At 38.0% G+C, this 109,857-nt stretch overlaps 2 protein-coding genes across 4 annotated transcripts; both read right to left on the bottom strand.

The window, feature by feature from the left end:
* Positions 1-2,844: 2,844 nt before the first annotated feature.
* Positions 2,845-8,928, bottom strand: CBR4 (carbonyl reductase 4). 2 transcript variants are annotated; one of them, XM_058025124.1, is made up of 6 exons: positions 8,861-8,928; positions 6,738-6,971; positions 6,104-6,224; positions 5,502-5,638; positions 4,770-4,904; positions 2,845-3,404 (listed from the first exon to the last, which is right to left on the bottom strand). In XM_058025124.1, exons 2-6 carry the CDS (start codon positions 6,877-6,879, stop codon positions 3,226-3,228), a joined length of 714 nt encoding a protein of 237 aa, XP_057881107.1. In that variant the 5' UTR covers positions 6,880-6,971; positions 8,861-8,928; the 3' UTR covers positions 2,845-3,225. The 2 variants fall into 2 exon arrangements, with proteins under 2 accessions (XP_057881107.1, XP_057881108.1); XM_058025125.1 differs by having other exon boundaries at positions 6,104-6,221.
* A 17,441-nt stretch (positions 8,929-26,369) lies between these two features.
* On the bottom strand, positions 26,370-108,048 carry SH3RF1 (SH3 domain containing ring finger 1). Of its 2 annotated transcripts, none has more exons than XM_058025007.1 (12): positions 107,980-108,048; positions 106,197-106,685; positions 58,989-59,264; positions 58,161-58,256; positions 52,051-52,353; positions 51,091-51,201; positions 43,390-43,544; positions 40,889-41,059; positions 40,466-40,725; positions 36,627-36,985; positions 34,634-34,971; positions 26,370-29,093 (listed from the first exon to the last, which is right to left on the bottom strand). In XM_058025007.1, exons 2-12 carry the CDS (start codon positions 106,581-106,583, stop codon positions 28,925-28,927), a joined length of 2,625 nt encoding a protein of 874 aa, XP_057880990.1. In that variant the 5' UTR covers positions 106,584-106,685; positions 107,980-108,048; the 3' UTR covers positions 26,370-28,924. The 2 variants fall into 2 exon arrangements, with proteins under 2 accessions (XP_057880990.1, XP_057880991.1); XM_058025008.1 differs by lacking the exon at positions 107,980-108,048 and adding an exon at positions 107,643-107,698.
* Positions 108,049-109,857: the final 1,809 nt, after the last annotated feature.

Raw genomic sequence — 109,857 nt, 5'->3', positions numbered from 1 at the left:
TCCAGAGGGATCCAGGCAATTAAAGCCGAAATCTATTTTTCGGTACATAGCAAAGTGCCAGAAATTGTTCTAAAGCCAAGAAAACAACAGGATAAACATAGAGTGGCTTTTGCAAATGAAAGTCATGTTTGATAAACATTTTAGAGTTCTTCTAAAAAAAAACTTAAAAGAGATGAGAATATGGAGATCTAATAATGGTGCATACTTGAAATTCTAAAAGGCATCTGACACAGTCCTTTGCCAAAAACTATTAAAGATGCTGTGCTGCCAAAAGAAGTTGTCATATCAGTACATTGTTTAAAGATAGAAGACAAAGGGTATGAATCAGCAGTTGTTCTCTCCCCTAAGGATGTGCAGTGCCAAGAAAGCACCACAGTTCCTCTGTAGGGGAAGGCAAAGTATAACCTATTTCTAAGGGTTCTGAGACAGCAGTTTCTGAATGCCACAGTGTATTTCAGTAACACCAAGTTAAAGTAATAAAGAGATTAAGGAATTAAAAAATTGCAGAATGATTTCACCGAGGAAATAGGTGTTAAAAGCAGGAAACCAAACTCACTGTAGATATCTGAGAACAATTCATGCTGAAAAAAATACAAAAATTCAGACTTTTGCACATATATATGGAAATGAACTCCAAGTTGACCATTAATTATTCAGGACTGAGTTACTGTCCTGAAAATATAAGTGCAACGTTTAGGAAAAAGCAAAACACTCAGGCATCATTTTTGGAAACAGTATAAAACAAAACATAAAATAATTTAATTTTTTAAAATAGATCCACAGTGAATTCTGCAAGAAGTTCTACCTGGTGCTCCCTCCTTGAAAAACTGGAAGAGTAAAGCAAAGTTCAACAAAGACAATTTAAGACACAAAAGAGCTCTCCAGCAACAAGTAATTAAAAGAAATGTGACTCTTCAGTACGAAACAGAAACAACTAAGGCAGGCAGGATAAGATAAGAAGTCTACAAATTCAAAAGCAACACAGAGAGAGCACCTGAGGGTTGTTTCTAATGCCTGCAGGCCTCAACCAGAGCTGCACACTGGTGGGTTCAAATATCCCAGTCACAAACTGCTGGAGGAACCAGAGTCTTCTAAGGAGACAGACAGCTGATCTGTCACCTACCCTGCACAGTCCCTACGTCCCCTGTTCAGGACATCACACCAGACCAGACAGACCCAGCATCATGTTAACCAGTTTTTTGTTCTAATTTCCCAGTTCAGAGAAGGGGTGGGGGAGGGGAGAGCCTTTTAAAAGTGTGATTTAAAGCTACCAACACTTCAGTCTGGCCCTATGGCAACAGCAATAATAAAAACATAGTATGTACTGGAACTTTTTACAGAAATCACTGTGTGGCATGCTGAGATTCTTCTGACAGAATTATTTCAGGTTTTAATTGCAAATATGAACTAAAAATTCAATTGCTGATAACTTATTTAACAACTCCCTTACCCCCCAAAAAAAAGGATAATAATAATTAGGGTCAGAACTTACTAAAAGAAAATTATTTCTAGTTTCTTAGGTTTGGCTTTTGGTCAAGAAATGTCACACAGGGTTTGTTTGTAAAAGACCAAGGGCGGGTATGGGCAGCAGCCAAGTCACTGACATATTCCTACTTGACTAGTGAAAATGTACCAGCTGTCCTTCCTCACCTTCAGTGCCCTTGGAAAAATTCACATCATCTCTGGCCAACTCCTTCTATCAAGGAAAAACATAATTAGCAATTATATTTTTGGTGCAAAGACACATATGACACATAACAGCGATAACAGGAAGATAAGGACTCCTGGAAGGATTACTTCTATGGTATTTTATATTCCAAAGTGAGTAGTACAACCAACTGTAAAATCTCCTGATCATACAAGTACTCCTTGTATTATTTCTCAATACATACCTGCAAGAAGCTTGAACATGTATTGTTTTCTGGCACAAAGACAAAACTACTCAGCTGCACAAAGGAAGAAAATCTCCAACTTTAAAGCCACAGTTATCATCAGTGAGATCTCTTCTTTCTGTATTGTGGTGTGTGCCAAGATGGGAAGCAATTTCAAAAGCTGAATCAACATCTGGATCATGATGCAATGAACACCAGAGCTAAGAAGTGAAAGTCCTGAACCACATTCATAGTTTTTTTCAGAGATAATAAAAACATCAATTATCAAAAATTACTCAAGCTCAATAGAAAAGCCTGAGGTCAAACATTTGGTAAGTTTTCAGCAAGACAGGAACACTCAGAATCATTTACAGCAAAATAATTACTGTGCTTCAAAAGCTGCTTTGAATAAAATAAATGGCCATTTTATTGACTATACATACATATGAGGGAGCATCAACTTAAGAGCTGAACTGAGTGCTCATGAAGATACAGAGCAAAACACAAAACACCTTGACTTCATGCTCTGGAAGTGATAAATGTTCTAAGTATCTACTGAGTCCTTGCAGTGTCTTACAGAGCAAGGTGTGCAGCTGTAGTGTTCAGCAGTGCATGTGCAGCTCAAGCTGAGAGTATGACAGGATTAGCAGCTCCAGTGCTGTAGCAATCCTCCAGTGGGCACACACCAGAGCCCCTGGACTGAGTGAGTGCTGTACATACACTCAGAAATGGAACTGAGTAGGCTTTGTCTTTATAAAAACACAGTGCATATAATTAAAGCTTCTAAAGGCAATTCAGGTATGCTGAAGATCTAGAAGTTCCTAGCTTTGTAGTGTTAGGTACAAACAAACAAAGCTCAAAGGAAACTCCTTGCTACTTTATAGGGACTAAATGATAAGAATGCAAAACTATGCAGTTCACAATCTTTGCCCTACTTGAAAAACTTGATGCAATCATACCTGCCACCCAATAAACATGTCTCTGCACTTTATTAACCTTTGTGTAACATGATAATTAAAATAAAATCTCATTCTTTCCCAAATTAGAAAACAGAACTTTATAAAAATTCAGTGCTTTAAAAACATATCAGCACATTATTAAAGCTATCACTGTATCAAAACCAGATCTTTTTCAAATTGTTTCATACACAGACTTTGTAATACCAAACAGACTCTTCAGGCAGCTAAACACACACATTGTACCTCACTGCTGTTGAATTTCTCCTCTGACTAAAAAAGACCAAGTCAATTATGTACATCAATCTTCAAACGATTTCCAGCCCTCTCCCTTTATTTAGAATATATTTACATATTACCATCATGACATTGAAGCAGTCCTTTATTCAAGGCAGTACTTAGGTCATAAGCTGCAAGCCTCCATCTACAACCAGAACACTCCCTGTAATATATGGGCATTCTAGAAGAAAGACAACAGCTTGTGCAACTTCATGAGGCTCTCCAAATCTTCCAAGGGGAATTGCTTTCTTCAACTGATCTTCTTCCAAATGAGCTGTCATCTCTGTGTGAATAAAGCCTAAGAGCAGAGAGATATAGGAAGAGTTACCTAACCTTCAGCTAAATTTATCTAGTGGATTTCCCACTGAATCTTACAAAGTGAAATCTATTACCAGGATTCAGCACCAGCTACCATACTTCAAAGTCTCCCAAAGCAGCCCACATCATTTGATGGCCAAAATCACTTTCTTATCTAACCAATAAAATACTTTTCATTTTTGGAAGCAATGATGCAATAACCAAAACGCAGAAAAAAATGTTAAAAAACCCAAACAAAATCAAACAAGAAAGGGAAATTAAAATTCAATCAAAAAACTATATTTAATATCACTTTTCTAAAAGAAAAAATATACTCATTTCACCAAAATGATCTCAATTAAAATATGAGCACAAAATGTCTGGCAAGAAACCCTCTCTGACTTTAAAGTGTTTGCACTCTATTTTAGAACTTATGGCAGTTCTTGCATAGTTTCTACTAGAGCACTCATTTGAAGAATATTTCTTGACACTTTTGAAGGACCTTTTTTACAGTTTCCCATTTTCTGAGATTTGGCTTTCCCACTGCTGCACAACTCTACACAAAAGCTGCAGCTTTATAAAGAGCTGATCTTACCTGCTTTCTAGCTGCCATCAAGAAGGGCAAGACTCCCTTTTGCTTTCTACTGTAATACTCTGCCCCTTTATGATGGCTGTGGATGAGCTGCTCAACTCACTAAAGAATAAAAGTATTTTTCCTGCCTAGTTCACAAGCTGAACAGGTTCACGTGGAATTCTGAAAGGCATCAGAGGTAGCAGAAGGTGAGCAGCAGTGTACACAGTTATGGGTGGAAAAATTCAGAAAATATAGAAGGGGCTTTTCCTTAAGGGTGGCAGTTTGCTTGAACTAGATCATCTTACAAAAGCACAGCCTTTGCTCACAGAAATAACTTTCAGGATTTCCTCCTTTTACTACAGGGAGATAGAGGTGCTTTTATGACAGCTTTCTTACGGTTTGTCATGTTTCTGTAATAACAAACAAGCATCCTCTAGCTGGAGACAAGGGTAGCTCTCAGTCTCTAATTAGATCTAATCCTTCCATCTGCAAGGACAGCAAGTTCTGAAGAAGGATCAAAGGAAAAAAACTACATTCATTATGTAATAATGGATAGAGGAATTGGTAGATTCACTCTTCCAAATTTCTTGATGTTCCCTTGAAAAGACTGAAGGTTTTCTAAAAGAATGTATTATACTTCAAACAAACAAACAAAATATATTAAAAATATTTACTTACAAAGCTGCAGAAAATAATAGAAATTAGTCTTAAGTTACTTTCAGAGTGCAAGAAATATCCACAGTCTTAATGAATTGCAACAGTCAAGGATGCAGGAATTCCTCAAGAACTAACCTGGAGCAACAACGTTGACTCGAATTTGCTTTTTTGCTACTTCTTTAGCAAGAGAGCGTGAAAATCCAACTAATCCTGCTTTGGTAGCACTATACACACTCTGACCAGAGTTGCCTTTAAGTCCTACAATACTCCCTAAAATAAAGAAACATCAAAGAGAAGATTAAATGGGTAACTTGAAACATTGTACTCACTTGATCATTTTAGTTTTGAACTTGGAATGAAAAATGAGGTCACAAGAAGAGTAAAATATGCATGACTTTATGCACTTTAGCCTGCTAGGATAAGCAAATGTCCCAATTAGTTATGATTTTTGTATAATTCATGTATCTATGTTGACCAATAAGCACCAGGAAAGTAAAATTAAGACTTTCTAAAAAAAGTATCATTGCCCACATTAAATAAAGAAAGAAATAAACTGACTAAACCTATCAATTCTGAGTTAATTGCCAGCAGCTGGTATATATAGACATTGAAAGAATTGGTAAGAATAGCAAAGTTTGTTTTTTTCAATAAAATATAAACTCTGAGGTGTTTATTACTGAAGAAAACTATTTAGAAGTTGCTGAAATTACACAAAAGAATAAGCACTCATAAAGAAATGCTAAATATAGAATGTCTAAATAAAAGGAAAACAAGTAAATTGCAACAAGCAATGTAATATGTTACACCTGCTAAACATTTCTAGAAGACTGGTACACAGAACTCCACTGGCTGACACAAACAACTTACCTACATTGACAATAGCACCTCCCTGCTGCTGAATCATGACCTTTAGAGCAGCCTTGCATGTCAACATTGTTCCCAAAAGGTTTGTGTGAATCTGGGCTATCATATCTTCAGTCTTGGTTCTCAGTAGCAAACCATCCCTGACAAACAAACCAAAAAAACCCAAAGAATTCAGTGAACAACCCCCTGATCATGTTTACTCATAAAAAGAGACTGTTGGACAGAATATTAATGGGGTGTATGTGGTTCCATACATTTGAGCATTCAAAATGACAATGCTGCAAGAACTACACATAGCAAAAAACAAGTTAGCCATGCTTCTAGACAGAGAGCCTCCTTTGCAAGCACTGTTTTGGACCATTCTGGGAGAAAAAGTAGAAGAAAGAATAGAGGGAGAAGTCAAATTCAGAATGAAGAAACTACAGTGAAAGCTGTATCATCTGTTAGCATTTTACTGCCATCAGAAACAAAATATTGGCAAGGACTTAATATTGTTTTCAGATGTGCTCATTAACAACACTCTTACTAAGCACAAAGGGCCAGAGCACCTTACAGTGGGCTGCCTGCATCTAGAATTACCTATTGTCTTGTCAGGAGTAACCAACCTGTTGATCCCAGCTGCATTAACCAAGTAGTTAACAGGACCCAAATTCCTCTGCATCTCCTCAAAAGCCTTTTGGACTTCTTGTTCACTGGATACATCACAGCTAAGTGCCAGATGTCCTGCTGTATTGAAATACATATAATGTCACAGTAAAAGCTGTATTTAATTCATAAAGCTCCTTCAGAATGTATCAGCTCAGTTGCAAAACAGATGTTGAACTAGTTATAATTTAAGGAACCTATTTAATCCCCAGGCAATTAAATAAAGATGATTTTCAAGTACAGTATTCATTAGTTATGTGACAATTCCTTGTTTGATATTTTTTGCCTTTTGGAGTGAGAAGTTCAGTGTGAGCAGACTGGTCTCAGTTCTGGCTTCTTCAGGAGCTGAGGATGACCCATTTCACACCATCTCTATTGGGACCCCAAACAATTCCATTCATCTTAAAATTGCCATAATGCAGATAAAAAAGCCAATCTACTTTCCCAACGACTCTTGTGCAAACAGACTCAAAGCAATAAATGGTTTTTAACGTTTCTCAGCCTTTATTTTCCTTTCCATCTAGCTAAACAAGAGGGGTTATTCCACGAGTGCCCCAGGCAGGGAGCAGCGAGGGTGCCCAGCAGCCTACGTACCGCCAAGGTGACGGGCAGTGCTCTGGGCCACGTCCAGGTTCCTAGCAAGGATGGCCAGGCGGCAGCCCCTCTGTGCCAGGAGCTCTGCCACAGCTCTGCCTATCCCACGGGATCCTCCAAACACAGCACACACCTTGCCCATCTTCACAACATTCCAGAAACTGCAAGTAAACCATCAGCTTCGTGTCCAGCAGAGCAAGACATTCACTGTTCTTGTCGACTCACAGCCTTTACCTGTTTGCAGCAGTTTGTAAGAGCAGGTTACAAAATTAGTGATTTGGTTTTTATTCATTCATTTGTATTCATTTTTTTTTATTCAAAATAAACAGCTGAACAACTTAGACACCACCTCTGCAAATGAAAGTTAATTCTTAAATATTTATGAAGTATTAAAAAAATTTAAAAATCATGCACATAATCTAGCATTCCAACACTAGAGTTATGGCAACTCTTATTCAATTGATGAATTATCTGATTTATGTACCTAAAGGCCACAATGTACTGTTCAGCTGCTTATTCAAAGCTGATGTACTGGTTGTAATTATATTTCTCTTGCAACCACTATTCTTGTGCTGAAATCATTTGGCCTCAAGGCCTCACTCCATCCAAAGTATCTGTGTTGGACACCACCAGTGCAAATGTTACTGAGTATGACTTGAAACTATTGTATTTACACTGGTTTAATACTGTCAGACTGTGTTTTACCACTAGCCTGTGGTTTTTTGTTTCTGCTTTTGAAGGAAGATAAAAAGCTTTTTGAAATACGAAATTATTCTGAAGTAGCTAGCTTTGATGTTCAAAATGGAGTACACAAAGGAAGCACTTCTGTAGAATGATCTTTTATTCTGCAAGTTCTAGAAACCAATCAGCTGGTTTGGGATTTCCTGAGGAGACAGGGGCAGAATCAAGCAGTAACAATGAATCTTTTTTCCATGCATTTGAATAAATCCTTTTTGAACCCAATTATATTGTCTTCATCCCGAGGCAACGAGTTTTATTATTTGTGGGAAAGTACTTCCTTTTGTTCTTAATTTGCTTTCTGATTAGATAATTCTATGCATTTCTCCTCATAGCTTCCCCTCACTGTTTCACTCTCCACCTGTATCCTCTTTCAGGTCTATTCAGTTACTCCTACACATATGGAAGCTATTCAATACATCACTAAAGAGTGTGCCAGTCCTTAGACCTTACCCTTGGCCTCACTGAGCTCTATTAAACCCTTCTGGATGAGTGATGATCAGAAAAGCACATGGTACCGAGTGTGCCAGGCCACCACCAACTCATGCAGTGGCATGATGAGTTCGGTCTTCTGCGACAAGAGTCTGAACAAGCAGACGGTCTGTCCTTTTCCCTAATTAAGTATTCACAAGTGCCTGAAACCAACCCACGTGTCTGCCTTCCCTGGCAAGTCCTCAGAGCAGAGAAAAGCCCCTTGTGCATTAACCAGGCATTCACAGGCGGGGCCTACCTGCAACACAGTACATACATACAGTTTGTGCTTTAACACAGAAACGCCACACAGGCTCCCTGGAGCTGGGACTTGGGAGGGAAAAGCTGCAGCAGGAGTCATGTCCCGCTGCTCCCTGGATAAATAACGGAAGGGAAAACCAGCTATACTTGGAGCAACAGGCACACGCAGGCACCTCTATCACCTTCGCTCTTCTTTCAGAGCCAAACTACGTAACGCGGGACGCCGGGGCTCCGAGGGCACCACCCCACAGCGCCCGGCTGCCAGCCCAAGGAGGGCACCTTTAACCAGGGCGAGCGGGGCTCCCCCAGCCGAGCCCGGCCCAGCCCGGTGCCTCCCTCCTTCCCTGCTCCGCCCGTGGGGCTGAGCTGGGCTCCCGCCCGGGCCCGGCTGCAGGTGGAGCCCTCGGCACGGACAGCGGGAAGCGGGGCACGCCGGGACCGAGCCGAGCCCGCGCGCCGCCGGTGCCACGGTGGGGGCGGAGTCGCCCCGTGCCGTCCCTGCGTGTCCCCGCGGCCGCTCCGCGCGGTCCCTGCGTGTCCCCCCGTGTCCCCCCAGCCCTGCGTGTCCCCCCCGCCCCGAGCCAGGCGCGGCCTGCGGGGCGCACTGGCAGGGAGCCGAACGCGAGCAGCGCGTCCCACGTGCGCTCCGGTACCTCCCGGCCGCCGGCTCGCTTCCCTCACGGAGCGCGGTTCCCTCCCCGGGCAGGCCGGTTCCGCTCCGCGCTGAGCGCACGCGTCACGGCGAGCGGCCTGACGTCACCGCCGGGGCAGCGGCCGCCGGCACCGGGCTGCGGGCCCGGGGCGCTCCCGCGGCTCTGCGGCCGGACGGGCCCGGCCCCGCGCTGAGGGGCTCAGGCCTCAGCCGCCTGGCACATGGGAGGCCTCTCTGCTTTCACCTCACGCTTGCCGCTTTGCAACTCCAATTTACGGCCTCCGGCCTGCAGCTGAAGCTCTCAGTCCTGCCCTTGTTACCCTCTTCCTGCACAAAAATGTGCTTCATATAGAGATACAAACAATTAGATGGATGAGGATTTTGTTTCTCTCATTTTCACGTATCCTTGCCCCAAAATCGCAAGGACTTTGTATGGGGTATCACTGTAGCAGAGGAGTTAAATTTCAGACACGTTAAGGTAGATAAGCCCAAAATACAGAGGCATCTGTGAGAGTTTCTATTCAGGAACCAAAGGAAACTTCATGATATGCAATTAAACTAATATTAAAAAACTGTTACAACAGTAATGCTATTTACAGTTATGATCCATGTCCGATGATGTGCTGGAGGGGTTTCTGTGGACTCTTAATTAAGTCACACACACTGAGTAAATTTACCCTCTGAGGAATACTAATAAAAGCTATAACAATTTTGTACAAGAGTATGCTTCAGGATTTTTTTTTTTTGAGAAAAATTATTATTGTCATTATTATTATTAATTGTTATTCTTCTCCACAGAGTAATATGCTGAAATGCTACTGGAGTTTCTATAAGCAAACATACAGTTCTTGCTTTTGTCTTGAAAATTGGTTTTCAGAATTTCAGATTATATATGTTTCAGGGGAGCTGTAGAGCATTTAATAACATTAGTTCTATGCATCTGGGATTCTTCTTCCACAGTTTATTCTTTACATATAGAAAAAAAAAAAAAAAAGCAGATTTAGGCATTGCCAAACAGGTGAGCATCTGTAAGAAAAATAACATGTTGAAGAAAAGCTATTATGAGAATTAGTTTCTTTTGGCAAGTATATTTAGAATGCAAGTGGCTCTTTTCAAAAGAGTGAATGAGATTTTTGTGATACAATGATGTTTCAGATCATGCCATATTCTGAAAGTCTGGAGGCCCCAGTGTTAAAGAGGAAAAGGCACTGACAGATGAGACTGTGACTCAGAATAGTCTCTGACCAAGATTTCTGGTACCCACTATAATTAAGGACCAGGACAGCTTTTTCTTCAAATGAAGCTTACAAGCAAAGTAACACAGAGTGCAAAAAAATGGTCCTTAGTGATGTTTTCTGAAGTTGTGTATACTACAGAGAAAATAGAATCTTCCTGCTGCTGTCCTTATACAATATGATGCTCATAGTTAACTGAAAAAAATTATAAGTAATTATGACTTTACCTTATTTCTGACCTGTGTCCTGAGCCATACAGCTGATCTACCCTTGTACAAAAGTTAAAGACTCATCTGTCTTGTGCTGTTAAGATTTTGCTGACACAGAGTAAGCATGAGTTTAGTGTGGGTGTTTTAAAGTGTGTTATAGTTGACAAAGTTAAATATCCTTTCCAAAAGTTCAGACAAGATTCTGTTTAATTCTTGTTCATTGACTTAGTGTTTAAAACCAGATGTATGTTCATTCATTGGCCAAAGTGACATTAGCCTTTTTTTCCAGATGCCTGGATAAATCATGAGATCAGATTAAGCAGAGTTCAGCTGAGCCAGTTTATTCACACTGATTTCCCATTAAGGCTGGTGGAGCGCAAGAGACAGCTCAGTGTCATGATGATTACCTCCCCTTTTGGGGGAACAGTAGCTGATACAAGAACTTGATCTGATAGACCTGTTCCATCTATGACCAGATCTGTAACAGCTAGTTCAATCCTGGTCATTATTATGCCTGTCTTACTATTAATGTGAACATACAAGCTAATAATTCTTGTATGTCTGTGTGAGCATGTGTACACACACTTGGAACCTGTCCACAATGTACAAAATGACACAGCTGTCTTTCCTCAAGCCTAAAGCAAAAATACTCTTCCTAAGAGAGTTATTTATTCCTTTCTAAAAGTTTTTAGCCATTCTCCCACACAACCAAGATACTGCTTTCAAGTAAGAATTTCTCTATTAACATGGGAAAAAAACAAAATAGCTCAAACAGGAAATTATATTTGATGTATCTAAAAGCACAAAACAAATCAGAGCAAAATAGCACAAAACAGGCCACTGTAACTGAGGTCCCCTCTATCAGGTATTTCAAATTCCTCCTGGGTTTTGATTTAAGGCAAGATTTACAGAGGAACTTGCGTCTAATCATTAACCACTTAAATTTCTGCCAGGAGTCACACTTGAAAGAGCAATGCTGCTCCAATGTCCAGCAGCATTTCATTCTGTTCCCTGTGCTGCTTGAGAAACACCTCCCACATTACATGGGTTTTGTGTAAGGCCAGGGGCAAAGCAACTGGAGACCTGGCTGCATGTGTGCTCAGTCCTGTTGGAAACAAACCCCTGCTGGTTGGAGCACTCAGCCCTGGGAGAACCTGCTTTCAAGTCTCCTCCCTTGCTGGAAACGTGGTCACTAACTTCAGGTTTTCACCACTGAACAAGCTTGTCATAGCCAGCAGTCTGAAGTGGTTTCAGTTTATAGGAACAAGAACAAAAAATTAAAGTGGGCCACGAAGATTTGACACTCAAGCCAGATGATCACTGTCCAGAAATGTAAAACCTTGCGGATTAAGCATCAATTGAAATCAACATTCAAGAAACTATTTTGCTTTTCAAGTGGTGCATTAAAGATGACCTCCCTAGCTTAAGCAAATCTGATGATGGGGACATGTATCTGGGATACAGGAGTCATGGGCTTAGAACAGAATTAAGCCAGGGAAGAGCTTAAGAGGTTTCCTTCTTTCCAGGCCAAATGATAACTCCGTGGCAGGTCACACAGTCAACACACAGCCATGCATTTCTTCCAGTAAAAAAAGGGGTGTAACTAGACTAAGTGCCTTGTTTTACCTGATAATTTTCCATTTTGCCTGGGCAGCTCAGCCCTGAAGCTGCAGTCTCTTTTTTTCCCCCTTTCTTCAGGAATGCACTTGTCATTTACCTTGGGAAAAATCCAGTCTAGTTACTGATTTTATATATATACATACTATACACACATACAAAATATATAAATAAAGAGCTAACAAGTTTTATGTTGCAATTCCCAAATGTCTTTGATATGGCCTCAGCCTTCTAGGCAAGTGACATAAAGCTGAGATAAACTGCTGAGGGAAAATCCAGCTGCCTTATTGTACGACAGAAAAAAACCACCCCTCTCCTCCCAGTATTTTGCCACTTGACAGACTTTCCCAACCACAGCTGTTCAGATATTTAAGTGTCCAAATTGCCACACCTTTGCACTTAAGTGATCTTTTTTTATGACACTGCAGTCTGTTTTGTTTTTCTAGACCATGCAAAATCTCTGCAATATTTGTTCATGTGTGATAACAGTGAACTTTTATCATGCCAACATGAAATGGATTTATACAGTTTAGGTAAATTTTCAAAAAATTGAAAACTTCTTCCTCTTAAAAAATTTCTTTCTGGTACTTCTGTGAAAAGTATAAAAGCTCTGTGAAAACTCTGAAAACAAAATACAGCACCAAAACCCAGAACAAAGCAAAGCTATCAGAACCTTGGCAAATTACCTAATGTTTTCATATCCTCCTGGCTAAACAGGTTTTCCCACTAGGACCAGGATTATTTCACACGTCAGCGTGAGGCCCATGTTTGAGTTAGCACGGTCACTGAACTGCTGCTGCTCCCAGTGAGCAGTCAGGCACACCAGGGAGGGAACAGAGAGGAGCCTGTGTTATTGCTGCTTCATCTGCTGCTAAAATGGAGCACCTCACTTCCAGTGCTGCCCTGAGGAACCTGAAATGTTAAAATAAAACAACCCCAACATCCCCTACCTCTGCAAAACTGTGTTCAGGAAACATTCGTCTCGCATTCAGCCTCTGTCCACAGGTCCTGTCTGATCACAGACACTGTGATCACTCCCACTGTGTATCAGTGGACTTTGGACTAAAGAGATGGAATCTAGGATGGCAGCATGTTCTGAAATCCCTCACTTCCCTCCACGCATCCCACTCCTTCTGTATGCCACAGAATGTATCCCTTCTTAGCTCCTAAGTCCCAGGCCAGGACTAGGAATGAGGAAGAAATAACCAGCTCATCCATCGAGGGAATAAACTCAGCACTTTCTGTACAGCACCCCTTTGACAGACAGCTTTTCGAAACTACAAAGTGCATCACACAGAGCAGTCAGCATCTCCCAGAGGGCAATCTGAAAAACAGTCAAAGCTGACACCACGGAGTGACATGTCACTCCTAGCAGTCTCCACTGCCCATTTTGTATAGAAAGGATATTTTTTTGTGTATTGCATATTTCATAAGCATTAAGAATATCACTGGAAGTCTGGTACAATAACATCCAAGAGTTTTGCAGAAGTATTTGAATATTCCAGAGTAAATAACTCTCCTCCTGTTCTCTTAGAGGCAATTTACTTTTAATTATATCTAATATACCCAAAATGAATTAGTTTTGGGAAAAGCACTTAAAAATAGCTAAAAACCATTTATAAGCATCTACTCAAGGTCTTGCATAATTTGCTTTCATTTTACATATGAACATCCTTACCTTCCCCATTTTGCCTTTCATAGTCTCATCCATATTCCCATTCAGTACATATTTATATAAGCTGCAAAGTAAGATTCATAACAAATCATTTCAGGAATTAATTTATCTTGTAAAAATCTATATTTAATTAATATTACAATTTCTGGTGGAAAAAAAAGGAGTATTTTTGAGAAGTATTCATCAGTAAAGGTTTTCACTCCAAAACATACAAATAACTGATCTCAACATTAGGATTAACAGAAAAAAGTTTTGTCTAACCAGACAAAATTTCCTTTCTGTTATGGTGGAGCAAGTGTCAAGGTTTTCCTGCCATAATACATCCCTAGTCATAGTCTCAGGTGTCCAATCTCCACAAATGGTATGGGCAAATCCAAATTGTTGCCCACTTTGGTCCTGTGATGCAGTCTCGTGAAAATTTTCTGTATCTACTCATATTTGCAGTCAGTAAACTCTTTGCTTTGTTGAGGAGTGGGGAGGAGGTGGGGTGTTGGGAGAAATGGGCAAAGTCATAAAGAAGTGAGGGAATAAAGACAGAAAGATTTGACAAAGTGATTTGGACTGAACTCATTAGGGTGAGAAAATTCAGCTAAAGGCTTATTCTGGAAGAATAGAAAAACATAGTTAATAAGTAACAAGAGTTGATCCTTCACCTCCCTTCTCATGAGGGACTTATACAAAGCAAAGCAAAGCAAAGCAAAGTCTTTGTTTCATAAACACAGTAATTAACACCCAGAAAATAGCAGATATGAGATACATGAAAGTGAAATACTTCAGTCATTCCCCCAAATACCTACCTTGACATTCAGAACATTTATGAAGAGTTCAAAAGCTGTTTAGAGCAGGAAACTGAAGGCACATGCACAAGCACAAACTGTTTTTATAGCCTCAGCTATTTTAGCATACATCCAATATGTGACTGTGAATATGTTTTCAAGGGCAGCCCTAATGAGGCACAAATCTACTGAGTACAGGAATACCAACTTAATGTAGCACATCCACTCACTGACAGAAAGCAGCAAGTCAAGGGACTGAGTAGTCATCCCTCCATAATTGCAAATAGCTGTGATCCTAAACATAAGGACTTTCACTGGCAAAACTTCAGCTGATGGCTTGCCAGCAATGACTGTTGAACACACTCCATAATAAATGGCAACTGTGATAGTGCTAGTGACAATCACTCAGATCTCACAGACTGTTCACCTCCTTTATCTTCACCAGTATTAAAGGAAATGTCAAAACCCATATTCTTTACAGCTTGTTACCATTTTGCAGCCTGAATCACATATAGTAATGCCTACAGAGTTTTCAAGGAACTCCCAACATTCCATTCTCTCTATAAGATTGTCCTAAATAAATCTGGTATCGTATCACATCTTCTTGCAGAAAATATTTTGCTGTCATTTCATCTCACTCATGTACTTAACTGAACAGCTGAAGACTTCATCTTCTTGTGACATACAGAAGCCCTTACTGTTGTATGTCCTTCTAATAAAGTAGTCAATCATAATAATACCCAATCATCTGGCTTAACAAGGTAAGAATTAGGTAATTAAAGATGAAAAGAAGTATTTTCAGATGATTGCTTACACCATTTTTTAAATTTATCTATCACAGTGGATAATTTCTTTCAATAATTATCAGGAGATAGCATCCTTGGAAAAAATTAGCTATTGTTCACACCAGACTGTCTTATAAGTAATGTTTGATTATCTAAATGCATACCTACCTTATTTCAACAGCTGGGCTTTTTTAATCATCCCTCATCTAGGTTTTGATTTGTAAGAGCACAGTTTATGATGAGATTTTACTAGAAGTCAAACATTTCCAGAGCTCCCCATAAAAGGTCTGCCTGACAGCACACAGTTAATTGTGTGTTTTGCAGAAACCCAGGATTGCACAAGCTACCATCTCTAAAATCCAGAAGGTAATTTTGTTATTAATCCTATATACTAACTGTATAGGAAATAGAGCTGAAGAAGAGGGGAAGAGCAATTCAGATTAGTCTAGATGGTGTGTATTTTACCATATATTTTACCATCAAAAATGATGAACAAAAATTCTAATTCTAAGCTACACAATACAGGCTGATACAGCTGTAGGGGTGATACAGGAGCCTGGTTTGATTTCTTTTTTCCAGAACAGGAAACATTTATACATATATATATGTAATTCCTGGATGTATATTTTAAATATATTTCTATGGTTTTATCCTCACTTGCCTAAATCTTCTGTACTTTTTCTATCCTGAACATAGAGAATTACTGTATACTGCACATCACAGGGGTGGATTATCCCCAGCCTGCTGTAGACAAGCTCTCCTTCCACTCAGAATCCAGCCTCTCTTTATCCAGTTTCTACACATCATGGGTTTTTTTCTTGACAAAAGAAACACTCTCCACACAAGTTTTTTTGCTGGATGTAAAACCATTGTTTAATTGTTTATTTTGTTGGTTTGGGGTTTTGTTTTGGGTTTTTTTTTTTTTGTGTTTGGTTAGTTTTGGTTTTTGTTTATTTGTGGGGCTATTTGTTTGTTTGTTTGTTTAAGTTCTTAAGGAACTCTATATTTGTCAGAAATATAGAGCACTGAAAAAAATAATGAATAAAATTCAGGAATGAAGTAAATTTGTCCATACTTAACATTTTTTTAAAAAAAGGTTCAGAGAGTATTCAAGCTAGTACTTGCCTCCTAATTTTCACAGTGTAGCTGCTAAACCAGAAAAGATGAATACATGAAGACCATGCATTTATCAGAGACTCTGCTATTTTCCCAAAACCAGGTATCTGGCTTGTACTCCAGGCTGTCTTTCTGCAGAACAAGGCTCATTAGCCATGATATTTTAAGCTGAACCTAGAACTTCAACCAATCTTAACTACTACAGAATAGTCCATTGCTTTTATATATTTTCCTTCTATGTGGATAATGCTTTTGTGGTTTTCTCTCTTCCTAGTAGACAAAAGAAGGAAGAACACATCTCTCTTTCCAGCTAACATGAAAAGGAGAATCTTTTTTGTCTCCAGTCTTTTCCCTAACACTGCCCACAGACTGGAGATTTTCATACAGAATCACTTGAATTTGGGTTCCAGAGACGATCACTGCATAATACCAGAGAGCATCACTCAGATCATAAATATCTTATACAAGTGGGTAACATCTCTGCAGAGTGTGCACTGTTTACATAGCACAGTTTATTTCTGTTGACTTCATTGAATCATTGTTGAATTTGAGGATGCATTTCATAAACAATTATTCTGCTCTAATAGTAACAAGTAACACATTTGCTTTACAGACACCTCAGCGAAGCACTCCTGTCAACATGAATTGTCTCTCATGTGCTTTAAAATGTTTGGAAAAAAATATGGCATGCCATCTGGCTCCCAAGCACTCATTAAATCCATTGGAATATGAGTGTTTAAGGAAGCTAACATCACATGATGCCCACAAGAAGGAAGGAAACAAAGAAGGAAAATGAAAAGAGAAGGAAAGGGAGGAAAGGAAAAGAGAAAGGGAAAGGAAAGGGATTTAGAGATGATACGAACAAGAAATAAAGGATTTGTTTACAATTTAATTTCCTTCAACTAAGGGCATGCCAGCCATTTCAGAGAATAAAGAGAGATGACAGCTTCTGTTCCCAGGAGTTTTTGGTCCAAGATTACTTTTCAAGTGAAATGAAGAAGGAGAAAGAAGTCTAGCAGGGGAATGGAATGCTAACACCATAGAATATTTGGGTTCCTCAGGGAAAGAGTGCCCCCATGAACTGAGATTCACAAGGCATGCTACAAATTGCTTTTAAGACTTGCCAAATCACTTTGCTTTCCCCCTCCAAATGTCAAGTCTCCCATCTTTAATTGAGGCTAATGACTGTCAGCTTCTCATATTGGCTCAGCCCTAGGGAAACATCTCCTACTACATAGCTGCTGTCATCTTCTGTGGAAGCACCTTTAGGCCCTAGAGTAGAAAGAACTGCACCTGGTAAAAGTGAATTGCTGGATAGATGCAGGATTAAAATACCATCTGGACAGACATTCTCTTTTATTAGGGGAGCTGTCAATAATTTTGTTCATGAGAAACTTAAAAGGATGTAGATTAGAAATGGTCGGGGGAGCTTCCAAAGAGATGTAAGTGTTCAATTTCAAAAAATCTCAAAACAACCCAGGTTTGACATTAACTCTGTATTTCATGTAATTTTGCAAATAAATTAACTGAAATTTACTAAAAACAACCAGACTGTCATTTGCTGGCAAATGCAAACGCTTTGCAAAAACAGAGGCATTTTTTGGTACTGTACACTTATGTTCAAGAGCTGTTAAATATATGTAAATAATCTGATTAATACATGCTAAGCAATTGTACTTATGACATGTTGGTCCATTGCCAGATGACAATGATGCAAGAAAAAAAACAAGCTGAAATCCTATGGAAATTTCAGGGAGCCCAGGGAGTAAAGGGGAGGAGCACAACACATAACTAAATGTGATAAGCAGGGAAAAACAAGAAAGGCCTCATCCAGAAGACAGCAGGACAACATCTACTGAATGATATGTGGACTAATGGTGGCTCAATTTCCTCCATTGTAAGAATTGGGCAACGTTGTGCTTACTGACCTTATCCAGCCTCTCTGCATTTTCTCAACTCAGTGCATAACTATTTTTAGCAGCAGCACTCTGCAAAATGTTTTATAACTCATTTTGGCTGTAAAGCTGCATCCAGTTGCAACATCCTTCATAGCTTTAACTGTTTCTTTGAATCCACAGAACTAATCTCAGAGCTGTGGGATTTTGTCAGCCATGGATTCCTGAATTAGGGGAATTGGCTGAGCCTCTGATGGAGGCAACCAAGAATGAAGAGATGGAGCCTACTGAATGAGGCCCAGGAGGGATCAAGCTTTTATAGCAACAAAAGCTAATATTTTCAGGATATTTTTAATTTGCAACCTACAGGCATAAATTTTGTGAAACTATGAGGAAATTGTAGTCCTGTTTTCTTTTTCGTACTGTTCTGAGATATAACCAAAGTTGGTACAGGGATTCAGGCCTGACTGGATGGGGCTTTGAGGAACCTGGTCTGGGGGAAGGTATCTGTGCCATGGCAGGAGGTTGGAACAAGATGTTCTTTAAGATTCCTCCCAATCCAAGCTATTCTATGATTCTGTGACTCACAAATCTACCAAGCTGAAGATGTTCCTTCTTGTTGTTCAAAAGAACAAGACCATTTGTTACACTAATTCCATACAGTCTGTGCTGCCTGGTAGATTACAAATGTCCAGTCATATGTTTTCCTGCTACCCAAACACAAAGTCCCCCAAAACCTGAGCAAGACATTCTACAGCTAATGTGCACTTCAGCAGAGTGCCTGCATGAACAGCACTGGTTGAGAAGTTTTCTAAATGAGTACAAAAAATTCTCATTCATGAAGCTGGAAATCATGAATTTCATGTTTTTAGCTCAGTTTCCTTTAAAACCTCTCTGAGAATGACAGACTCCTTTACCATCAGTAGTGTTTTCACAGCTACCATCATAACAGGTAGGAAAGTCAGGAACAGCATAATCATCTCACTCCAGTCTCACCTCTGAAATCTTTGCAGAGTTTTTGCCAAACTAATTGTTGTTCTTTCTGTATTCTGCATGAAACTACAATTTTTTATCCCAAATATAAAAGGGAGATCTTTCATGGTGATGCCTTGTGAAGGCTGACCTAGAACAGAGCTAGATGGAGTTAAAGAATAAAGTAGGTTTTTTTTAGAACGCCTCAATGGATACACCTTGGGCAGTACAAGAGATTGGCCAGGGCTATACCCAGGATGAACCCAAAATGGTCACAGAAATGGACAACCAGTCACGGGGTCTCACACCTTCATAAATTCTGGTCCATTTGCATATTGGAGTTAATTGTCCAATTACAGCTTTAAGTTATGAAGTCCCATCCTTCTTGTTTTCTCTCTTCAGTCCACCATTGTTTATGCTCTTGGGCCTGAGATCTGGATGTGTTGTTCTTGGTCCTCAGCTAGATAAGGAATTGTTTTGTCTACCTACTCTGTGAAGAGAGTTTACCATCTCCTAATATGAAGCTCAGAACTACACACTGAAGCAGCACAAAATCTGAAAAATATAAAAGCTAAAACCTGAGGCATCAATGGAAGCTTCTAGATCCCTACTTTGGTTCAAAGAAACAAATGAGGCGTTCCTATTCCTCCCACCCACAAGTTAGTGGACATAGAAGAATCCTGAATCTCTCTCATTCAAAGATTTTTTTATGCCCTCACCTTTTCCACTCACTGGGTGGCAATCTGTCCTCCACCAAGGTGCAGACAGCACCAGTGGCCTGTCTCAAAAATCAGCCAGTTATTGACCTTTGCAGCCTGGCCATCTCAATAACACTCCAACATTTGCTAAACACTGTTTTTCACAAAGCCAGGCCAGATTAAAAGGGTAAGTACTGCAATTCCCATTTTGTTTGATCAGGTAAAAATTGCTTCACTTTTTTCCAGTTTGATTTTTTAATTTTTTTAAATTATTATTTTTTTTATCCAATGGAACAGTATCTTCAATTAGAATATGGAAAATATACCCAGACTCTCCAAAGTGCTGTATTTTTTCATCCTAAGTGTTACAGTATCCAATAAATCAATTTCAGACTTGAAATATCAATTTCATTTCTTTTTGCTGAATTAAAAAAAAGCATAAGTAACTTCTCTTTGTAAGTAATACTGTTTTTTTCTTTTCTTAGAACCACACCATTAAATTTCCAGGATAGTCCAGAGAGAAAAAACCACTGGGATTCAGCAAAATGCCTCATCATACATTTAAGATTCAGGTTTAAATCTACTCCTGTTATGCAAAGCTCTTGTTCTTTTTTGTTTGTTTTGTTCGTTTGTTGGGTTTTTTTGCTTAGTAATACTCCAATGCACTTAATCCTTTATGAAATGAAGGCCTAGGAGGTTAAATGGTGCATGTGAAAAAGACAGAAAACGAGGTGGTTGGGTATAACATCAGGCTACATTATAATTAGCCACTAGACATGCTAGTTTTAGCTATAAAAAAGTAATTTGAAGTTATAAGCAAGACATTACATTAATGCCTTAGGGACCTTGTTTATATTTGGAATCACTATTTCAGCATCTAATATCTCTTCCAAAAGCATTCTCCTGTGTTACCAAATATAGCTGAAACACAACATAAGCCGGCTCTATAAGCTTTTGTAAAGTTGTCCACAGTGCTTTTAGTTACAAAAATATGGGCTTTCTATTTGTGTCTTCTGTATGCCAGACAGAAATAAGCTTTGAATAACAAATATTAACCAGATGTTGACCAGAATCTAATATGTGCCCTTGGGAAAAACAAACAAACAAACAAAAAACCCACAACCCACCTATTTCCTTAAAAATGTTGCTTTTGACAGGATTGCAATAGAGAAAACATGCAGACACATGACAGATCTTCAGACACACAAACTACCAGTTTGGAGTATCTGGCTGGAGTTCCAGCCTCTGATGGCAGTATCTGATAAAGTCCAAGAAGCTCCAAAGTGCAGGTTTTCTAGTTTTTCCCCAAATTAGTTCCTGCACTTGACAAAAGCTACTTCTTGGTGGATTTAGCCATTACTCAATAGAAACAGAGCTGTGGGCTAATTAAATCATAGCTGCACGAGTACACTCTATTACTGCCAGTATGAGACTGTGATGCTTCGTAGTCAAAACCAAACGTGTTACACTGATTGGCAAAAGTAGGGAGAGAGCAGATGGAACAATTCCCACATTGTCTTGTTCATCAGTAACACACACCACGGAGTCCCCACAGCAAAGGTTTGCCAGTACAAACACACCCAGCACTGAGACACATCCCCCTGACTAACCATTTCCCATCAGTGTGACCTCTGAAGAGAGGTGCCAGCTCTCACAGCCTGGCTTTGCCATCTGAGCTGTGATGCAAGAGTGGTGACACAGCCAGGTCTCCAGAGCCCCCCTAGACATGAAACCAGCTAAGTTCTGTTGTGGTCCTCATCTTCAGCACCCAAACACTTGGTCCAATCCACTTACAAACCTCCCTGACCTACTGTGGGAGAGGAGTGTTAGCATCATTTACTACGGAATGACATATTGTAAAACAAAAACCCCAAAATAGCTGTGGCTGGAGCAGGCAATGTTTCACTGACCTCTGTAATTATCAGGCTGCTTCTCCTCCCACCCACTCCCCACTGGCACATTCACTGCTGACATGTCAGTCTTTACAAAGGGAACTGCATCACTTTCCCATACTCAGAAACTGATGCCCAAGCCTGCTGATCCTGTGCTGTAGAGAACAGCATGTGGTGTTGAGAAACATCACCTAGAGAATTTTATACATTAGTAATTAACTTTTCTTTGATCATCTCAGTGTTCACTAATGCTGCCAAATGAGAGAAACAAATTACAAGAGCACTGTTGTATTTTACCATTGTGGCCAAATTTTATCTGCACTAAGTTATGTGGATTTCCTTAAAAAGAAGTGTTCTAGGTAAGGTAAAAAACAAATGAGAAACACCTTCTGCCATTTTCTTGAAAGCAGCTATGGCAGACTTCCAAACAGTGATATGGTTGTGGTATGTACAACTGGACCACTTAAAATTTGGTCCTGAACCGGTCTCTGGGTCTTCCGACAGAATCCCAAGGCCATCTCATTCTTACTCTCTCTTTCCTATTTATTGGAGACATCCTCAACAGAAACTCTCCAGCTTTCTGAGAATTTTAAAAGTCTGTAGCAGAAATAACCCATTCAGTATTAAGAAATACACATTTGGTGCAAGTAATCAAGAGTACTGAATGCCTAGGCAGAATGATTACCCATTTTTTTAACTTGTAAAATGTTTGTCTCTTTGCATGGTTCTTATCTTTCATGAAAATGTGGATCTTTACAAAGCCCAATAGTACTTTATTTTAAAAAACTATTAAACTTTATCCTTGTAAAAAAGCTATATTGTGTATCACAGATTTTAAATTCTTGAATGCTAAGAATTTCAGTGACAGCAGGGGCAAATAGTTACTGGCATACTATAAACTTACAAGCTGGATAGCAGCGTACAGTAATGCTTTGACAAGCAAGAAAATAAGGAGATTTTCTGATCTGTGTGTATTCAAAAGACACACTAAGGCTGCCTACCAGAGGAGTAGAGAGAAATTCTTTGAACTGTAAACTTTTTAGAGCTAACATTCTTCAGCTTATTCAGAAGTTCAACCAGCTGAAATAAGAAATTTGACCTAGGGCACGTCCCTTGTTGTGGAGAACGAAGTCAATGACTACTTTAAAGTTATTCTACTTCTGACTCATCTTCCCTCCCAAGCATTTGCAGATACACCATGAGAAAATACAGCAGCAACTGACCACAAAAGATTCTGGGACTAGCAGCTGTTAGCAAACCAAGGCCCAGTATGCAATTGTGGATCTGGAAATTTATAGGTTTGATTGAAAACTGAGCAAGTCTTCTGTGCTTCACAGTGCTGCTAAAAGGCATCATCTTTGATCTAGTGCCTCAGCTGTACCAGTGGGACAAATGTTTTTTCAGAGAAGCATAACACAGCCAGAATAGCTCTGTATTTTCCAAGTATGAAAATCATCCAACTCAGTTTCTTTCGAACATATTCATTCCTTTAGGGCAGATGAGATATTTTCCTTCACTATTTAACAGTAGGGGGCATATTCAGTGTATGCCAGCAAAGTTTAATGAAATCAATGAAGTAGCACTGATTTGGAGTAATTGAGAATCCAACCATGTGTTCTAATGCCAAAGAATCTGGATATTTCTAAGGGCTTATATTGCTTTCCTTTCTGGGAAGGGGGGGGATGGGGAAGGGGGGGCTTGGGGGAGTTGGGAATTAAAGTCCATTTGCTTTGTGAAATGGGGTTCCATCTAAAGTAGCAGAGACGAGAAAACACCTGCACAGATATTTTAAAATCCTGACATTTTTCTTTCTGCCTTTGTAATTGAAGTGTATTTTGTCTTGATGTGCCAGCCAAATTTCCACTCTCTACACTCCTGTACAGGCTGTTCTCACCACTGTGAAATAAGAATGTAGCTAGTGTTTGGACATCCTGTGCACTGGTTTTGATCTGAATGACTACTAGATGCAAACATCAGAAGGCCTCTGGGCCATGTAACCTGAACCATGTGGGCACTAGAGCTGGGTGCACAGTGCAGCCAAGTTCTGCTGATTTACATGTGCTAAGGGGAATTTTTACAAGCTTGTTAGAACTGTGAGTAATTGAAATCTGGGGCTAATGTCACTGTGTCTAAATTTTCTTTACTCCACTGAGTAGGAACAGTAGAGCAGTTAAGAACTGCTTTTGCCACTTTTTAGCAAAATAATACAGCTGACAGAAAAGAGCATAGTAGAAGGAGCAGATAGATAATACTTTCTGAGATCTGCTCAGAATATTATGTAGAGTGTAGCCACCCTGATTTGATATGCACACATGAAATGCTCATTATTATGAACAGATTTTGCATATTGCAGATTGGGTATAGCAAATCTATTTTGTTTTGTTCCTTGTACCAGGGTGATTGTGAACAAAATGCTCTTCAGCTGTTAAAATTGATCAGTTAAGTCCCTCACCCACAGAAGGCAGGTTGGAGGACAGTTCTAGAATGGTTTAGATGCTGATGATCATATTTGGAGGCAGATCTGATCCATCAGAATCTATCTTCAAACTCACAAAAAACAGTCAGCCTTTACTTTGTAAGCAAATTTTACACCACATACCTCAGAAGCACAGGAATCATCAGGTGGCAAAGCAGGAAACAGATGCAAAAAGGCGACACCTCAAGTTTTCAAGAGCAGGTGCTTACCTCAAGGTTGTCAACAAGTCTGTCTCCCAGAAAGTAAGAGCTAGTGGGATGACACTGTGGAAGAAGAATGCATTTCATCTTGGTATGCATTTCTCAAGACATTCAGTCCTCTGATGCTAGTGCTATTGCATAAAATATGTAGAAAGTGGACACTACCTCTGTTTATTAATGCAAACCTGCAGAAATACAGATGCTTAGTTTTGGATTTCAAATGTATTTGACAGGAGAACAGCTCGTTCTAAACACAAGCACCAAACAAATACAAGCTGAAAAGACTGGACAAAGACTGAGGGCTGCATCTTCAGCCTTAGACATCCAAGTTCATCTCAGGTCCTTTCACAGAGCTTGACTCTAGTAACTAAGGTAAAATCACTAATAAGTTAGTTAAGATTCGGGTCCCATATACAGGTCTTCCAAATCCTTTTCTCTTTCCCATTTTTCCCCACATCTAATGTCCATGTTCTCATCATTCATCATCAGCATTCTCAGCTCTTTTGTTCCTATATACAAATATTGCAAGTATTCCATTTAAAAAGAATTATTATAAGCACCGTTCTTGTTGTTGCTGTTATTTGAAAGATTTATGACACTGGTTTTGTTCAAGTCAAGCTTCAAATCTACTTAAGGTTTATCATAATTAACCAAGTGCAGGGAATGAGCATCTCAGCCTGATTTGAGAAGTACACATATTGCAGAAGCATGATAGAAATCCAAGGAATATCAGTATATCCTCCAGAAAGCAGTGACGACACTGTAGGAGTTTTAGTAATGAAACACTAGAATCCACTTGTCTAGTTAAAGAGATTTGTGTAAATAAAACACAAACCTCTTTAACTAGACAAGTGGATTCTAGTGTTTCATTAAGGTCAATGTGCACCTTTAAACACATTTGCTTAAAGCTACTGGAAAGAACAAGCCAGACAAAATATTTTGCCAGCTCTCTGAAAACAGCCAGAATGCTCACAAGCCATATTTTTAAGCCTATGCAAAACTATCATAATTGTCATTACTGCTATAAGGCAAAGGTAATGAAGTGAGGGTGAACAGGATTTCATATACCTTTGGCAAGCCAAATGTTAAACACATTATTAGAATTACTCAGTAATTACATTACAAAACAAGCAAGCAAACAAAAAAACCAACCCAAAGAAACAGTCTTACTTCTGCTACACAGCCACAATGTTTGTCTATACTTTTCTCCTATGGATGCACTGGTGTCAGACCACAATTCTGAAAAACCAAATAAATCTTGCTTTTCTATAGTCTCCATTCTGCATTTCTACAAATCATGTTGCCTTGCTCCCTCCCCTCATCCCCCTTAATTAAGAAAGGTTAGATGAGATGCTCCTTCTTTCAGAGAGCACCCAATGCTGCACCATTCACTGCCAGCACAATTTAGGTGCTGCTTGTCAATCTTAACTAACACTGAGCTTATCGTAGCAGCTGCAACACTTACTGAGTCTCAAACACTGGCAAACACTTTTAGGATTAATTTCCACCAATTTTCCCAGAAGCCATGTGTATATAGCAGACATGTAACCACATGCAAATCAAGGTCTCCTCGTTAGCCAGTTGCTGCCTGACTGCTGTGCACAGAAAACTCCTTCAGGCAAACGAGTCCCTTGCTACCCAACACTCCTGCCCACAGTGGAAGTTCAGGCAGATGCTTCAACCTCTCCCAATACATCCACAGGTCCACTGCACCAGACATTCTTCCTCCAGGGAAAGCAGTTCCACTGTGCACCTGCTGTGCTGTTGATGACACTGTAGTTCCATCGGGAACACACTGAGATGGAGTTACCTTACCCTTTTCTGAAGGAAATAAGGAGTTGGGAAAAGATCAGCCAGGTCCTCAGTTCTCCCTACAGTTTTTGCATTATAGCCATCATTCCAAGCTTCTTACATTACGGAATCTGAAGACTTTTTCTCCATGAGCAGAAATACCCTCCTAGGAATTCGGAAATTAAGTTCTGGGAATTTTATTGGCAAATTCTTTACAAGTAATTTATGTTTAATGTTTGCATACGCTGTTTGCTGTAGCTGTTTGCTAAGAAAATATTTATTAGGATTGGAAGTTTAACATAATAAATCAAACACTTAACATTCACCGGACTTCAAACATAGATATAAAATACCTTACAAAAATTTTTAATGGAATTACACAAAGCAAATGCACAGGGTTTGTCTGTTTCTACACTGAATTAATCCCAAGCCAAAACCAAAAAATAACCCCCAAAAGATCACAAAAAAAGGCATGATAAACTGCATTTTTGTCATTGTTGCACTGCTATGTAATAAGCCCTTTTTACAAATGTTTACTCAATGTTAAAAAAAATCAATTAAAAATGTATTCCATCTAACAGAACTATTGGATTAACAGCTGATTTTTAACTGACTTTACATCACGAAATTCTATTAATAGAGGTACCTTAGTTTAAAATATGGAGAGTAGAGATAGAAAAAATTAACTTTTAGTAGTCTTTAATATAAAATGCACTAAATTCTCCAAAATAAGATTACGACACACTAGTGCCAATTTATGCTGACAAAAGCTGGTATCAGCTTCTTTCTAACTAAAATTCATTTCACAAAACCTTTATATATTACATGAATATTCAAGTAAACTATTTAAAAGATTTAAAAATGCAAAAACTGAATGATACAGTGTTTAAGAGAGATGGTTAATTTGGGAATGCTGTCATGTCCAACTATATATATTTATAGATATATACTTTAATTTTTAAGACCATCATGATACTACCTGATATTGCAAGAAATCTCTGTCATTAACATTTGATATTTTTCAATGCATAACCTCAAGAAAATTATAAGGATTTAACAGATCTGTGTGACAGTTTCTGTGTGACACTGAATCACCTTACTGGCTTCCCTTTGTAAAGTGCTGAGTAACAGCCAAATTACATCAGATTTAAATGGATTTAAATGGAGATGATGGTGCTCAGTGTCTTACAAAAAAAAATTCACCACTAAGCTGCTATAATCAAATGATAAAATAAAAAAACAGGTTCAGCTGAGTAGTGTGTGTGTTCCCCAGTGTCAAATCTCTAAAAAAACCCTGAAAGACTAACAATGTGTTTCTTGCAGGCTGCATTCTTTCTATCCATCAGCTGCAAGGACATTAAAAAATTTTATTAATGATTCAAACACTGGATACCTTCTCTGGTTGAAGGCGAGTTGCTCACTAGTTTTGGTCAAGTGGCTTTTGGGAAACTTTCAGAGCAAAATAACCCAGCAACAGGAAACTGGAATGGAAAATGCCAACCATGCACAGTTACATTACTGCAGGAATTGAGTAACACATGCAAGACAAAGAAAAAGTCAGAACATAGCAAAGTAGCAATGGTTAAGAAGTTAGTGAAGTTTTCACAGTGTTTCATACAGCCTTTTACTTTAACACAAGTGCATCACTTACCACCACTACTGCTCAGACATTTTAAAACATCTCTTGGCCATGCAGATCATTTTGAGAAGAAAACAGCAAATTACACATCTTAGGCATTTTTAGACATGAAGTACAACTTATAATTTTATTTTTATATTCAGTCTTATCAAACAGATGTTTTCAAGTTATATTTATTCTAAGTGTTGGGCTTTAACATTCCTTCCGATTTTGCTGGATCCTGAGCGCTAAATGCCCAAAGAACTGGCCAAATATACAAAGGAAACCTTTGTTCAAATAGCCAAGTTATTACATGAACAGAAGGTATATAGGGAATTTCTTGTTGGCACTCCTAAATTTCTTCTTTTCTAACCTTGAGATGATCCTAACCTTGAGATGGTTTTGTTCAGTTGTTCACATACATCTTTGCCTCCTAGAAACATTACTTAGGTGATTCATGAAGAAGTAAAACTAGACTCAAAAACACCACTGACGTTTTTTTTTCTCTGTCCAAAGAAGAAAATACACATTTTTTCCCCATTTGGCAAATTCTATTTGACGCCACATCACCACCACTCAACATTAACTCATACAACAGAGACTTACTCCACTGTCAGACACAGCAGGGGAAAAATGTCCAGAGGATAAATGGGAGGCTCTTTATCAGATATAATTGCTTGCTCATAAGGAGAGAATCCAGCTTCCCCTTTGTTATTCTTTCATAAATTAATAATTTGTTAAAATCATAGTCACAAGAATTTTAGCTATTACACAAAATTCAAGTTTAAAAAAAAAACAAGAATAAATTAGTTACAGCCTTGTAAACAATTGCTCATTTATGTAACATACTTGGGGAAAAAAATTCCTCTATATAATAAATCAGACAGTACAAGGCACACATCACACTTAAGAATTCAAAGTGATAAAACCAGCAGATGCCTTCATCTCCTTTGTTCGCTGGTGTAATTGTGCTATAGACACTGTAAAAATATGTAGATTCTTGTTTACATTACAGTCATTTGAAAATATTTCATGACTGTGCTTTTTCTGGCAAAATATTTGTGCTATTTTACAGTACAGTAAGATTTGAAGTTCTTGGAATGAATCTTCTCAAATGTTCTCTACAAAGCTGCCAGGGAAAAGGCCAGTCTTTCCATTTCGTTGCAGAGTGCCTTTGAACCAGCCGTCCTCGCGTTTCTTGTGTACAAAAACAATGTCTCCTTCCTTCAGTTCAAGTTCTGCTTCGCTCTGAGGAGGATAGGATACCACAACTCTGTACCTGTGTCATTAAAAAAAAAACACCTACATTTAGGTTCTTTTTCTTGCCTCACTCTCTCCCCCCCCTTTTTTTTTAACCTGATACTTTAAAAAATATTTCTGTGCCTGTTGAAGCTGATGAACACAGGAAACTGTCTAGAACTGTTTGCTGAGTATGCAACAACTTAAAAGTATGTCTTGAACAGATAATAACAGTAGCAACATAATAAATTAACGGCAAATTCATGCATCTCCTATGATTCTTTTTTACCAAGATCCCTGTAAAATACAGACAATGGCTAAATACCAGGAGAAAATTGTAAACATTTTTTCCAATATAAATTTGCAGACTCTTTCAGTCATTGTGATTCAGCAAGAATCAAAGCATTCACAGCAGTAGCTAGGCATAATTTTACAAGTGTCTGTTTAATTTCTTATTATTCCAGTGATGGCTCTTAAGGAAAGGCAAAGAACAAAAGGAGGAAACCAACAAAACCTATAAATTTTATTTGCTGTTTTAAATAATTTGCATTTTCCTTAGAAACTCTTCAAGTTAGAACATATTCTTGAACACAGCTGCTCAGCTTGTGCACTACTATGTTAAAAACTATTTTCAACTCAACAATTTTCTTAAGCATTTGGCATGAAGTGTATATTTTGAGTCTCTCACAGTAAAATCACTTTTCAAATATTAATGCATTAAAAAGAGGCTACACTTCTGTTTTTAACATGCATAACACCACTCAATCTCTTCTTCCATAGTTTCACAACAACATAAAACTCTATTACTTCATAGATTAAGATAATGATTATCTTAATAAGCTTAAAATAATTGATTATTTTAATAGATTAAAATAAATGAACAATCTGATGAAAAGACAAGGTAACGGAATACAGTCTAGTAAAGGATGGAATGGCAGTTGTAGCTCAATACACACATAGTAAAACAAGTTAATTCTGTAATATTGAAGCAGAGAAAGATACTGTTTTATAGTAGAATGTTTTGCTTAAGAACATATGAAACAAAAATTAAGTCTGCCCATACAGTTAAAAATACTCAGAAAAAAGTAGCTGCTCTTTGTAAATAATTGAAGTCTCTTGGGAAATCTAAGTATAGCAAAACATATTTGGACTTAATTAGTTGTCAAATGTTATTTATTAGTGACTTATAAGCCATGACTTTGTTTCAGTGATGGCAATCCCCAGATTTCAGAGCACAGGAATTATTAGATTCATGCTTCATAAAAGTTACCAAGCCAATTACAAGATTTATTAGTGTGCAGCTCCAGAATGCCCCGCATCCAACCTAGACCTGCACTAACTTCTGCTTTGGGCAACTTGGGTTTTAATGCTGACTTAGGAAGTGAGAACCAAATATTTTTAATAGACTGTAAGTTAAATTGAGACTGTAAACTGCTTGAGTTAAAACAACAGCCTCTACTCAGGCAAGACAAGGACAAGATAGTGAAGCATAAAGAACTGCAGTAAAGCTATGAAGAATTGTTGTTAACAAGCCAGTTGCTCCCAGGCTGAAAATTAACCAGCACACTTCATAGTCTGTTAAAAAAATGAGTTTCAAAATGCCTGCCTCATCTTGCAGTCTGTCAAACACTGCCTCGTAAATGTTTGACTTGAAATATGCTTGTTTTTAGTTTCTAATTCTGTCTGCCAGTAACCCCTGTGCTCCCCTGAACTGACAGACAAGTCTGTTCCCTGCTGCTGCTTGCTCCCATCCTCTCTTTGTCCTCCCTAGAGGATCACCAGCTAGCACAGAAACAGTTGTCTTGAGCTCTCCATACAGTGTCCAACAACCTCTGCAGTAATTTGGTACTTCTTGTCAAATTTTAGTTTCCCAGCTATTTTGATATTCATCTTGAAATCTAGTGTCTAAAACAGAGCACAACAACCTTGGTTTTAAAGTGCTATTTTACTGTATTTTTCAATTTTTTAATGAGAAGAAACCCATCGAGCTTTGCACCTGTAAATCATGTGTCCTTCTTGAAATTTTCTGCCACATTTTACCATTCCTATTTGCCTAAAGAGAGGTGATCACAGACCCATCACACATTCACACAGCTGTCTATCCAGATCACCCTGGATTATCTATGGAACAGAAACTGTTTTTCCATTACTTATTTCATCATCTACAACATATTGCCAAAACTACCAATTTCATGCAGAATAAAAAGCTTATGCTTCAGCTCAGAAGTTCATTGCAAGCTCCCTGAAGAAAAATAATCATATTTACTAAGCATGACCTATGTTTTGGAAAAACATGTTCATTCCCACATGTTTGAATCTTCCAAAACACTTCCTTGTCTCCCTATTCAGTATTTGCAAATGTTTTCAATGACTCAAAGTTAAATTTGTAGATCTTTTGCAGTCATTTAATATTTTACACGCACCTAAGCTGTACAACTATGACGTTTTTCCTTTCTTTTATTTTTCTTTGATTGCCTTATAACATTTTTCATTAGTTTTCCAAATATTGTATAAATTATTTTTAGTCAGCTAGTGACAAAATATAATTATTATAATAGTAAAAGTACTTTAGCTTCCCAGGAGTAGCCAATATATTTGCTACTGGTTGGTTGCTGATATTCTTAATATGTCTGGCAATATCCCACAGTGCTTTTGCTTTGTATTCATGAATTTATTTTTTATTTTGAAAAGGGTGGTGGTCTGTCTTCACATTTCTCCATTCTGATTTTAATTTTTAATATTAGCATTTCTCACACTTTTCAGTAACATGGAAAAGATTATATCTTTCATGTGTTTCTCCATTTCTTTGTTCCTTCTGTTTCACTGGACACAAAATACTGTTTTTATGCTCACTTAATTGTGGTTGATTTTTGGACAATTATTTGTAGTTTTCCTGATCAACAAGTGGATAATAATATTTTCTCACATGCAGAAAATTTTAGCTGAGAGAAACACAGAAAGCTGGAATTACTACCATTACACAAGTTAAATGAATAATTACTACTCAGCTTCTTGATTTAGCTTTTGTTCCTTGCCTTTAGAATTTTTACTTTCCAGGTCAAGTGTGCCCTGCTGTTGTGCAGATCTTGTGTCTTCTGTGTGGGCGCCCTGACTCCTCCAGATCACCAACGCCCATCGGGGGCAGAGTGATTCTCAGCATTTAATTAGCAGCATTAAATGGTGCCAGATGTGGGAAGGCTGGCTGCCCTGGAAAGCCACTGGCCCGCTCACTGGGAGCAGATGTTACACCAGTCATTCTGTGGTAGATAAAATTACTTAGGGTCACTTTAATCACAGAACAAAATTACTGCTTTTCTTTCCCTGTAACTGGATGAAAGATTCATTTTATAATTTAGGATATGCAGTGATGTGTATTTAGGTTTAACTTCAAGTCTCTAACACCATTGTGGAGTACTGGGTAGTTTATTGTTACAATGCTGTATATTTACTGTAAAATTTAAGGCTATCTAAGCAACATTTCCCTCTAAAAGAGAAAGCTCACGAAAAAAGCTTGAAGTTTTCTTGTAGCTTATATGGAAAAATTAAACTCCTCAGGTAACTAAATTCCTGTATATTCACAGCATAGCAAGTCTCACTCTGGGAATTGCAGGGAGTTGGGTCTGTCTTTGTAAAGAAAACATAATGCTCCTTGGCTGTGCCAGCACTGCATCTACACAAGAAATCACCCCAAGACAACCTGGGTATTGGCTGGAGAATCAGAAGACGTGAGTGAGCCCCACTGCAGAGTCTCACGTCACTGGAATTCTCTAAACTGGAATTCTACAGTTCCACTGTGATCTGTGACTGGAATTGTGAGATGTAAGAGCAGAATAATCCTAGCAGGAGATTTCTCTGTTCTTCAGCTTTTTGTTGAGCTTATCCTCATGAATATTTCCCTCCCCAGCTCAAATTTTCACTGAAGATGCCACATGATTCTTACCCACCACATCTTCCAGACTGCAGAAGAGAAATCAATGCTTATAAATTACTTTGAAGATATTGAGTACAATGTAAATTTTAAGTATTATTAACCATCACATTTTAAGAAATCCAGCCAAAGGAAATGTGCAAGGGCACATCAGCAGGAAAAAAAATTAGCTCTGTCCTGAAAATGAAAAAGGGAACTCAGTTGAAATTCTGTCTAAATACACTGACAACCATGCTTGACTACCACTGAGAATTATCATTTAGCAATGCGTCTTCTATCAGTAGCAATTATCACTTAAATAATAGTAAGGATAGAGAGAATGTTTGAGTATATGTTATTACTAGATCAATAAAAATATATAACATCATTTTCTCTAAGTAGTTCTGAGAAAAAAATTCCATCATGGAAGTGAAAAAACTACTTTTTGTGATGACAGAAAGAGCTTTACACTAATATGCACTGTTTTTGCCAGAATGAATTTAATATTATTTTCACAATGAATTTAATATTATTTTCATGTTCAAAGCATAAAAACATATTAATGTGCCAAACAGACTTATGATAATGTGAAAATGAATGATGTTATTCTTAAAGAAGAGTCTTTCAGATTTTATTTTCCATGTAAAAATGTAAATCTGCTTCACAAATTCAGTATGAAATAGAAATCTCCTGCAAGGAAATTGTGTAGGAACAGAAATAACCTTTTAAAAAATATTAGAGGTATGACAGAAGTGAACTAAAAGACAAGCAGAAACTTCTATACTGTCTGGGTTTTAAGCCATGGGTGTAGCTTAGGATAGTGGACTTCTGGAAGTACAACAGGGTGCCCACACACCGTGAGTTAACAGCATCAGAACAAAGTCTACAATAGTCAGCTTCAATCAGTTCAGTCCTAGAGCTGCTAATATTGTAGCTCTACCATTTTTTCTCAGTACAGCACACGATCCTGTAGGTGCTGCAGAAGAAATCCTATGACACTCCTCATATTGCTTGTCTGCTACCAGGAAAAAGAAAAGATCCTGTAGTTAGAAAACTGCCTCTTCCTTCACATTTTACCGAGGACTTGAAACTTGAAAAACTACGGGTGGACACAAAAGTCACAGAACATTTAAGCAACTGCCTGTCAATCTGAGAGTCCAGACATCTGTATGTTTTTCAGACTCACTTACCAGAGCACAGAGGCCACCCTGGAGCCTGTATGGATGCAATGGGGCATTCAGGCAGTAAAAAGTATCTTTGCAAAAGCTCAAGAAATCAAATATTAAGAAGTCTACACCTAGACAGATAAAGGTCTCATTCACCATATATTTAGGTTGGCAGTTATACATTGCTAATAATAAGGACTAACCTAATACTAATAAGTTCAAGAACATAATGTGCTTCTGTTTTGAAAAATAGGAGGCCTCTTTCGTCTACCAAACCTGTGATCATCATATTTGAGTGTCTATTAATTCAAAAACTTTAAAGTAACATGAAAAGTAAACAAATATAAACACGAGTATTGGTTGATAAGTAAATAAAGAATTGTTAAAAAGTAAGTTTCGTCTTGCTATAAAACCTCAGCATTTTGAAGCAGTTCTAACACACGCTACAAGCATCAGAGAAAGGATTTTTTCTTGGTGTGCCCAAGCGCAGCTGTGTAGAGGATTTACCTTTCACACACGAGAGGCCGGGACTCGTTGAGGCCGGGCCCCAGCGACGAGCAGGGCTGCCGGGGCGGCGGGGCGATGGGGACAGCGGCGTCCAGGGCCGCGCCCTTGCGCTGCAGCGTCTCCTGCGGCAGCCCCGGCGCCTCGCCCTCCGCGGCACAGGGCCCGGCCTTGCTGTGGGCCCCGGCCGCCGAGGGAAGCTCGGGCCCCACTGCGCCCTGCAGGGCCAGCTCTGCCGCAGCCTGCTCAGCCTCCAGGGTGGGGGACGCCGGAGGTGACAGCCGAGGCTTGCGTTTGGTGGATGCTCCGGAAAGCAGCTTCAGCAAACCTTTCTTTTCTTTCTGTAAACCAAAAGCAGTGCCCATTTTAGAACAAAGCTGTCCCACAAAGAGTTGAACGCTTCCTTCTGATAGATGACATCGTGCTCAGAGAGGACTCAGTAAATTACGAGGACATACTTGACAGCAGAGAGATGATGAAAATTATTAAAGAAAATTATTAACATTCTAAAGAGAAAAACAGCAAGTAATTTAGATCATAAACTAGCTAAGTCCTTTCTTTCACTTTGTTAGGTTAAAGTTTAACTTTAATTGAAATGGCTCTGTCACAAAAGGTTGTGTAGAAAAAGGCACGAGGCGTTAATATTACCACAGCAGGAATCTATGAAGTAAAATATTTCATCAACATGGATGTTTCTGGAAAGAAAAAGAATCACTTGAAACCAAGCAGGGAGAAAAGTCTGCTCTGGAAGCTGCTGTTTAGGTAAGTTTCTTTTATTTATCCTTCTTTAGTAATGGAAGACCTTCATGATATAACAAAAATTTGCCCCAAGGGGAATGCATTGTGTTCTGCTGTTCTGCTAAAGGGGAGAATTGTAAACATTCTTTTTGCTTGTCCAGACAAGAATCCCTGAAGACTATTACCTAGCCTGAAGAGAATTATTTAAGTAGCTTTTCTGTTTCTTGTATTTTTTTAAAGGGTGTGGCAGTGATCTTCTTACCAACCCTTTGACTGAGTGAATTTAGAGCTTATGAGAAGTGCCAGATTGTAAGCCCTGGAGACAAAAATAATATTTATCCATAGACAGAGAAAAGCAAGAGCAATGAGAATTTTTTTTTTATATGAGATGTAGTGGATTTAGTGAATAAGAATCCTCAGTCCTTTTTCCAAATCTCCAATAACTTAGAGCCATTTCACCAACAATCTACTGTCAAAGATAAAGAGAAAATGTCAAAGATAAAGAGAAACTCAGAGAAATTAAAACAATCCTGTATTGGCATCATTCACCTTAAACTACATCATTCACCTTAAACCTTAGTTTTCTCTAGGGGCACCTCAGTCTGGTTTCAATGCCTATGGGTAAAGTAATTTTAAAATTAAGTTTGAGGCACATCCATTCAACAATAATAAAAAAAAGTAACTAAAAAGTGGCTGAAATTAGTGTACAGTTTAAGATTAAAATCTTCATAAACTTCACTAAGGAGTGCATGTGGTTGCAGAGTAGTACGGTTAAGTCTAAAATATTTGAGATACAAAGACAGTTGTCACAAGCAGAAAAAAAGTTTCCTAACTACATCACAATTGTAAAACAAAATCAATTACAAAGCTTGAAGTATTTTTCTGACAACAATATAATCACATGGCTTGGTGAACAGTGAGAATGAGTTGACACACATAGGAAATACTTCAAATAGAAGGAAGAAAAGCAGAATCTTTACAGACTCCACTGTCCTAAATTTAAAAAATATGGTCATGTGCATTCTTTCTTTGTCCAATAAACGTTGCTGGTAATGTGTTTTCCATAATATCTCAGTGTGCCTGCTTAATAAGAATGGTAACCTAAAAGAATTCTGATTTTCATATTATTTTGTTAGACTGAAATTTTTACATTCCTGTAAGTTCATGTGGGTTTTTTTAGGTTGTGCTCTTAAATTTCTTAAAAGATTGTATGATGAAAATCGGAGAACTCAAGGGAATTATTTTATTCTCTACCCACCTTGCCATCCTTGTCTGTTTTACTGACAGCAGCATTTCCACCAGCTGTTAAAGCACCCTCTGGAGATGCAGGAGCTCCAGGGTGAGTGTTTGCCGTTTTTCCACTGCTATCTCCCTCCAAAGATGAAGCAGCAATGTTAGGAGAATTCAGAGAAGCTGCTGGACATGCCAGTGGGATGGCTGAGCGGTTCACATTCACAGCTGTGACATAAGCAGCAGTATTTGGAAGCTGGGGCTGGAGCTGCTGGGAGGCAACAGAGTGGTGAGGAATGATCACAGCTGCAGGAATAAGGCAGGTTGGACTTTGTGCTTGTATGGGCGTGACTGCTGCCGTAGGTCTTTCTTGACTATGTGAGGCAACTGGAATAAAAGAATGAAATGTGAGAGTTCACCTTTTCACAAGACACACAAAGTGAGGTACAGTTACTGTGTTACTGTGTAATCAATCACGAGAAGTTTTCTTCTTACCTTTTAAACTTCCATTTATACTCCTGTAATGACATGAAACACACCACCAAATCTATTTCACCCAAATAAAGCAGTTGCAAATGCTTCCCTACTTGCACCAGTATGCAACAGAAGAATAACAGCACTGCAACTTCTCTGTTGTGGAGAAATGCAAGCTGCTAGATCAAATGCTTCACATACAGACAGATGCAAAGTGAAGATTACACTTTAGTACCTAAGAGCCAGCTAAATACTACCTGGAACTTGTTTACTCCTTTTAATACCACGTGTAGTTGTCAGGACATATAAAGGAAAGTAGGAAGAAACACACCTTATAGAAGCTGCTAAAAATGTATTTAGATTGTTTCCCTAAACTATTCACAAAATCCACAACAGATTTCACAGGTCTTTCAAACAATAAGCACAGTGGCAATTACTGCTGTGAGTGCTTTCTCTGAAAATGTAAGCTGTTGTCTCTTGGGAAGTTTAAATATAGAAAGTGGATTTACTCATACCCCTGTGAAATAAAAGGAACATCTACACTGGAAGCTGGAGAATAGCACAGGGCTGAGTATATTAACCTGGGTTGCAGTGCAAAACTGTAAGCACAGAGCTATGCATGAACTAATGGATCCCTTCCAAGTAACACTGCTGTTAAAGTCATGTGCTCAGTCATATATGCATGCTGTTGGACCACTTCAACAGCTTGGGCATCTCTGCACCACTGGGTGGTATGAAATGCAGATATAACCAAACAGTATGAGCCAAAATTTAACACCCTAGTGCTGCATAACCTCTCTCCTTCAAGTACTTTGAAACTTTCCATCTGAGAAGGGGTCATCCCTCTAGCCTGATGCATGTGCATCTCAATTTTATCAACTTTTGATTTTTCAGATACTAATAGAGTTTCAGACTTGTTTTAAGTGAAATCCTGGAACCAAACCTCCAGCACTTGCTCTCTTGATTCTGCTTTCTGCAAATTACTCTGGTAATTTGGTTAGATTGCAGCAACAGTGTATTGAGAAGACTGAAAAAGGTCCCAAATTTTATATAACAATCCTACAGTATTATACCCAATTACAATCTATGCAGTAAGAAACACAAATTCTTTCTTTTTTATTAAAAACCAAGGCACATCACTTATATGCTCTATCTAGTTTTTTGATAACCTCTTCTTCTGTAGCTGACCCTTCTCAACTCTTGAGTAGCATGAACATTTCAAAAGAAAGATAAGGAGATTGTAGAAAGACTTTTTTGGGTCAACAAACAATTTTTAATGCTGGCTTTTGTTCATAAGACAATCTCAGTTTTCCTAGAAGTAGCTGCTATTCTTCAAGATCTGTCTACACTCACATGCAATTTATGTATGACAAGCATGGAAGAGCCTTCTGGTTTTGTTTTCTTATTACTGATGGAATTGATAGGAAAAATGCTTCAAGTCACCCTGTTTTCATACAGATTATCCTTTAATGAAGCAAGCAGAATATATATTTTCATTATAGATCCTTCCAATCAAAGGATGCATACTCCCTCAGCAAAGGTGATGTCAAGCAATGTCTCACTAAGGTCATTTGAAGCCCTGAGCTAAACTGAAGCTGGACCCTTGCATTATCCTGTGAAGCCTCACCCAAAGATTAACACTCAGCAAATGTGCTAAGGAAAGCTCAAGAGGATCACGTTTCAGATGTTTACTACAAACTTCTCTCTAACATTTGAACATAAAGCAGCCACTATTGCTTCAGTGCTCAGGTCCTTATAAGGGACAAATCTGTATTTGTGACTAAGAGCACACTTTTACACAATCCAATGTTAAGGTCTCTGTGATGAGAGAGTCCAGTCCCTTCGGATTTTTCATTTTGGATCTGAAAAGTCAGTGGGCAGTATGTTGTCACATTCTCAGCTGAATGGAAGTGTAAAAGCTTATTCATCTTGACAGTGGTGCAGAGAAGCAGGGACAGAAAAGCCTCCGGAGCCCACAGGAGATTTCTCCTTTGTGTTGTCACTTGCAAGCTCCTAGGCAGCTCAAGAGAAGGCTTTTGAGTAGAAACCACCTGTGCCTAAGAGGCAGAAAAGTACAGATGCTTTGCTTAGTTTCTCTTAGCAGTTGCCAGCAGCATCTGGTTATTTTTATTTAAAGGCAAAGAATAAAGTTGTTAGGACTAACACACCTGCTCCAACTTCAGATCAGACTGGAGGAAGATGGGGCCAATTAAGGAAATAAAATAAGTAAAGACATATGTACATATCCTACCTTCAAAAGCAAACCTGGTGCTGACATCTCAACATGCACAGGGTATTTTAGGAGATGCATGACTCTGAAAAGTGGGCTAATCCATGGATCTTGAGCCCATAAGAAATACCCTTCTTATGGGGATAACAGAGCATACCATTACCATTTTTTCTGCCAGTAAGAATCCCGTGATAAAAACCCTTTTGTCATGATGCTCAGCCAGGAGATCACAGACCCTAAATTCAAGGCTGAAAGGGGCAACATTGGGATGGTCTGAAATGGGAGCTTGCTTTTTGCTTTTTCTTTTGAGGCCCTTGAAGCAGCTGGAACAGATTCAGCTCCAGTTGTGTGGTATTTTCTCAGCCTGGCAAATCCACAGAGGAGTGCATGGATTTGGTAAACAAAAACCTCTTGAACACACCCCTATCAGTCTTTTTGGCTCTGCATTTAAATAACAAGAAGGCACGTTTCACTATGATGAAACATGCCTTCTTGTTATTTACTACTGGCCTGCCCCAGACAGTAAATTAAGAGTTACACCTTTCAGAAATACAGAATTTTATAGATCATATTGGATCTTGATGCCAGTATCACCTCAGTGTTTCAGAGTCAAAGTTGAAAGAAGCTGCAGTCAAGGTTATAGAACAAGCTGGAATGCCTAAGGACCAACCCTGAGCCAGAGCCCTGAAAAGGAACACTAAAGGTATTCAAAGATGTTAGAAAATATTTTAAAAGTGAATGCTAAATTAGAGCACTCTGTAGCTCTTATGCAGTTAACACACAAAAAATAAGCTATGACTCAGATGTTCTTATCACTTTTATTACTATATGAGCTGCATATGAGTAGGAAAGCTCAAAGAATTTCCCCATCCCAGATACTGCTGGAACAACAAAAAAAAAGAAAAATTCCACCTGAAGTACTTGCATATAAATTCCCAATAGTGGGAGTATGTACGTACACACAGTTGCTTAGAGAAGAATAATAAGAGATGGAACAACTCAGACTGTTGTTTCAGAAAAGATTCAACTCTAAACAATGACATTAAGAAAAGCTTTTAAAAACCTCAGCATATACTTACCCAGACCCTCACTCCAGTCATTTGTCAAGATGGACTCTACAGTTTGTCTACCACAGGTAACAAATTTTGTGGGATTTTCTTTACCTGTTCTAACTGCATTTCGAGCCTGGTTGACTGTCATTTGTCCTGTCACGTGCATAAGGACCTTGGTTTGTGGACTGGTTTGGATATGTGCTGCAGAAACCACTGCTGTGGGCACTGTGCTGGAGTTCACTGCCACACCATTCCCCTGGAGCTTCTGGGATGTTCCACTGGCAGTGGAAGGGCTGACCATAGTCACCACTCGTCCTGTTTGGCCAGCAGTAGACATGGGAACTTTTGTTTGTGATGCACTTGTCACTGTCCTGCCAAAATTTAAAGCAAACAATAAAACACAACTGAAAAAAATCAGCCAGTTACTAAAACCCACAGGTATTTTATTATGCAATTGTAGCATTTAATACAAGAACAGAATAATTTTGGATTTGAAACTAGCTAAACTGTTTAGACACTTGTATAGTACTGTACCTTGTAACTGGAGCCACATAATTTCCAGGAAAAACACCCATCTTGCTTGTGTGCATGGAAGTTCCCTTGAACCAGCCATCTTGGCAGCGTTCAAACACCAGGAACATTTCTCCTTTCCGCAGTTCCAGTTCATCTTCTTTTCGAGGAGTGTAGGGGTAGATAGCAATATACCTGAAAGACAGCAAAAGAGATGCAAATGATAAAACTAAACCAGTTCAAAATATCTCTTGTGTTTTCTGGCACAGAGAGTTCAGTCAGAGATGAGAAGGCATGGCAGAAATGACTGTGATAATCCATCATACCATTACAATATTAAAACAGAAGTTATGATAATATTAAGAGGAAACTGTCATTCCTAATGACAGTTAGGAATGTCCTCTGAAGTGTCCTTAAATGGAATGCAAAAGACTAGTAATAGGACTGTCCATCTTCTTAATGAAGTTAGTGATCTTAATTAAGTAGGTGTTTATCAACTACACATCCCAGTGTATCCCACTTCTCTTTCCCTACACCTGCTTCTCGTATCTCTTACACTTTGTGACACATCAATTTCTTTTTTATTTGGAGAACTGGGGAGAATGGAGAAGTTCTGATAGCTGGGAGTGAAAGATCAGTGTCAAGAACTACATTTCAAACTGCAAAACTGGAAGAACCTGTGCAAACTTCAGTGCAAAAGAAAACTGAAGCCTATGGGTAAGGTAGTTAGCAGCTAACTCACTTATAAAGTTCATTTTCTTTCATGTTTTCTAAGCAAGACTAAAGCATAATACAGTGCATTTGAAATAATATTGAGAGTTCAGAAACATTTGCATTTTTTCTTAAAAAATATTCTTAGGAAAAAAGGTTTAGAAAAAAGCTGAAGCTCTTGTAGTTGCATCTTGGAATGTTCCTGGGGAAATTTTCAAATAGGGTTGCACAGTTCTCTATTATTAGAAAGCGATACTGTTTTAACTACCAGTATTCTATTTACTGCCACATTTGAACCATGTATACAATTACTGACCCAGACCTATGGAAAACAGCATTCCAATAAATCCCATTTTCTCTAAAATGTACTTTTCACAGAGGGCAGCCAATTAAGTAGATGGCTAGACTATCCCCTTTTATGAAAAAGGATCCACAGTTACTTGCAGTGTTAGTCTGTCCCACTCCCCTTGTAACCCCAAGGACAAAAAAGTGGCTTTAGAAAACATTCTTTCATCAAAATATTTCTCTAGTGCACAGTAACAATAGCATTAACTGCATGCTTCTCCTTTTTGCATTTTTATTACATCTTTATTCCTTGCTGTTCACCCAAGAAAATTTGCAATATCTACAAAAATCCTTTAAAGGCAAGATAGGCACCCAAAGCAAGCAATAAATTCACTTTAAAGGCAGCACATAAAGGCAACACTGGCAGCAGAAGGCTTCACTGGTACATGATTTAGCAGCAATCTACAAAGCTACACACTGAAGCTCTATGGAAAAGCAATTGATCTGCTTTAATTGATGTTCATTAACTTCCCTTTCAGTTAATTTATTCCAAATTTCATTAGTATCCTCATATAGAGCAACCCTTTGAAGATGGAAGATGTGAGTAAATGAGATGGGAACTTGATTAACTGCACTAGGTGCAATAATCCATAAGAAGCAATGTTAAAATGCCTGACACCAGGAAACAGCCCAAATCCAGATGCACCTGCTATACAAGAAGGGTGCTTTTCTGGAGTGGGAGGAAACCTGGTGGGAAGATAACAAGGACAGAACAAAAGCAGTCCTTATTCAAACTTGTCCCATTAGATTCAGCATCTCCTGAATTTAACATTTTCTTTTATCATTCTTATTCCCCAAGCTGCACACAAAGAAGTTTTCAAGAAGAGAGATGTTGTTAGGAACACATGTTAATATACCAAATATTTTCACCCGAAAGGATGACGCACGTTTGCTTGTATTGCAAGTGTGAAGACATAATGCTAACTAGCAGCTTTCTGCCTTCACTCCAAATTGCCACCCACTAATTAAGTGCACTGTGGAATCTTCAGTCAAATTTCAATTGCAACTGACACAAGTAGTCTGACAGTAACACGTTTAACAGTTTAAATTAAATACAGCACTTTCTGTGTTTTGGCATAAATTATTCCATATGAGAATAGCCTTTTCATACCATACATAATGGAAAACATTGAATAAATTCACTCCAGTGAAATGACGCTTTTGAGTTATCCAGTATTCGGTGCTAACGCAACCATTCATTCATCTTCTGCATGATAAATACTTTACATTTTGAACTGAGTTCTTTCTACACAGAGCAACAACTGATTATATTTATCTAAGACATAAACAATGTTCAGTGTGGGACCTGTTTGGGGATATCACCTTTCTGCATGTTTTTTTTCTAAGGTGCAGGCTTGGCTTTTTGGCAATTCCAGCAGCACAGAGCCAGCTGCTGTGCTAAATGTACAGGTGAAGTTGGTGATCTCGTTCCATTTTTCTGTCTGGAGAAAAGATTCAATTTTACTTACACACTTGGACGAGTTTGCTGTCGTAAATGTGCCACTTGGTCAGCTGATCCTGATGCAGACCTTTGTATGACACTTGTAGACTGAGGTCCAGAAGTGGCCGATGCAATGATTGCAGCAGACAAGAGAGGTGGTGGCGGAAGTGGAGGATTCATATTCTGATTTTATAAGAACAAAAAAAATAGCAACAGATGAACAATATTGTTTGATGAGTTCAATAAGCTGGAAAAAAAAGAAAAGGCATGATACTCCAAGGAAGTGGAAAAAAGCAACTGAGTCCAGTGTTGCTTTACCTACTGTTACAATATAACCGGAGAGTTAGCTTTCTCTCTATTTCTTTTTCTTTCAGTTTAAAATCTTTAAGTTTTGGCAGCTAATTAAGCAAATGACAAACTATTTCTCAGAACAGGAAAAAAGGTGTTTCTAGTTATAACATGTTTAGGACAGGGCTCGACAAAAATTCAGAAGCCTTCCAGGAGGTAGATTTTGCATCCTGCTGCTGACTGTATTTCATAACATGATTGTTTTTGTAACCTGAAGCTGAAACATAATATACAATTCAGCTGCAGTGCACCCAAAAGCACCCCTTCTGGGGGAAATTTTCTTTTGATGTATGGGTTACAAAAGCAAGCACAATATGAGACCATAATCACTGAGCTATTGTTACTTCTTTCTCCTATTCTTCTAGTCTAAAGAATTAGCTTTTGAAATTCAGTATTATCAAGATTAGTAATCTTTAACAAATACCCCAGTAAAAAGGCACCACAGATCATGATGGGGGTCCTGCCTACAGACTTCTGTGCGTTTTAGAATCAATGGAGCAATTGTTACCTTCTGCTCTGGAAGGCCTCAGACAATTCTTTAGGACCTTGTGTACTGACCCTCCTGGGAAAAGGCACTCACAAAGAGGGAGCTTTTCCTTCCCCCCCTTCCAAAAATAACTATTTGTGTTACAACACACAGAAAAAGAGTAATAAAAAACCTCCTACCTTTGAAAAAGTGAAACTGAATTAATTTCAAACATAATCTTCCTAAGACCCACAGAACTAGAAAATTAATTAACAAAATATCCTGAAGTAGTGCCTGGCACTTTCAATACATCAGCATATAAATGCACAGCATTGCATTATCAGTTTGGAAAATATGTAATTGAAAATAATTTTAATTCCCCTCAAACACTGCACTTCTAAAGGGTTTTGCCCTTTTTTTTTCTGTTTTTTCAAACAAAAACCTATATGGAAACAGAGCTTTAGTTCTACACTGTGTGATTATTACTCTTCTACATGTGGTGGAAATGTTAAAAAAAAGACAGCTCTTTAAACCAGTTTTACACTGTCAGGTCACAGTAAAGAACTGCATAATTAAAGACTTTCAAATCTAGAGAAAACTGATCCAAACTTACAGAGTTTCAGTCAAAATTGTTACGTTTAGCTATGGTATAAATTGCATGGTATATAATATATAATGAAATATTCCTATTTTATTTAAAGCTTTTTTTCTGGTCATACATTAACACATTCTTAAGACCAAATAGGCCTTCTGTATCCAACACTAAACAGAAATTACCTGCTGGAGAAACATCACTGAGAGCTTTGATACTAATAGGGTATTTTTTACAAAAATGACAATTGCATTTGCTTCGTATTCAATCCAACCATTTTTTAAAGTATTCAGATAATTCACACTGAAATACCAACATTTCTCTCTCAGCTGTTTTACAGCTGAAGTTATTTGTCCCTCCCAGTTAGACATTCAACAAATGTCTTAGTTGAATCCCAGCTGAATGTGAGCATCTAACTTTCATGTAACCTATTAAAAGAATAACAATTTCAATCTTTTTTTAGGCGTCTAGATTTCTTTGTATATGGTAGAACTTTTAAATTCACATTAGGAGATGATTAGTTGGAATTCTTTAAAATTAAACCTGTTCATGCACAATATCAAGGTTGCCACAGTTCCATACTTCCTGCATCTCTACAGATGCTGAACACTGCATTTCATTCATTTGAACACATAATATACACTGAAGCTTTAGCTGCAATAAAGGCACCTTCACAGCTCTATTTTATTCTGCTTTATTCAGGTTCTGCTCCCCTCACCATGTCTATCAATATGGTAATGAGACCAGCAGTGAGCCACAGCACAATTAAACTCCCAAAGATTGGCAAGAAATCTAAATAAACTACTTGATAGACTTTAGAGGACTAACACTCCACACCTTGCACTGCTACAACTTGGTAAAATAGACCCAAATGATCAAGCCAAGTTTTCAAGAAGTTTTCTGGCATGCAACCATTTTTCTAGCTGTTGAGAAACACACCTACCTTCAGGCACTTGCTAGTTTTGATGGTTCCCATAGTCAACATTTCGTGAAAGAATATACACAAACCGCATGAGATTCAATAAAGTATGCTCAGCAATAATTAAGAGTATTTTAGGTAGGTGAGGGGAAAAAATTGAATGTTTCTGCAACTACTTTTCAGACACCAGGTGTACTTTCAAGCATATAAACCAGCAAATAAGTGATAAACTATTTTTTTAATTGAAAGATGAAAAATTACATTATTTGAAAATTAATGTATGTTACAACTTCAAAAAGTATCTGTAGTCATGCTCTAGAAACACATGCTTATTACTAAACTTAAATATAATTAGGCTGCATTCCCATATCAGTTAATTGAAGATCAGTAATCACCTCGCTCAAAGAATAATAAAAGGCACAGCAGTGGAAAAGAACATTCATTAAGTCTTCACTCCCACAATGTCTAGGAAAAAATATATGGCTTGCAAAATTCCCTGAGGGCTAACAAATTAAGGCTTATGTTTAACAAAATTTCTAAACTATATGTTATCAAAAACAGGTCTCTCATACAAAACTTCATTGTTTCTTCCTGCTGCTTCCTCTTCAGAACAAAAGTTGATTTGAATTTTGGTTGATTAAAATTAGGGCAATTCTTATTAAAACCTCCTGACTTACACTATTGAACTTACACTGGAACTACATAAAAGAGCTAAATGTCATCAGTGTATTATATAACCCCCACAGCTTGTGCCTCATTAATCATAATTCAAACTACCTTATATTCTTCAACATAAAGAGCAATTTCTCTTTTGTGCATGAGAGAACAAGACCAGAAAAATTAGCTATTTTTTAAATTTTTGAAACCTTTAGCACGTAAGTGAATTCAAACCATCCAAATATAGACCACCTCTTTCTGCTAGTTAAGTGCACACAACAAGACACCATTTCAAAGTCAACATTTCCAATCTGTAGAAGTAGCTGTATGGACATTTAGGTTGATTGCAATCCAAAACACTTTTCACTTCCCAAGAGACTGTAAAGGCAGACTGAAAGGAAGATAAGTTATCTCTTGTTGCTAGATTGTTTTTCTGCTGCTGCTTTTGAATGTAATTCTAACTTTGCTGTGGTACATTTAGTTTGTTTTTCCCATATCATGGTTCAAATCACATACTTTAAGATTATTTTTCAGTAAAATCTATGGCAACTAGATCTACTCCATTAGATAAAAACCTTATAAATTACATCCAAAAATTTCCTTCCAAGTGAATGAACCTCACATAATTGTATGTGCATATTTTCACCCAACTACTACTGGACTTGACGTCTGTTATTTTTATTTTGCAAAGAACTTTAAATATACTAAACACTAACAAGGTTAAAAAATGCCAGTGGCCAAGATAAGCAGACCAATTAATGCCCTAATTAGAGGTAAAGCTGTGGTTGGAAATCCCAAAGAACAGTGTAAGAGATAATATCACAGCCAAAAGCTCTGGCTGTGAGAAGTCTGTCTCAGTTCATAGCTTCTTCAATTTCAAAGAATCAAACCTCAAATCACAAGCCAAGAATTAATGCTGTTGTCTAAGGAACCCCTGATGCAAAATAAAACTTTGAAATAAGTTATCACAAGTTTTCTGAAGGAAAATTAAAATTTGCTTAAATGATACAAGCAGTAGAGAGCATATACAGTCACTTGACAAGAGCACTGTCATTCCTAAAGCTTATTTGTGCCAATTTTAGCTGAAACTTTGTAAATTATTTACTTCATACAATACTGGGTACCAAAGAGCACCTACAAGACATTATTATAGACAAGACAAAATTAATACAATTGCCATTTTTGAACCATCAGAGCAACATAAAAAACTAAAATGCAATCCTATACATGGACGCAAATAAAAGAGTCACAGACTCCCTTGGGCTAGGAATTAATCCAAACTGTATTAGAGAAACTTGTTAGACAACAAGACAGCTCAAAATTATCTCCTGTTGACAATAAAAATGCCATCTTTCTTACAGAAGATAAGAGAAGACACTAGCTTTTCCTTTCTTTGAGATTCAGGACAGATAAATGTAGCAAAGATGCACAAATTCAGAATTACTGTAAAGGAATACATTATTCTCTTCTTTGCTGATGGGTAATCATGCTCATCCTCTCAGCTTTCTTCCTTCTCCCTTAATCTGAGTTTAGAATTACATTAAAAAAGTGTATAAACACCTTGCTTTCAAAGAACGATTACTTTCAATAGTGTTATAAACACCAAAACAACTGATAGGAAGGACGTCAAATAAATGACCTTCATGCTAAAGAGAAACTCATCCTGTTCCCATCCAATTTCCTTGTCAGTTGCTTAGTATTCAGAAACAGTTAGGAAAAAAGCTAAAGGGAGAAACTTAGAGAAATACAGGAACTTCTACTTACAAAAGCAAAAAAAAAAAAAAAAAAAAAAACAAGACCAAACACAAGAGCAAAAGTACTCAAGCCAACCACTCTAATGTATTAAACATACAATCACAATTGTTCCACAGCTTAAAATTAATGTTCAGAATGTCAGGAAGGGTAACAGATGTTTCCAGAAGGGAAACATCTAGATAAAAAAGAACATCACTTTCTCTCTTGGCTGGTCAGAACTATTTTGCACATTTCTAAAATGAAAACAAGAGCTGATGAAGCAAGAGGAAAAGTGTAAGTAAAAGATTCACCTCACAGTCTGTGACTTTACAAACTGCATCATCATCTAATGCTGTCTATCATAAAAGAACAGAGGAATAACCTGACTCTAACCTGAGCTGCCAGCTTGCATTTTAGTCATGCTGAAAACAAGTCAAGAAGAAACAGAACATGATGTACAGAAGGCTATTGACTTTTAAAGAGGCTGGCAGAGAATAATTCAGATTCTCAATGGGAATTATGTGCCTAATTGGAAAAATAAGCAGGAACATGGTTATCACAAAGAGAAAGTAGCACCCCAAGATCCGGGACAATCAATGGCAGGAGTTTCTCTCCACGCTGCATTTAGCACTGCAATTTAATTCCTGTGAATGCCCATGGTGAGATCGCCTTTGAACAAGCTTAAGCAACTAAAGCACCCAGGGTGGTTTAATGACTTTGCACCACCACCAAACTAAAGTATTTTTCCATGATGGCATCAAATAAAGAACTCCTGACTCTTAATAACAAACAGAAGCGTTTGTTATTGAGAGAGAAAAAAAAAGCAGCTTCTGACAGAACTTCTGAAATTATGCATTGAATGCTGTCTCCTCAATCCTCTCCAAAAGTATCTCATAAATCAAATTGATTACTCAATGTTTGCAGCATATATGTTAGCTAGAGTTGCATTCTGCTTAACAACACCTAGGTTGATTCTGTTTGCTCAGTTGTCACAGGTATTTTCTGGAGGTTAGGTTGAAAGAAGTATAAAAAACTAAGTGGAATAGTATATAAGGAGCTAATTGCTTCTAGTATAAGATGTACACCTCATAGGCAAAAAAAGACCTGAGGGTTCTTCCTGGTGTACACCAACTTCAACAAGAGCCCACAACGTACACAGATTGCCCAGAGAGGTTGTGAGATCTCCATCCTTGGAGATATTCAAAAGTTATTTGGACACAGTTCTGGGCAACTGGCTCTAGGCAGCCTTGCTTGAGCAGGGTAGGTTAGACTAGACAACCTCAAGAGGCCTTTCTAAACTCATCTGCTCCATGACATTAAAATATGAACCTAATTAAAATGAGATTATTAACTGTTTCCAGATTAGCATTCATTTAACAGGAGGATTACACAGCTAATCCATAGACTGAAGGAATCAACAATTTAACCCAAGTAAGACAAAGCACAGCTACAGCTCAATCTGCCTTACACAGTAAGGCAGGGCAAAAGCACATGGTCCATATAACTGTGAGTAATAAAGTTGTCTGTCTGAAGAGCAAAGAATGTGAAATACATTTACTTGGATGAGAGCAATTATTAGTTCACAAAAGATGACAAAAATTTGTGGCATCAGGCTGGATATTTAGTTGGACATAAACTTTATGCTACATTCAGGCAAATTTTCAAGATATAAGAATCAGGCTAAAAAGATAAAAGGGTTATACTATCAATATCTTCTCCACTGAAAAAGACTGTGCAGTATTGCACCGACTTCTGGCATGTGCCACCATGTGTGTACCATGCCAAAAGAAAGTACTGGAGATAATTCAGAAAACAACAGCATCATAATTTAAAAGACTGAAAACTGTAACTTTAGAGTTCCAAACAAAGAAGTAAACCAAGCAACAAAGGAACCAAGGCGCTCCTAAGCATTTTCGTAAACAACAGAAAGTTGATACCACAAGACAGACAATTGTGCCTTAAATTTTGCAGAAAAATGTGTAAAATGATGCAAATGCCAACAAGTTGAAAACAAAACTAGACCTATTTAGCAGCAAGGCTATTCATCATATTTTAGTTGGTTTAAAGACCTCAAGAATAGACACCTGAACGAGATCAAGTCACAGGGATTTTTGTTTGGCTTGTTTGTTTGGTTTTCTGAAGTGAAGATCTATTATTCAACTGTGACCCACCCCTTAAAAATTAGGGGCACAACTTTAGACTGAATGAACTTAATTTCAAGAACTTTATTTAAAGTCACATTAAGATCCCTTAAAGATCTCTGAAAACTGGTATCCACAATCTTTATTGCAGTAAGGCTCTGATGAGTACAGTATGATTTATGGCATTCCATAGCTTTTCTAACATAAGCATGGGAAACTAAGGAATTCCAGCAGGTTTTAGAAAGAATACCTGAACTTTTTGAAGGAAATATCATGTCAATTGTTCAAAGGAAACATCATTGCAATGTATTTCTTCCTTTAAAAGATGGCCATTTGCTACATGTTTTCCTATTGATCCCTAAGAGCCTAACTTTAAAATGCTAGACATGTTCTTCAGCTGCCACAGGTGTACATGCAATGAAAATCACCTTATTTAATGAGGAGAGAGCAGACTTTTGAAGTTATTTCAGATAATCTTGAAAATCTTAAGGAAGACAGAAACACCTGGCAGCTGTGGTCCCAAGTTGCTGTTTTTTGTAAGAACTTTCTTGTTTCCCCAGACTTTCCCCCCAGCATAATTTCTTTTCTACTCATGGTTGAAAGAAAGACTTTTCTGGAAGGAAGTGTGATTCTCATGTTTACTAAGGAGAAATTACTGAGGAAAGCTGGAGAAATGGATATACATGACAAGATGCAAACATTTTAGCAATAGGGCTTTTGCTACAGTTAAATTCATACCATTGTCTTTTACATGGACACAAATCCCACAGAACCATCATTTCAAATCAATATATTGGAACTTGAGGAAAAAAAAAAAGCTGTACAAGACCAAAGGCAAATGGAAATGCTGAGTTTTCTTAAGCAGTACTTACACCAAGAGCAGCTTGGTAGGTAACTTCTGAGGGGAAGGTGAAGGAAGGCCCTGTCGTGACTGGGCTGCTGGGGGGTGGAGTCACAATCAGCCCTGTAGTGCCAATATGAACCTGAGAGAGAGAAAAAAGGGTCAGGTCTGTGTAGTTTAGTAACAGCTGGTTTTGACAGAGCTGTAAGCTTCATGGTCAAAATCACCAGTATTCTATCCCTTGTAACCTTAAACTAAACCTAATTTTTAGTTAGATACTCACATAAACAGTGTTGGATCACACAGCTCACTTTTTTTTCTGACTTTTCTCAATGTTTGGAGATACACTGAACCAGCTACATGAAACACACTTTTAACCAGTGTCAGCTCTCATTTTTTTCCATAAAAGGCTGTCAGATCCCTAAGATGTGCAAATAAAGCATATTTATGAGCTCAGGTAAAACATCACCAATACCTCTTGGGCTCCATTGCTCTCTCTTTTCCCAAAGTCTAATCACTATATGAAACAGCCAATTTTTCACAAACTGCTGAACAAATAAATAAAATCAGATAAATATTTCTACTTACCACAACCAGATTAACATGCTAAATATCTGGAATTCACATAATCTTCAAGTTGAATATTTTACTTTTATAGGATGCACTTTACTAATATTCATTATTATATACAATTTAGAAAAAAGAAATAAAAAAATTACATCACTCCAGTTTCTAGTTTCCACAGTTTAATCAAAACCTTTGTGGCACTTTAGAATATAACAACTGCAAAAAAACCCCTAGTCTACAAGACCCAACTATTTGCTATCATATCAGAAGTATTAGAAAACATTTTCCTTAAATGTTCTCACGTTGGAATATAAGTTTTTTGAAAGTGTACATTTATTACTAATTAGACACAATTAATAACTTGAAATAAACAATCTGACAAGATCAGAGCCTTTACAGCTCTAGCTGATGCCCTGTGAATTACCTGAGAGGGGGCACTACAGGACAGCCCGGACAGCTCACTGATGCGGGCGGCAGCCGTGGGGTTGCTGGAGCTGATGAGGACAGGAGGACTGATTTCCATGGAGTGCCGGTTCTGGGAGGACTGAGAAGCCTTGTTGGACATGGTGAGGGAGGTAAAAGAGTGCCGTTTTTTGGTGTTTTTCTTGGTATCGGTGTGCTTTTGGGTTGAATTGTTGTGGGCTGCCCCAGAGGTACCTTCTCCAGAGTCAACAGCAGAACCTGAGGGCTTGTCCAGCTCTATCAGCTGTTTGGCTGCTGTGTTAAACTACAAAAACCAGTAACATGTTAGTATGTTTTTTATTTATAAAAGTCACCTGAATGTAAAAAACATCTCTTCCTTTTATTCATAAGATAATCTAGACCATGCAACTTAAAACTGTGGCATACCAACCTACTCTACAAATCTGTCAGTAGAGAGTGACAAATCATTCACTACAAACTCAACACACTTACTGTTGGGCTGGTATGAAATCTTACCATCAGAGGTAAAATTTCAATCAATAAGTACATAATGCCATAGTCCAGACATGGATTAATTCAGCAATAACCACTGCCTGTATCATCTAGAAGTCAGACTAAAACACAGTGGTTCCCTTTGACCTTATAACAGAAAAATCTGTGCTACAAAACTTCTTGGATATTTATGTCATTTTCAGCCATTTTTTTGTTTTGTCTATGACACAATCCTGCACATTTGCATGTGGGCTCTTGAAGGTATTCCTCCTTTATATCTTTTGGTACTTGTGCACATCTTTAACACTACCAGCAATGAAAAGACAGGCTTCCTCAATGCAGGTTTAAGAACACAGTAGGACAGACTAAATACCCAGCTATATCAGTGTACTGCCTGGCAACAGGCACCTATACAGGCATAAGATGGCATAGGGAGAAAAGAAACATATACAGATAATTTTGTGGAAATACCTTCTCAGCTTCTGAATTTTCTAATGTAGAGGCACCATCTCTGTGCCATTTTCTCTTTCTTTAATCTTACCTAAAGAATTTTTGTTCAAATTAGATTTTCTATCTGCTAATTATTGTAACAACAATACTACATTGAATGCAAACAAATCCTTCCTTTCCAATGAAGAAATGAGGAATCCCACACATTTTCTTCTTACAATGAAATGTAAGCTATATAATGGAGAGGAGGAGAGGAAACCAACAAACAAACCCTCTACATCTTTCAAATGCCCTTTATTTTTAGAAAGTCTTATCACTATTAGAAATAATGTCAGAACTCTCATGTAATCATGAGCTGAAATAACACCAGCACGAGTTTTCTGAACATGTACCACTAAATATGAATACTGTTACTTGAAAAGTGTAGGTGATTATGAAGAAAGAAAAGATCTTTTCTGAAGAACATCAGGTTGAAAGAATGAAATTAGTTACTGTGGAATTTTATTTCTATTCTTCAGCATATTATTTCTTCTATTTATTGTACCAGTTTCCTGCAAGTCTTGAGATTCCTACTATGCTCATGAAGGGTTTTAAAGTAGTATTTTACCCCATCAAAACTTTACCAGACAAACAACAAACCATTAATTATGATAGCATCAACATTGATTTAAATGCAGCTCCCACAGATGGCCAGCTTATATTCTGAACACAAGTAGATATCTACAGATATAGATATATAAGGTAGTGTAAAAGAAAAAAGATTTTTTTTTAAATATAGAAGAGGTTGGTAAGTGATATTTGAAAGATTTTCATATAGAGAGAGAAAAAAAAAGATGAAGTTCAAAACTGGAACTACTGGAACAATGAGGAGTTGACATAAAAACCTTCTACAGAAGAGGAAGAACTACATGGAATATACTGCAGTGGAGGAAGGGCATAATGGGAGATTTGAACCAGGATATGAAGTCAAGAATATAGAATTTTTTCCTAAATGTTCTTATTGTTGGTCCTTTAGAATGCAACTGAAGAGAACTGGAATCACAGAACCATAGAATCATTTGGGTTGGAAGGGACCTTCAAGATCCTCAATATCCAACCCATCTGCCATGGGCAGGGACACCTCCCAATAGACCAGGTTGCTCAGAGTCCCATCCAACCTGCTCTTGAACGCTTCCAGGGATGGGGCATCTGCAACCTCCCTGGGCACCCTGTTCCAGTGCCTCACCACCCTCACAGTAAAGAATTTCTTCCTAATATCTAATCATAACCTATCTTCTTCCAGTTTGAGTCCATTCCCTCTTGTCCTGTCACTACATACTCTTGTAAAAAGTCCCTCTCCATCTTTCTTGTAAGAAGGAAGAAGACAATGTCAGAGCAGTAAACAATCCTATGAAAAAGGTAGATGCTAGATTTTCCTTCCTGCTATTACTCAAGATGGATCATAGGGATCAAAATAATATTGTTTTACCTGCATATAACAGAAGATATAAACATATCATTTTCTCCAATGAAGCTCATTATTTAGATGATTATTGAACTTTAAATTTAGATCAAACATACTTTAAACAGACCAGTGAAAACATTATTTCATTACAAAACATTGAGGCTGAAAGATATGAAAGAAGTAGAAAGTAAGACCAAAAAAAGCCTACTCTGCTGTTCAGCTTGTCAGGGTCTTATTTGTCATCACAACAAACATGCAGGTTTTTCAAGGTCTAAAATTTGATCTATTTTGCACATTTTATTTTTTTTCAACTCAGACTGAAATTCTTCACATACTTCCTGAGAATCTAGGTATTCCATACTCTTGATACAATGGCTGCAACTGTTTCCATTCCTATGTAATCTACTTCGTTATTTGCAAAGAGCTAGCTAATCAGAGAAGTTAAGGGATCACAGAGGAATGAAAAGGAAAACCAAAAGCCACTTTGCTAACAGCACCCCAAGGTACATGTTACACCTAATTATATTTGTTTACCTCCAGAAGCTATCAATGCCTGCAGAATCTGATTACAGTGAACAACCTATTAAGGAAAAGTTAAGGCTTGCCCATGGGATCAATTCAAGATGCATTCCAATAAAAGCAGCATTCTGTGCTTTTTTATGCAGAGAAGCAAGCAAATGAAAGTTACATGAATCTGAAGATGGAAGAGAACTGATTAGTGGCCTCCTCTTTGAAGTAAGCTGGGGACAGCAACAGCTGCAGAATATTCTGTAGAGTACAGTTTACTTCTCCTTGAGAAGAGAAATTAGGGACCTGCGTGCATTCTCCAGTGAAATGGCTAACAGATATTCAAGGTCACCAAGGAACTGAACCCAAGTCATGGTATTTAATCTAGCATTCCTTTCTGCAACAAATACCTATGTACCTAGGCCTGCAGTTCCTACATCAGTAGTTTTCCTTAACAGACATATTTTCATTGAGGCTTCTTTACTTCAATCTTTACATTCATTTTTTTTCTTTTTTCCCATTCAACAAAATCTTTGCTGCAACAGGAAGCCTGAAATGCAATTCCTTTTCCCATAGTCTCCAGGAAACTGAAGAACTTTCCAAGCAGGGCAGGACAGAGGCAGCTGGCTGAGCCACGTCTCGGTGCTGCAGCAGGGCTGAGGTCAGCACACAGCTTTCCTCAGCCTGCAGATGTCTGCAGGAATTACCTCTACTGCAAGGGCTCTAAGAGTGGTGCTTTGCTACACTTCTTTTAAAAATTAATTCAGGTGTTCTTTACTTGCACAAAAGTAAACAAAATCTGGCATTATTTTCTACTGACAATTTGACTGAAGAGTGATTTATTTTCCCTGACTTTTATTCTGTTTTGGGCATTTGTATTTGTTTATGAAGTGTTAAACTAGGTCAAATCATCCAATTTGAGGTTTAAGAAAAATTGCAGAACTGTAATTTTTCAGAAAAAATCTAATAATATCTGTTTAATTATGAATAATCTTTGGTTTTGGAACAGCAATAACTCTAAGTGTTAACTGATTTAATAGAATCACTCTTAAAATTTCTCTCAAAATGTGTTCAGTCTCACTTTTACTATTACCACAAATTTAATACATGGAAGTTAGAAAAGAAAGTAGCTAACATTGAAGCATAAAAAGGCAAAATTTGTCCTCAAATATGATCAGACCTTTTCATGGACTTCATTAACTAAAATTTTATCCTCATTGTAAAAGAAATATCTGAATTATTACACCTATACTACACAATAAATATCACAGACTACGCCCATTTTATAGTTAATTACTTCAGATAATCTCTAGTAAATGGAGCTACGAATTCACATTTTCAAACAAAAGGATGTGGACTAACATACACAAGGTAAAAGTTATGTCTGTCATCATCATATGATAGAATTCCCCAAAAATAGGCAATGATTAGAAGGATTGGGAAATGCAATGAAAACTACCATATAAAAATCTTTCAAAAATATTAATTACTTTTCATCTTCATTGTCTTTCATAAAATTGGTAAGAATAGTTTGCTATACTTGTTTCTATCAGTTGTCTGTATATTTTCCAGAACAATAGTTATGTACTCTCAGAAACCAGGCATTTCAAAATTCAAACCCTTACTTTACTGCACATCTCACTGCCCTCCACCACAGCATGCATTTCAGTTTAGTGTATACTGAAAAAAACCCACCTATCTGATTTGAAGTAACTCTTAGGGTATAATTTATCATTCTAGACTTTCCATTCCACTTTAGTGGCGATTTGAGAAAGTGTACTTACTTAAGTGTTGATGCCTGTTCTAAAAGGGTTTATTGAAAATACATTTTCTTAGTTGATGGAATCACTCTAAAAACATTAACAGAAATATATTTTGTGACTTTCATCTTTACATTTTTTTTTCAAGGCCATATATCCTTTTTGCAACTTTTGCAGAGATAGGAATGTAGTTGTTAGCTAAATAGCTCAAGTGGCTGCCCTAGGAAAGGGCTTTTTCTAACAAGGCTAAGTAATTTAGTTTGAAAAAAACACTACAAAAAGCTTTACTGGCTGAATTGAAGGGGCAGTTAATTGCAAGAAGCTAGGAAAGAATACCCAAGGGCAAGAAATCATTAAATTGGCCTTTAAAAACATCTTAAACTGAAGCCAAAATTGCACTAAGCAAGTTGAAACTTTTTTGGTCTTCTTTTTTTTACAGTCATGTGAAATTTTCTACCTCCAGACTTACAGATCCTTACATCAAGCTATAAAAATAAATATATATTTTTCCCTTTTAAAAATATCAAATTCTATTTCAGTTGAAGGCAGTAATGGCTTTTGAAGTTCCCATCTCATCACAGGATTCAGAAATTGAATTAATAAAACTTGACTTGATTCTTAGTATGGTTACACATTTCTTCTGTGACCTGAAGTACATATTTCTCATCCCAGAGATAATGTGAAAATACTTTTTTCTTTCATCATTCTGCCTCAATTATTTAAATGAAATACTGTTGGTGCAGGAAAGTGTGTCTTACCAAGTATTCACAGCATACCTATCAGAAAAGGACAAGCATTTTATTCCAAACCTTTGTATCTTTCTGTAATGCAAATTTGAATAATCATTGTGGCTGTACACACTGTTCCAAATCACTGATGTCTTTCTATATAAAAGATACAGCTTTCAACTCTTAAAATTTAAAGGGTTGGGGAAATTTTCTCAACTGCAACCTCTTACTGTAAATTACTGTAACACATGACAAATGCAGGAAGATGGAGAAGGTTTTATATATGGCTCTGTTGATGAAAAAGCTGATCCTTTACCTGTTCAACAACAAACTACACCCTTTGACATCCTACTTGTGCTAATTTGGTTTTGAAGGATGGATATTAGGGACAGTCCAAAGCTAACTATTTCTCTGACTTGCTGATTGCTTTCATTTTGTAGCTAAGTGTGGTTTGGATTGACTGCATGACTCCAGTATTAACAAGAAAACATAGTGACTGCCTCCAATTACACTCATTTCAATTCCATTCAATAAAAATAGGTATCAAATAGTCAAGTGAAAATCACTGGTTCAACTGCTGAGGCCATTAATTTTCCCAAAGAGAATTTTAGGTCTAAGATTATTTATATCTCAGGTTATTTTAAAATCATCACCAGTACTGATTATTTTTCCTTTCAGAAAATTAAACATACAGTGGGCTCAGCCTTACTGAGGACCCAGCTTTACTCACCTCGACATAGGAAATTGGAAATATTCCTATCTTGTCAGCCAGCATTCCTTCTGCCCAGTTTTCATCCACACGGCGAATTACAGTCAGAACATCATCCTGTGTGAACATGCAGTGATTATGTCTCCCAGCTCTAATTTAACTTCTCATTTAATTTTCCTCCATAACACAGGAGTAATCAGAGAAGGCAGGACATGGACAAGAACTGCAGAGAAGGCACTCTGTAAGAGGAATATGCTGCTTTGGGCATTGAAGTCAGTTCAAGCTGCTCTTTTTCCTATTTTGTCAGAGCTCAGCTAACTGCCCACATCTCAGTGATTTGACTTTGTCCTTAGTGCCAGTCTTCCTGTCCTGTTCCATCCATGTTACTCATCAGCCCTCCTTTAATTCCTTGGCGTTATTCAACAGGACCACAACCATTTTCCTTCTCAACTGACTCACTACCTAACCTTCCCTAAATGTTGTTTTTCTACTTAAGTACTTAAGAACATTGCTAGTGATATGACTTCCTTCACATCTGCAATTTGAGTGTTTCTTTAGAAGATGGAATGTTTTAAATTCACAACATAGGTTATTTCTCCTAAATTAGGAACATCACTACTGCAAGTATAAAAAAATGCATTCTCAGAAATAAAACATCAGAGAAATTATATGTAATTTAGAAAGAGAATGAAAAACTAATCAATATAGGAGAAATACTTGCAGATTTACTTCTCCTTTTCATATGAGTGCAGCTCCAACAAGAAATGCAGATAATTCTACAAAACAGTTATTTTTTATGCAAATAAATGAAATTATTAGAAGAAAATAGTAAGTGTATTCTCTTTTTACCTTTGCAAATGGTAAGCAGTCTTTATCTGCTTCCTTGTCTTTTACTTCAAAATCATAAAGTGCTTTGCACTGAGGCGGAGGTTGAGGTAAAGGTTTAATAATTTGAACAAAATTGGTAGGAAAAAAGCCATGGATGCCATTGACTTCTCCATGATACCAATTTTCATCCACCTGTCGACGTAAAATGATGATGTCTCCTTTACTGAATTTAAGATCTCCAGGTTCTTTTCCCTCGTAGTTATACAATGCTTTGGCACATGGTAACTGAGGTACACCCTAAAGAAAAAGAAAAAATAATAGATCATTAGAATTAGATGAGCATTACTAAATAGAATTTATATTATATTTTTTTGAGAGTATGAATGAAGCTGTAAAGTATGAAATTGCAAAGTAAAATTATACACATATTTTACTGCAATGATTCTACTGATTTTTACCCACACAAGTGGGAAGAGCTTCAGTTCTCTGCAGTCTCAAGATCCCTGTAAGTTTCATTATGATTTTTAATCATACAAAGCTTCTAGACACAGAAAAGGCAGAAAAACATACTTTAACCCTCATGTACTAATTCACTAAGATTAAACATTAAAGAAACAAAGCAAGCAAACTGGAAAGCAACCTGACCACTTGAGATACCACTGGCAGAAAAATGCTGCAAGAAAATACAACACAGGAATAAAAAATGTGCTGTAGACCTTTAAGGCAGTTTTCCTGCCTTTCTTATTATCTTCCTCACCTTATTTATTTCATGGACAGAGAATAATAAAGACGAGGACATAAAGGAGGTGTTTTCCAGCTTGAAAAACAAATTTCAGTTTGTTAAAAATGAAAAATTTCATCCTGGAGCAACTCTTTTAATTCAATTATTTATTTTAAATCACAGCTAATAAGAATTACTGGAAAAGATCTGTTGAAGGTGTGCATCCTTGGGTTTCCCTCACTTGATTCCTCCATAATATCTGAAAACTGCAGATCATGGGTGCTGCTCATGAATGCAGATCAGAAGGATTGCAATTTAACACTGTCACCCTCCCTTATATACACTGCAGGTATTATTTTTTAATTACTCTGCCTGTATCTCCAAATTTTGCAAGAGAGAGCTGTAAAACTCTACAACTCTAGTAGTAGGGCTGCTGCCTTCAAGACTCTCTTTTCTGCAAATTTAAAAACCTGGAGGGGTGCTTACCCCCACTTAATGATGCAAACAGCAGTAACTTGCATTACTAATAGAATCTTTCCAAAGCAAAGGCAGCCTTTATAGTCACATGGAGCACAGTATTTCACATCTTTGACGTAAGCCCGTGTGGAAAAAGCAAAGTTTAATGAAATTCAAGGTTGCTAATATTATTTGCAACATCTCCCCTGTGGTATGTCTCTCCTCTCAAATCTTCCACCAGCTCAGACTGTAAATTGGAGTTGCACTTGCAATATCTCAAGAAGTCACACACAATGTAAGGAAATTCTCAGAAGGAATTATCACTTTGAGTCTGTCCATTGGGCAGAAGACAGAGTTTTGATAATGTATATCACATTGAACAAAATTTTATCTTTCAATATAATCAAATTTTTTTGACAGCTTTAACTTTTGTCCATGCATACTAATGTATGTCTCAAATGTATAAATAATATCTTCAAGATTAACTTCAAACAGTCAAAGGAGAACCATGTGTGTACATACATAGGTACAGAGGAGTATGATTTACATATGAATACAGGAAAATCAAAGTCCATTCTATTGTCACCAGGATGAATATGAAAAATATCATATTAGCAGTATCCAAGCAATTGTTCACAATTGGTGATCTCCAAACTCAAGCAAATAATATTTTTCTTCATGATCACACTTAATTGCATCATTGCACTATGATGCCACGCTCTGTACAAACCCGGATACCAAGTAGGGAATTTGTGGGCCTCAGCAAGTGAGGGGAAAATTAATGGTCAGAACAGAAGAATTTAAAAATCACACACACACACACACACACATATATATATATATATATATATATATATATATATATATATATATATATATATATATATATTTAGTTTTATGTCTCTGCAGAGTACACAGACAGAAGGAAGGAAGCAGTCAGTGTAGATGGAGTATGAACAAGCGCAAAGAGAGAACTTTGGGGGAGAGGAAGCAAAAAGAAACAGACCTCTAAACAAGAGAGGAAACACTGCTTGCTTATCCCTTTCCATCACAATAACAAACAAGCGAACAAACACACAAACAAAAGGATTAGGAGCCAAGAATTACTTGACAGAAAGCAGGCCCCAAGCAATTATGGCTACTACAGGATACAGAAATCTCTCTTGCACTGGAGGTAATAGTTTGACTTCTCCCAGGAATCTAACCACTGTCCTGGGAGAAAGTTTTCTATGTGCCCACGCTGAGGAAGAAGTTTTAGGTCAGCTTTTTTTAATAAAATACAGTTGGAAAAAAAAAATCTCTTTAAAAACAAACAAAACAAGCCAGGAGTACCAGTGCAGATCATGTCAAAGCAATCAAACTCATTTGTCATCATTTAATTGTTAGAACTCCATATTGCATTTATGCAGTTTATCACAAATCTGCATACAAAAGCACAAACATCTGTTTATGCTTTATAGGAAGTTCCTTTCCCAGTGTAAAGGTTGAGTTTGTGCAAAGCTTGTTTCCCACATTAAATAGAAATGGTTCCAGTCCATAATTCCAAATAACACAAAGTTCAACAAAACACACAGTTCCCAGTTGGACTCCCAGGGATTAAAGAGAAGTGGTTAAATGACTGAGAGGAGAAGTGGATGACTTCCCCTTCTGTCCCAGAGGGAGGATGAAGTGAGAAAGAGCGGGTGCAATGGGGAGAGCAGCTTTCAGGGGTACAGGATCAAGAGCCCTCGAGCACCATCTTCACATTCCTGCTCCTCTGAGCAACCTGGAGCCGTGGCTCAGAGCCGGCGCCTTCCGGGCCCTTGTGGTCAGGCAGCTCCAGCCCCCTGTGCCCCTCTGGCTGCTCACCAGCAGAGATGGCCACGAGGACACGCCGAGCCAGAGTTTACATTTCACTCCATGCCTCTCACTTGGCTAAACATGAAAGAAAGCCTTTGGAAGAAAAACTTTGCAGCCTACCCTTAAGTTTACAGCTGCCACTTACCCTTGCAGCTCTTGGAGTAAGCAACAACAACAATAACAACAAAACAAAGATAAAAACCATTTTAGGAAGTTAAAATATAGAATTTAGAAGGACTCCACACAGCAAGTTCTTAGAATTATTTCCTTAGTCCTTATGCAAAAATATCTGAATTTCTAGAGCTACTGCTGATAGACAAAGTGTTTAAAATAATTTTTAGCAAAGGCATGGATATACACATATATTTCAGATGCCAGATTCCTTTAAAGAAAATCATACATGATGACATCAAAACAAATGGCTTAAAAATAATATGAAAAAATGCATATGCATTCATACACATGAGGCTCAGGTTCCTCAGCTTTCTTCTCCTAACCCAGATATTTTGTCTTAGAAACCTACAGAATGCACTAGTTTGCACTTTGGATATATACTTTTGTTTTCAGTCACCTTATTTCGAACTTCACTTTTATTTTTTTAATGGGCAATATGCAACTGTATGTATTTTTCATCAGCTTAAGCCAAGAGAGACTTATGCCTGTGAAGAAACACAAGATCTGATTTCCTTTAAAAAAGGAGCTTTGGTGGCAGAAGCCCAAATGTAAATATGCTTACACTGGCACAAAACAGTGCTCAGTTTGTACATACTGCACTTGAAGAACCAACATTAGCTCAAGTGGGAAAAAATAGTAAATCCTCTCCCAAGGAAATGAATGGAACAGACACGGGATCAGCCGCATCTCTGTTTCCTCCGAAGCCTCCCAGGCACGGCGCTGCTGGCTGTCCCTTCGCCAGGCAAGCAAGGCATTCCCTGTTCCCTGGCTGCAGCATTGGGAAGTGGCCTGGGCTTCCCCATGAGCCAGCTGAATTTACCCAGAATACTTACACTGGGTTCACGTCATGAGGGGATCTTTAACATCCATTATTTGCAACTTTCTTACAAGGAAAGACAGAAAATTGATTTTTCTTCACCTACGCTTTTGTTTTCTTTCCATGCAGTTCCTAAATCAAACCAACAGTCACATTATTGACCAGGATAAGATGTGAAAGTACCACAAAAAAATCTGAAATTACACAGCAATTGAAAGTATAGTAAGTCTAGTGATACAGAGGTACTTTTTTCAGTCAATTCTTTTTTTGTTTTTTCCAAAACCATCAGTATTGTAAGACATAGTTGATTGCCTGAGAAAGGTGCTTTTACATAAGGATAACATAATGCAAATGTGTGCAGCCAAAACCTGTTTGCAAGGCAGATTTGGGTAAAGTGGGTTCTTAATATGTACATCCTCCAGTAGGTACAGGCAAACCTGAGATTTCCTCTTCACACTCTTAGTCATTCAAACCTTTTGAAGGACAATATTGCTTCTTTTAATCTTTTGGTGTATTCTATTTCATATTATTGCTTTCTTGATTCAAATCTTTCAAATGCATCCTTCCTATTACTTTTTTAAAAGGGTATTTTCGCTTTCTTGCCTTCTTTAGCTTTACTAAGCTGTCCAGTCCTGCAAGAACATCCCCTTTCACATCTGTATTTTTTTTATGTCTCTTTCATCTCACTGGCTCCAATAGTAGTTTCAAGTCTTAATTTATAGCCACCTGATCTGTGTGATTCAATTTTCTTTGTTTCAGCCTGCTTTGTTCCTTCTCTGCTTGCATTTAACTTTCCATGCATTTTGAGACATAGAGCATATGAAAATACTTTACCAAAGACCGTCTTAAACTGCTTATATTAAAAGACGTGTTTTCTCAAGTTGGATTTCTTTCTAAAGGAAGGACACATATTCCCTGTGTTAAGAAACAGGTACATTGCTTTGGCCTGAAAAATTAAATATTTAGTTTTGTAGGACAGAGCAACCTAGAGATGATAACATTTGAAACTGAATCTCCATTTTTTTTGAGCTCCAGAACACAAAGTGTTTCCATAACCCAAGAAGAATGTTAAAAGCTGGCTCCCTGCATTTACTTTTGTCATCTAAGGAACAATTCAAACAAGGTCAGGTTTGTGCAAAGAAAGGCTGACTTGAGTGTTATTCATCTGTACCCAACACTGACCTGGTGGCATAATCAACCTTACGCACTTCTGCCATCAGAACTATCTCAGAAGCCTGCATCAATACAAATGAAATTTTTTCAGATAAAGTGTCTCTGAGGTCCTGCTATCTGGATGACAAAAAAGTAAGATATTTTTATGTCAGGAGGCTGTATCAAACTGCCAGTATACTGTAATAAACATAAAAACAAACCTTTGGTAACATCTGATATAAATTACTATTGCTGTGCTGAATACAGTAAACGAGGGCTTGGGGTTATAATAGTTCATTACAGTAAAGAAGTGAGCAATGTTAATGTTGGTAAGTATATTCATTTCTACTGGTTTCCTACAAAACAGTTGTACTAAATATAATTTTTCTCTGCACACATAAAGCAAAAGGCCAAACATTTGACTTTAAAACGTGCAAATTTGTAGTTGTTTTGAAATGCTGTATTCAAATATAGTTACTTGCTAAACAGCTTCTGATTTTAATGAAAATAGAAGTTTAGCATCAAGAGGAAACCAGCTAGCCAGGTTGCCCTGATCAAAGAGATCAGGGTTTGAAACCCAACTGTGTGTAACTTAACCCATATAACAATCATAATTTTGAAGAAAGATTACTTTAGGAAAAATACCAGGGTACAAAATTAAAAAAAAAATCAAGCCAACATATTTATTATACTTTTGCAATCAGTAAAAATTTTAGGATCTTGATAAATGAGGGAACAGGATTACATTTTTACTGTTGTTTAATTAACTGAAGTTAAAAATTCTTTAGTAGACTTTACTAATTTTCAAGGTTTCATCCATCTAACACAGGCTGACACACCAATCACTCCTAGAGCCCTTTGCCTGACTCTATTCAGGACTTTGCCAGCAAACTTTACTCTTGGTAACTTGCAGAAGAATTTCACAGCACAGAGTCAGAGAAACTTACATTTTATAGCAGATGGGTAGCTCCTTTATTCATGTAAGCAATTCTTATGTGCTTTTTTAAGGTAAATTTCAATGGTCTACTTAAAGTAGCCATTTTATTAAAGCCCTTTTTGCTTCCTCTGTCCTAACAGCTTTTAGGAGAAAACATTTTGCCTTTTTTTTCTTGTCTGATGTTCAGAAATAAATACAAGGTTGTTTAATGTAAGTATGAGCAACTCTTTCCCACAAAGTTGTTTTGTAATTAAAAGCTGGAATACAGGAGAATGAAAGGAATTTAAAGATGTTGCCTTAAGGCCTAAGCAATCACACTAATAATACGGAAGGTTAGGAAGGGACATTTACAAAGCTTTCCAAAGGCACTTCTCCCAGTTCCTTTCTGTGTCACACCTTTGTAAACACTTTTTTTTTTTCAAATAAAAATGTGTTTCAAATGCTGCCTTTTTTTCTTTGCCTAGTCAAAATGCAAAGTTCTTAAACCTCTAAGTTAATAAAATAAGTAAGCAAAAAGTAAAAGAAAGTGGAAGAGAAAATAATTATATCCTGCACACAGCATGTCCCCAAATATTTTAACTGTATGCACCTGACATGTTCAAGACTGCTTCTTCCACAAGCAAACAAAATGAATTATGAGAAAACTGCTCTGCACAGGAGAGACTGAGGAGGTAACTTTCTAGATGCAGAAGAGAATGCAGGTCTGTATTGCTGTTGATTTACATATCAAACAATTCCATTTTGAATCTTTAGAAACCTTTCGATTAATTGTTTACTACAAAAGATTTTTCCTTTGAAAAACCCCAGATCCTTTTAAGAATCTAAACAAAACCTTAAATTGTGCACTGCATAGAGCTAGGATGTTTATATAAAATAGCTACTTCCAAAAGCAATGATTTGTTTGAAAGATCTGCTCTGATAAGCTGTTACACCAACATCACTGCTCAAACTGAAAGTGCCACTATCTTCATTGGCTTTCCCTTGATATGTTCTGACTCAAGGGCATTTGATGTCTCCATCAAACTTCATCTTTCTTGTCCCAGTGCCACCATACAGCAGCACAGATCTCCTAATCTCTTTTAGCGCATCAAGTTAATATCAGCACAGCAGCACAGGTTCCCCCAGCACTTAGATTCCCCTAGCAGTGTAACTTCCAATGTGTTCTCTTTTCAGGTAATATCACCCATGGCTTCTAAGACAAGAACACTTCATACTGCAAGAATAAAGGAAGAGAAAGACATCCATCCCTCTTGGCAAGGATACATCTACAACTCTGAGACTGGATAGTTGGACTTACTAGTCCTACTCTGAAGTGCTGCTAACTTCTGTACATCCCTGAAGCAGTCTCAGTGTGGATGTTAGAATATATCTAATGTTCCCCAGTCATACCCAATTTCTCATTACTAAAACCCCCATGAATATCCCAAGTTAGAAAGGCAGGAACACCAACTGCTTTGAAAGTTTTGTTGTTCCAAATTCCTCTACCCCTGTCAAACTGCAGAAAATTACCTCCCAGCTATTAATTTCATCTTTTTGGAGAACAGTTTGGAAAAAGAAAAATAGGTGCAGCTGATTACTAATCCACTTTATTATTTTCTCGCTGTAGACACTTTGAAAAAAGTATCTTTATAATGGTAAGACAAACTTTTTTTTGGTGGGAGGAGAAAAGAAGTAAGTGAAGTGGAAAACCGCAGCAAGAAAAGAAGCAAACAAATTTTAAAGTATCAGAATAAAGTCTATGATGGTCAGGAGCCTGAAAAAGACCTAGCAAAAGACTTTGAAATAGTATGTCTCGAGTACTTTTCTAAGATAAATATATCCCTGAAGCTCAGAGTACAGAACTATTTCCCTGTACAAAATACCTAATTATAAGATAGTACTTTTGTGTTTACCAAGAAGCCTCATTTTGCATAGTTATCTAGTAAATGCCTTTCACAACTACTCACTCCCATCCAAAATCTGTTGCAGGAAATGTGACAACTTTCTGGTGTGAATAGTTTCTTAAATATAACTTGCTTTTTTTTGCTTATTATATGAACATAAAATCACAAAACAAGAGAAAAGAAAACCTTCTGACCACTACCAAAATACAGACCACATCTCAGTGTAAAACTCTTTCCCTAAATTCCTTCTTACACGGCTAATACATAGCCCTTCCTTTCATTCATTTTAGTTTCCACATAATCTGGAAATTACACATCTTTGGCATTCTTTTGCTGCTGCCTAAATTAATACTTATCCGTCTAATACAGTGATTTAGAATTTACTTTCACTGTCAAAAGCCATAAATGCAGTTGCCTAAACAGTGAAATCATTAATTTCCAAGCAAGATGTGTGCCATTCTGAGCTCCAAGTCCAGAACAAAGAGAAATTTTCACATAAACTCAGAATGCTTTTCTTTCCTTTTGGCTTAATGGGAGGCAGCTAGAGAAGCCACAGACCTTCATATGCCCTTCCACAAATAAAGCATCAATAACTGCAACTGTTATAATTCAAATCTGCCCTACTAACTGAACAGCCATCTAACCTTATAACAGCTTCTATCAGTCACGAGAAAGGGGGGAAAAAATCACCTAAACATCCAGAAAACATGTTTCTGTAACCTACACAGTCAGCAGGGCAGACATACCATACATGACAGCTGTTATGATTTCTGCATCATATGCAGTAGTTAAAGAGACACAGTCAACAGCAATCTCAGAGAAAGAAATCATCTTGCAATGCTTAGAAACATCTCCATTTGGTTTAACAATTTTCTTTTTTTAATATATCAACACAAAATCTCACCACATTAGAAGAAATAAAAGGCAATCTACATGAAGCTACAGGGCATTGCTAACACCTAGGAAAGATTCCATGATTAATGCCATACTACCGGGCTGTGCTATGATGGAGTAGTGGGAACAAATTGAGCCATGTCATCTGCCAGTCTTTGCATGGCTAATCAGGATACATTAGCTTCTTTCCTTTTTTGCATTATACAGAAGCCATAAATACTGGAAAAGTCGATGCATTTTACCGACCACATATCAAATTCTCTCACAAACTGAACTTTACAGCAGCACTTTACAAAACACATTCTGCTTGCTTACTTCACAAGAAAAAAACCCCATTAATCTACTTAGTGTAGAAGATTGGAACACTCAGTTTCTCAACAAATCCCTGGGACACAGGAGGCCCTTGTCCCTGTTTCAGGGAGCTGAATTTTAACACAAGCTTCAGAAGTTCCAGAAGGTTTACCAACAATATAAAAATATAAGAGTAATGCTCTATACCGTTCTAAAGGTATTTACACTTTGAAAACGAACATAAAGAAGCTTCCCTCAATGTGATGTGCAAATGAATATGTTTGCCTCTTGCACCAAGAAAAGGTGAGGGAATTCCAGATGAGAAGACAGACTGAAAAAAAAAATCTGAGAAGAATAAATGAGAAATGAGATTGCTAAAAGCAAAATCTTACTGAACTTTGAAGGTGAGGAGTTAGAACATGATACAGGAGGAGCAACGCGGGCAAATGACTCTGAATAAGTGACTTGGGGAGATTATTCTTGGTGAGATCAGCATGAAGAAATGTTCCTTTAATCTCTTAAATACTTTGCTGCCAAAACTTGGGCAATGGGAAAACACAGAGCTGCAAATTAAGAGGTTGCTGCATTTTTTGATGAAAACCTATCAAGGTTGACAGGCCTGACTTTTTATCTGAGCATTTGCTTTCCACTACGATCAAGTGTGAATTTGTTCCCCACCAAAACAGTAAAAGCTCTAAAATTACAAAGGGACTGTTAATGATATTTAAAATGAGAGTAACCACAGGCATCTCTTCTGTCTGAATTTGATTTTACAGTCCTAGAGATAACATCTGACATTCCATTACCTTCTGAGAGTGTTTCTAGGTTTATTTACCATCACTTCAACTATTTTGTAAATGCTCAGGTGCTTGTTCAACCTTTTGAATGAACCCAACATCACCACCACACATCCTTCTCAGGCATTCCCTGCAAGCTTTTGTTGCCAGAAACTGGAGGGACTTTGCTAAGCTTGGTTTAGGACTGGTATCATGTCCTCTTTCTCTTAAAACCCCCTCACTCTCTTGAAATTCATTTGGAATCAATTTGATTCTTTTAATATCCTGACTTCAAACAGCTTCTTGCCCATTGCAGAAAAGAAAAGGTGCTAATCTTAGCTGTCACTGTAGCACACACAAATATACATTCACTGCATGCACAGAATAAACAAACTATTTGCAATTTATTCTTACTCATCTTTTAAATTTTTCATGCTTCAAAGCAAAATATTTTTTTTTTTACTTGAAGCAGCTGGTCAGCATTTTGAAAAGGCAACTAATCCTAGCTGAAATGATGCATCTTTTTTAAGATAAAGTTTTTGTATGCTCTTTATTGTAACAAAAGAGCCAGAAGAATGCTACATTAACATTTATCTCTTGCGCAGTGACAAGCTGGAGTTTGCACTTCCTGGTTATTTCATCCAGTCTGTAGAAGCAGACAAACAGCAAATGAGCCTTCTGCTCAGTTTAGTATAGTCAAACAGGATTGGACATATAGTGTCTACAAGAAAGGATTATGCTTCACATTTCATACTGTTCAAATGGATCTCTTTTAGCATAAAAGCATTACTGTGAAAACCCAAACCAATCTGCATGTCTTGAGTTATGAGGTCTGAATTCATACGTTGCATCACCACCCTCCCATCTGCTGTCACTGTCACCGTCACTGTACAAGCCCTCCCTGAGTTGTTTTTTTTTTATCCTGTACCTTCATGCTCAGTGTTGTTCAAATCCTTCAGCATCCTTCCTCCTCACTTCCACCTTCCCCAGGCTTCCTTTCTGCAGGGGAGGTCAGTGAGGAGCTCTGCACTCAGCTCCCCAAGCCCTTTCTGCAAGCCTATCCCACTGCCCCCGCTCTCCCTGTCCCTGGAGATGAATTGGCTCTGCTCTGTCAGTAGTGCAGGGAGCCATATTCCATGTGTTTATCTTAATTAACCCCTTATTCCATTAAAAGTTGCCACTGGTTTTACATGGCAGCTAGTAATGAAGCAGGACGGTGAACTCCAGCACACCCTGGCCAGGTTTTCCCCCAGGCTGCTCTAGCCCAGACTGTCCTTCACTGTACAGGAGTGCCTAATTCTTACAAAAACTATCAGCTCAAATGAAGCAAAATCTCTCAGTACTCTAACTCCACCATCAGAGGCAGGGACAGCTGCATAAGCAATACACAAAGTATAACTAGATAATTCAGGGTAGACAGATAAAGATTTTCCATTTAGCTTTTCAATGCAATTGTTTCTCCAAAACATTTGTTGTGGATTTAAGCATGAGGGGTGAGGAAGGGTTAGAAATGCTAGGCAACAGGAGGCTTACATTGCAAGGATAACCTGTTCACCTCTCAGTCTTTTACTGCAGAAAAAGTTACCAGAACTTGGACCCAAGGAGGTCACAGTCTGATTTTACTTACACCAGTTCTGCTCCTCTAGTCCACTTGCACTGTTACCATTTTATTAATGGCCAGTTCCAATAAACAGAACAGAATGCACTCTGACATAGAAACTAGAAACTGCTAAACTACTTAAATGAAGGATGTTCCAGCAACTGTGTCTGCATGCACTGTGGAAGAGGAAATTTGACACTAACAGGTTGATCATTACTATGCAGTCATAGCACAAATTAAACCTCTATGTTTACATATGATTCCATCAGGAAATCTTCCACCATCTTTTTTTCATATTTGTTAGACGTTGCATATAAATTGCAACCTTTGAGTCTTACACACACAAAGCTGCTTCTGGCAGGTAGTCCTCTACTTCAAAATATACATCCTTTCTACTTCAAGAAACAACTTATTAGCAATTCTACTCCATTTTACTAAAAGCCTTTAACTTCTTCAAATGTTATGAGAATTTCGTAGTCACTTAGTAAACCAACATCTGAAGTATCTCCTGGACTTACACCACAACTCATGAGTCTCTGTATCTATAAAAAAACAAATTTATACAAGAGTTGGGCATTTTTACTCTCAAATATTTGAAAAAGGAAAGTAATTTTTTCCCATTTTTCTGATACAATCACAAAGGAAACAATCCATTCTTTCATCTAGTTGAAGAAAAATTTTACTATTTTATTTCCACAGCAAAGAGGGTTTATATTGATACCAAGAACTGTTTCAGATCTGCTTATAGTTTTCATTTGTGTTCATGCCACAAATGAAAACTTATGCTTCTATATAATGATTTTAATCAAATAACTATATGAATTAAAATATTTAGTAAGTAGCATATTCTGGTACACTTTTCTTGTTTATCATTTTGGAGCAGCCTTAGCATAATGTATATGAACTACACCCCTTTTTTGATGAAATTAAAATGGAAGGTGTTCTCCAACAGTGGTCTACTCATCCAAACATTCCCTGGAATCAGAGTAGAATTCATTCAAAGTATTACCTCTGAAGAAATACAGCCTGTGGCCACCAGGTCCTCAGCATCCACTGTTTTCTTCTATGGATCCATTCCCACTACAGATTACTTGTAATACAGATCCAGCCAAAGTTTTCCGAGCCTAAAGAAGTTTTTAGTCCTTTGATTGTAAAACGTGATACATGCCATGATCTCAATGTTTTCTTTGAAATACTTAAAGCAGTTCTTACTCCAGCCAGGTTAATCTCATTAAAAGTTTATTCCATGGAAGTTAATTTCATGATATTCTTCCTCTACAAGGGCTTCCTGTCTTTGAGACTCCACAGCAAGCAAATTAATAACCATCTACTTACATTAACAGGGATTGCACAGAATAATTATGTTCCATAAATAAATACTCAAGAACAGCTTACAAGAAGTACAACTTCCTCATTTAAGTAAAAAGTATTTTAATTAAGCAAGTGTAACCATAATGCATTATTATGGGAAAGCACTGCTCTGGAGCCAAGAGTTAAGAATCAGATAGGATAATGAAAGGCTGACAGCTCTTTAATTCTCTCTCTTAACTATTCATGCTACTCAACTGGTTGTGATGTATTAGGAAAGCAGAATTCAGTCATTCTGCTTCATAGTTCTCAGACTCCACTAAGGCCTGATGGAAAGACAACTCCTGGAGCAGGACTCTGAAAATAAAGGAAAACTCCACCTCTTTTTGTCACCATGGTAGGACAGCCTGCACCTCAAGGCCCACTGCTAATGGAGTTGGTTTTGTCCAGCTCTTGTATGAGACTGTAGCTTATTTATACAGAATCAAACAGATCAACTTCTCTTAAAAGAAACACAAACACACAGGAAAAGCTCTACGAATCACAACAACACGAACACAGCCCTCAGCCTTGTAACTGTTCCACTCAGCAGGTTTATGTGAATTGGTGCTGACACAGAAATCCAGACCTCAATAAGGCCCTGAATATTTATTCCTGTAGGTACAAAACCTTCATATGGTGAAACCATACTTATATTAGGTATTGGTACATGCTGTCATTACATGCTTCCAGTGATCCTGCAAGGTAAATATTCTTCAGCCACTGACTTCAGCTCAAAGTGAAACGAATTGTCTTATAAGCAAAAACCCCCTCCATGTTTCTCCTAACTAACCTTCCTGTCAGGTTTTCTTGAGGTTCCAGTTTTTCTCTACTCACTCAAATCTGTTCTCTCTTTTTAGGATGGTTGAGGCTTAGTATTTGATGTGATGCTAGACACAGTTTTGGAAAGTATTGCATAGCAATACCAATGTATATCATGACATTCTGTCCAAAATCTGCAGCCCTCAACAGAGCTGACTCACAAGTCTGTACCCAAACTGCTTCAAAGCAGGTATTTAAAGTTGTTTCTAAAGAGCCCATTAAGGCTGTGATGCAGAAGAACACTTCTTCCAGAAAGGCACCAAGTATTTAACTGAAAACATTGACAGACACACAATTTATCCATTTAGGAGATTTTCACTGGCATCCCATGATACAATGACTTAGATGCTTCTTAATGCACTTGAGCACTCATGGTAACTTTAGTCTATTTGCTCTCACTCTTCTGATTACAAAAAGCTGTCATTTGTATTAATTTTGTTATTCCTTCATTCTGCCACTCGCTGTATGAAACTAGTGCTGCTAATTCTTTTTTAAGCTTTGGGACAGTTGCCTTTTTGGGATCACCAAACATATATACCAGAGCTTGCTTATATTGAACAAACTGTTCCTTTTTTATAAGCAACCAATACTTTGTCTTGAACTTTATTACGACAGCCCAAAATTACCAGATTCCTGGGATAAGAAATTATGCTTCAATCATAATTTATAATGTTCAATACATTCTAGAAAATTAAAATAAAACATCTATATTTTAGAAATGAACATTATGTTAATACAACCTGCATGAAATCTTCAGAATAAGACTAATGTAGTGAAGAATTTTGGTTGGAGCCACTTCTTCCTTGACATCACATTAAAAGCTTAAGCAGCAAATAATTTTTCCATTTTTAAGCTTTTAAAAAAATTTATTTGAAGAGTTGAAAACTAATTACATATAATCTTTCTCTTTGCTCTCTTCTCTTTCTGATACTAGTCAAGCTCTTCTCACCTTTCCCAAAAGATTAAGTTTACTCATGTAGAAAGTCACACTCATCCTATTTCCTAATCTCTATCAGTAATGAATCCTGGATGACAGCATCCAGACTGTAAGAGTACATATATAGAGTATGTGAAGTGCTATTCCTAAATGCATTCAAAATCCTTCCAATATAACAAGGTATTGTTTATCTGCAGATATTTTCAGTGAAAAAAAATAATTCTAATATTCCCTATGCCAGAAGCAAACTCCAAGAAGGTAATTGGGAATCTGGGGTTGGCCAAATCAGAATGGTTACATTAATGATACCACTAATGCCTCTGCACCACACAAAGTAAGATCTTCTCAATATCTAAGAGGAATCAAGTCCATGAAAACAAGTTCTGCAGCTGTGCAATATTAACACAGAAATGGCATCCAATTTTCATGTGCTTTCATAATTCAGACACATAATTCCAGTTTCTGTGACAAGTCTCCTGATTCTGATACTGATTTTAGTATTTATTTCAAAACTCTAGGCTTTATAGTTACTTAAACATATACCCTGATATATTCACAAATACATTCAAAACTCTTTTAGCTCTAAAACAAATAAGGTTTCAAAATGTGGCAATTAAAATAAGGTTACCTCCAACATTTTCTTTTCTTTAAACCTGAGTTTGTAAGCCAGCCCCCCGCCCAGCATCCTGAATGTTTTGAGTTGCTGGAAACAATGACTGAGTAGTCTTTAACATAATTTATGAGATTTGGAGTGCAAAAGAAACCAGAAAAACAACCTTTCAAAGCTTTGTCTCCTCTACAGGGAACTCAAACCTTCCCTATTAGTAAGCTTCTCTGAAGCCTTCTCTGGATCCCATCAGGCAAAATACATTGCAAATTTATTATATTGCCTAAAGGAAATAAAACACATTATCTCATTCAGGTGTTCAAATTTAATTTCCTTTCAGTTTTTAAGTCTACCTTAGCAGCTTACATTTAGCTTAAACTTCCACATAAACAGTAAATAATTAGCTTTTCATAAAAATGGCAAGAGAGCATCTCCTGTGCTCCTTGCATCACACTGTTTTTGCAGTTTTCAAACTTTCAGCCTGGGAGTGATTAATACATCTTCCTATTTGTTTTTGCAGAGCTATACTGCTCAAGAGTTTGGCAACATAAGGTTTGACTCCTGGGTGCTCCAATTAAATCATTTAGATGTTATGAAATGTCAGAAATGGCCTCTCCTCTCCCTTCCTTAAAAAAAAAAAAAAACCAAACCAAAACCAACCAACCAAACAAAACAAGACATTTCTGGAATGTACTTACATTGCTTGGTGCAAGTAAACAAAGCACTGTATTAAACTGCCCTTGCAAATACACTGCTAAATAGTTACAAGTAAAAGCTTCTCCAGATTTGTAAAAGGTAGTACAGCTTGGTTTCCTAAATTTCCTTTACTTATATCTCTAACATTGTCCCTAAAATTACCCATACTCAAATTTTCTATTAAATTCAACATGAGTCTTTGAACACTGTACAGAGGAGTTTAGCATAAAATCATATTCAAAAGAATGGCATTTTAGAAATCAGTGTTGTCATCATTACGAATCAGGATGTATTTGTAAAGCATGTAATTGATTTCTTTTAAAATATTAAAGACAACAATAAAAAAGCCCTACAAACTTTGGAATCTTGTTCTCAACGACAACACTTATTGTTAACATCTGCTCTAAACATGAGCTAGAATATAAACCTTAACAATGTGGATGAAAATTCCAAGATCTCATATGACTTTACTGAAAAAACCCTGATTTGTATGAAATGTTCCATGTCTCTTATGGAGCCAAAGGCAATTTTTAGCTTGGTTACATCTGAATGGGAATCCCTGCAGTCTTGGCCAGCTCCACTCCTCTCTCTATCAAGCTGCATTAAAACAAGCAGGAACAAAAAAAGGCAGAGTGCCACATTAGTGCCATCCTCTGCCTGGCTCTCTGTGGCTGCTGGCTGCTCACTGAGCACATGGATAATCTGACACTAGCTCCAAGAGTCCCTGCTCCAGATGGCTGCTAGGGGACATGGGAGTGGTAAGGGACACTGGCAAACCCCAAACACTATGGGGCCAGTTAACACACGGGACATGAAGAGGCATCCAGTACTGGTACAGACCTAAATCTTAATCTAATGAAAGTCAGTAGCCTCCTTAAAAAGGAGACTGAAAGCTGAAATGCCTTTCAAGAAAGTTACATGTGCATGAATTGGAGAAATAAGGTAGGTGGTCTTCTACTCTTCCCCAGGCAAAGGAACAAAGGAACAGGATCAGGTTTTTCTTTTGCTTGGGTTCAGTGGTTTGACTGCTGCAGTTTATCACTAGCTAATATTCAACATGTTGAACAAAGACCAATCAGCCAGTGAAGGGAAAATTGCTAGAAAGCAAACATACAGACAGGGTACCAAACTAACAATTACAGTATAACCACAGCCTCAGCAACACACAAACTGAGTTAATGGGATTCACCTGGTCTTTCTAGGGAAGAAAGTTCTCTGCCTGTGCTTCCAGATCAGCCCACACAGATCAATCACTTCATTTACTGACAAATGTCCAGTATCTTATATTTTTACATAAAATTATCTGCCTTGATAGGCAGTTACAAATCTGGATTTCTAATGAAAGAGCACGGAGCTGAGAGGACAGTAACAGGCAGACCCAGCCATCAAAATCCAGACTGCAGCTACCCTGCAGCTCCTTGAGCAATGACTGCTCCACTTCCCTACAAAGGGGAAACCACACATATCCTATCCTATCCTATCCTATCCTATCCTATCCTATCCTATCCTATCCTATCCTATCCTATCCTATCCTATCCTATCCTATCCTATCCTATCCTATCCTATCCTATCCTATCCTATCCTAATAAAGCAAGTCTCAGCTTGTCAAACATGTTACAGGGTGACCTCTCAACACTTGCAGATCAGAAAAACTAGGAGCAACTTATTATTTAGCTGGCTCTTAGTAAGGACCAGGACTACCCACACACTCACAAGTAACAGCTCACCTTAACAGCTTCTGGTACAAATGACATCATTTTGACTTCAGCTTGGTTTGTATTCACAAGCTGTAGCTAAAGGCTTCAAATTTGTCACTCATTCACCTGAAATAATTTACTGCTCCTTCTGAACTGTTACCTTCAATTACATCAGTGTGGCTTCACAGTCAGTGAAGCAGGCTGGCATCCTAAAAATACCAGACAGGCTGTAATGGTTTCTGAAACATCGTGTCTTAGCACACCAATGAAAGTCAAGAACAAACACAGAAATACAATACTTTAAATCTTACCTATAGGACATACCTAAAGTCTTCTACAAGAATTGGACTGTTTCCTGCACTCAAAATGCCCCTCTAGAGAAAGGTCTCACATCAAAAACAGGAAGGCAAAAGATCCCAGTCTAGTTTCTCTTCGAAGAGATGATCATCTATTGGTTCATCCATGAGACAAATTTCAGATTTTCCAGAAATTAAGCTGGTGTTTTGGAACACAGAATGTCCCAAACTACTTGTTTTACATAACCATAGAGAGATTTTTCTATCATTACATCACTCCCAAAAGTTCATTTTAACAATACTTCATTAACAAAGGTTCAACTAAAAGGCCTCCTAGAAGTTAGCTTTTTTTCTCCTTAGATGAGATTTTGATACCCAAGTTAGCCGAGTAAGTAAGAACTCAAAGTTGAAATATTAAGCCTTTTTTACTGTGTATTATTAAATTAAATTTAAAAATTAAATTATGCTAATATATTGAATGCTAATATAGTTTCTCAGCTTTAGTCCTCAGAGATCATATCAGTAAAATATAAAGTCAAAAGAAAAATTAGTCAGAACAAATTTCAATATATTTGGACTGTATAAAATAAAACATGACATGTATCTACCTCTACAGAGACACTTTGCCTTAGGGGCTTTTGTTGGGTTTTGATATAATTATGCATACACCAAGCTTATAATATAAAAAATTGGCTTGAAAATCTGAATGTAGTAACAGAGCAATGAAATTTCACCTTTTAACATCAGAAGTTGAAGAAATCTGCACCTTTCCAAGAGTTTTAGACCTCCATAAATTATTTCAAGCAACAAGATTCTTTTTGCATGGTTGTTTGGTGTTTAGTAGATAAAAAATTATATATATCTCTAACTCTGTTTAAATACTATCACTGTGACTGCAAGGACTTTTGCTCTCCTCTTCGCATCTTTGCTACAACTGGTCACCCCTGGAATAGTTAAATACTTTACAAGTTAAGAGTTTTATGCTTCTCCTGTCTTCAATTTTATCTTATCTTCTGCTCTCCATAAACTTCAACCTGCTCACTTCCAGTCTTTGAGAAAGAACAACTTGTCTTTATACCCCATTCTGATAAAGGGTTCAAAAAATGCAGTGTTATTAAAAAAGCCCACAAAAACTAAACAAAGCCCTATTAAACTTCTAAGGGTGTTCATTCAGCCCTCTGCCTTTTAAAGATATAAATTACCTTTTTTTTTTTTTTTTTTTTTTAACATTTACCAAACAAATAAAGTGGCGATTTGGATTTGGGTGTAGGGGTTTTTTCTTTTGTTTTTTGCTTTTTTTTTTTTTTTTACTATATCCAGCAATTACTTTATTCCAGCAAAGACAATAGTTCTGCATCAATAATACTCCAAATATTTGCTATTCCCTACTGCTTTGCATTTATTACTACTTACAAATATTGTTTATTTAAATCCCTTGGAACCTTGGTTGTTTCCAGGTACACAGGTAGATCAAGCGAAATGGAGTGGGGAAAGGCTTTGAACAATCTGTCTGAGACCAGAAGAGGCTTCCACAGCAGAACTCCATACCCAGACCAACTGTGCAGCAATCCAACTCCTCAGAGTTCAGCAATTGCTCTGACAAAGTAACAGATAACAACCTGCTCAACTAGTCCCTTCCTGAAGCATCAAAGGCTCAGTTTTGTTGTGTTTCATCCAAAGGTGAAGTGATGCCACAGAGCCACAGAAAACTGCACTATGAACAGAGAAAGCTTTATGCCAAAAAGCATTTGAATTTGTTTTATTAAAATATTTACAAAATAAGGAACTTGAAGCAATGAAGGATGGAAAAGGTAGTAGGAAAAATGAGAGAGTGACAATAGGAAAGGCATGCCCTGGGCAAGTTAGGAGATCCCTCCATAGGGTTAATACACTGGTTTTATATTTAAGAGAAAGGGTATTGCTAAGACATTTCCACAAAAATTAGGATTTGAATCTAAAGAAAACTTCTCTGACTAGCTTCAGTAAGTGTTAGCATTTTGTCTTGGTTTCAGACTGAAAAATCATGCAAAGATTTAATAATTTGCATTAACTGGACTGATAAGAACCCCAATTTCTGACAGCCAAGTAAGTGGCTCACCAATATCATCCCACAGATCATCTCAGTATCTTCCCCCACCCACACACACATTCCCTTTTTACCAAAGGGATAAAAAACCCAACAGAAATCTGTAAGACATCATGCTTAACTTCATCTGTTCAGGCAACAGGGAAAAAGTAATAATTCAAAAAAAGCCCACTCTCTTAAGACAGAGAAAATGCATATAACACAGGGATTGTATTTTACCTATTGGTATCATTCTGGGATCTGAAGAAGAAAAGCATTTTAGTTGAACAACAAAGCAACCCCTCCAGCAATACAGAAAAGCTGGTCTCATCACCTCATTACTGGAACCAACTTACATTTAGACACAAGGCAGTTCTACTGTCTCTCCCTTTCAAATAGAATTTAGATTAAAAGCCAGTAACATTACATACTCAAGTCCTCCAAGTTATTAAATTCGGAAAATGCTTGCAGAACTTCACATAATCCTCCTATCATAACACAGTCTTTATTATGATTGCTGATCATTTTATATTATCATTGTTTTAACTTTCTTGAGAGGAGAGTATGACATTGTCTTCTTATCATTAATCAGTGATCACCAATCTCCCTGTCTTACTCATTTGACTAAATCAGCATACTCAATTTTCAGTTTCCCTTACTAAAGTTTTAATTAAACTAAACAAATTAAGTTAATCGTAAATATTCAAAATTGCTTCAATGAGATGACAGAGTGGTGTAACTTCCATTTTGCAGAGAGAGACAAAAAGTTATCAACCTAAAGTCCTCCTTCCCTCTAGCAGAGACTAGCTTTGCTCCTTTCTCTCTAGCTTAGATTTCCAGAACACAGAACACTCAGTTTTGTACTTCAGCGTTTCATGCAAGAGGTACCAGTGATGGCAAGCATCAACATGGTAAAACACACAAACAAAAATGGATTTTTCCATATAGGAAACTCCTGTAGACTTAGAAACGGATAATATGTTATGATTTAATATTTAAACATCTAAGAAATTTGGGGAAAATAAAGACATCATGCAACCACTAATTCAGATAGAACACCTGGAGTACTCAGCTGGCCAAGACACCAAATGATGCTTTATCTGTATGTAAACAGGAGGAACACTTCCTTTCCAAACACTCACAAGCAAAAACAGATGAGGAGAGCAAATCTATCAAGAATTTTTGAGACAGTATATTGATGGGATCACAAAAAGTAGCATTGCCATATCAAGCTTTGCACTGTGGTTGTCAAATGTGAGCTTTAAACTCAATCTTCTTTTAAAATGGAAAGAGATGAAAGTTTTGGCTTTTGCAGGAAAAAAACCAAAACTGTTCCTTCCTTGCATTTCTGGTTCACAGCGCTTTTCTGGCCCTACCTACCTGAGTGGATCAGCTAAATTGCCCTTAAATACCTTGGAGAAAGAGAAAAGAAGGCTTACAAGCAATTTTAGGAATAAAAGAAACACAAATTTTTAGAACAAAGCATCATTTCTATCCCATGGGCACATATCAAATGTCCCTTGCTTTACGACCTACAACATCTGTGCTCCTCTTAGATTTTTATTTTTAGTTAGCTAGAGATAATATCATATAAATACATCTGGCCCCAGAGAAACCAGCTGTAATATGTAAATTTTACTGAATGGAAAACATTTGGGGTATTATTTTCTAGCTGCCCCTTCCCAGACAGTCTCACTGATTCCTTCCTCAAGATGGACTGAGCTGCAATTCTTCATGTGAGTAACTGAGACTTGATTCAAACACTGTGACCAGGCATGCACACATCATTGGACTCTCAATGGTAAAAACTCAGGCACAAACTAAACTTTAAAACTGAAGCACTAAGACTTAAAGACTTCAATTGTGGACCCTTTCTAGTTGTCAAAAAGAATAATTGATACAAAAAGTGAATGTGCACATCTCTCCTGTCATCCTCCACACACTACTTGAAAGCAAATATTATTGAAAAACTATGTTCCACAAATGTATTTTCCATTGTTGAATAATCAACAAACTCCAGAAAACTACTGTAGTAACATTAGAAAAAAACTCTCCAAACTGAAATGCATCATTTAAATTCATTGTGCCCAATACTTTCTCATTCTGACAGAGCATTTTGAAGCCTGACTCATAGTTTGGATTGCAGTAAGTGAGGCAGGCAAATGGAAATGGAAAAGCTAATGCCCATCAGCCAAGCTATTTTCTATATACCATTTTTGTATTAGCATTTCAAAGGATCTATGAATTAGAAATCAGCTGTCTCCAGATGTGCAGTGGGACTCCAGTTACTCCAAAATAACCTCATGTATTATGTCAGGAAATCCAAGAAAAAGTAATCAGTACTTCCAAATTATTTAACACACTGTTAATGACTATGTTATTATACCTTGCAAAATGCTTTTTAAAATCACAAGTGATGATTTTAAAATGCTCACAAACATACTTCTGGCAATGCACACAGACTCCTCTTAGGAACTGCTCATTAGATTGGTAGTCAGCATGCCTACTACAGCAGATTTTGTGCATGTTATCACACCTGTAACAACATAAAAATTAATCTCTTATTCTTCTGTTTCCCAAAACCAATCAGTAATGAAAAGTTGCAGTTTAGCTAGCCAGTGTTACCAGAAGTCAGGCAGAATATTCTCCTTTGGGTGAATGAGTGCTAATACCCATTCTTATTTTGGCACAAGTTTGTTCACTAGCAGCTTTATATTAAAGCAGAACAGCAGCTTTCTGCAATAATGACCTACTGTGTCATTTTAATATGAAGTGTGTTTTGGACACCGAAGAAAGAAAAAAAAGGGAATATTAAATCATATGACAATTTTTCCTTATGATGCCTCAAAACATGTAGTTGAATGCATTAGATATACAAACATATGCAGTCAAAGTAGAACTAATTTCCTTGGGAATAGCGTTCTATTTTGCAGATGCATTGAAGGCTTGGAGTCTTAGAAGGAAGCACTTTGGAGAATGCTGAAGGTTAGATTTTGTTTTGTTTTCTCTGAATATTTGTTGCAGGGAATACAGGCTCTTGAGAAAAAATATGCTTTTCTGTTGGCCCTCATTTTTCCCAGCAGACAAGAGCTGCTACTGTCCAGCGTTTAAATGACCTTTGCCCTGCCCTCCTACTTTGTTTCCCTTAGGAATGTCATTCATCCTTTTGTAACACTTTGCAACTCATTATTGCGTTACTTTTTCCTGCCACTTTTGTTCTGGTCTTTAAAAGAGAACATATACACTGTTTCAATCTAAGGGGGAAAAGAATTGAAAAGGAAATCATTAGTACTTGGGAGAATGTCCAGAGACAAATATTCACGTGGTACTTCAATGTAATCTGAGTTTTAACCCATAAATTTACTAATAGTTAGTGTAGACATAATTAATTACCACATTAAATACAAAATTTAAGGATACTTCTATTTTTCCTCATTATCTATTCTCTCTCATTTCTCCCATATCTTTACCAACATTTCATCATGTATTTGTAAGGGAAAAGAGGTTGCACCCCCACCCATCTCAAATCAGTCTTTATGTGATCTTCATATACTCACACCTTTCCTTAGAAAACCTGAATTTGTTTAGGAGAGTCATAATCCTTATCTACACTAATAGTTTTCACAACGTATTCTCGCTGTTTCTATTGCTTCTTCTGATACACAGACACAGAGGAACAAAGGCAGACCTCCTGCTTTTGTAACACACCTGTGCAGCTGAATATCAGAAGAGACTGAACTTCTTTAAATAACCACTCCTCACACAGATAGAGGTACAGAATGTTTCTTTGAAAATTTATTTGAAAAAGTACCTGAAAAGAAAAATTTCAACTTAAGAGCCAAAGGCATAAATGACTCAACTTCCCCAACAACTAACAAGAACATCATTTTCACAGTCAGCAATACAGACTAATAACACTTTGCTTGACCACAGTTCTTTGCCTAGGAGTAGTAAAAATACTGGTAATAAAACATAAAAGTATCCAAAGATTACAAGAAAGTGGCAGCTGCAAAAGTGCAAAATTTTGAACTACTTTAGAAGTCCTACATATTGAAATATACTTTGGCAATCAAACCTAACCTTCAGAAATACATAAAGAGGGAATACAAAGCTTATAAAAATGAGCAGCTTGAATAATTCTTCTAAAAAACAAGCATTACAAGGCAACATTTACAAAAATGTACTGTTACAAAAATGATACAGAACATTATGAACAACACATGACAATTCACTTAACCCAATGAGATAGGCACAATTTAAACCATTGCCCAAACAAAAAAGATTTCTAGAGGATATGGTTGGGGCGACACTAAAATGATTCAAAATTGCATCTACTGTGAACCAGCAACCCAGCAGGAAAAAAATATCTTCTCATTTCTTTTAATTTACCAGATTATTTCTCCCCATGCTGGTGCTACACACTAGCAAGAAAAATGAAGTCTTTGTTTCCAGTTTTCCTTTTATTTACAGTTCTGTGCCTCCCAGAGCTCAGAGCCTCACACAATGAAAACTGCCACAGAAACATTGCGACATCGTGTCAAATCACACAGTTACTTCCACATCACGTCCAACTGTGGAAAACCAGAGCTCTCTCCTATAAAAGAACAGCTGATATGTTGCATATGGTATTTCATTTTTTATATTTTTTCTTTACTGTTTTTTTCAATCCTACTTAATAACCCAGCTGCCAGTCACCATGCCAGTAACCAGTTTCACTCAGGAGGCAGTTCCTGCCTAACATCAGGATTTAAAACGGACCCTCCTGCAATCTATCCCTCAATTCAGAGCATCTCAACTTTTGCAAACAAATAAGTGCAAAGATCAGCCCAATCATTTACCACTTCGCCAACTGGCTCCTCATTCCTCAGGCTGAAATCCTTGGCAGTTTGGCAGAGATGCTCTTGTCTGCCTTCCAGCTGCCTGCTGGGATGAGCAATATTTACCGTCTTACTCTTCAATCAGAGGCAACAAATAACAGCATGAGTTAAAAGGGGACCAATTCCATTCCTGCAGGAGTATTTGAACTACTGTCTTCAGGGAAAAAATTCAAACAGCCTCCCACGTACTCACCAAAACTCAGGGTTAAGAGCAGCTTTAATCTTTTAGATGCAACAGTGAAAATCTGCAGCCACTTCAGAGGAGAAGCAGTCAGCAGTCTAACAGTGAGTGTCTTCTCCAGAGCCCAGCTGCTGGCAGCACACAAACCTGCTCTGCCATGAGTTTCCTTGCTGGAAAACTGTTTAGCATTTCAATGCTGGAACATAATAATGTGAGTCACTCTATTTAAAGCATGGTTTCATTTCAGATTAAAAGGGGGAAAAATCATTTTACATTTTGCAATTACAGTCCTAAATTTTACGTTCATATGTGATCATTTAGCATTAGATATGACAGGCCTTAGTGCTTAAAAAAATATTATAAATTCATCCTGCACAACTCAGCCTGTGAGGTAAGTTATACACCATCTATCAGACAAACAGCAATTCCAATCATATTTAGTGTAATTTAAACACCACTCAATTTTTCAACTGCATTAGCTATAGACAGTTTATACAGTTTTCTCATTAAAATGTACCATCTATTCTAACTACATATAATGAAGGTTTCTGGCTAACACCAGATGACAAATGTAAACTAAAACTACAAGAATATCTAATTAATAAGAACTGGAAAACAATAAAATCAACTTCAGTTTGCCTTACTCTTTTACTAAAACAGGCACTTTTTAAAAATTAAAACACTGGAGAGAAGTAAAGATTAAATTTACTGTGTCACAAGATTTTACTTATACAGTATACTTATAATAGCCAATAAATTGAAACTTGAAAAAATAATAGAAAAAGTCTATGTATTTTAGACCTTCTCACTACCTGTCTCCAAAAGGCACAAAACAGGTCTGCTTTTAAAGATCAAGATGATAACATCATACATACATGATAGATCATACACTTTCCCCATATTTCAATAAAAATAAGAAAAAAACCCTCTAAATATTTAGATTTCTTAATTTAAAAGTGATATTTACCTTAAAAAATGTAGTCAGATGTAGTAGCCATTGAAAAAGTTGTGCATTTTGGTTATTATGGGGCTTTATTTCAAGTAGCAAATCCACTTAAAAAAATATCCTCAGTTTTTGACAAAAATACTGGATGCCACAGTTCATGGCTTACATTTGCTGTATCAACATTTGCCCAAAACAGCCCAAAACATGTTATACTATTCCTATTTTAGATAATTGCAGTAACTCTTAACAGCATGAGATGCTAACAGATTTCAAACAAGAAGCACAAAACCTCTGAATTTTAACAGTTGGGACTATTAGTAGCACCAAAAAATGCTACTTCTCTGATCACTTAAACAAGATTTCACAGGATGTTTAACATCACGCTCTAAAATGATGCATACACACTGAATTTTAGCAAGCATCATACTACAGAATTTTTCCAACTAGGATGCTAATGTACACAATTGGTTAATTCAACTCTTTCTACTCCACATGATAAGGCTTTCTACACTTAACCTCCAGATTTCACTAATTAGCCCAAAGTAAAGCATTGAGCTCTGTGGGGATATCATGCTTATTAACAATCAATTCAAGGATAGCTAGACTTCAAAAGAAGCATCATGCTAAAGAGAAAAAAGTCCTACTGGTGTACTTGGTAGAAAACCAGGCAGAAGAAAGCTATAAAATACCACAAATCTTAGGAAACATTCATTATAAAGTGAAATTCAACAACAAAATTTTACAAAACATGAAGCAATTAAACAGAAGTTTGATTTTATTCTAATATGCACTATAACACAGAAAACCTAATGTTGAAACTATAGTTACTATACTTCACTCACAGGATGCTCTGTGATGATTTAGTATGCACTTCTCTAAGCTTTTATCCATCTCAGCAGAGCAAACTGAAACACACATGTATCTAAGGTTTTAAAAGCTACATTATAAGATCGCATAATGCAAGTAATTAAGGACTGCACATGAAAAAGACTAAAGCCAAGACTCTATGCTAGTTTAATTACATCTTTCTGAAGTGAATACTCAACTGTGTATTACTAAAGCTGCATACATACAGCTAGAATAAGGAAAAGACCATTTTTTTGTTTACTGAATGCATAATAAAAATACTTAAACCTTAATTTAAAAGAAAAAATCACAAACACAGCATGCTACACAGGTAAACTAGTTTATGCTAAAAAAAAATCTGATTTATATTCCTGTAATCTACATGGAAATTGTAACCAATTTTGCCAAGATTTGTCTAGGTTCTTTTAATATTCTGTTTGGGAATACAAAAATTTCATTGGGAAATTTCTATTCATTCCATTTTGTCAGCACAATGATTTGCATTCCAACAAGTGTGTAGATACAATCTTTAAAAACTAATTTATGAGTAAGCAACCTTAATTTCTTTATTACAGAGTTGAAGAGCAACATAGATAATTTTAATAATACCACACAATATTCTAGTGCAAATGCCATCACTATGCAGTACTGCCGTGTTTGAGATTTCTTATCATACCCACAAAGTGAGTATGATCTAAATGTGTTAGAAACCAAATGTTTTGTAAGTGCACAAATGATACATGCTCATTTCATTTAAAAAAAGAGAGATATGCAGGGAAAGAAAAAAACACAATAGAGAACAGACCCGCATCACTCATTACTTAAAAAAATTATTTTTTAAAAGTCAAATTAGGCCTCAAAATACAGTTAGATATATCATGTCCAAAATACAATTAGATATATCATGTCCAAAATACAGTTAGATATATCATGTTCAAAAAACAGCTCTGCTTGCTGCTACTAGCTAACTCATAGCCATGCAAGTCCACTACTGAAATCAGTAATCTGTAATTTCCATAAGAAACCGTAGAATCACAGAATGCTTTGGGTTACAGGAGACCTTCAAGATCACTTACCTACAACCCTTTTGCCAAGGGCAGGGACACCTTCCAGTAGACCAGATTGCTCACAGCCCCATCCCAACCTGTCCCTGAACGCTTCCAGGGCTGGGTCATCTGCAGCTTTTCTGGGCAACCCATTCCAGTGTCTCACTCCCTCACAGCAGAGAATTTTTCCTAATATCTAATGTAAATTGACCTTCTTCCACTCTGAAGCCACTCCCCCAGTCCTATCACTTCACATCCTTGTAAAAAGTCCCTCTCCATCTCTCTTGCAGGCTCCCTTCAGGTACTGGAAGGTTGCTCTAAGGTCTCCCTGGAGCCATCTCTTCTTCAGAGTGAACAACTACAATTCTCTCAGCTTGTCTTTACAGGAAAGGTCTTTTAGCCCTCTGATCATAAAAAAATAAATACCTGCTTGTGTAAAACAGTACTACTTTTAATCCTTGTCTCAGGTATGGTAATTTTCTGCTAAAAGTTTAGCATGAAACAAATCATATTTAATGTATTGAATAAGTGAAAAATAATTTGCTTTGGCAAGCCTTCTGTAAATTACAACAACTGACTTACCTAGTTTCCTAAGCTAGAGAACTGCATTATTTCTACTTTAGGCTACATGGATGATTCCTCTATCCAATATCTAAATGAAGCACAGAATGATTTCTGACTCCCCTTAATCTTAGGTACCAAGTAAATAAGCAGTGGACAATTTTTTTTAAAGGAAAAAAATATTATTACATTAATTTCACAGATCAAGGACGAAAGACTAACTCAAGCTCTCTGGAAGACATTACTACAGCATCTAAAATGTTATTGCTTCTATTTTCTACTCCACTTTCCTGCTGAAGATTACAGTCCATTTGGCAAGGACAATAGGAAAAAACCCCACGTGCTAGCTTATGAGCAGGCACAGTTCATAACCTGCCCATTAGCCTAAGCTGACTTTATCAGTAACCTTCAGCAGAAGACAGAAGTGATAACAGTTGGAATTGCTACAGATAAACCTATCAAAGATCATGATTCAGCACAAAATGATCTGCCCAATGTCATATATTCAGCTTAAGAGCTGGAACTTAACAGTAGCTTACAGTCATAGCTAAAAGACAGCTCTCATTACCGCACTTTATTACTGAGGGCAAAAAATGAAGTTCCTGAATTCATCTCATAAATTTCAGGTTTTTTCTGAGTGCTTTCTGTCCTTCCTTCTTTTCTATAATGTCCAACTCTACCCAAGCCTACAAAGAGATAGAAAATCTCCACAGCTTCCTAAGAATATTCTCTCTTGCAATATAGAAATTTTTAAAATTCACATACTGTAATATTTTCATATGGCTGAGCTGGGAAGGAACCTTGACCACAAGAACCTGAACTGAAAAAATATTTCTAGATTTGGTCTAGAATATTGATGCAAGCCCATCTCTTTCAGCATATTCAGCTGGAGTTTATTCTTTTACCCATTGTAGTATGCTTATTTTGCTTTCTTTTAAAATTCATCAGAGATACCTTGCATATGGCTAAAGACTTTTGTGCCCAATGAAAAATTTCACTTTTTACTGACTTTGTATCTATTCCAATACTATTATAGCATAATTTTAGCATGCTGCACCAATGGCACTTAAAATGCTCACAATATTGACCATTTGAAGCAATTTCACTTTTGAGAAATTAAGGAGAAAAGACCACCCTTCATGCTGATTTGGAGGCATCTGTTGTAAAATAATACTAAATGTAGCTGACCTTCTTGAATCTGAGATGCATAGTAGCCCTGGTAGTTGTTTTACTCTCTTCTCCATTTTCTACTGACCTTTTCCAACTGACTCAAATAACTGTGTTTCTTCTCCTGCCATGGCCTGCACGAGAGTAGAAATGACTTAGGGCTCTTCAGCCTGTAGCTGGGTGGACAGTGCCCACTTCCCACAAACAAGAGCGGAAAAGTCTACAGCCCGACATAGAGAATAAAAGGCCTATGTATTTTGGGAAGTACTCAAGACTGGGTAGGGGGTTTTTGCTGTTGTAATTTTAATTGACTGTCCTATTTTAAGGGAGTTTTTTGTTTTTGAAGAAAAAACAACTTCTGAAGGAATCCTCAAAGTAATCATTTCACTCTAGAGAGGATTGCATACTGTGAATACCAGTGAACACCAGTGAACTAGTCTTCTGCAGTTCAGGACTAGTTTCACTCAGCTGTGAAGAGGCAGGATTTCAGACACTTACTATTTTTCAGAGGTACCTATGGGCTACCTGCAGTGGACCCCTGTGGAATACCAGTCACTGGGAAACCAAAATCACAGTTCATGTATGTGATCAGAGCTGCAGTATCTAGCATCTTAACAGTCACGTCTTTGCCAGTCTAGCAAAAGACGGTAAGAATATAAACACAATTGGGTCGGAGGGAAAAGAATTGATGTTGCCCCACCAACAGTAAAAACAGATTTCTGCAGAAGAGTCTTATGGGACACATACACTTGCTGCTGCAAAAAATATGCCTAAAATTAGTTTCAGAAACTAGCATTTAAATTAAGATCTCTCACAAGTAATTGTCATGGAAAGCACACTGAATTTCAACAAGAGCAAGTGTGAGGCGAAGATTCCATTAATAAACCTTATCATTAAATCTATTATGATTAAGTCTACACTCACAAAGGCTACTGCTTATTAACAGATCTTTCTCATCGTAGCAACATATTAGCTTAAGAGATAGATGAACAGCTTATTTTTACTGTTAAAATGCTGGAGGCTAAATTTAGTTTTTGACAGTGACAGCAGCTCTGATGTGCCTTGGTGGCACATTTCATTGCTATGTTATCTCTACAAACTGGAAAATCCAAACACTGAAAGCACACACAGGAAAATGCTGGTGGATATGCTTAGCATTTAACAGTCTTGTCTATTCAAGGATGATTCACTTCAGAGAAGCTTCCAGCACAATGTCACTTGGAATAAGAATTTCTCCTAATTTTGTCGGCCTTGGACTAAGCAGAATCCAAAGCAGAGCAGTGATGTAAGCTAGACTCCAATGTTTTGGGTCCCACCTCCAGCCAAGAACAGGCTGGGCCATGCACTGGTAATAACCTTGGCAGCACTCTCCTGTGCTTCCAGCACTGCCAATACTAATGAAACAAAACCAGACGCAAGAGGTTCCTTAGAAACTTTGTGTTAATGCTGCCTGGCTGGAACTATCTCTAATGCTTGTACTAATTATCCCTGAGTAGATTAGACCACAGAGTGCCAAGCCAGTCCAGCAGTCCTTTCTGTCCACACTGTGCTGGGTGGCTGCATTTCCAAATTCAAAATTATATTAAATGGTTCACACCAACAGAAATTGCAACAAAGCCATGAGTTTAAAAATCATTATAGCTACCTTAAGACAATCATCGCTGATGCACCCTGATTACAAGAGATTAAAAATACATAAACTCAAGGAATACATAAAAGTAATTCACATATATAAAAAATAATCAAGTGATAAATTAAAAAGTAGAAGGCAAGCAGTAAAACACACCCATGAAAACCCTAGTTTTCCATTTTATTTGAAGTATTGCACAGAGTAAATGGAGAATGTGCAAAGGGAACAAAGGGATGGTTTCTACACACCAGTAGTTCAGCTTTGTAGTGCCAACATTTTATATGGCCCGTTAAAGGCTCTTTTATTCCCTCATGTGCATGCATCAAGTAGAACAGTTATTCTTCATTAGAGCCATGATGAGTATGTACTTGTACTTCTCAATAATACTACGTCTGTAGTGCCTCAGTTGTTCTCTCTCCTTGGAGGTAGAAGACTGAGGTTCTACTTTACTTTTTCAAAAAAGAAACACAGTAATATTACACTGCTCAGCGATTCTTCTCAAATACAGATTTACTAAGCTTTCAAACATTTTGTGCAGTAACATAAAGCACACAAAATGTAATCTTTTTTCTTTTCTGCCACTTAGAAAGAAGCTACTTGAATAGGAAAAAGGCTAGATGGTGTGCAAGGTCATATGAAAAACTGAAGTCCACATACATCTCAATGTACTTTGATATTAGTATTTGGTACTAGTATTAAGGGAATAACAGTAAACTAAAATTAGTGCTTTTGTTATTTTTTCCTTCAAATTTAATAGCAGTCATATAATGCCCACAGGATCACAGAGATACAGTGCACCTGAACATAATATTCAAAGTTACGTATGCTTCTAATGCTGCCATTTTAAAAGCAATTTAACTTGTAAAACAACCCTTTTATTTATGATTTGCCAAATATTAGTTTCTTTCAAAACAATAATGCTCCAACATCTGAAAGCTTATCCCAACAGGTACTATTTTCTCATAAAAACAGAAGTCAGAAACAAACAACTTTCTCCTAAATTAACCTCATCTTTACATGAGGAAAATGAGAAGAGAAATATCACAGCTAAGCCAACACAAACAGCAACATGTTATGTTCCCCATCTGATAGTCAAAAAGTGAGGAAAACCACACTTAGAGCCATGGTTAATTAAGTGCTTCCTAGACAAAATATGCAATCAGAATAATTTTATCTCATCAAATTATTCACTGTGGATACAACCAAAGAGACTAGGAAAAAAAAAAGAAAAAAGGTTCTATTTCCATAAAAAGCATCATTCATACCTGCAATACATGATCCAACACGGCATGAGCTCTAACCACCAAACCACAGACATCTTGGCATGGATTTCCTCTAACCTCTACTGGAGCACTGAAAACGATGACAAAACAATTCTCCAGCTCAATGACCCCAGCACTCGCCTGGGATGTGAACAGTTGGGTTTTAATCCTTTTTCCAGCGAATATTTTATTTTCACAGAGCGGAACAACTTCAGTTGTTCCCCTTTAGAAAGGGGGCCAAAAGTCTACATAATTAAGCCACTACAATCACTGGTACCAATCTTCACAGCATATTAAAAATGAACCAAAGGCTGACTTACCTTAATTAAGGTGATTCACTTAATGCAGATTTAAGCCATACTGACAAAATGACAAAGCAGAGAAAACATGGGACTTCTACATCCAGTACAACTTTTTTCAATGTTTTTTTGAAAACATTGTATGCAAAGACAAACAAAAATCAGACAGATCAAGCACAAAATATCTGTTAGCCCTCAATCTAAACAGCTAGCCAACATTCCTAGGTCCTTGCTGACTCACCTTCATTAGAAAGACAAAATGAAATTCAAAATAATACTTACCAAGAATATTAATAAAATCATGATTTTATCCAAAACTAACATGACCAAGAAACAGCATCCTTTGCAATTTTTTTGGTGCTATCAGAAATTACTGTGCTCCCTAGAGTGTCATCTATTGCCTTGGTGGTTCATGCAAAGCTCTGATGCATTTCTTCCTTCTTGTTAACACTCTCTCAAAAATTCCATTTCTCTTCAGGCATGCACCAATGACCTAGCTCTGCTATTTATGGTCAATTTTATCAGTCTTCATAGAGTAGTCTTCCCTGTTCCAGACTTATTCTGCTTAAGCAGCAGCTTTATTGTTTCAGCTACCAAAGGAACACTAAGACCAGTGTCCCCCTAATGAAGGATATCTACTGCACTTACTGATTTTTACCAGATCTGTTTTTATGGAAGCCATTAACACTCTTCTGTATTCCAACAGAATATTTTCCAATGTATATTTTAATAGCTAAGTTCAAAACTACAATTTTATTTCTATAGTTACAAGATCTTGAAAAATATAAACATAGCCAGTGTTTACGTAAGACCACTTTGGACAGCTTTCATCCATTAAATTTTATATGCTGAACAGACAAAAGAAATCTGCAAGAAGTATTCTTGTTTCACAACACAGAACAAATCAAATGCTATTTCATGCACCAAGTACCTCTACTAAGATATTCAAATTAATTTATCCTAAATAAAAATCAACTACCTTGTCCAAAAAGAAAGCACATTTTGGCATCTAATGGTATGTTCAGCCTAAATTTCAATAATTAGAATCCACACCCAAAACCAGACCTCTGTGGTAATGACAAAGCTCCAACAATTTGGTGTTAAATTTGGTCTTCTTTTGCCAAAGCAAAGGGTTTTCCTTAAGTTAAAAAAGCCACATCTCACAAAAATTTCATTGCCTCTACTTCTTCCCCAAACATGAAGCATGCAGAAAGAATATGAATCTCAGGTTTTAAACATATTTATGCATTCAAGTCTAGAGAACTAGTGCATAACTTGATTTTGGTTTATATGAAATCTTAAAAAATTTTACTTATGTTCTAGTTTTGAGCACCAGAAGTACTTGACTTCCCAAGAATTAGATGGTGTTCCCAGGAAGATGCAGGGTGCTAGCCTTACAGTGCAAATAGCAGTAGTTAGAAGAGAGAGCAAGATATTTCCTAAATGAAATTGCAGCCAGTGTCCAGATCTGAGGGTTAAGATATCTGTTTAAGCACAAGGAAGAGTTCTCTGACATCACAAGGTATCTTACACAATCAAAACTTACTAATTCCTGAGAGCAACAACTTGAAGGTTGGCTTGAAACACAGAATGTGGAATCCCGGAACACTTTGTTTTCCATTTACAATTGGTGAGACTATGCTGTGGTTACTGCATACTGGGCTAAAAGGTTTTTCAAGCTGTAAGACATGCCTGACTACAATGACCAAGTTAGTGTGGTTTGATTCAGATAAATTACCTTGAACTTCAAACCTCCTAGGTGCAACTGGCTTCAATCTGACAGTATCTAAGTGAAGCAGCACTGAAATCCCTTGTAAGAAGAAGAAAAATTTCATACATTCAGAGATTTCTTCCAGGGACTGTACCTCTGAAGATTGGAAGTCCATATCTTCCATGACTGCAAGTACAAAACTGTCTCTAAAATAATTTTATTTCTTTTTTAACCATTTCTAATATAAGCTCTTACTGTGAACTGAGCAGTACACTACAGACAAAAATATACACCCACCTAGGCAACCACAGCCTACAAACCCCAAGAAAACAGGCACAAACTTCATCCACCTATCTATCTCAGTAACTCATGTAACTCCCAACAACATCAAAAAATAAGGAACTGTGTGGTAGAGCCTAACTGCACACATTTCAAAATCTCTAAAAGGAATAAGGATGCCATATTACATAAAGTTTTACTCAGAGAATATTTTTAAAATGGCACTTTTTACGTAAAATTCTGATTGCTGCAGGGAAAAAACAGAACAAATGCTTCCTGACACGTGAGCTGGTTTAACTCATACCCCCAGTTTCCTTGGATTCTTTTAAAGAAAACTCAGAAAATTTGAAACCAGTATCATACTTCAAAACAAAAAAGTCTATCAAACACTATACATGCAATTAGGAATATTCTTTATTTAACTGTTTAAGACATAGTATTTAGTATTTTATTTTTAAATGGAAAACCCACACCACCTGTGTATGGACTGCAGAGGATAATCAGTTTCTCTTCTACACCATTTAAAATAAATTTTTATGTCTTCCATGCTGTTCCATTAAATGGTAGGGTGATAAAAAACAAACAGGAAAGCATAAATGACATCAGTTCCTGTTGCAAGCAACACAATTCTGAATTGAATATATGAAAAAGTATGATTTCCTGAGAAAAGAGCATAAACCCACAACAGGAGCTGAAGTTTCCTTGACCCTAATGTTTCTTTCTGGGTCCAGAGGTTTCAGTACAAGAAAATAAACATTTATTGAAATTTTAAACTACCTTGGGAACCCATTTCCAGAAACAGCCCACTAGTTATTCTAGTTCTGCACTGAAAATCCAATTCCCTTATTAGTTAAAGTAAACAAAATCTCCCTTACACAAACCAATATATTTTGAAACCATAGTTCTGGAAAGATAGTTCTTTTAAAATTATTGCAGAAAGGTGAGCTGCTCCAAGAGATTGAAAACATACTGAAAACATTTCATTGTTTTTCTTGGAGAACATGTACCATAAAATCCATTTGTCTTATCACGACTGAATTCAAAATAATAGATGGCGACCATGCTCTGTAATGCCAGCATGGTGTTTAAATCCTTATTTTCCTTTATTACTAACTGAAGGAATAGACAAAGGACTTAGGAAATATGGAAGTAAGATGAAAGAAAATGCCATCAAATCAAAACAGGCACAGATTATGTTTATTTTTTCTTCATTCTTTGAGAATCTTTTTGAATTTCCCATCAATTCCTAGGACACTAGCCCCCCTTTTTGTATGTTCTTTTTGAGTTCGTTTCATGAAATATAGAATTTGCAGCTTTATTGGTTCTATAAGAACAATGAGAATACATTGTTAGTAGTAAAATAGACATTTTCAGAATCCTGTGAAGAATCTTAAAGTCCTTGAGGGAGATGGCAGAAGTAATCTTCAAAGCTCTGAATGGAAGTTCTTCGACCATTTTGTAACTGTACTAGTCTAAATGTCACATAATATATGACCCACCATTACAAAATAAACAATGAAAAATAAAATACACAGTATTGAAATACACACACATACGGAAGGAAACGAGATGGCATGTGAGTCAACACATTTACATTTCTTTCTCACCTCTTGTCTAGCCAACACCTCCATAGCAACTTTTCTATTTTGGTGCTCTCCAAAACCTTCTTCAAACATCAAGCTACCTCTTCAGCTTGCTCCTGCAGCACTTCCCCCTCACCAAGTCTCTAATTCAATTCCAGTGAGCCAAGAGTCATTTGCTTGATCCCATTTCCTCTCTAGTATTTTATCTAATTGGTTTATTGCTATGTTCCAAGCCTATCACCACAGTTTGTTTTCTTTCAGAACCACTGTTCCTCTTCCTTCCTTATTACTTGACCATTTGGGTCTTTATCACCCATCATATTGAAATTTCTCTGCTTTTCAGCCATCTCCTCCCAGAAGCCTTCTCCCTCTCTTTCAATGAGATAAGTGATTGCTTTCATGCCTCAAGCAGAGATGTGTGTTCAGCTCTTCTGCCACCCTCTCCAACTCCTGGACTTGCTTTGAATCCTACATCGGAACAAGTTCTCCAGGGAAGTGGTAGAATCACCATTCCTGGAAGTGTTCAAAAAATAAGTAGATGTGGCACTTCATTATATGGTTTAGTGGTCATAGTGATATTCAGTCAAAAGTTTGACTTGATGATCTTGGAGGACTTTTCTAACATTAATGATTCTATGATCCACTTCCTCTGTTCCTACTCTGGCGCTGTGTGAACATGTCTGGCAGGAATCCTCCTGTTAGGCTGAATTCTTCCACTACATATGGCTCTTTTTAAATTCCTCCAATTCCACTACCTCAGGAGTTATGCCCAGAAAAGAGACACAGCTTTAGTTCAGTAGTGTTAGAAGAGTGAAAACTGAACAGAAGCAATATGCAGACTGCAGTGGTGGCCATGGCCACACTATCAACATAATCTTCTTTGTGGTCTTTAAATTCTAGACCCCTGATTGCCCGAAAGATTTGCAAAAATAGCTTGTGAAACAACCATAAGAAGATTTTAATCTGCATATGCACAATAGCAAGGAAACAAAACTGCTATTTTTGTCTACCTTACTCTATATTTAAAATTTAACCTAATTTTATTGGGTTGCAAACCAGGAATTAATGCATTTTTAAAAAATCCTTTATTCACTCTTCCTCCCCTCAAACAAAATGATAGTCATTTCAACTTTTTCCTCAAGTGGTAAGTACTAGTGGTTATGCATTTGCTGAATGGAAATTCAGATCAGCATTTCTCAACTTTAAAATCTATCTGTCTTCTGCAAGATTATCTATTCATCTGCTTATTGACTATCCCTGCCCTGCTTAGTCCCAAGACCTAAGAGGATTACAGAACCTGGTGGCAAGGCTGAAGGCTTGTTAACTTAATAAGGCTGTGGATTTAAAACTGTGTTAAATTAAACAGGTTTTGAAAATGGCTTAAGTCTGCTAGAGTGGATAAGATTTAAGAGTCTCCTTTCTTTATCTAGCTCCTGAGAAAGACCATGTGAGATAGAAGGGCACTGGCACACATGAACAAGTGAAGGTCCACGAGACATTGATTTTCTTTTAGCAAGCTCTTAGCTTCAGAATAAAAGTTTCTTCACTACTCAGGGGCACTTTACCACAGTGCAGTGAACTCAACTTTACTGGATTTGTTTAAAATAAGCTTCTAGAACAGCTATGCCCTATATATGCCAACTCAGATTGTCATCTGATTATCCTTGACTATTTTCCATTTTAACACTTTTAAAAGTCAGAAGTGCTTAATTCTTACCCATTTTTAATACAAATAAAACAAAGACTATAATCTAAAGGGCTAAGACAGCATACCAAAAAAGAATAATTGAAGAGACATGCTCCAAATTATTCAGTATTGATGTTCTGTCACCCCTGTGCAAGTAAGACTACGTTCCTTCTCTTGGGTTCAGCAGCTTGACAGTCTGGAGGAAATGCATACTTTTGTCTTTAATCAGAGCTTTCAAAAGCTTGTCTTGTAGAACTGTGGTTCACACAAGGTAAAACAGTGGTTCAGTTCTTTAAAAAGCTTTCAATGCACATGTATATTTTGAAAGCTTAGATGCTGAAAAGAGAAAGTCAAGAGAGGTAATATGCAATCTTTCCTTTACAAGAAGAGGAAAGCAGAGTTATCTCATCTTTCTGCAACACTAATGCCATGAAATAAAATCAGTTTTATTTACAAAGAAATGCTAAAGACTGAGGAGCACTTCAGGTGTGACGAAATCCAACAGGACACTTGATGCCAGGCTTATCTTCTGAACAGCACTGGCAGCAGTCCTCCACTTCAGAGAGGAGGAGAATGTTATCTGTATTAATATTTAAACAGCACTGAAATGCTTACCTTTGATCAAAATGCATTTATGATTAATAGCATACTTCCCAGCTAGAAACTAGAAAATTATACTTTGCACATTTACAGAATATAAAAATGGACTATCTAAAATTTGACTCTGAAAAATCAAGAAAGGTAGAAAGAACAGGTAAACACCAGAGCAGAGCTTTTAGTTCAATTAAAAACAAACAAAACCCAAACAGAAGTTCACACCATATTCAAAAAATGAGATGTAGAAGGCCAAGCATATGAGCAATATTTCAAACAGAATTCCTGTGTGAGAGGGATGGTGCACAACAGAATCTTGTCCTCATTTGTAGGAGATCAGACACATCCTTGCAGGTTCTGGCTTTTTAATACTTGAAAAATTAAGTGCTTATGCTGGGGGAGGGAGGGGCAGGGGGTAGAGGAGTTTAATCTAGAGCAAAATAAGAGGGGAACAAAGACCTAGACAAGATATTACTTAAAATTCTTAAGTGTTTATACTCTTACACTACAAAAACTTTATTTGGACAATAAATCTCATACTGGGAGCCACAAGTGCAAAATGAGATCCACAACCCTAAGCTTCTAAGGGTACAGCAGATTGCTCATAAACACACCACAGCTGACTTTGATGTACCTAGCAGGCTCAGATTCTGAGACACTTTGGGCAACAGTGTCCATAAATGGAACATTGACTTCTGTGTTTCACTCTTCCTTCAACTGGAGAATCCAAATCTGCAGGTTTCCAGGCAACATTGAATGACATTTTAAAGATACATATATAAGCATCACATGTCTAAAGAATTAAAAATACTGGACTTGATTTCCCTCTTTGGAGTGATTTCCCTTCTCTCCAGAGCATGTTTCTGAGTCCCAACAATTTCCTGACATTTTACAGGATGCAAATGTGAAAACAGACTTAACCAATTGCCAGTGTGCTGACCAGCTGGGGTTCTGCACCCAAACTGCATGGCAACTCTGGCAATATCCATGGGAAAGGGATGAGGTGCTCAGTGCAGCAAAGCTCTAAGCTCCCAGCGTTCAGCTTGACTGCCAAAGGACAGTTCTATCATCTTCCCCTCTACACCTAAGAGAGATAAGGAGTGCAGAAAGAGCACTTGGGTGCGTGACCATCCCACCTCAGGACCACTTGCTTTCTAAAACTAATCCAGCTCACCTCACAGCAGCAATTCTCAGTCCAAAAAAAAAAAAAAACAAACCCAAAAACCTGCTCCCCAAAAAGACTGATTTAGTGATGTGAAAAGTGAAGGATTTGATCTAGTTCAACTGACTCAAGAATTCACTGCTGATTTTCCAAGACAAGTTTTTCTGTCTAACACAGAGGGACCAACAGGAAATGAGGTTTAACAGATGCACACTTTTCCTCTGTCAAGGCAGTAACAAGGTGTATGCATGAACAGGGCTGACCAGTTGATATTTCAGCTTTAATTACTGAGACCCACTCTTGCCCACACTAGAATGAGGATATAGTCAGTGATTTAAAGGAGGAGAAGAAAAGGAAAAAGCAAAAAGAAAGAATAATCCCAGGAGGCTAGGCAATACAGTAATATTAACTTACACTTTATGCTCTTCATGTATTTGGCAGATCTTAGTTGAATATACTACAAGGTTGTACATAATCCACATACCTCTATAGAAAATTTTCTTTCTTATTGTTTATTTTTTGTTCCTTATGTCTGACACAGTCATGGACAAATGGGACACAAGAGGTAAGAAAACTAGATGTTTTCTTTTTCTTGGAAGTGGTACAGTAAAATCAGAGGCAGGAGATTGTTTGAATAAAGGACAACAATGGAGCCAAAGAAAAGACCAAGGAAGGTGTTAAGCATATCATAGGGAGAAGGCCAAATGCACTGCAAGGGGAAGTTCACCAAAAGAAAGACAAACAACTGATCATAACAAGTTTCCAGTTTTATTATCACAGCTGCAGTTAAAAGCTTTCTGTTTTCTGCAGTTCCTATCCATGCACTAAACACGGAAGTTCCATTAAAAACCATTTCACTCAGTTAAAGGAGAGGGGAGAAGGATTTCTACCTGATGCCATCCCAACCAGCTCTTCATACCGAGCATGATGCCACCAAATGCATTGCAGACAGCCAGACACTACGCACAGAGACACACACCACTACTGACTGACTTTTCTAACCAGATCCTGGACCCCCTATGTAAAACAATTTTGTTGGTATTTGATTTTTTTGCTAATATGAGAAAAAATTCAAGGATTTTTATTCTCTCGAAAAAAAATGCTTCCCTTCACAAGCCCATTAAAAGTAATGGCTTGAGATTTCCCTTTTTATGCAAAAGTTTAAATTTTCTGAATGATCAAAGCTTTTTGAGCAGAGCAACTCACTGGTCACATTAAAGTGGAGGAAAAAAAGACACCATTTCATGTAGGTGGTTTTAAACAAATCTACATAAATGGAGGAATATTAAACTGGAAAATGAAGGGAAATAGAGACAGCTCTCTCTTCCACATGAAGACAAAAAATAAAAGATTGTAAACAAATTAAAGAGGGATTTCAGATTTCAGTATCACATGTAAATAATGTGGACTTTTTAGTTTATAGATCAGTTTACTTCAAAACCTAATTGTTTTCTAAAAAAGGAGATTACACTAGTTTGACCGCTATTTTATCAAGCAGATTAATGTTAATTGGCAGGTTCAAGATAGCTATGCAGGTTCAAAGTATGGAATTAAACATTTCTGCATTATCAACACAATTTACACTGGATATTCTCTTCTTCTTCTTTTCAAAACAGACTCAAATCTACACACCAGTGTGCCAGTTAGATGCAGATTTCCCTAGCTGAAGGGTGGACTATGACTTCCGCAGATGTTTCAAGTGTCTGGCTTCTCCTCACTGAGGTATTCATGTGACTTCCTATTAAACATCCAAACAAAATTAAATCCTTTTAACAATGTGACACTAAGCATTGCACCGTCTTTGAGACAGGAAATGGATTATGAACAGTTCTCCAGTAATGTGGAAGTCAATGATTTAGAGTTAACAGCAGGATATACTGACCTCAACTGAGACTGTGGAACCATTGTAAAACAACCACAGATACATCCAATATTTTAAAAAAGTCAGTGTCTGCCCTGGAGAGCATAAAGTCTAAATAGTGAGTCACACAAAGAAAGTACTATCAGTCATATCTGCAGATGGGAAACAGAGGCACAAAGAGCTTTGAGTGACTCTGTGCAAGGTCATAAAGGATGTCTGTAGCAAAGCCAGGAACTGAGCCCGGAAGCTCTCAATGCCTTTGGATACAGAGACAGTTCTTCCTTTTGCTTATCCTCCTTCTCTACCTAATTATTTATCTCTGAAAGGGAACACACAAACACCAGGACAGTCAGTCTCTTTTCTTTCATATTTATGATCTCCATTAAATTTTCTCTAGTTTCACATAGGATACAACAGTGTTACACAGAACTAATTAAAACTGTACAAGAAAGTGTAAACATAAAAGCAGAATCTGGTATCTCAGCAAGCATGACACGAAACAAAAGCATGCGTATATGATTTGCAAAGACTTCACAAAATATTTTGTAATGATCACTCCAGAGCGTGAATAGGTGTCTATCTCCAGATTCTCAAATATTACCTAGGAAATTCCCCCCATTCCTTCTTCTTTCCCCAGATTTATATGCTGAGCATGATGCCATATGGTATGGAATAACCTTTTGGTTGGGGGGGGGTCAGCTAAAAATCAGGTACCATCAAGCAATGATTCTCCAGCCTATGATCACAAATAACAGTCATGAAGCCAACTGCATTAGCCACTGTTTTTTGCACATTTCTACAACTGCTTTTTCCTTTAAATGGGTATACTTGACAATCTGATCTATTATGACAATGGGAGCCTCCTCTAAGAGTACTCGTCCAGCAGACTTTTACTGATACAATTCTTTGTGTTATTGTATTCCACTAACTCTTGTTCCAACATGATTTAAACATCTGTTCCAATCTACACCTGTTGCTATGCACGGCGATCCCCATATTTATTTACAATAATGTAATAAAGTTATTGATCCATGAATGCACATTCTTCATCCTATTGTTATCTTCTAGTCTAAAAGGTTTCTTTGGATATTTAAGTTCTGCCAGGATCTTCATAGTCCAGCAAGCACCATCACTACAAAAGCAGCAGTTGTTTTGTCTCCTGTCAGAATTTTGCAACATGCTCAACAGCCAAATTGTGAGAGGTGCACTCTGAGCTCTCCTCTCCAGGGTGCTTAGGATAAAAGAAAATGGATTGCTTACATCATCCATTGAGTCTGAGAGAGAAGCCCAACCTGCTTAAATCCACACAGACCAGAAGGTGGCCCACTGTCCCTATTGCCCCAAGATGTGTGGCAAGGTCAAACACCACGGCTTCGGGAGGAAAACCTGCTCCATTTATTTTCCCTTCTGCCATTACAACTGTTTCAGCAGTTCCCAGGCAAGCCTACTGGATCACAAATGACAACTGCCGCAGCAGTAGAGATACAGGAATTTAAAATTTTAGTATTGCTTTCCTTGTTAAACAACCATGAAAATGGATGCATGGATTTACATGATACAGCAAGAATTAGCAGAAACTCATGAAACAATGTCCTGTTAGTGAGTCCTTCTTTCCTCTTCAGTGTAAAAGAATTTATCACAAACAACTCAGATGCTCAGATACTAGTGGCTCTAGCCCCCTTTAACACCTAAAGGAGCATTTTCCAATAGTCTGTAATGATTCTTTTCCCTCATTTCAAGTCGACTTCACTGAGAATGCTATCTCCAGAGTTTCTAGGGGCTTTCCAGAATAAAAATAACCAAAAAGAGAAAAGCTTCAGGACTTTCACATTGCACTGTAACATTTCTTGATAAGGTTTTCCACTGACATACAGTGGAATATATTCAAATTGGATGTGTGACCATCCCATCTCAGGACCACTTGCTTACAACATTACACCATCAATTCTTACTCAGCATAAGCATCAACTGCATCAGGAATGCCCAACTTTTGAGCTATTCATGCTTTTCTCTTGTTAATGGAGGTCATTTGTATTCTTCTTTTAGCTCTTCCTGCCTACATTTGGTCCACAAAATAGCTGAAAACCTTATTACAAAATATTTCCAACAGCGATGAGGTTTCAGACTAGACAACTCTCCTCTGGGTTCTGTGGAAAAGAAACCCCAACTTCAGAAAGTTGGTCTATAAACAAACTAGAAGGAGACTTGGTATGTCTTAGGCAAATACAAATTCCAAGGAAAAGTTAAGCATGGATCATCTTAAATCTGTCCAGGAGAGAACAGCTCTCCAACATCCAGCAACCCACGCACACAGCAACATGTAAAACTCCTGCAGTAAGTATATCCTTGTAGAACTGCCATAAGGAACTTAGGATAATTCTTGTTTGACATACTCTGTGAAAATGAAAAAATTAATAACATGAGCATAAACATAAAAGGATGGACCCTAACATTTTTGAATGCTCTTTTGAAGGAAACAAGGCTCATGTGATCATGCAGTCCCTCAGCAGTCCAACTTGCTCCTGATGACCAGCTGCAAGCAGATTTGACAGCAGGCTGGGGCTCTTACAGCTCTTCCAAGCTGTCAACCTACCTGAAGGTTTTCACTTGAAAACAAGTAGAAAAGCATTAAATTTGCATCTTTACCAGAGAGGAAGCTGCAGTATGTATATAACTGTTGTCCCTGGCAAGCTGGCTGCCTGGGACAGAACTGCTGGGCACACAGCAAACACAAGTTTCCCATCAGGTGCAGTCTGACCAGTACCAGAGAAAGGCACAGGGGGCTTTGTACATCAAAACAGCAGGGGGACAAAATAGGTTAACAACTTGCACAGAGAAATTGCCATTGTTACAGGAGTGAAAGCTTAGAGAGGTTACAGAAATAAGTTACTCTGGTGGGGGACATACTAGGCACAAGATTTGTTAATCCCCACCACCCACCCAGCTCCATTAGTTTTAAGACTCAAGGAACCATTTGTTTGTTTATTGCCATGTGTCACCACATACATACAGAGAATGCAATATAGTGTGCAATTACAGGGCTGGCCACTCCACAGTCATTGACACAGTTCAGGAAATCACACTGCAGTACACGCTGTATTAACCTTTTCTGAAAATTATGGCATTCTCTGAAAGGGCATTTATGAGCTTAGTATTACTTCAGGGTATAAGCAGAATGTTTATGACTTGACAGACTTCATCCACATTCACTTCATTTAATATAACAGCAACTTTCATTTACTAGTTCCCCTTCAGCAAAATTAGTTTAGGAAATCTGACTCTGCCACTCATCTAGAAACAGATTTTCCTCATCAATTCCCAGGGAGGAACTGTATTTGCAAGCATCTTTATGTTAGAGTTAGCAAAACAAACACGGCATTCATTTCAACACTGTCCATTAAAGTGGCATTTTGCTTTCTGGACTGTTTTTTTTTTTTTCCAAACCACTTTTCATATAGAAAACAGAAAAGTAGCTCATATCTCCACCTTCTTATCCATCAAAGTTGGTTCATGTTCTTAAAGGTACTGGCTTCCTAGTAAAAAAGGCTCTGGACAAAGTGGACAAATGATGACATCATCATCATCTTTCCCTGTCTCCCAAAGGAAAGAAGGCACAAGAATGCCTGTGAAACTCCAAAACTAAAGATGGAATAAGACTTACTGTAGAACACTAAAAACTATCACTGATATACAATGAGTATCGGTTACTGCATGAGGAATGCATGTGGTCACAGTTTTAGTGGCACACAGTACAGGATAAGCTGAAGCAACCTTCCATGTGTTATCACTTTCTACTCTGCACAACATCTGGAAATGCAAATGTTGCAAACAGGATATTATAGAACATAAAAAAAAAAAAAAGAGATAAAATATTCAATATTCAAGTTATTTTGTCTAACAAGGCTTTGAGAAACTCTGAACTGCAGTCTTTCGTGCACAGCACCGTACTGGAAACCTTTTTGGAGGAGAAGCAGTCTCTGAAAATACAGTTATTTACAGAGGTCAACACAAAAATATATAAACAAATTATAAGGGTTTTTTGTTTTAAGTTGAAGAGCATTTGCAAATGCAAGGAATCATGATAAACACCTTAAAGTTCTGGAGAAGACCAGACTGGTTTTGATATTCCTGATGCTTCTTTGTATTACTTTTTAAGGATTCTACGTTCTGGAAAGAAAACTCACCAAAACCACAAAAACAAACCACTAACAGAAAAACCCCACAGATCACCTTCTCACCAATTAATGTATATACAAAACAAAACTCATTAGCAGGAAGTGAGTTGATAATTATAATTTCCATATTCTAAAGTAAAGAACCAATGAGATCTCTAGCAAGCAGAGAAAGCAATATCAACTAGTGGAAAATCAACTGTATTTTAAATCCTTATGTTAGAGGATAAACTTAAAAGGTGTATCCAAGATCTTTTGGAGAGATTCCAACCATGTCAAGTACATCTGAGGAAAATCAGTGTTAGGCTTCCTTCACTGGGTAAGTAAACTAAATAATTTAGATACCCTTCAAAATAAAGACTAGTCCTGCCAAAAATAGGTTCAAGTCCTCTTCTTGAAGCTCCTTAAGACATTTCATAAAAATCTAATAAACTCCACAAGACAGAAACCACCTAAACCATTCAGAAACTCCACTTCACACACAGGAACTCAAACAAACTGGGCAGCAAAACCTTTCAGAGAAGCTGTCTTGCTTAGTCATTAGATAAAACAGAGCAAGGTCTGTCATCTCATAAAATTACATTCCCTGACACAGGTTCTAGAATGAATAATCATAAATGAGGCTACTGAGTGTTGATTATAAGGTATGACAGAGTCTACAGGTTGCATAGCTCTTAGGAAGGAACTAGAGTATATAAAGAAGGCAATGTCTTCCCATCATGGTACATACAACTTACAAATTCCCTAAAAAAATACTTGAGGAAAAACTAATAAAGAAATTATGAGGACTAAGAGTACAACTTAGCAGACTGCAGAAATTAAAAAATTTCTTTTTGAAGGAAAGAAAGTAAAAATTTGGATACTTAGAAGCCAGCGGCAAAACTTCTCTGCTCATGTTTAACATTTGTTATGTCTAACTTAAAGGAAATTCACTGGTTGTAAGAATCATTTGAGAAAGTGCACAAGCCAAAATGAAATCTCTAGTCTTGCAGTTGACAAACTAAAAACAATACCAAATGTCCTTCACAAGGTCTCTATCCTTAACAATAACTTAACTCAAGGTTTCCACATAAGTTACCTTGCTCTAGTTGACTATCTTTGAATTGGACAGTTAAGGATTTCTTCTTCTTACCTCAAAAACTGAGAGTTTCAGTTAGGAAGCATTATTAATATTTATGCAACATTAAACCAACACTGATAGGAACACCAACATGCGTTGCAAGACACTACAGATATTCTCCAAATTACATTGTTTTGCTGTATTAACTATCTGACTGCCCTTATCCCAAAGCAGAGGCCATCAACCATTCTGGAAAAGCCAAGAATGCAACAGAACACCGTCACCACGTGGTACTTACCCTAACAGGAGGGCTCCGAGCTTGCACCCTTTGCTGCTGTCCAGCTTGGGAGCTCTGCAGGTCCTTGGACGCGCAGTTGGCTCCAGCGGTGACGGGGACCCTCAGCGCGTTGGTGCCGGCAGTGCCACCGCCGGCGCTGGGTTTGCGGGGCCTCTGTTTGATGCCATCCAGGAGCCTCACCAGCAAAATATTGCTGGGGAGCTCGTCAACACCGCAGTCCACTAGAGTCCGGCACTCGGGACAGCGCAGCTCGCTGCGGGAGCTCACGATGCCCAGCAGGCAGCGCTTACAAAACGTGTGCTGGCAAGGCAAGACTTTCGCAGAAGCATCAAGGCGCTCTAAGCAAACAGGACACTCCAACAGATCCAGCAGAGCTGATTCATCCATTTTCCTTGGATTATTTAACCAAAAAACAAATCTTTGCAGAATTCGTGTGTTTTGAGCACTGCAAGGGTATCATGTTACATCCATTCCTCTTCTGACTGTGCTCTAAAATTTTTTGAGGGAAAACGGCATTAATAAGCTGGAAAAAGTCAGCAAAACCATTTTATATGATGATGTTCATACAAAGAGCAAAATAGGAGACCACTAGACTAATTAAATAAATGAAACACAAATACAGTAATAGCAATTGACATCAATGTATCTATTTATTTAAAATATTTTAACAAATGCTAACAGCTAAGGCTTTTAAACTCAAGTCCCCATAAATTTCAGTCAGAGTGGTTTTATTTACTCAAATTATTCTAGAACAAAGAGCTACCCCCAGTACAGCAGTACTAATAAAGCTTACTTTTCATAGTTCTTAATACATCAGTCTCTCTGAACATCTGAGATTAGCTTTCTTTCACAACAAGATGACAAAGGTGACTCCAACGGGGTCCAAAACCACACAGCCTACACCAAGGGGAATTACATTTATGCTAACACTAAACCAACAGTGAACTACGTTTCTACCCTTTCTATGAAAACTACTGCAGCACATTACACAGCTCAGCCTTAAAAACAGCCTCCAGCTCACAGGGTTTTAAGCTCACCGCAAGCACTGACAAGAGGGTTCATTACAGTGCCGCCTTAAAGAAGCGCTTCAAAAACTATCGCGAAGTGATTTACAGCAGGAAGTGCTACTGCCATATCGTTAGGACAACACGAGCCCTGCGTATGCAGCCACAGAGGCAGGGGTGAGCCCCCGGCCAGCTCCAGCCTATGTAGCGACGGGGTGGCAAAGGGAGAGGGAAAAAAAAAAAAACCCAAACACCACTAAAGAGCCCCTCTAAAAAAAAAACATTCTGCGAGAAGTCACACCAGGATGCTTCGCGGGCAGAAAAAGGCTCGCTGACCTCGGCAGTGCCCAGCGCCGGGCGAAGTTGAGCGCCTCCCGCCAGCCCCCGCAGCCGCCTGCGGGAGCGGCGCCCCCGGCTCCCCGGGCGCCCGTCCCGCACCTACCTGCTCTCGGGCTCTGCGCCCGGACCGCCTCCCCGATCCACTGCTTTATATTCCCCTGCTCCCCGGGGGAACAGCCACCCGCAGGCGGGCGGACACCGCGGCGGCGGCGCGCAGGGGTCCCTGCGGGGACACGGGGCGAGCGGGGACGGCTCCCCGGGAGGCGGGGGCGGGCGGGGGGCACGGCGCTGTCACCCCGCCCCAAGGCGCTGGGCACAGGGAGGGAGGGGTCGGGCCCGCGGCCCCTCCGCCGCACCGCGCCGAGTCGCCCCTCGGGGAGCGCAGGGGTCCCGGGGGAGCTCGAGCGCCGCCCCCTCCCCGTCCCTCACCCGGCTCTCACCGTGTGGCCGCGCCGCCCCCGCTTTGTTCCCGTGAGGAGCCGCCGCCGCCGGCCCCAGCGCTGCCTCTCCCGCCGCGGCAGCGCCGAGACTCCCGTGCCCTCCCCGCCCGGCCGCGCAGGGGCCGCTGACGCGAGGCGCGGCACCGCCCCGCCCGGCACCGCCCCGCCGAGGGGCCGCGGGCAGGGAGCGGGGGCGGGCCCGGCGGGTGCCCAGCGGCAGCACCGCCCCTCGCGGGCGGGGACGGGGCGCGGGGCCGCGTCCTCCCCGCCATCCGCACCTCGCTGGGTGCCTCGGGCCGTGGCTGGGGTGGTGGGAGGGCGCAGGCGGCTTCCCGGGACGGGAGGAGCAGGCGCTTCCCCCTGCCTGTGCCTTGGGGGCAGCCCGGACGGGCACCTGGGGCTGCCACCCGTCTTCCTGGGGGCGGCGGTGGCGAACGAGGAAGAGGGACGGAGGGAGGGAACGAGGGTGGGTGGTCGCTCGCTCGCTCCTTGCAGGGCTGCCCCCGCTCGCTGTCTGTGGTGAGTCGTACCCGGAGCTCCGGCCTGCGGCTGCCAGGCCCCACAGAAGGAGGAGCCGCGGTGCCCGGAGCCCGTGGCGGCCCGCCCAAGGAGGCTCCTCAGGCTGGGCGGGCTTGTGCGGGGCGGGGGACCCTCCCTGAGCCTCCCCCGGCGGTGCGGCCGCGGCTCCCGGCGCCTCGGGGGGGACGCGGGGAGGCCGCGTGGTTCCCGCTCCGGGGCTCCGGGGCCGCCGTGCTGGGCACGGGCCGGGAAGGAGACGGGGCTGCCGGGTCACGTCCATCGCTGCCCTCGGGTGCGGCTCTGCTCCCTCGGGCCCTTGCAGAACGCTTGTGGTGAGGTCATGGGCATGGTCAGTGCTGGACTTGGCAGCGCTGGATTAACAGTTGGACTCGCTGATCTTGGAGGTCTGTTCCAAACTAGACAGTTTTGTGATGAGACTGCTTAATTAAATAAATGATGCCAGAAAATTGGTGAGTGCCTCTCTTCACACACTCCCCCCACACACAACCACACACCTCTGTATTCAGGATATGATGCACTAGCTTGTGGGGTGTTTTGTGTGAGATACTTCTCTGCAAGACTGTGGGAATGAAGGAGGAAGTAAACCCTAAGATACATACAAATTAGCATAAATCAAAAAGAAGTTAAAGCCTGTTCTTTTTAAATGAAATGCGACCCCTTGTCTATGGGTGATGAAAAAGTAGACGAATGTTTAAGTTCCAGGTATCATGCCAACTGCAACTCAAAAAAGAAAGCAATCCAAAAGTTTGTGTGTAGCTCTAGCTTTCAAGTTGACCCTAAGAAATGGTATGAAACTGTCAGGGGAGGTTTAGGTTGGATATTAGGGAAAATTTCTTCACCCAGAGGGTGGTTGGGCATTGGAACAGGGTTCCCAGGGAAGTTATCACAGCAAAAGACTGACAGAGTTCAAGTAGCATTGGGATAAGGCTCTCAGGCATGTGCTGTGGTTCTTGGGGCTGTCCTGTGCAGGGTCAGGAGCTGAACTTGATTATCCTTGTGGTTCCCTTCCAATACAGGATATTCTATAACTTTAAATTTGCAGTCATCCTTACTTAAATTCTGTGTGTATATGTAAAGACGTGGCTGCTTTTTTTTTTTTTTTTTTTTTCCTTTTTCACGCATGGATTGTGTAGGTTTGATAAGCTGATAGTGTGACAGTCTTTTCTGTCTTACTTCCTGGATATGCTAACTTGATTGTTTCCAATGGTAATGATATTCTCTGATTATTAGGATTTCCATGTAAGTACTCATCACACTTCATCTCTAATATTTTATTTTATTTTTCAGTTGTAGTAGTGGAAATATTGAAGCTGCTAAATATGTACAGTTCATTAAGAA

This window comes from Melospiza georgiana, chromosome 5 (genome assembly GCF_028018845.1).
Source record: "Melospiza georgiana isolate bMelGeo1 chromosome 5, bMelGeo1.pri, whole genome shotgun sequence".
NCBI classification, from domain to species: Eukaryota; Metazoa; Chordata; class Aves; order Passeriformes; family Passerellidae; genus Melospiza; species Melospiza georgiana.
Note: the sequence above shows the minus strand (reverse complement) of the source record. Positions and strands in the feature narration are given on the sequence as shown.

Bases quoted from the DNA above. Each gene is read 5' to 3' on its own strand.
- CBR4 (XM_058025124.1), bottom strand. From the start codon at position 6,879: ATGGGCAAGGTGTGTGCTGTGTTTGGAGGATCCCGTGGGATAGGCAGA. The intron at 5,639-6,103 runs GTTGGTTACTCC...TTTGTTTGTCAG, and splicing joins AATGCAGCTGGGATCAACAG to GGATGGTTTGCTACTGAGAA. The intron at 4,905-5,501 runs GTAAGTTGTTTG...TCTTTATTTTAG, and splicing joins AGGTGCTATTGTCAATGTAG to GGAGTATTGTAGGACTTAAA.
- SH3RF1 (XM_058025007.1), bottom strand. From the start codon at position 106,583: ATGGATGAATCAGCTCTGCTGGATCTGTTGGAGTGTCCTGTTTGCTTA. The intron at 41,060-43,389 runs GTAAGTAAAATT...GCTGTCTTTCAG, and splicing joins CAGCAAACTCGTCCAAGTGT to GTATATTGCTATCTACCCCT. The intron at 34,972-36,626 runs GTGGGTAGAGAA...TTTGGTTTACAG, and splicing joins AAACAGACAAGGATGGCAAG to AAAGAAAAGAAAGGTTTGCT.